Source organism: Carettochelys insculpta, chromosome 3 (genome assembly GCF_033958435.1).
Source record: "Carettochelys insculpta isolate YL-2023 chromosome 3, ASM3395843v1, whole genome shotgun sequence".
NCBI classification, from domain to species: Eukaryota; Metazoa; Chordata; order Testudines; family Carettochelyidae; genus Carettochelys; species Carettochelys insculpta.
The window spans coordinates 92,694,770-92,838,948 of record NC_134139.1 but is presented as its reverse complement, the minus strand read 5'-3'; positions in this window follow the sequence as shown (position 1 = coordinate 92,838,948).

Below are 144,179 nucleotides of genomic sequence, written 5' to 3'. Positions count from 1 at the left end.
ATGTTCTAAAAGGTTGAAAGAGAAGTGATGAAACCTCCCAAATTATTATTTTGTTTACTATTTCTATTAGGGATGTATGTGTGTGCATGTGCATGTACATAAAATCGTATTCAACACCCCCATAATAGTAAAGACCAATGGTGACTATGCTGTACAGAAACCAGAAAAGAGAAAATCTTGAATGTGATCAGAAAGCTGTGACATTTCTTAATGCCCACAACACTGATTTCAGTGTAATACAAACAGGACAACTGAAAGAAATAACTGGAATGCTGACTGAGTATATAACTTTACTTCTCTTTAATATCTGCGAGCAAGACACAGCATCGCCTCAGCTGAAAAATGCTAGTGTAGATAAAATCTACTAGTCAATTAACAGAAAAGGGCTGTGGTAATTGAAAAAAAAATACCAGTATATCCTTACTGTTAACTTTCTGCAAAACATTGACAGTCAGCATCTCAGGAATTTGTTAGTGGCTTATTTACATCCTGATACTGTTTGCAAGGATTGTGGGTATTTTTGCTGTCAATTTTATACTACTTCCTGTAACCATAGTATGTAAGCATCTTTCTGGCACAATCAGTAGCAATCATAGGGTTTCTGGCAATTCTCCCTTTATGACATAAAAACTCTGCATAAGATAAGCAATTATATTTTTAAAAATATGTATTAATCTACTGTTTGTTTCAGTTTTTTAGTGCAATATTTTGGGTAGAAAGGGCTGTCAGAAGGGCGAGCATTAGTCTTATGGAGCGAAGACCATTTCCTAAAGAAAGTCACACTCTGGATTCACTTAACTTCTTCTGGATACCTGGGCAGGTTGTTTCTGGGTCATATGGCTTTGCCCACTGAGATCTAAATAATTTACATGCTCTGATATTAGTGTGAGACTCTATTGTTGTTTCATCCCCAGTTACTTTGAAACATAACTGTATATCTATTAATGTCATTATTCAAAACTCACTGGGGTTCTGCCTGAGTAAGAATAGAGTACAAATTAATAAGGATTTCAGAATTTGGACCGAGTACTCTCAGGAAATCCCCAGAGCACGTCAACTTTTAAAGTAATAATGCTGATGTAATATGCTTAGACTTCTACAAGGCATTTGACACATGACATGTCAATTAAAAAACATCTAACATGGCTTACATTAAACGTGCCCGTCTGAGAGGTCTCAAATTATAAGTGTAACAGGGAATCATCACTGAGTAGGTGTGTTTCTAGTGGGATCCTGCAGGGATCAGTTCTCAGGCCTACTCTGTTTAACATTCGTGTCAATGCCCGGAAGAAAAAACATGACATCATCACTGATAAAATTTGGCCCTTGAGGATGGTTGGGCTCACAGCCTGCATGAGACAAGCTAAGCCAAAAGGAATGAGTCAGCCCAGACCCATCTGGGGATAAATGATTACCTGAGAAATGGGCCAATGGTTCATTAGTAGAGGAACACATTATAAATCGTTATGTGGGCTCAGAGAAGAGAGAAGGAGCTTAGGGAAGGAAATCCTCAGGTAAGCTGGTTAGGAAGGGGTTCCTAGTGGGTCTCCCTAGAGAATGGTGGCCCCTAGGTAGTGCAATCATCCCTAGAAAGAGGAAGCTTCCAAGGGGAGACATCTCAGGGGGAGTCTGGTAAAGAAGATGCACCAGGAAAGGAAGAAAGTTCTTAGGAAGGAGGATCTCTGAAAGGAAGCAGCTAAGAATATCACATTCTGGTGGAGCTTGGCCCCAGGCAAGGGATTCTGTAAGTAGCAGCAGAAGACCCAGATTAGAGAATTCATATTCCTTTTGAGGAAGGCTTGTTGCAGTTAGAGTTCAGTCCCAAGAGGAGAGATCCTTACCTAGTTGATAAAAAGCCCTGCCTCCAGAAATATATGTTGGCTCAAGATGCCTTACTGATAAGGGTCCTGAGCGTAAGTCAGGTTGACAGACTAAAGTTAACTCAGACCCTTTTCCCTCCAGGTAGGGCACTGGCTTACAGATGGAGTAAAGCAAGTTATTTTATTTCATCTTGGGGTGATATATCAACCATGGGAATGGAACTTAAAAGGAAATGAAGAACCTAAGATGATGAGACAAACCTTACTTCATATCCAGTAACTAATGTCAGGCCATTCCCCACCACCCATTATATCCCTCAACATATGTTACTCTTTTGCCAGGTATTATTAGCAGCAACAAGGGCCAGGTTCAAATAGTGAGCATTTCTTAAACAAATGCCATTGGCTTGAGCCCCAACCTGACTTTATGGCTATGTCTACACTAGAAGCATCTGTTGACAGAACATCTCCATGGAACCTCTGTCTACAGATTGTTGCTATGCACAACTTGTCCTTTCGACAGAGAACTGCCGGACTGCACTGCCCTCTGGTGACAAAGTGGAATGGCAGCTCTGCAAACAGGGCTGCCCGGCAACAGGATGCCCTGTCTGTCGCCGGAGTGTTATTCCTCAAATTTTTGAGGGATAACAGTGTCAAGGCAAATGCAGAGATCTGTCGACAGATCACTTTATGAGTGTAGCTGCTCCCTGAGTTATGTCAACAGAAGGCCCCTTCTGTCGATAAAACTCTCTAGTGTAGACACAGACTACGAGATTATTAAATACGTTCCCTGAATACCCCCGAAAGACAGTACTTCCCTGCCCACATTCACAGTGTGTATGGAACACGAGGAACTTTACTAGGAGACAAGGGAACACACCATTAAATTTAGGGAAAAGTAGTAATAGGATCTGTAAGAAAGATAAATAAATAGTCCCAAAGGGCACCTTTAGCAGCAGTTAATTAACTCCTCATTTGCTTACCATGTCACCTCCCCATTTGCATTTATTTACACAGTTGAGGTCAGTGGCAGGGTGGTCCTAGAGTGCTGAGGTAGTACATAGGCACAGGCCTGTCTCTAGTTCTGAATCTGCTACTCTTATTGTGATTCCCAAATTAATCAGGAGAAATAGTCTGGGTTGCTCAGTGGTTTGAGCATTAGCCTGCTAAACTTGGGGATGGGAGCTCAATCCTTGAGGGGGTCATTTAGGAATCTGGGGCAAAACAGATTTAAAAAAAACGAAAGGGGATGGTGCTTGGTCCTGCCAAAAGGGCCAGGGGACTGGTCTTGATGACCTCCTGAGGTCCCTTCCAGCTCTATGCAATGTGTGTATCTCAGAAAGCTTATACAATACTCTGCAGCTCTGTCTGTAGCTATATTTCTCCTTGTTCACCAACAGCTGGCACTAGAGAGCACCCTGCTTTCTCCAGGGTTTCAAGCCGTGCGGTTTACCTATAGGTACCAGAAGAAAACTAGATCTGCTCATGTTTGTCATTCACTATCCAAGAATATTTGTGCCAAGAGTTTGGAGAACAACTGTTCTGTCTGCAAAAATTTCTCTTAGGGATGTGAACAAAGGCTTTCACAGCAAACAAGAATTTTCTGTTTACTACGCACTATTCACTGTGTGCCACTTGTTACTAGTGAACGCCTCTTCTTAAAAAAGTTTATCTAATTAGAGTAGAAACAAAGCCATGTGACATTGCTAACAAATCACAGCACGAACACAAAGAATTCAGTGTGCATGTATACCCCACTTGGCTAACATTTGTCCTCTTATACAATTCATCAGATTTTTGTGAGTAACCAGGACATCTGCAGGGTTCCTGGTCAATTAGTTAACAAATGGGGAAAGAGGCTATATTCTTTAGCTATTTTATTTGAAACAAATAAACTGACTACCTTTACTAGAAAAACAATATTTATAAAGCAGTTACGATATTTTAAATGTTTGTCAATGCAAGTGTGATAGAAACCATTGGAATGTTAAAAATGTAAAGGGGGTTTCAACCACTATTGAAATCAATTGTTTAGTGGGCCATTATCAGCTTTTTATGTGGACTTGGCTAACTGCCTGAAAAAAAGACATTCTGATCAATAGATTGTGCTATGATGTGTGAAGAATTGATTATGGATAATGATCAGAATATTAGCATTTCCAAGAAATTATATTTTATTCTAAAATATCATTCTAATAAAAGACATTAAAATAAAGCCCATCAATCCTCTAAAGCAAGAACTCAGCAGACTTAAAATGCAACTACTGAATTGGGAAATGGATAACAAACATTGCAGATGTGAACATGATGCTCTCCTGCTGCTGTCTATGCCTGATTTACTCTTGTGAGAGGCATATAAACAGAAGCAATTTTCATTCTCTGAGTGCTTGAGACACAATTCTTGTCAATTTCAATCCCATGGCATCTCACAGAAATAGAGCTGAGAGGAAAAGGGGACAGATATGTCATGACATTCATGGTTACGTCATATTCAAACACAGCTCCATCATTCCAACCAACTCAACTTAGGAGATGGAATTTTTTGTTATGTCCTTTTTTGGGGAAAAAAATGCTGCTATTTAAGAGGCACATTTTAAAACAAGGCATTTTGTTTTAAAGTTGTTGAGTTCATGATTGTTATTTTTAATAGTGTACCCTCAAGAACATATATCGTAATCAGTTGTTCTAAGACCAGGAAGTTATTATGCAAAAATTGTCATGGTCTATCTGCTATAAGTGGCATCTATGTGGATGCAGGATAAAGCATGCAGTGCAAAAGGTCATGGCACATAAAGTTAGCTTTCCTACAGTGACTGTATCTCTTTCTCCAAGTTTAGATATATTATAATAGAACAGTGATTCTCAAGGAGTGGGCTGCTGCCGCGAGCAGACTGTAAACATTTCCCAGAGGCTTCCGAGTAGATCTGTTTGAAATTTTTCATGTAGGAGGTTTTTCCACTGAAAAATTTGGTTATGTTGTAACCAAAAATGTGTTCAAATGGAAAAATATCAACACGATTAAATATGTCTATTTTCCCATGGGAAATGTGTTTGTGAAATGCTACATTTTGGCTTTCTGGTGTAAAGAAACCAAAACAAAGCACTCTTCTAAGGAAATTAAGTAAAATTATCATTTTCCTTCAAAATATCTGTTCAGAACAGAATTTTTTTTATTTTGATTTGAAATTTCCTGCAGGAAAAATGAATGGTGTGCTCTCCCTTCCCCAGCACCCTCAGTTTTCCATTTGAAATGTCTAATGGCAAAAGTGTCCCAGTCAACTCTACCTCTGAGCTCAGTGTGGCCCCTGGAAGCTTGCAAACATTCTGCTCTATCTGTCTGCCTTGAGGAACTAGAGTGCTCCAAAATCCACTACCCCCACAACTCCAGCCACTTCTGTTTGAGGATACCACCTCCCATTCACTCCCACTGGAGAGCGGAAGGAATGGATACTCATCTCTTCACGGTGGAGGTGGCTAGCCATGTCTGGATAACATCACATGTACTTTGCCTTCTCTCCTCAGTCACCAGAACAGCTAGCTGCTGTGGTTTGGCTGTGCTGAGGTCAGTCCCGGAGTGTTACCTTTGCTTCTGGCAGAACAGAGGATTGGAAAACGGGCGTTAAGCACAAACTACCCACCTTTTCCTGCTCGGCATCTCTGGGGCTCCTCATCATCTGATTATGTTTCCATTGTTGCCTTGGCCGATTTTCTAGTTTATTTGATGCCTTTTCATTGCTTTCTTATGACCAACTCTTTTGAACCCTCATCATACTGACAAGTACCCTAGCAAGTCCTTGTGGAATGCTGATGCTCCCCTGTTCACTATTTAACACATGGGGCAAGAGTGGCCTTTCACTTCAGCGAAATGAACGAGTCCCAGACCCCAGCACAGAGACCACAGCCGTGTGCACTATATACTGGCAAGCAGCGACCATTTGAATGAGTAGTTTTGCAGCTTCAAATCTGGCTACTGAATTTTACTCTCCAACTCACCTTGCATTCTAAGAGAGGAGCACTGTGGAAGGGGCATGCTCGATTTTGGTGACGAAGAAACACCTTGAATCACTACCAGACTCTCAGGCTACAGTTACATTACAGCAATCTGTTGACAAAAGTGACTGTCAGAAGGGATTTCCTAGCAAAACTTCTGTCGACAGAGTGTAACCACACACAAAAGCCAGTTGGGAGGAAGCTCCATACTGTTGACAGAGCAGCTGGACTGCCTGGCTGCTCTCTTGACAAAACAGGCACCCAGAAGAACAGCAGAAAGGGCTGGCCATTGTTCTGGATGCCCTGCCTGTTCAGAGAAGGCCCCTCAGTGCATCCACACAGCTTTTTTGTTGACAGAATCTGTCGACAGCAGTGTTTTGCCTCATCACGGAGAGGCAGAAAGCTGCCGGCAAAAGTGCTGAGTTTTGCCAACAAACTCAAGAAAATGCATGTTGTGTGTGGACATTCCACCAGTTTTGTTGACAAAAACTGGGGGTTATCATCAAAACTCACTAGTGTAACTGTAGGCTCAGAGAGCAGCTCATATCAAAGAGAACTAAACTCCAAAAAATCTGGGAAAAGTGTTGTTTACAGCAGGCTGTCTCTGAAGCATTCTGAACAAGCCCCCTGGCAGGAAAGACACATATGTTCAGGAATCTGGCAGGGTACCTAATTTGTGGGTTAATGAACTGCATACCCCATCAGTCGAAATTGGCTCTTTTGTATAGATTTACCGTGTGCTTATTCTGTCGTGTTTTTATTACCGTGACACAGAAAATGAAAAACACAGTGCTTTCCACACACTAAGCAGAAATAGTGAGGGGGAGAGAGGTGGAGGCAGAAGAGGATCATTCCTTGTTTCCTGAAAAGTCAACAGCTAGTCACAGGGTTCGTTTGTGGCATGGGTAGCATTCTCCAGACATATCCATGTGCTCACTCTACACATATTGCTTCTTGCCAGAGAAGAAAACACTTCCCAGAAGATGATTGAACTGGTGTCAGACTAAACATCACCAGCATCTGCTTTCATTTATGTTCCTCATGTTGTCCTCCTTACTCACCTGCATATCTCCTTTCAATAAGCCTGCTACGTCTGGATAAAGGGGCTAAGCCCAGCATGTCTCCACTACTTCCTTTAAGCTGCTTTTCAAAACCCAGTTCTACAAAGAGGCTTATACTTTACATAGTAATTTAAAGAAAACAGGACCCCAGTGGTGCATGTGACACTCATCTAAGCAGCCATATAAACTTACTGGTTTCACCCTCCTCCTCTTTGCCCCATCTTTTGCTGTATTTGTTCTCTCCTCCTGGCATTCTTGTTTTAAATAGCCAGCAGCTTGGGCCACAGACTCCTTGTCATGCCATTTATGCCCATTTATGGCATTACATAAATTATAGCTATAAAAGTTCACAGTGATGTCAGTTACTTAATATTAATCTCAATCTAATGGATTTACCTATAATTTACAAAAGTGATAACAGGAATATTACACAGAGGGCTTGTCTACACTTTAAAGGGGGCACGTTAATCAGGGTGATGGGAAATTACTAATGAAGTGCTGTGATGCATATGCAGTACTTCATTAGGGTAATTCTCCCCAGCGGCAACTTCAAAGTGTCAACATTATGAGGAGTAAAGGCACTTAGAAGTAGCACGGGCACTTCAAAATACCTGCAGCTGACCTGCAGCTACATGCATGCCAGCACTTTGAAGTTTGACACTTCAAAGTTGCTGCAGGGCAGAATTAGCCTGATGAAATGCTGCATATTCACTGCAGCACTTCATTAGTAATCTCCCATCACCCTGATTAACATGCCCCCTTCAAAGTTGGGGGCAAGTGTAGACCCGGCCAGAATGACTTAGAAAAACCAAACTCTGTTTTAGATATTAATATACAACAATTAACTTCAGAAGGTGAGAGTCTACACTAGGAACTATATTCAAAGTTAACTGCGAATTTAGCCAGCAGAGAGTCTACACACATTTTCCCTTACTTTCAAGTTAAGCAACTTGGAAGTTACTTTTGTAGTGTAGACACAGCCAAGGAGTTTCACAACCACATGACAGCAAACTCCAGTCTAAAGTTTTTCTATTTTCATCAGTGAAACACCACAAGTCATTAACTCTAATTTGTCTAGAAACAAATGAAGACAGGCACATAAACATTGGTGGAAGAGTAACAGAGAGGAAGCCGTGATAGTCTATACACTATCAAAACAAAAAGCAGTCAAGTAGCACTTTAAAGACTAGCAAAATAGTTTATTAGGTGAGCTTTCGTGGGACAGACCCACTTCTTCAGACCATAGCCAGACCAGAACAGACTCAATATTTAAGACACAGAGAACCAAAAGCAGTAAGCGAGGAGGACAAATCCTTGCTCACTGTTTTTGGTTCTCTGTGTCTTAAATATTGAGTCTGTTCTGGTCTGGCTATGGTCTGAAGGAGTGGGTCTGTCCCACAAAAGCTCACCTAATAAACTATTTTGCTACTCTTTAAAGTGCTACTTGACTGCTTTATGTTTTGATTGGTGGAAGAGGTACTGAATCCAATTTTTGCATAGCTTAAAATCCTGGCTTTTGAGACCAATGGCTTGTTTGCTAGCCTTGTCTGCAGATTAATGTTTCAGTAAATGAGATGTAACCAATGTTGTCTGGCAAAAGACTGTGGAGAAAATGAAGAAACCTGATTACCTTTAGAAAAGAATTATTATTATTGTTTGTCTGTTAGGAGCATTTGGGTACCTTCCGCAATCTGGAAAGCGATAGACCAGAATATAAAGATCAAATTTACTCTGAAAAAATGACTATTTTAAAATGGCTCCCTTGTAATATTGGAAGTTTTTCTGGGCACAGCTAAGAGGGACAAATCAGGGCAAACTGCTTAAAACAGGGCTGCTTACAGGCCAAGACTGACAATCCTTCAGTATAAGGCACACCAAACCAGTCACAAAAGAGAAGTTTTGTTACTAGCAAGGAGTCTCACAAGCAATTCTCTAGCACACTCCAGCTTCCTTTGCAGCACAACCAGTATCCCTCCTTACACAGATGAGAGGTTATGAAAACCAATCGCACCAAATCCGAACAGGTTCTTCTGATCCCAATGGACCAGCCACATTCCTGGATCAATGTATATCTCAGATCTCACCCCAAAGAGCATGCTGTGCCAATCCTTTAGAATCTTAAAATCTAAAGGTTTATTAATAAAATGAAAGAATAGGTTGAGAGTAAAATTGTTAAAGCAATGAAATTATATAAACTAATCACAAAGTTCTTAATGCAGGCTTGCAGCAGAGATAGAATAGACTGTAACTTTAAAGTCTCTCTGAAATACATCCTCTGTTAGGATGGATCATCAATCCTTCAGGGCTCAGTTCGTAGCAAAGATGCTCCTGAAGTGATGAGTTAGAATGAAGACAAATGGAGGCGCTCTCAGGGTCCTCTTTATACCCTTGCCCATGTGGAGGGAATTCCATTGTTCTCCCTGTGTGGAAACACGACCAAGATAGACCCAGCCACCTGTCCAAGTCATTTGTAGGCAATCTGCCCTTGCCTCTCTGCTGAATTAGAAGTTCACGGACCAGCTCCTCAGATCATGACTGGAATCTGTCATGCCAAGTACTACTTCACTTGACTACAAACCCTTTCACAAGAGGTTGCCACACCTCCTATTGCAGTTTCCTAGTAACCAATATTTCAGATACAAGCACAGAGCCAATACTTTAACTTCATATATAAAAATGATACAAGCATATAAGCAATAAAAGCAGAATCAGTGAATCATACACTTTCAATTGACATCTCATTTGGCCTGCTTTGCACAGAATTTGGTGCAAACATAGAACAGTGGTTGCAATAATGTTTTGCATGTTCACCTTAAAATCCAAAAATGTCACAGTCCTTTCCAAGGGAAGCCTGTGTTCAGAGAAGTGGCCACTACAGAGCACTACAAGGAATTCATAGGCACTCTTTTATGACTTAAATCAAAGTGCCCATGATAAAATAATATGAGAGCATCTTAGATTGCAATACCTCTCTTACATAGAGCAACTGTTATTTAAAGATCTAGGCAGTTGCTCATGACTCATGTTGCTCAGCTTGAGACACCAGAAAGGGTCTGATTTTCAGTGAGGGGGTCTGCTTTCTGACAAACAAGGTCCTTTAAGGCAGGGGTGAGCAAACCTTTTATGTCAGGCCCCACTTTTCATGCCTGCAAATGGCAGGCCTCCCACCTACACCTTGTGGGTGGACCACAGGCAGGGATGAGGGGGAGCTTGGGAAAGGGATGGGTTGCTCGGGAAGGGGTTGCTTGGGGGCTCCAGGTGGGTGCCCCAAAGGGGGAGGGGTGTTTGGGGGGAGGATCCCAGAAGAAGAGTTGGGAGACTTGCGGGGTGCTCCAAAGAGGGAGGGGCACTTGAGGGGATACCTTGAATGAGGGACCCCAAGGGACTCAGCTGCATCACGAACTCCACCTCACAGGCATTGCCCTTGCTGCACTGCTGGCCATGGAACTTGGTGCTGCTGTAGAGCAAGGAGATAGAGACCCTGGGCTGCACCGTATTGATGGGCAGTGGTGGCACCAGGCTGGTGGTGGCCCTGCACCCCCCTCCCCCCACAGACAGGCAGCAGTACTGATATCCTGGGAGGGTAACTAGGCACTAGTGTGACCTGGCCTTTGGGGACCACTCTGGTCACATTACCAAGCCAGGAACTCGCTGGATGCTCCGAGTTCAGGGCCTCTGCATATTCTGATTGGCCCAGTGGGTACTGCCATTCCTGTTGGCCACTGGGCTCCCTTGGTGATGGTGGTGGCAGAGGCCACAGAGGAGGCTGGGGAGGCAGAAGAGGGATGGGAGGTAGTGGAAGCTGTGGCGGGAGGAGGATGATCATGATGCACCCCCCTTACAAAATTTTGCTCCTCCCAGAGTGGGTATGCCTCCCACTTTGCATACTCCTAGGACTGAAATGGTGGCACCCAAAATAACATCTCACCTTGGAAAATCTTGACTTGGTCCCAGTCAGGTAACTTAGAACAGGACATGGGTCACAGAACCAGTTTTACAGCTTGTGGGCACAATTGTACAACCAGTTAATTTTCTCACAATGCCCCAGTATGGAAGGGTCTGACCCAAGCTGGGATGCACAGGAGGGCAACATGTTTTTAAAACAAAACAATAAAGTCCTTTCTCTCTTGACACCAGTTTGTTAACGCTGCTGATAGGAAAAGAAGGCAAATATAAGTATCTCCTGCATTTCTAAAATAACTTCTGCACTGTTTGCCACACTGCTGTATGGTGCTACACGATCACAAAGAAACATAATCTACAAGATATATGCAATAACTGGCCACAGGAGAATGTAAAACAAATCGCATTGTGTATGCACACATTGCTCCAGATCAGGGCTGCTGATGGAAGGGAGGGAAGTGTAATTGCCCCAGGGCCCTGTGATTTAAAATGGCTCACCACCACTGCTGCCGTTAAATCACTGCCTGAGCCCCAGGCTGCACTGAGGGTTGGCTAGGGGAGATCTGGTGTGGCCTGGTCAGTGCTGAGGGCTGGCTGCTGTTAGCTCTGCCTCTTCTGCCAGAGGCCCTGCCCCTCCCAGGAGGCCTGGAGCTGAGAACTCCCCTGCGTCCACCTTGCCCAGGACCCAGCAAAGTCTGTCACTAGCCCTGATAGAGATACGTATGCAGCATTCTGGGAAAATACGCTCATAAATAACTAAAGCAAGTGGCTAAGCTATGTATTGAACCAAGTGAACTTTCCATTTTACCAGTGTCGTTTTAGAGTAATTCTCTTGACTTCAGTGGCGATATTTCAGATTTAAACAAGGGTACCTGAGAACAGGATTTGCTCTCCTGTGGCTTGACTAACACTTTATCAATAACTTTTTTCAACCTGGAAGTAAGTACAATGAGATCTAATCATATAGAAGTCATCTAGCATTTCAGACCTTTTTCATACATTGACAGGCTTGGTACCCTCAGCTCCCTTATGACCAAGCATGACCTTGCCAGCAGCTGGCATCTTGGCTGGAACCTTTCAGAGGTTGGTTGTTAGCTTGTGTGCTGTTGTGGATCACTGTATGCAGCAATGTGTCTGATTTTTCTGGTAACACAGGCTGTTAGGATGTCATTTGTAAGAGTCTGTGCAGCACTGAATACTCTGCATATGTGTGCAGGAATAGATAGGAGAGTGTTAGTTAACACAGCCCCTTAGCCATGGCCAGATCTTTTTGCTTGTTGAGGGCCAAAGGCAGGACCAGTTACCCAAATGGGGGCAAGGTGGAAAATAGCAGTGCAAGAAGTGAGGTGAAGTGATATTGTATTCATTTATCCAGCATAAAACCAAAGGGAATTTTACCATTGGCTTCAGGATTTCACTCCAGGACTTATTCAACATTCGTTAGGGCAGTGCTGGGCAGCCTGCAGCCCCTTGGGGTTCTATGTGTGGCTTGTGAGACATTTTGTTTACTATTGCCCAGATTTCCAGATTCCCCTGGTTTCAGGCCACATAGTTTTTTTCCCCTACAAGTATTGCTAACGTGACACACGTGTAAAGCAAGGGCATGTGAAATGAGGTGCACACTGATTGGCCACCACATTGACTGTGAGAGCCACGCGCTCCCTCTGCATTCAATCCAAGCATTGCTGCAATTCAGTTGTCACACTGTGCAGAGTCAGGGAACTAAGCGCAAAACTAACCGATCCTAGGAGATCGTCTTGGTTACAACAATCTTGAGGCTCATTGAGCTGAAGGAGAGCCACTTAGACAGCCCGCTCATTAGTCTAGGCTGCCCCTTGCTTCCTTAGGGGCATGGGTACTAAGTGTACTGTGGAGTACAAGAGCACCGGAAGCGATGACAACTGAATGCATGGCCTCTGTGAGAAATAGGGCTTATTTCATTTAATGCCCTCCCGCATCCCCACGTTAAAAACTATTCGAGCACCTCCTTCCTCAAGCAAACCTTGCCCTGACCCTAGGGGGATTGCTCTGGATTTACTTGGCTTCACAGTTAGGTTTCAAAGTTAGGAGGGAAGGGTAAGGGGTTACCTGGTGTTCATGAACAATGGCAACACCACAGTCATCTAACTGGTCTTGTGGGAATGACAACCTTGGGGCCGAATGGGGAGAAAGGGGAGGCACAGGAAGAAAGTGAATGGAAGGTTTGTAACAATGTCTAAAATGATTACCATTACAGTGATGCCACAATCCGTATTTTGTTTGTTTTAAGCTCATTTTGGATGCTTTTGTTTGTTCTCTAGCCCAAAGCAGAGGTGTCATCGTCACTGCTGGCTGAAAGCATGAAATTCTCAGTGCAGGAACCAGCTAAATCAGAATGGCTAAAACAGACCAACAAAATAGATGGCTCTGCCTATTTACAGGATGGTTATTAAGAAATAACTGTGCCAGTCTCTGCACTGTGAGGAGCTCAGAGTGGGCATCAACTCAACAAAAAGTCTAGCATTGTTGGTATGGTCACTAAAATTCCAAACCAATCGAAGTGCAGATGGCAACACAACTCTATGCCTATGTCTAGATTACAGGGATTTATTGACAGAAATTTCTGTTGGAAGATATCTTCCAACAAAACTTCTGTCAACAGATCACGACCAAATTTTCAAGTGGATTGCAAAAGCGATCTGCTCAGTCAATAGAGCATGGCCAGACCACCTGGTGCTCTTTTGACAAAATGGCCAACTGGAAGCACAACAGACATGGCTGTCAGATGTCCCGGGAGCCTGGTCTGTTGACAGGGTCCCCCGCTGGAGTGTCCAGACCTGCTTTCTGTCAACAGATCTTTGTTGACAGAGGCGTTATGGGATAAGACTGTTGACAAAAGTTCTGTATTCTATTCATTTACTGTCAACAGAATGCCTTGGGAATCGGGATACTCCCTGGGTTTTGTCAGCAAAAAATGGTTTTGTTGACAAAACCCTCCTCTGTAGACAGCCTAAGATTTTGCTTCACTAGCTGTTCACCATCCCGGCCCTCTGAATGTCTGAGAAAATGACATTTGAGCACAAGTAGGTGAGGTCATATGCTCTGTTTAAAAATCACTGTTTTTTTGCACAGGAAGGTCTGTTTGGATATCATAACTCTGAGATATGGCATCACCTGTGGGGAGTGAACATTGAGGTGGGGAGGGATGTTCACATAGTCAGCAGAGCTATCTCCATGCTAAGATTTCCTTCCCCTTTTGTGATATTAGATGCTTTTGCTTGAACAATTTATGCCCACAGACTCTTCCCAGGCCTGCAAAGCTAACTGCATACACAAATCTGAGGGGCAGATCCCTCATCTGGTGTGAACTGCCATAACTCTGTTGCCTTCAAAGAAGTGATGACAACTTACACAAGCTCAGGATCTGTCCTGGAGTACTTGCAATTCTACCTACTTAGATGAATGGCTACAGATGCTCACACTCAGATTTGTACCTGTAGTTCAGCAGTGGGCATAAAGAATGAGATCATGTTCTGTGCTGGAGAATATTAAAATCTGTTCAGGATTATCATTTTTCTTTTTAGGAAAATAAAAGGTTGTCTGTAACATTTCAGGAAACAAGAGAGAGGCTTAAAATGTTTTCAGCTTTCAAAGCTCTGACTGCTTTCTAACTGTATGTAATTCAGAGGGCCATGTTTTCAGCCCTGCCTTAGCCATGCCTCAATTTTTGTCAGTTTTGTGAGCAAAAACTGAGACAGGTGGCTCCTTAGACACGATCTTAGAATGGCACCAAACTTCATAATTTCCAATCCAAATGCAAAGTTATCATGTTCAACTTACTTTTCCAATAAGCAGCACATAACATCTTTGAGTCTCTCTCTACAGATACAACGTTTTTAAAAACATCCCTCCCACATTACATGCACTTAACTTTTCCCTCTGGGGGAGGAAGGGAGAGAAGACTTCACATGACACACACTAATCTTGTTTATCCTTAATCCTGCTAGGCACTGAGATGCTATGGCAATACAATAATTCTACTCTTAGGAGCACCTGAACAATCCCACTGAAGTCAATATGCTGTAACTGACAGTAGGATCCAGCTCAACACTTCAAAAGTAGTGTATAGTTAAGGTCTGCTCCAGCACAGACTGAAGTGACATGGTGAAACTCCCACTGCCTGGAGTGGAGCAGAAGTAAGTCCTTAATGTGAAGCAGGAAAAAAAATATCCCCATTTTGCAGATACAGATTCTGAGACATGTAGAAGTTAAGTGACTTGCTCAAACTGAAACAGCTAATGGAAGTCCCTCACTGCTAGCTCATTGCTCAGTCCATTAAGCCATCATGCCTAGCTGAGTGAGAAATATTTCCTCAGAGCCCATTATCAACTGGATTTATAACTGAGGATAACAAACTGAGCTATTCACACCTGCATTTGATATATGACAAAATAGCTTGTCCATCTTTTTTAAATTAACCACAAATATAGTAAATAAAATAGCCATGAGAATGCTGAACTAAGATGAGGGCATCTCTTAGTTTGCCCAGAGGGATAATTAACTAAATGTTACACATAAGAACACAAAAATGGCCATACTGGGGCAGACTGAAGGTCTATGTAGCTCAGTATCCTGTCTTTCGACAGTGGCCATTGGCAGGTGCCCTAAAAGGAATGAACAGAACATCATCAAGTGATTCATCCCCTGTCACCCATTGCAAGCAGAGGCTAAGGACATCATCTGTGCCCATCCTGGTTCATAGCCATTGAAGGATCCTTCATGAGCTTACCTAGTTCTTTTTTTATAACTCATTATAGACTTGGCCTTTACAACATTCTGGCTATGTCTACACTACAGAGATCTTTTGAAAGAAGCTCTTCCAGAAGAGCTCTTCCAAAAGAAAGTCTTTCAAAAGGTTGCATCCACACACAAAAAAGTGTATCAAAAGAGTGATCGGCTCTTTCGAAAAAGAGTGTCCGCACAGCCCCCTCTCTTTTGAAAGAAAGGACTAGGGATCGAAAATGAAGACTATTCTTTCAGAAGAAGTGCCCTGCAGAATGTCTGCACATGTTTTCTTTCTAAAGCAGCTTGCGAAAGGGGGAGCTTTTCCTGAAAAGGGAAAGGAAGAGTGATTTTGAAAGGAGTGCTACGTTCTTTTGATTTACTTTTGAAAGAACATTTTTTGTGTGTAAACAATCCATGGGCTCTTTCAAAAGAGCTCCCTTCTTTTGAAAAATCTTTTGAATTACTTGGTCGTGTAGATGCAGCCTCTCTGACAAGGAGTTCCATGGGCTGATTGTGTGTTGTGTGAAAAACTACTTCTTTCAATTTGTTTTAAATCTACTGTCTAATGATTTCATTTGGTGACTCATAGTTCCCCTGAAATGTTAATATCCTTAGTAACTGTACTGAGTTGAAAGCACCCTCTGACCTTAAAAAGAAATATTGTAAGAAACCAACGTTCTTACCTCTGTTACTAATAACACCTTGGGTGATTACAGTTGAAAGAACTTGAAATCTCCAATTTACATTTCAGTGTTTATTTTCTGTTTGCATTTGGCATCTCTTTCTGCAGTAACCATGACACTGAATGAATGAAATCCCTCTTAGTTGAGTTTATATAGTATTACATTTCCAGAATCTTGGTGCTGCTGGTAGCTAGACTCTTATATGTTTGATGCAGCCTCATCCACCTTGGAGGTGCTGGACTCTTTCAACTCATAGGGAAGTTTGGGGACCTGTGAACAGAAAAGCGCTAAGTTGAGAAAAAATCATTGTTCGCTTTCTCAGGTGTTACTGCAGCCAGTTTTTGCAAGCACAATGTGATATATGGTCTGTTTGATGTAGTCCTTCTTAGTATTCCTGCAGACTGTGATATTGGAAGTTAGTGAAACAGTTGGAGGGGAGAAGCATATGCTCCCTGATAAAGCCTGCTCCCTGAAAGAGCCTCATTACCTTCAGAAATACAGCCAAAAAAGCAGAGTGAGAAAAATGACTGAAAACAGATGGAAATTTAAAAAGCAAATGCTACATCAAAGGGACAGGAAGGAACTGCAATAACATTGCAGTGATCACAACTGGGCAAAGGCCCAGAAACTGGGGGAAGCAATACCTCCAGCATAGAGAATTTTTTCTGAATCAAACATTTGCAAAGTACTTGGAGAAACATGAACATGTGCTTAGCGAAAGGTGGCACTTATGTATAAAGCCCTTTCTTACAAACACTGACCAGTTATTCCTAATAGAAGTAAAACCCACTGGAATCCATTTAAGTTCCTGCCACTTACGAATGCCACTTCTAAGCAAGAAGCTATTTCAACAGGGTGCTTTGTGGAAATATTAACAAAAAGGAAAAAAAATTAAAAAACAGCCAAAGGTGTTCAGGCATGGTGATAGGTCTGGTATAAGATCCTAGTTCAGAAAAGAAACAGATTTTATTCTATACCCCATTTGTCTCTCAGTTTAATTTCCCTTAACTGCAGAGAAACATATCTAAGTATAGTCATTTCTGACCTCACAACCATCAACAGAGATAAGATTCCTATTAAGCTCTTTACTGAGGGCTAATTTAACCATACAAACCAGTCCAAGTATGGGGCTGTGCATAAATCTGAGTCACAGTGTAGTTTAAGCTTTAATCCTGAAATAAGGGGAAAGCAGTCTGTGCTGGCTATTTTTGAAGAGCAGATTATTAATGCTTCCTCTGGACCAGCTCTCTTCCCACACTCCTGTGGGAGAGAAGCAGCCTGCTGGTGCCTGTTCTTCCCAGCATGTGGAAACATGTCTAGGGAGTGCTAGGTCAGCACCCTACCTGCTGGCCATTCCTTTCTTGCATTTCAGGACCTCATTTCTGGTACTGTCTCTCCCTCTACTCCAGTCAGCCCTTCCATAACTACCTTGAGAATTCAGTGCAAGGCCCTTTTACTCAACTCAATTCCTTCCAGAACATTCTGACCTCCTTTTTACTCTGCCTTTTCCAATGGATTTTTGGCACGCCTTGGCTTTTTGGGTTTTGTTTGTTTATTTTGGTCTGTTTTGTTATTTCAGATTCTTGGGTCTGTTTTATCATAAAATTCATGTGCCGTCTTACTCCATAATCATTCAATTCTGCCTGTGCTGAATTTTACAAATGTACTTGACTTCAGTGGGACTGCCCACTTGCTTAACATTACAGATGTGAAACAACACATGCATGTAAATGCCTTTATGGTGCACAATACAAAGTACAAAAGGGCTCATCTAGGATCCTGGCTGTGCAGCACAGCAGGGCTTCCCCTGGAAGGGGCATAGCACCGGGCTCCCCACCCCCCACAACCCCACTGTCCTCAGAAGCTGTGTGGAGCAACGCTTCCATGGCATTTCAAAAGGGCTTGGCGCTCCCAGCCACGGCAGCTGCCTCTGCTGCTACTAGTCTGGGCCCCTTTGAAACACCAGCCCCGCCCCCATGCCGTTTATCTCCATGACCCACCCACGTTAGTGGGCTTGAAAGACACTGAGGTCCTCGGACAATGTATTTACAGGGGGCACATGAATATCTAAGAGAGCTAGGAATGAAAATAATCATCTCTTAAAGCAAGTTTAACATAATGCAGCGAGATGTTCTCTATGTAAGATTTTATATACTGCTCCTTTAGGTTTGCACTGTGACTGGTGAAGGAAAGGAAGAAAGCTAAAAAGGCTGCAGGCTGGCTTAATGAATGCCTAGTATTATGAAACTACAGCTGCCTGCATGGAAAGAAGTGAAATTTCCAGAGAGAACTCACTGTGCTAAAACTGTTTCTTTGAGTATAGTTAGCCGAAGACTTTTTGAAAAAAAAAAAAAAGAACTTAATTGCTGATCAGCCAAGAACAAAATTCTCCACTTTGATCTGTACTCCACATCTTTTCTTTGCAATGTGGGTATGTATCTGTGGCATATTTCACACTCTGTCAGTGCAGCATATCCGATAGACAACTGCAGTGTTGATCAAAGAGAATTTCCCTGAATTGATAAGAAGGATTAAAGTGGGATTACAGACCCATATGCTCCTCCTTTGCACAAATATATATTAATACAAGCATTCTACACATTTATTTGGGCTTGGTCTGCAGGGCTAAGAGGGTGTGTGTAATGAGAAGCATCAGGATCAGCAAAGGCATCAAAGGCAGGGACCCTCTGGATATCTGTGGCCATAATTCTGTGGATCTCCAGTTAGCCATTTACACTGAATCTATGAGCACATTCCCCTTGCCACATGTTCCCCAGCTGCGGCAAAGAAACTGGGCATGTAGGCATGGTATATGATGACATTCTAAGACTTCATTATTGGGGGTGAAAAGGTGCACAAGGCAGGTAACTTTATCTGAAGCAACTTTAACATTATGCCCCTCTTACTATGGCTCTCCCATAGATCTTGGAGGAGAAAATATATAATGGGAAATACACATCTCCTAGGACTGAAAGGGACCTTGGGAGGTCATCTAGGCCAGTCCCCTGCCCTTTTGGCAGGACCAAGCACCATCCCTCATGTCTATTTGCTCCAATCTCTAAATGGCCTCCTCAAGGATTGAGCTCACAACCCTGAGTTTAGCAGGCCAATGTGCAAAGCACTGAGCTATCCCTCCCCCCCTTAATGATTGGAGATATGCATCTGGACCTAGGGAGGTCATCTAGTCCAGGCCCCTGCCCTCTTGGCAGGACCAAGCACCATCCCTGACATCTATTTTCCCCAGTCCCTAAATGGCCTCCTTGAAGATGGAATCCACACTGCAGGGTTTAGCAGGCCAGTGCTCAAACCACTGAGCTAAATACTGTTAAGCCTGTCTTGTCCCCTGACCCCTTTTCCCCAGGCAGTATCTTTTGCAAAGGTGATGATTAATGGAAGAAGAAAGATCTAGCACAATTACCTTGGTCCTCTGCATTGCCTCACCCTATTTTCCTTTGTAGTGCCTGCCACCTGAACTATGCAGCAGTGAGCAGAGTGAAAGTGAAATGAACCAGTCAAAGCACTGCTGCAATCATCATTGAACCATCCACTAGCTGGATGATTTCACAATCACTGTGGTTTCTGACCTAGGCACTTGTACCAACGCACCAATATTGGAGGAAGTGAGTGCCATTTGCAAAATGAAAAACGGACATGATGCTGATGGCATCCTCCCAGAGTTGTTAATGGTGCAGTTATGAGGGCGTGGGGGACTACAGGCTGTAGCTCTGCTGCTCCCACACTCTCAGCTTTGTGCCACAGGGTTTCTCAGGCTCCCTGAGGCTTTAAGAAGGGCCCAAAGCGGGAACCATAGAGTGCTGCTTGCTGTGGACAGGGTGTCTGCCGGGTCACCTGAACAGTGCCTGGGAGGCCTTTTCTGTTGACAGAAATCCCCCCCGGAACATACAGACTGGCGATTTGTCGACAGATCTCTATCAACAGAGGTGTTCTTCCTAATGCAAACAAGGTGTGGCTCACAACAAAAGCACCGTGTTCTGTCAACTTGCTGTTGACAGAATGCGCTTGGCAATCTGCATGCTCAATGGGGTTTGTCACCAAAATCCTTGAATCTAGACATAGTCCGGTGGCTTAAATTTCTGAGATAAAATTCCATCAACTGAGGGGTAGAGGCAAATCAGAGCAGAACCCCCTGTGTGCATAATATCTGCTTTGCTATTGTTTTTTTTGGCCCATCAAGCCCTTGTGGCCACACAGGAATGAATCAAACGGTGAAAGAGTGCTATGGCTGATTATTCAGCTAAGTGTTGAAGAAAAGATAAATGAATTTGCCCCTGCTTGGTCATGATGCTGTTACCCAAAATTATGGTGGGTAACCTAAGGGATATAAAGAACTATTAAAAATTCCTCTGTGCTGTGGAACATGTTGGTAAATCAAATCATAGTTCTTCACAAAGTATTTCTTATGATTTGACTTTTCCTCCTGGGTTTCTTTTTAGAGAATAAAGGGATGCATGTTTACCTTAATTGTATATTAAAACAATGAACACTGAGAGTCTGCCTTTCAAGAATAGCCTCTTCTTTTTTCTGAGAAGTACCATTTACACCTGAAAAATGTGGCCTCAGTTAGCACTTTCAACTAAATTATGGGTGCAACTGAGCTGATAAGTGACACTTATACTCAGATTTGTGCCTGCAATTCATAGTCATATGGGCAAACAAAGGGAATTGCTGAGCCCTTTGTAAATGTGCTCCAAAAGTTTAACATTTATCTCTCTTTAACATGAAAAATCTGGTTGCAGTTCCTACTTTATAACTTATTAGCTTTAATCTTGACACTTCAAGGAATCATGCCTGATCTTGTGTTTCATTCTCTCAAGATATGAACAGTCAGACACTACTAGATATTATTTTGTGCGCCTACTGTGAGTGTCTGTATCGCAAGAGAGACTGAACAGTAGGGCTGGGTTCAGAAAAGTTAATACACATGCTGTAAGATAAGAAAGTTGTACTGATTGAAAATTGAGCATATTGGAACTTTCCAACCACACTACGTGTTGAACCTCTCTAGTTCAGCACCCTTGGGACCTGACCAGTGCCAAAATAAAGAATTTGCCAGATGGTGGGAAGCCAATATTATCTTGCACATTACCAACACTTCCACTGCTTACTGGGCTCTTAGAAGACATTTGGGGTAAATTACAGCTAAATGACGGTACAGAACACTGAGAGACAGGGCTGGTGGCTGTAAACAAACTTTATGGGTCAATAGGAAACTTGTCCACTCCCATGATTATTGGTTGTCTGGCAAACTTAAATCATGCCAGATTACAGATGTTGCTGGACAAGAGAGTGTCGGACCAGAGAGATTCAACCGGTATAATTATAGAGCTAATGAAAAATTCCTTCCACTCAACACTTGCTGAAACAATTGATTTCATTCCCCTTCTCCAGTGTTATTTTTCTTCTTTGCACTTGGAAATGATACCTGTCCTCTTCATGCATGGACAAACAGAGATCTAGAAATGCAGCGACTCCAATCAATTGCTGTGTGTAGCTGGCCTGTAACTGAACAGAGAAGGAGCAATGCATATGTCCATGCTAGAAAGCAGAGTTGAGCAATTTCATCACCTAAAATACAAACAGGATGACAGAGTCGTATGATATATCATACCATAAATGTAAGCATAGCAGTAGAACTTTCTATCTCAGAATCTTAATGTCTTTAAAAACATAAATGAATCAAGTTCAGAAAACTTTTGCAAGATCAGTATGTATTAGAGCTGGTCAGCAAATGGTATTTTCTTCACAATATTAAAATGTTTTATAGATCTTTGTTATACTGAAAAAGTTAAGGAATATTTCAGTTTTTGAAAACTTAGAGCAATTAAAAATTGTTTTCCATAAAAACAATAAAGGGTCATTTTTTCATCATTTGGTCACTTCATTTCAATGAGTTCCACTGTATATTATTGTTGCAAAATTATCTCTGGTGCCTCTCTGACAAAGCCCAGGATGTGGTTATTTATAAATTCAAAAGGTTATCTAAATTATCCTCTCTATTGGATCTCCCAGTGAGTGCTGCATTTTGCATGTGACATCTTGATTTTAAAGCTCTCCGGGGCCTACTATGTGTATCTTCTGCTAATATGTTGTAATTAATATAGAACACAATACATATACTTGCATATGTACAGTGGGTGAAATGACAGAAGTCCAGCACAAGGACATGTTATGTCATATTTAAACCTTCAAAAGAGTACTGCTATGTGGAAAAACAAGAAAACAAGTTTCACTGATTTATGTTAAAAATTTACACTGTTTTTTTGAAATTTAAAAAAGTCATTTTTTCCCCAGTCACCAACAATTTCCAACCAGGTTAATAACTTGTCAGAATTTCACCAAAATGTTTCACTGTTTCTTTTTGACATGGAAAATGTAAATTTCAAAAGCTTAACATTCAGAAAAGTTTGACTAGCTCTAAAGCCCAAGCTACACAAGGTAAATGGTGAGTAAACTTCAAGCTGGCAGTCTGCCCAGGGATGAATATCTACAGGACAACATATGAGAAATAACCAGAGTGATTGCACAAACCCTTATACAGTAAACTCTTTCATATCCAGCATTCTATTACCCAGCATTCTATTATCCAGAACTCTCAAACATCCAGCATTTTAGCCATAGTTACATTTTCCATAAGTACAGTATGGTCAGAGTAAATACAAATAAATACAGCAAATACCACATAAGTTTACAGTGTACAATACTACTGTTATTGGTATATGAAGTACTCTGCATACGTTTTAGTTTGTTTCAAAACATCTAATCTTGTTTTTCTACAGTGTTAGCATTGCTAGGTATACCTGTCTGTTATCCAGAATATTTGACTATCTGGCAACCTCCTGGTCCCGGACTGGTGGATATGAAAGAGTTTACTGTACTCTGAATGGCCAGTTAATCAGAGTACACATAGACTAGATGAGTTGGTAGAATTATATGAGTCAGACAACCAAAGTCAGAATAGAGGAAATGGCACTACTGGGACAAACCATGCATTTATGCATCTTCATCCGTAACATCCTTTTTCTCAAAGGCTCTGTCTACACTACAGCAATCTGTCAACAGACGTTCCTGTCACAACATATCTTCTGACAAAATTTCTGTCAACAGATTGTGGCCAAAGAGCAAAGTGGATTGAGAAAGCTCTGTTGACAGAGAGTGGCTGGACAACCCAGCCGCTCTCACTGAAATGGCCAACTGGAAGCTGGCAGACAGGGCTGTCCAGTGACCTGGAAGCCCTGTCTGTTGACAGAGGACCCCTGGAGCATCCACACAGCTTTTTTTGTTGACAGCTTCTGTCAACAAAGGCGTTCTGCCTCACGAGTGAGGGGCAGAAGGCTGTCAACAAAAGTGCCGTGTTCTATTAATTTTCTGTCGACAGAACGCATTTTTTGTCAACAAAACTCTCCAGGGTAAATGTAGCTAAAGTGGCCAACACATTTTTATTTCAGTGGAGTATAGTTTTATTGCAATTTTCTGCCTTGGTCCCAAAATCTAATGGAATGGTCTTCTAGGAAACATTGGAAAGACAACATTCCACAGCATGAGGCACCTACTTGCTAATATTAGATGGCATGGAATGTTCAGTCATTCATGCACTCTAATTGGCTGAACACTCCTGAGTGTGTTAGCAAATTATTTCCCAGGGTCATTATAAATGCTAGGACATGAACCTTGGCTGTAGTGCAATGGGGCCAGAAATTTTAATGTTAATTAAAATTGGACGCTATTGCAATGATTGTTTGCAAGGAACTCCAAAAATAGAAAGTTGAAGGAACCCATTACAATACAATTACTAACAATATGAATCGCCAAACAATTAAAAACAAAGGTTGATCACCGTCTTTCATTGTTGTTAAAATAGCATGAATAGAATAATCATTTTATTGTTAGAATTGTGATAATACAAAAGAAAAATTGTTGCAGATAACATGACAGATAGGTAACATTTAGGCTAGGCCAAGATAATATAGGGCGTACTAACTGGATGGTTATATATAACTTCAGAAATGTGATTTGATAAGCATGGCCTCTAAAATCATTTCTATAAAAACAAATAAAATCTTGTCTAGTTTCATAGTAGAGTATTCCTTTCACAGAATCACAGAATCATATGGCTGGAAGGGACGTCACGAGGTCATCTAGTCCAGCCCACTGCTTCAGGCAGGATCAACCCCCACTAAGTCATCCCAGCCAGGACCTTGTCAAGCCGGGACTTAAAAACCTTGAGGGACGGAGCATCCACCACCTCTCTAGGCAATGCATTCCAATGCTTCACCACCCTCCTGGTAAAGTAGTTTTTCTTAATATCTAACCTACACCTCTTCCTCTTCAACTTCAGACCATTACTCCTTGTTCTGCCATCTGACACCACTGAGAACAGTTTCTCAGCCTCCTCTTTAGAGCTCCCCTTCAGGAAGTTGAAGGCTGCTATTAAATCACCCCTAAGTCTTCTCTTCTGTAAACTAAACAAGCCCAAATACCTCAGCCCATCCTCATAGGTCTTGTGCTTCAGGCCCTTAATCATTTTTGTTGCCCTCCGCTGAACCTGCTCCAGCAAATCCACATCCTTTTTATACCGGGGGGCCCAAAACTGGACACAATATTCCAGATGTGGCCTCACCAGTGCAGAACAGAGGGGAATGACTACCTCTCTAGACCTGCAAGAAATGTATCTCCTAATGCACCCTGGTATGCCGTTAACCTTCTTGGCTACAAGGGCACACTGTTTACTCATATCCAGCCTTTCATCCACCATAACCCCTAGGTCCCTTTCCATTGTACTGCTGCTGAGCCAGTCAGTCCCCAGACTATAACAATGGTTGGGATTCTTCTGCCCCAGGTGCAGGACTCGACACTTCTCCTTGTTGAACCACACCAGATTTCTTTTGGCCCTGTCCTCCAATGTATCCAGCTCACTCTGGATTCTCTGTCTACCCTCCAATGTATCTACCTCTCCCCATAGTTTTGTGTCATCTGCAAACTTGCTGAGGGTGCAATCCAGTCCCTCATCCACATCATTAATAAAGATGTTGAATACCACCGGCCCCAGAACCAAGCCTTGCAGCACTCTTCTTGAAACCAACCACCATCCAGCTATTGAGCCATTGACCACTACCTCTTGGGCCTGACCGTCAAGCCAGCTTTCTATCCATTTTATAGTACAAGGATCCAATCCATATTTCCTTAACTTATGGACAAGAATGTTGTGGGAGACTGTATCAAAAGTCAAGGTATATCACATCCACTGACTTTGCCATGTCCACAGAGCCTGTTACCTTGTCATAGAAGCTAATCAGATTGGTCAGGCAGGACTTGCCCCTGGTGAATCCATGTTGGCTACTTTTGATCACTTTCCCCTCGTCCAAGTGCTCCAAAATAGATTCCTTGAGGATTCCCTCCGTTATTTTCCCAGGGGTTGAGGTAAGGCTGACCAGTCTATAGTTCCCTGGATTGTCCCTCTTTCCTTTTTTAAAGGTGGGCAGTACGTTTGCCTTTTTCCAGTCATCCAGTATTTTCCCCAATTTCCAAGAGTCTTCAAAGATAATGGCCAAAGGTTCAGCAATGACTTCTGCCAATTCCCTCAGTACCCTCGGGTGCATGAAATCCAGACCCATGGATTTGCATACATCTAGTTTTTCTAGATAGCTCAGAACTTTTTCCTTCCCCACAGAGGGCTGCCCTCCACCTTTCCATACTGCATTGCCAAGGACCGTCATGTAGAAATTGACTTTGTCCATGAAAACTGAGGCAAAAAAGCATTGAGTACTTCAGCTTTTCTTACAATATCTGTCACTAGAGTACCTCTCTCAACCAGTACCAGCCCAACACCTTCTCTGATAACCCATTTATTGTTAACATGCCTGTAGAAACCCTTCTTGTTACTCTTCACATCCCTTGCCAGCTGCAGTTCCAATTGTGCTTTTGCTTTCCTGATTACTCCCTGGCATTCTCCAGCAGTATGTTTATAGTCCTCCTTAGTCAACTGTCCACGTTTCCATTTCTTGTATGTGTCCTTTTTGAGTTTAAGCTGACTAAGGATTTCCCTGTGAAGCCAAGCTGGTTGCCTACCATGTTTGCATTTTGTACTATGCAGAGGGATGTCTTGTTCCTGTGCCTTCAGTAAAACTTCTTTAAAATACTGACAGTTCTCTGGAACTCTTTTCCCCTTCATTCTCATTTCCCAGGGGTTCCTGGTCATCAGGTCTCTCAGGGAGTCAAAGTCTGCTCTTCTGAAATCAAGGGTCTGTATGTTACTGCTCACCTTTCTTCCTTTTGTCTGGATCCTGAAATCTACAATGTCATGGTCGCTGCAGCCCAGGATTCCTCCCACTTCTGTTTCTCCTACTAGTTCTTCCGTGTTTGTGAGCAGCAGGTCAAGTTGTGCACGGCCCCTGGTCGGTTCCTTCAGCCCTTGTACCAAGAAGTTGTCCCCACAAATTCTCCAAAAACTTCCTGGATTGTCTGTGTGCTGCTGTATTGGTCTCCCAACAAATGTCTGGATGATTAATGTCTCCCATGAGAACCAGGGCCTGTGATTTGGAAGCTTCACTTAGCTGCCTGAAGAAAGCCTCATCTATCTCATCTCCCTGATCTGGTGGTCTATAGCAGACACCAACAACAACATCACCTCTGTTACTTCCACCTCTAAGCTTAACCCAAAGACACTCAGCTGGATTTTCTCCCTCCTTATACTGGAGCTCTGAGCAATCATACTGCTCCCTTACATAGAGCACAATTCCTCCTCCTTTTCTCCCCTGTCTGTCCTTCCTAAACAGTTTATAACCTTCCATGACCGTGCTCCAGTTATGCGAATTGTCCCACCAAGTCTCCGTTAACCCAACCACCTCATACTTCTTTGACAGTGCCAGGGCCTCTAGTTCTAAGCTTCTGGCATTTGTGTACAAGCACCTTAGAGAAGGGGCCGATTGGCCCACTTTCTCCTCTTCACCCAGGAAACCTGCTTGATTGTTCCCTCCTCCTTCCCCACTTACCTCAGGGCTTGTGTCACCTTCCCCTGACGAACCTAGTTTAAAGCCCTCCTCACTAGATTTGCAAGCTTGCCTGCAAAAATGCTCTCTCCTCTCTTTGTTAGGTGGAAGTAACTTGCTGTAACTCCATAGAAAGTGTATGCATCAGAAATAATCAATATCAATCAATTTGCAAATGTCTTGCATTCAGATTGAAAAATATCAATTTATCAAATTATTCTCAAATGTCTACAAATGATCTTTTGGTGACTGCCTAAATCTTAAGCTAGTGTACATTATCTAGGCCTGATCGTAATTTTTTCAACTTTTGAGACTTTTATTTGTGTAATAGTTCCACATTCCAAAGTTACCTCAACTCAGGGTAGTCTGCTCGATGAGCTAGGAGTGTGATTCCCAGCTTAGCCAGATATACTTGTGCTAAGCTAGCATACTAAATATAGTAGTATCTCTGGGGCAGCACAGACAGTGGTAGAACGGGTAACCAGGCCAAGGATACATGCGGGAGTGTTCAGGCAAGTTAGCATTCAACTTGGCAAGCATATGCTGCTGCTGCTGCTGCTAAGTGCAAACCCTCAGTTGTTTAGTCAGGTTTTATTCAATGTTCCTTCACCCTTATTCATGCAAACTCTCACTGAAGTAAATAGAAGTTTGCCTGCCTAACATAAAAAAAATGACTGAACAAAACTGATTAGTACTATTTCTAGATTTGGATCTAGATGTTTTGGCTTGGTTGTTCAGTTAATGTATGTTACTGCTCAAACTAAATGAAATTTAGCTCTACAATGTATTGAGTTATTTATATGAGATTTGTACTGACGACACAAAAAAATATGTCCATCTCAGGTTCTGACCATCTGTGACAAACTTGTAAAAGTTCATAATTCAACAGTTGATTCCTTGAGAGCACTATCCTGGCAGCAGATACAAAAAAAATGGAATAGCAAATCCTGCGAACGCTCCTAACATCACCCTCCTACCAACTCCTGCAGGCCAGGGCATAAGATGGCCCTTGCAGTGTATCCAGAAGGTTAACAACAAGCTGATTCTTCTGTGCACCACACTGGGAAGCAAGTTACAAAGGCATGAAGCCTGGTAGAGAATTCTCTCCAGCAGTCACTTCCCTTTTATGTCAGTGGAATTGTAGCTCAGGTACCTCCATTGACCATTACAGTACGTGTCTCATGAAAAGAGGGGCACTCTGTTAGATATGCAGATCTCAGGCTTTACTGAAAATTAAAAAAAATCTTAAAACCTACCTAGAAACCAATAGACAGCCAGGACAGATCTTAAAGCACTGATTTAATGTGCTTCAAAAATGGTACACTGCTTAAGAAATGGACAGCTGAATTCTGCATTAAATTACCAGATGAGCTTATGGTGTAGCTCCATAGAGGATGATTGAAAAAGCCTGATTTAGAGGTCACAAAATATTGATAGTGGTTGCAAGAGCCACATCCAAAAGACATGGGCATAATCTTCCGGTGATCAAGAGATGAAAAAAAATATTGACCTGGTTGTAGCAGGCCTTTTAATAGCAGTGTGTGGTCTCGGTTGGCCCCGATTGAAAATCTAAAAGATAGACATCCACCTTCTATCAAAAGGACCATTGTAATTCTTGCCTGGGGAATGAACAGGTCAGAGGAACCATATAGATGGGATAAGAATTGTTTGTCCTTCATGAACAGATCATCAAAACAGCTTCTTTGGTCCACCATGAGAGATATTTAATGTATGAGAATGTGTGGAAGAAACTGTTTTTCTTGGGCATAATATTTTAATACTGTGTTTTTGAACAATTAATTTAGTGTTATGTGCCTCATAAAAATGTTTTCCAGTTTAGTATTAAAAAAGGTTACTTGTCTTTAATAATTAACAACTATAATAATTCCAAATAGAGTATTACTACTTTAAAGCACTGTACACAAATTAATTAATCCATTAATAAAGCTGAAAAATTGTGATGCAACTTGTTTGTGCTGGAAAATGCTGTTTCATCAACACCGAAATATTTTGTGTCGATGTATTAATTGTGATGTAAATATTCCTGAGATCCAGTATAGACTCTGGTTAATTCCAAAGAGGGAGAGACCCAAATCAAAACCTTATCTTTTCTTTCTTAAAATGGACATTTTTTTAAAAATTCCATCTCACAAAAAGGTTTTAACCTGTTTGCTGTTATGTGCTGATGTAGAACAAAAACAAAATTTGGAACTTCAGAAGTCTTTGGGAAATGGAATTGTCAGTGTGTATTAGTCATGTAATAGATTCTCAAATCACTTCATTGAACCCAGTCTGCCTTCACAGTCTGATTCTGAAAATGTGCAGGAAAGATGACGGAGTCAAGGATAGAATAGGTGTTAGGCTATTCATGCAGAGGTAATCTGTGGATGCAAGAAAGGAGGTATATGAAATGTTTCATAAGAGAAATTATTTCCTTACTTTGCCTAGGGTTTGAACAGTTCCCTTATTAATAGATTGGCTTACACAAGTCCTTTAATTATTGGGCAAAGGAAAGCCAAAATGCTAGCCTTTCAGTGGCAAGACAAAATGTCTAAACATAAAACTACAAGATTTAAGATAATTAGTGAAACTGAGGGTCTTTAAATGCAGATGTGTCATCAATCTCCCACTCAGCATTTCTGCAGACTCCTGAGAGCTGAGCCCAAACTGTCAAGTCAAGACTTTTAGACCTCATAGTGTGTGTTCATACCACAAAAAATTTCAATTAACTGATAGTATTAGAATATTATGCCTCATTCTTTGCTTTCAAAGATTACTTTGTTACTCGTCCCTCTTCTCTTTTATTTTACCTGCTAAAGACTTTCATTAATATTGCATTTGCAATATATCTCTGATAAGATCAACAGCAAGTGCCACTCAGAAGCAAGGACCATGATTTATTTACTGTCACTCCAGGTATTTTCCATTTATTTATTTATTTATTTATTTATTTTACTGCTCCATTAGACAAAGCTAGATAGGGCCAAGGCAAAGTTAGGACCAAGTTAGAGCTTCCAGGCTTGGTCTTCAGTGTTTTGTTGTGCAGAGATGAGGCTGACTTTAGCTACACTTTCATATATTCTCTTGCGTTCTCATACTGCTTCCCAGCACATCTGTGTGTGATGCTTGTGGACCAGTTTATGTCAGAGTGTATTCTGGATGACCAGCATCTGAAGAAGTGAGTTAACTCACGAAAGCTCATGCTCTAAACTTTTCTGTTAGTCTATAAGGTGCCACAGGATCCTTCGTTGCTGATGCATAATATGTGTATCTCATAGGAGAGAGGATTCCACTTAAAAGCTTGGTTTCTTACAGGTAAGTGTGTAAATGTATTACAGTATCTTGCCAGCGAATCAAATCTCTCAAGTAGGGATGGCTTGAACTAGAACACCGGAGTTTAAAGTTTACAAGCTTTAAAGAATACTTGAACTTGTCAGAAAGATTAAGAAGTTGCTGCGGCTGAAGAAATATCTAATGCATATGTAACCCCGTTATTCTTAGAAAATATTCTCTTTGCTGCTGAATTTCTGACGAAATATTTAAAGAGGATTAAAAACCCAGAATCACAGCCAGAAAATATAACTCACTGAGATGGGGGAGCAATTAGGAACATGACACACATAGATTTTTCCTGTAACTGGATTTCAGTGCACAGTCCTTCTCCTGTGGTCTGAGGTGTGAGACTTTGGCTGATCTTCCCACGCTATTTTGCTACAGAAGTTCACAAACCCTTGGACAAGCGTACACTGGCCCTTTCCCATGCCTGGATGATCGGTGCTGAAAATGATGTCCTGACAAAAGCTGAAACATTGGTGGGAAAGAGAGTCTAATATACTAAGTAATTCAAGAGTGCCTTGCTGCACTTGATTCCTTCTTCACAGATTCTGGACTATGCTCAAAGGCTACTCCCTGGCTTGATCAGAGTTGCCACAACCGTGCAGTGGCTTGACTTGGTTTTCTCTCCATGGCTATGGCTACACTAGCACCCGCCTTTCGAAAGGGGGATACTAATGAGCCACTTTTGTATATGTTAATGAGGCACTGAAATGAATATGCAGTGTCTCATTAGCATAAAGGTGGCCATGGCACTTCGAAAGTGCTGCTTTTGATCGCATGTGGCTTGTCTACACAGGGTCCTTTTACACTTTGGTTATAGGAAGAAGGGGATTTCAAAGTGTGTGGCGTTCATTCAAAAAGGACCCCATGTAGATGAGCTGCGTGCAATCGAAAGTGGCACTTTTGAAGTGCCGTGGCTGCCATTATGCTAATGAGATGCTGAATATTCGTTGCAGCACCTCATTAGCATATCCCAAAGCATCTCATTAGCATCCCCCTTTCGAAAGGGGGGTGCTAGTGTAGACATAGCCCATGTGACTATGGGCAGACTCTCCGACAAGTGGGAAGAGTGCACAGTAAAACATCTGGAGAGTGGTCTACAATGCATGTTCTCTATTGATACAGAGACCAGCCTCTGGTTCTGAAATGGGACACTGAACACTGACCATGGGTGCTGAGGGTACTGCTGCACCCTGCAGTTTGAAGTGGTTTCCATCAGTTACAGGGTTTACAGTTTGGGGTCAACAGCTTTTGCCAGCCCCACTGTACAAATTGTCCCAGCACCCTGGTCCTCATGTCTGTACACACCCAAATCATGGTTAACATTAAATCTCTTACTCACATATGCTAACAAGCAAATCACACAATAGACTAGAGCAAAGATTCCCAAACTGTGATATGCCCTGCTGCCCCCCACAGGGTATGGAGGAGAATTTGTGTAATGGTGGCACTTGTTTATTATTTTATTTATTGCATTGTCAGATAAATGGCTAAATCAGACAAAGCTTTAAAACTTGGGGGGAATTGATCATATAAAATACAGCAGTGAATTTGCTTCAAGATATAGTAATGAAAACAAGAGCTGTGGATGTATGTAGTGCTCACCCCTATACACCATACAGCTTGGGCTCACTTCTCCAGCAGCTGTCCTGTCAAACTGAGTGCAGAGTGTAGAAGGTGGGTTTTTTTAGTTTCAGTTGCTTAAGTCGCACTATACATCTCTATGCACCACTGAAGTATGGATAGATGACTAAAGATCTGTACTGTTAAGAAGAACATACAATGCATCAGGAGTGAAGAGGGTATGGTTATGTGGACAGCATATAGATTTAGAAGGGGCATGCAGCCGGCTGATGGATCTGGAAGGGTTACACAATTAGAAAAAGTTCAGGAACCTCTGAACTATAATAAGAACTCTGGACAAACTCACATTTATTCTCTTAGGCAAGGAGCTATACTATTAAAAAGTAACAGAGAGGGAACCGTGCTAGTCTATGTACTATCAAAATGAAAAAGCAGACAAGTAGCACTTTAAAGACTAATAAAATAATTTATTAGGTGAGCTTTCGTGGGACAGACTCACCTCTTCAGATCATAGCCATAACAGTCTGTTCTGGTATGGCTATGGTCTGAAGGGCTGCGTCTACACGTGCACGCTACTTCGAAGTAGCGGCAGTAACTTCGAAATAGCGCCCGTCACGTCTACACGTGTTGGGCGCTATTTCGAAGTTGAAATCGACGTTAGGCGGCGAGACGTCGAAGTCGCTAACCCCATGAGCGGATGGGAATAGCGCCCTACTTCGACGTTCAACATCGAAGTAGGGACGTGTAGACGATCCGCGTCCCGCAACATCGAAATAGAGGGGTCCTCCATGGTGGCCATCAGCTGGGGGGTTGAGAGATACTCTCTCTCCAGCCCTTGCGGGGCTCTGTGGTCACCGTGGGCAGCAGCCCTTAGCCCAGGGCTTCTGGCTGCTGCTGCTGCAGCTGGGGGTCCGTGCTGCATATACAGGGTCTGCAACTAGTTGTTGGCTCTGTGTATCTTGCACTGTTTAATGAAAGTGTGTCTGGGAGGGGCCCTTTAAGGGAGCGACTTGCTGTTGAGTCCGCCCCGTGACCCTGTCTGCAGCTGTGCCTGGCTCCCTTATTTCGATGTGTGCTACTTTGCCGTGTAGACGTTCCCTCGCTGCGCCTATTTCGATGTTGGGCTGAGCAACGTCGAAGTTGAACATCGACGTTGCCGGCCCTGGAGGACGTGTAGACGTTATTCATCGAAATAGCCTATTTCGATGTCGCAACATCGAAATAATCTATTTCGAAGTTGGGTGCACGTGTAGACGTAGCCAAGAAGTGGGTCTGTCCCACGAAAGCTCCCCTAATAAATTATTTTGGTCATCTTTAAAGTGCTACTTGACTGCTTTTTTGTTTTGATATTAAAAAGTAGTTTGTGAATTGGAGCACATTTGAAAAATAAAGGACTCATCTCGTTCAATTTTATTGACAAGGAACTCCTTAAGGAAGGGGGACATTCAAATTATTTGTTAATTTGGCAGCAACTTCTGATTTAGATAGAATCCACCAAAATTCTGCATGTTATTTAAAATTCGATTCCATTTTGTTAATCTTCTTGCTTGGAACTATTGACAAGATGTGTTTTTTTCCCCTTTTTTCCATTGTATACTATCTTATACCAATCTTTGCATGAAGGGGCAGGAATAGAAGCATAGTAATACTGCGATTCGATATTTGCCCCTGTGGACTATGAAATAAATAACTAGATGCTTTTTAAGGCTGGATAACTTAATCTTGAATTCCATATAGGTGCAAATCTCTCATTGACTCAGACTGGAATTTCATCTCAGGATGGTCTCTTCGGTGTCCTTTTAGTCATTAACTACGGACCAGAGCCACTCCAGTTCTCCTTTGCCACCTTGTGTTCTTGCATGCTTCCAGAAGGCCACAGCTTGTAGTGTATTTACCTGTTTTTATAGTCCATAGACTTATTTACATGTTTTTACAGTCCATAGACTTGTTTCTAAAGAAGGAAATAAAAAAATTATTGAAGCTAATGTTAAAAAAATGTACACAGATTGAAAAAAGAGATTCTGTACATCTGGGGGTCATGCTTGGATTATCTATAAATAAAGGTTTTGTTTAAGGGTCATATGGTACATATAACATATAATCAGCAATAAGTGGGATTTAGGTGTGCAAGTTGAACAATACCATTTGGATATTAGTAATCAAGTATTTGGGCATACCACTCATGGAAAGAGAGTTGGTAGTGGAAAGCAAATGAATCAATGAGTGGAGAATGTTCTTTGGTAAATCAGAATTTAGAATGGGCTGCTCATTGGAAAATACAGTCCACCTGTGACCTATCTGAATAACTTTCCTGGTGGTGGGACTCTGTGGTGGAAAGCCTCACCTACATACCATCTGCGTCCTTTAGATCCACTAATTTAGGAACTTTGGCCTCCAAAGCCTGTCTCTTTGTCTATATGAGCCCCTTCCTTTCAGATGGGGCATGTTAATGAACAGGTTTGAAAGATGCATAATGGCAGCCATCTTTACGATAACAACAGAGCGGTTACGTGCTCCAGGCTCCGTAACCGCCATGGTGATTCGAAAATGCGGCTTTTTGAATTGCGCGTCACCCATCTGGTGTTAGGAAGAAGGGCTTTTGAAAACTGGGGAGTCCTTTCGGAAGGTCCCATCTCCACAGGCGGCGTGAGATTTGAAAAGCTGCACTTTCGAATCACCACAGCCGCCATTATGCTAATGAGGTGCTGCATACTCATGGCAGCACCTCATCAGCATCTTTAGAACCCACTCATTAACATGCCCCTTGAGGAAGGAAGGGGCTCATGTAGACCCAGCCTGTATGTGTCAGCTGAGGGCCTAGATCTCCTTGCACCATTGGACATGTGACATTGAGTGCAATAAACAGGATAACTCCCACTCTGCTGCTGGCTTCTGCCTGCATTCTTTCCTACAAATAATTAGATTCTTGATAGGTTTTTTATTTAAATCAGATGGTTTAAGTTTTAGCTTAGTTTAAAAGAAGTTTTACAGAATGCCAGGTATATCTAGCCCCCTAGTGGCCTTTATACAACCCTGACCTTCCTGATAGCTCTCTTGTCACTGATGAATGAATATGCTCAGCCTGAAACAGTGAATGAACAGGCCTCTTTAGCATCCCTCTGCAGGGTTCAAACACCTCATTACGTAGTGGGCTTGTCTACACTACCACCTTCCTTCAAAGGAAGGATGGTAATTAGGGTGTTGGGCATTTACTAATGAAGTGCTGCTGTGCATAGGCAGCACTTCATTAAGCAAATTCCCCCCTGCGGCAACTTCGAAGTTTTAAACTGGCACGTCTAGCTGTGGCTCACCTGACGGTACTTCGAAGTGCTGGGGCAACTTCGAAGTCCCTTACTCCTCAAACTCCCCTTACTCCTCAAAATTTTGTGCTGGAGTCAGAGATCAGGAGATCAAACAAAATTTTGAGGAGTAAGGGGACTTTGAAGATGCCCCAGCACTTTGAAGTATTGGTGGGTGTGCCGCGGCTAGACGAACGCCGGTACTTCGAAGTTAAAACAGCAGTGTTTCATTAGTAAACTCCGAACAGCCTCATTACCATGCTTCATTTGAAGGAAGGTGGTAGTGTAGACAAGCCCAGTGTGTTTGCAGAAGAACCCACCACTCAGCTTGATCTTCCTCCTCTTTCTTTATTCTTCCATCACTTATGTTCTATTACCTTCTGCTCTCTCTTTGTCTCTCTCCCATCCTCAGTTCTTCCCTTCTTTGCAGTGGCATTGGTATGTGATTTCTATCATGGTGAAAACCACATTACTAAAAAATAATTCAGTGCCATTTATAATGAAATAGAATTTACTGTAAAATATTTTTCTATTCCTAGTTACAGTAAACTCTTTCATATCTGGCAGCCCTGGGGCTGGAAGGTTGCTGGATATTCAAACATTCTGGATAATAGAAAGGTATATTTAGCAATGCATAACACTGAAGAATAATGGGATTAGATATTAAGAAACAAACAAAAATGTATGCAGAGTACTTTATTTACCCACAACAGTCGTATCGTAAACTGTAAATTTACACTGTATTTGCTGTGTAAATCCCTTGAGGTTTTTAGGTCCTGGTTGGACAAGGTCCTGGCTGGGATGACTTAGTAGGAGTTGATCCCACTTGAAGCAGGGGGCTGGACTAGATGACCTCCTGAGGTCCCTTTCAGCCCTGTGATTCTGTGATTATTTGTATTTACTTTCACTATACTGTACTCATGAAAACATAGCCAACATTTACTTATGGTTAAAATGCCAGTTATATGAGAGTTTCAGATGATTGAATGCCAGATATGAAAGAGTTTACTGTATTCTGTTTTATTATCTCTGAATAGACTCCCATTACAGCAAATGTTTTTCATCTCTTCAGACTAGGGTAACATTTTACCAGGTCTCAGCCTTGAGTATCTGATGACTAACAAATTACTAAGCCTCTAAAATTTACGTATTTTCAGGTAGTTATATGAGGCATCTCTTCGGGCTATGTTGCTACTCAGGGTCACAGTGAATTCTTCACCTTTAAGTTTCTCACTTTTCATCAAATATGTTTTGCAAAAACAGGGATCTGAAAGAATTTGGGACATTAGGTAGAAGAAAAACTCATACTTCCATATAATAGAAAGTGAAATCGCTTTTTATAGGGTTCTCATATTTAACATACTTCAAAGTGCTTTACAAAATAAAGTATTATTCCAGGAACTAACAGCACAGGGATTTTATAATACTACTCTGTAGCATCTAAGAGATCAGCAATAGCCCATACATAGCTTTGGATGCTACAGAAGAAAATTGTAAAGGAGTACTCCTTCTTCCTCTTTTTAAATTCTCTTGGTCATCACTTAACTTTAAAAGACTGGGACCAAGAAAGAGGCTAAAAGGATCTCATTATAACACTTCATTCAAAGGAAAGGGCTTGTTACGCTATGTCTACATTTGAGCTGGGCCAATGCTTTCCTGATGGCATAAGTGTAGCTAGCATGCTAAAAATAGCCATGTTGCAACATGAGCAGAAGCCTAAGCTAATTGCCCAATTGTGTGTGCAAGATGTCCGGATGGGTATATGCTTGGGTGGCTAATTCAACCTGTCACCCACGCTACTGTGGACACACTCCTAATTTTAGGCATTAGCCCATACATCTCTGTGAAGCAGAATCATACCTCCAAGCTCAAAGGTAGATATAGCCAAATTGTTCATCATCCTCCCACTGAAATATACAACTGAGCTACCGCAAAGAGATGAACACGTCCTGTGGAGGAATTTGAGCCCACAGCTGGGCCTGCAGCCAATCAAGCCTCACTGCTCTGTGTAAAGTATGTGGAAGTGCCACACTTCATCTCTCTCTGGAGAGGTGCCGAATTGCTACACACATACCCTTGTCTCTCTCATCAAGAGGAGTTCAATAAAAAAACAAATTAAGTCCCCCACCTTTATAAGGAGTCTTTGACATAGCAGTGCCCCTTTCCAACCAAAGAGGCTCTCTGAAAGTTCTTTTCACACAATGGAGATGAGAAGAGCTGAAGCCTTGTTTAAAAGTCTCTTTGTAGAGCTGTGGGGCAATGAGGAGGAGCATGGTATCCCAGGGCATTCTGGGAAGTATTGTGGATGAGGCTAGTGCCTCAGGGACATCTGGGTAGCATAAAGGGCAAGCAGCTGTTCCATTACCCTTCCAGGGAGCTGCAATGCAGCAAGAATCCTGAACATCTGCCTGCCTGCCAGAGTTTATTTCTCTTTGGAACTGAATGATGGTTTTGTTCAGAGATTACATCTGAAACCATAAATGTTTAATTTCTCTAGTCATTGTTGAACTGATAGCAGCTTAACCAGTTTGAATGCATGGTGAGGGGAAAAGTTATTTGACCTCTGATATCCCTCTTCAATAGCGAAGGACAAATCTCCCATTGAATTCAATGAGGCCAGGATGTCACACTCTTTGTCAAGTTTCTTCCTGGTACAAATCAGTGGCATAGATGAAATATTAAACAGATCAATCATACAGAATTTGTTGTCAGAGTTTACTAGTTATGGGTTACACAGCGTGTCACTATCATTTGTACTTGTTGAGACAGGAAGATGTATTATATTAAGAGAACTGACTTCTCATTTGATCATGGCTACCAAAAAAGAAAAAAAGAAAAAAGAACCGTGGTCCAAATCAAAGCCAGCTGCAGGGTTGTTTTGTTTTTCTTCCAGAGAAGAGCAAACTAAGCAATCCAGCTCTTCCCTGAAAACAAAAAGAAAAACAAAAACCCTACACCTTGGAGAGGCAGTATCTGAAATGAAGATATCATTACTGTAGGAGTACTTTTATCAAAAATCATACATAGGCTTCTTCAGCCTGGAGTTGACTTTCTGTAGGTGAGGACATCTGTTGGCTTTGATTTGGATCAAGGTTCTTTTTTCTTTTATTAGAGCCATGATCAAATGAGAAATCAGTTCTCTTAATATAATACATCTTCCTGTCTCAACAAATACAGATGTTAGTAGCACGTTGTGTAACCCATAACTAGTAAAAATATGACAGCAAATAGCTTTATAGAACACTAGAACTGGAAGGGCCCTCAACAAGAAGTCATAAACTCCAGTTCTCTGACCTCACAGCAGGACCAAGAACTGTCTAGACCTTCCCTTACAGAAGTCAGTCTAACCTGCTCTTAAATATCTCCAGAGATGGAGACTCTACAACCTCCCTAGGCAATTTATTCCAGTGTTTAACTGCCCTGGCAGTTAGCAAGTTTTTCCTACCGTCCAACCTAAACCTCCCTTACTGAAGCTTAAGCCCACTGCTCCTTTTCCTATCCTCAGAGGCCAAGGAGAAAATTTTTTCTCCCTCCTCCTTGAAACCCTGTTTTAGGTACTTAAAAACCACTATCATGTCCCCTCCCTATGATGATAGCCTTGATAAAATATCAGCTGTCTTTAGCAAGTTTCTTCAATGCCACAGTAGGAAATGTATACTGAACTGATACAAAGCTTCAGATGGTATTAGAAACAGAACTACCTATTGGATCATCTTCTCTGTCTTCTTGCCAATAGAGATTCCTTTCCTGCTATATATCCTAGAGCATATTCCTTTACTCCTGTCAGGTCAGTACAGCCAAATTCTTAGAAGATTGAAATGCAGAGTCCATTTGTTCTTGAACATCAGTATAACTTTATTAAGCTCCAGCTACTTACACCTGCACAAACCTATTAAAGCTAATGGTATCACTGGGGTATAATTTGGTTGGAGAACCATTATCCTGGGCAACAATGTAAACAAACAAGAATCTAGCAGGGTTCTCAGATCTTAGCTTTTCAATTTCAGGGGTGGCAGTTAGAGACAACTTTTTTTACTTCCAATCTTAGCCCACCCATTCCAGCAATAATTGCCACATGAGTAGTGAGCTTTATCATGCCATTTCTGTAGAGTCACTTTTCAGAGCACAGCTAAAGTTTTCTTTTGTATAATTTCATTCTGTTATATTGTAAATTCATATCCCATTAGAGATCCATTAGCTCAGCACCAGAGCTATCTAGTCTCCCTCTCTTCCTCGAACATATTTTAAGAAACCATAGAAAACAGATATATCTACAACGGCAAAGAGAAAAATAAACAAACTTGCAACCCTGCAACTTTAAGTGATCTTCCATCAATAGCTGTTTTAATTTCTGCCTTGCCATCCCTATGTGTTCACAAATCATGAGATTTAGAAAAATAAATGTGGGGATCTTTGTGTTTGCCTGTTGATTTCTGAGCCAAGAGGGTGCAGCTGAGTCATGTTTTCAAGCTTTTCTCTGTAACCACGAGGGCTAGAAACTTATTTTTTAATTCAAATGAAAACTGAGATTCTTACCTCATCATTTGTGTCTATGCTGGAACTTTAAGAAAAACATGGTGAGATCTGTGACAACTTAATGAGAGTTAGCAACTCTCTAACTACCCCTTTCCCCCTGCCACTTAATCTTTCTGTAACATCCCAGCTGTCATTTGTTAAAATGATGATGCTTCTGAATTGGACTGTAAGTATACTGGGGTAAGGACCTTATTATTTGCAGATGAAAGGCTGTATATTGCAGCAAAATCCACTTGTTGTCCTTTCCCCCTGCCCCATTAGTATGCATGGGTAGAATAAATTAGAACAGAAGGGGGACCTGTTATGGCTACACCCAGGAAGAGGGGGAGCTGGAGTAATGTACTGATCATTAAGCCAGGAAGATGCCTTCTGCTGTTAGCAAAGGAGTGGGAGCTAAAATTAACCATGCTCCCCCTTACTTTAACTCTTACTGGTCCTTTCCAAATAGTTCTTCGTTTGGATTTTGGAAAATTCCCACCCCTCCCCCACGAATATACTGCATAGATTTCTTTTCCAGATAGACTCTCATGTTATTTCTTGCCAGACCTGTATCATCCCCTCCCACAGTCAAACCTGTAACATTCTTTTTGTGTGTGTGTGTGTGTGTGTGTGTGTGTGTGTTAAGGGGAACTTTACATATCCTTACCCTTCTCTTTAATGAAATACGTCACCATACTTATTTCCAAATCTGGCATCTCAGTGGGAGACACAAAGATCCTGGCACATGCACACGAGGCCAGGTCGACCTGCACACAGAAGCATAACTTCTTCTGGAAGAATCTCTGTGGGTCAGAGGGGAATCAGAATGCCTTCCACACTAGAAACCCAACCCCATCTCTGCTTCCTTCACACCATGGAGAAGTTCTGAAATAAGGTAAGAATTAAACTACAGACATTTAAGAATCTCCTGAATAAGTTCATCTGCCTTTCTTGAGACAGGAGAACAAATTTTCCCCTCTTTTTATTCTGTATGTAATTTCAGCAGAAGTGCAGGAATATTTGGCTTTATCATTTATGGAACAGAGGGAACTCTACATCTTCAAAGGTTCTCTTATCTGCACTTCCAGATATCAACACAAGAAGGCACTAAAACACTGCAGTTATTAGCTCATCAGTATAAAAAGAACCTTAGTTCCTGATGTTCTTTTATGAAGGCATATTCTGCATACACATTGCTACTGTGAGTGAGAGAAAAAGCATGGTTTAAGCTCAGGTATAAGCCATCATATATTTAATTTTCATTTAGATTGGCATGTGCCTCATCAGTTGTGTTTTTTTGTACTTGACAACAGTTTTCCCACAATGATTTGATGAGGAAAGTCCAGTAACACATAGTTGTTTCTCCATCTATTTGACTGAACAGATGGAGAGCTAGGAAACCTGACTGGAAAGAAAAAAGTGTTGTTGCCAAGAAAAGAAGAACAATGGCCTGGAGCATGGAAAATATGTTGATTAAAGTATTAAAATGGAGCAGAAGAACTGTGCCTTGCACAGCAGTCAGTAAAAAAAAGTTTTAAGGAGAAGAAAAATAAGCTAAAAACGAAAGAGACAAAGAGGATAAAATCAGTGCTCTGGTTGAGAGAGAGATTCTGATCTCACTTGCCCTCGTGTATGTCCAGACTTACCCCATTAAGTCAGTGGAGTCACTCTAGATTAGATTGGCAACCCCCCAGCATGTGTGCCACTATCAGCATGTGCACCTATTTAGAGCAGCTGGAGCTCAGCCCCTCTCCACCCCTGCCATGAAGCGTGGGCAGAGGAGAGAGCATGGGGCTGGAGCCCCTGCCACGGAGTCCCCGCCACAACATGGAGTCCCCACAATGGCATGTGGATGGGGCTGGGAACACCACGACAGCATGAGGCCCATACTGGATCAAGAGACTGGAGTGTGCCTACCCATCAATCACCTGCTGGACCACAGGGCCCACAGCTGGAGCGTGGGGCTGGAGTGTGGGGCCCTCTGCTGGAATCAGCACTTTTGTGTAATTGTGGGGAGGGGAGGGAATTTAGATCTCAGCCAGAAATGGCCCTTTATACTTTTAAACTAATCCTTGATAAAACAATGCTGGGGTCACAAGACAGCTACTCTGCCAATTGTGACTTTAAAAAGTATCACCATCATGCCGACTGTACATGGAGGTTAGAAGGTAACATTTCTGCATTCTGCCTCGGAAAGTTTGATGACCCCGCTTCTATAAGTTGGTATATTAATGATGTAAACTTATCATCGTATATTTTAATTCATTGCCAAGGCAAGATTGAGGCAAAGCATCTAAAATATTCAAAAGCTGGCATCAACTTATATTTCTGCAGTTACCTGGTAAAAATCCCCTTAACATAATAGTCCCAGGTCCCCAATAACTGAGGATCACTGTTGAGTAGCTCACTCGTGCCTCATAGACCTCACAGCCCTTTGCCAGTTGTGAAAGCTAAATATCTTACAGGACACAGGCTTCTAAGTTTCTACTTTCATCTATCTCTATGTGGGCTGGCTGCCACACGGATGCACAGGATAGGATGAAAGAAGCCTCATTCCCCACCTAATAAACTCAGTCAAGAGCTGAAAGGAAAAGTCATATGCCAGAAATTCATTCACAGAGATATTGGGTTTGCAGATAGCTCAGATAGAAAATAAATGGTTACAGAACTTCCGAACCATGAAAACAAACTGGGAGAATTTGCATAGGAGAGTAAAAATATGTTTGGGAAGATCTATAGCCATTTCTTTTTGATCTGATTTATCCCCAAACCCAGTACCACGTCGCACAGATGAAGGGCTAGGATAGAGAATCTGACATAAGCAAATTAATGAAGTGATAAGTTTGCACCAGTTTTTACTTAAATTTTTTGTTTTTGAGTTTGCAGAAGTAAAAGAAATTGGAATTGGAAGGAAAAATTCTGACTCTCATTAGGCTCAACTGGGGTTTTGCCACTGACTGCACTAGGGCTAGGATTTCACCTTGAGTGTGAATAACTTACTTTTCTTTATTCAGTTTGGCTCCATGGTTTCTATTGGCTTGTGTCTCCAGTTAGAATGAGTCAGGATGAGCATATTTGTTCCTGTATATTATGCAATGGCAAGCACACTATTGGCTCATAATCAGTGTGGGTCCCCCAAATCTTCAGCTGCTGGGGTCACATCACTCAATCTCACTCTTAAGCTACGTCTACACGTGAAGCCTACTTCGAAGTAGACTATTTCGATGTGGAGACATCGAAATAGGCTATTTAGATGAATAATGTCTACACGTCCTCCAGGGCTGGCAACGTCGACGTTCAACATCGATGTTGCGCAGCACCACATCAAAATAGGCGTTGCGAGGGAACGTCTACACGCCAAAGTAGCACACATCGAAATAAGGGTGCCAGGAACAGCTGCACACAGGGTCACAGGGCGGACTCAACAGCAAGCCGCTCCCTTAAAGGGCCCCTCCCAGACACAGTTGCACTAAACAACACAAGATCCACAGAGCTGACAACTGGTTGCAGACCCTGTGCATGCAGCATGGATCCCCAGCTGCAGCAGCAGCAGCCAGAAGCCCTGGGCTAAGGGCTGCTGCACAGGGTGACCATAGAGCCCCGCCGGGGCTGGAGAGAGAGCGTCTCTCAACCCTTCAGCTGATGGCCACCATGGCGGACCCCACTATTTCGATGTTGCGGGACGCGGATTGTCTACACGTGCCCTACTTCGACGTTCAACTTCGAAGTAGGGCGCTATTCGCATCCCCTCGTGGGGTTAGCGGCTTCGACGTCTCGCTGCCTAACGTCAATGTTAACGTCAAAATAGCGCCCAACACGTGTAGCCGTGACGGGCGCTATTTCGAAGTTAGTGCCGCTACTTCGAAGTAGCGTGCACGTGTAGACACGGCTTTATGGTGGGATAGAGTGGTTCAGTTGTAGAATGTATTACATACATTTTGTACATAACTCTAAAGGTGTAGGAGACTACCCAGAGGAGATTACATTAATATAGACCAGGCAGCAGAGGGCAGAGGAAGTTGGTAAGTCAGGGTAATCATTCTATCTTAGGAGTGTGCCTGCTGAGTAGGTAGGACCTCAGGGATGAGCAGGAGGAGAAGAAGAGGAGGTGATGTCATGGAAGTGAAGGGGGAAGATGAGGCAGGGAATAGCATGGGGCCAGAGGAAAGAGGGTAGAGAAGTCCCTCATCTTGGTTTAATTTGGTCTTTGCTGCATCAAGTGCTGGAGTGTAATTGTCTGTAGACATGTGTCCGTGCTTGTTTTGGTTAAGTTCCTTGTGGGAACTCCAAGTTCTACTAGTGAAGTGAAAACCATGTTTGCACCAGGAGCAATATATCCTGAATGGCAAGTGGCCCAGAGGTTAAAAGTTGTATCAAATATGCCTGCATATTTTAAACTTGGAGTTTTGTTAAACTTAGTATCCAAATGCAAACTTAGCTTGCAAATGTCCCTTTTCTGAGTCTTTCTGGAGCACATTAAGTCTACAGCTCTTGAGACAACCCCTACTCACCAGAACTGTGACCTTATGAGTTGTCAAGCACGGTTGTCCACAGCTCCCAGTGACCAGGCTTTGCCATTCCCAGCCAATGGGAGTTGCAGGAAGCAGCAGCTGGCAAGTCTCTGCAGCCATGCTGTTTCCCACAGCTCCCATTGGCAGAGAACAGTGAACCACTGATGCTCAATTTAAAACTCATGGCCCACCAGTGGATTACCCTGATGGGCTGTGTGCCACTGTACTCAGGGGTCCCGTCAAAATGTGTTGATAGGCTAGATGTAGTCTGGGGACTCCTGAGTATTAGCAACAATAATATTGTTTGAGCTACAAGGAACTTCCCCGTAGATGTTGGTAGTTTCAGAATCTCATTCAAGGGCTAGCTCTGTGGGCTATCAAGAAAAAAAAAACCAAACATTTCATTGATAAAAGAATACACCCATGCAAAAATTAATGGAATGAATTTAGCCCATAAAGTCTGAGGAGCACAAAGTCAAACCTCTAAAAATTGGAAAAATCAGTTTTCAACACTACTTACATGATTAGACAAAACAATCCAGCACCTCAGTAACTTGGAACTACTGAGCAAGGACTTTGACATTTATCATAATCATCCTCCAAACATGCATTTAGACCTGGTGTTGTTCCCATTGAAGTCAATAAACATACTCACAATGAAAAGCACTGTTTGTGGTGGGGTAAGTTTGGGACATAAAGAAGGCCTTTTATGTTCAGTGTTAGTGGGGAAAGGCTACGGGCCTAACAGTTCAGGTTGTGGGTTCTCAATAAATAATTTGCATAATTAGTTCTGACATAGGCCTTTGGCATAATTTAATGATTTTTAATAAATTCTTTAAAGAAGAGACTGTGATTTCTATGTAATATACAGCCCCTTGCACCATTTTTACACCACTAATATTTTTATCAATAAAATAATAACTGTTTTTTGTGAGGGAGAGAAGTCTCAGAGGGGTAGCCTTGTTAGTCTGTAGCTTCACAAACAACAAGCTGTCCAGCAGCACCTTGGAGACTAACAAATTTATTAGGTCAAGAGCTTTCATGTGTAAAGCCACCTCCATCAGATGGGTTGGAGTGAACACTTTATTGTAAGGGAGTTTGTGGAAAAATTCACCTACTGTTAGCCGGTGGCCAGGTAATGTGCGGTGAGGTACTCCCCTGGGTCCTAAATAACCCAGTTTTTTACTGTTAGAGCAGGCAGCTCCTAGCACTCTCACCCACGGCCAGGCTGTAGTAACCAAATGGTTAAAGTTCTTTTGTTGTGCCGGCTGTGTTGCAGTGACAAAAGGGTTAACAGCAGTCAGGCTCAGAGCTTAACTAGTTACAAGTTTATTTAAGCTACAGTTATAAGCGTGCGGTTACAAAAGGCTATTGTTTACTTCTTATATGCTAGCAAAGTACAGGTGTTAACAAGTTACATTACAATCCAATGCAAAGAAATCTGTTACCATCTAACACAATGATATCTTGACACAACGACATCTAGTTACAGAGCTCTAATTCTTTAGCTGTGCACAAAAAAGTCGGAGACCTAGCATGGGTGTATCTTACCCTCTCTGCGTCTCTTGATACCAGCATAGCCAAGCTGGATCGGTCACTCAATTCCACGGAAAGACGAATACGAGGTTGGGCGTCCCCAGTAGTGGACCTCAGGAGGCAATCACCTGACCTGACCAGCAGGTAGTTGGTGGAATGCACTCAGAGTTAGAGTTCTGCTGGACCCACGTTTTATACCCCTCTGGGTTACGTATTCTCTTTCTTATCTAAGGTGCCAGATCACACTGGTCTGTCTTTGTGACGCCAGTTTGTTACAAGGGCATTTCTTACTTAATTTGCACTTGTAAGACAGGAGATAAGCAATTTGAGAGTACAGGACATTCTTTTTGTGTGGGCAGGGCACTTCCCCTTCTGGGATGGTTGTGTGTGTGCATCATATCGATCAATGCCAGCTGGGGTGATTTCTTGAGGGTCCCCCCCACTCTCATGTTGATAGTTTGGCCTGTTAGCCTTCTATCTGTACTTTCTGCTTCTCAGGTTCACGATAAGCTAGCACATCTGGGCCTCAGTGAGGTCATCAAAGACTGTGCTGTCAGCAGCTGTTTCCATGCCCTGTGTGCTCCTCAGTGGAGGGGGGCAGCGAGCAAGCTGGCTTGTAAGGGGGAGACTTTGTCTGGCTACACCTACGCAAATATTTCAAGCACTTGGTGTCCATAATGCCTCAGGCTATAGGCAGAGTGATGGGGCCCACCAGATACACAACTGGTTATTGGCTAGCCTTCATCTAGCCTTCATCAGGCACACAATTATGTGTCTCTTCTTGGGTCCCATGGGTGTGACTCGCCCTTCCTTTTTTAATCCAACATCCCTGCTTTTGCCCTGTCAGCTTTCGCTGCTTTACCTCTTCCTCCTCACTCAGACAGCTAGCCTCCAGGTCTGCTCCTCTGATCCCCACAAGCAGCTTTTCTACCCGAGCTGCCACAGGTTGGGACCTCCCACCATTTCTGCTGTCTCTGCTAGGTGCTCTGAGGAATCATCTGCGTGGTTTCCTGCCTGCCCCAGAGGAAAAAAAAAAGGCTCTCCTCTGGCATCTGGTTCAGAGCAGATGCCTCATCTTTCCCTGTGGTATATGAATGCAGCATGTTTATTAGCTCTAATTGCTCCCCATCAGTGGTGCCAGACCTCACCGTGCACATAGTTCTAACGGCTCCTCTGTGAACTCAGCATCTGCTTCTTTGTTTCTCCTGCCCTTTTCTGCTGCTTACACTTCACTTTGTTCTACCTCCCTTGCTTGAAATACATAAACAGAACATAATAAAAGAGTAACCTTTCTTTGACTGTTTTCAGCATCTCACTTGAGAATTACTTAAGCCTTGCCATGTAATCTTCAGTTTAAATAGTAAGCTGTGAAGGATGCAATCCAGACCAGTGATGACTTGTGTCACCATTTGCCTTGCAGACTTGAGTGCCTTACAATGCTTTGCTACTGCAGCTCCCAACCGAGGATGCTCACAACTGCCCTATGGGTTTGTGGGTCACAGCCTGTGTGTTGGGAACCCTAACTCAGCAGCTCTGATCCCAGCAGATTGTATACAGCTCCACAGCCCCACCCTGGCTTCTCCAAGCCTTGATCGCAAACAGCAAGCTGATCCTAACAGATTCCCAGTCCCGAATTTCCCCAAAACTATGTGCTCTGCAGTGTCCAGCTCTCTGCTGCCCAGTTCAGAAATGCTTAAATCCATCCCATTTTTAGGCACCTCTGTGAGCCATAAAATTCCTGCTTGGCTGCTGTCGAATGCTGTAGGTGTCTAAACTCAATTTAGAGCCTCCATTTTTGCAGTAAAAGTTCCCTAGGCATCTATGTTTCTTTGGTCATATCCAAGGCTTCCTCCTTCTAGGCACCTGGATGCTCATTTCTGCCTAAGCCTCAGTGCTATTCACAAACCAGAGAAAAATAGGCAGCCCTCTGCCAAAATTGTGTATGGGGCTCCGTCGGTTAGGCATGCTCAGAGATTAGCTATTGTCACACCAAATGTCTGGGAGAGTGGAGGACCATTTCCCCAGAACCTTTAGGCCAATGATCAAGTACTCACCTGGACTGAGACAGGTCCCAACTTCAAGTTCCCCTTGGCCTAATGAGAGGGGGATTTGAACAGACATCTGCTGCCCCAACTACAAATCTATGGGCTATTCCAACAGGGATTCCCTCAGTCTCTCCTTTTGAAGCTGTGTTACTTTAATTAAATGACTGATTAAATGTGAATTGGGCCAGAAGCAGAATCACTCTGAAGTCCTTTGGCTAGGGCACTCATCTGAGAACTGGGATAATGCTATATTTATTCCCTGACACATATAGTTTAGGATGAGAGCTAAATAGCCAGAGATTGATTTAAACCCAAAATGCAAGGTTTTATCTCTTTCCCAATATTTATTAGTATTATTTATTTAGGAACAATAAATAAAATATTTAGCAAGTCTCCAACAGCGACTGCAGTCTCATATGGCATCTTCAAAAGCAATAATTAACTTCTCTGTGTTTTTTTCATTTTTTGAACACACCTATGGAGTTTTGCACTTAACTCTAAGGCTATGTCTACACTAGCCAAAAACTTCGAAATGGCCATTTTGAAGTTTACTAATGAAGCGCTGAAAGACATATTCAGCGCTTCATTAGCATGCGGGCAGCCACGGCACTTCGAAATTGACGCGGCTCGCTCATCCAGATGGGGCTCCTTTTCGAAAGGACCCCACCTACTTCGAAGTCCCCTTATTCCCATTTGCTCATAGGAATATGTATTTCAGCACTTCATTAGTAAACTTCGAAATGGCCGAAGTCTTTGGCTAGTATAGACACGTCCTTAATTGTATTAAGTAAGTAAGAAGCAGATTCAACCATCCCATTGAAATCACTTGGGCTACCTAAGGTGTAAGTAATTCAAAGTAAATGATGAATCTGTTTTATGCATTTTTTAAATGGCATCCATCATTCTGGTATGAGAGTGTCCGATTTAATATTAAGTCTGTACTTAAATCCATCCTTGTTCAGCCAACCACTTAGGCACATATTTAGTTGCTTTGCTGAATCTGGACCTAAAAGTATAAAATAGGTGCCAGAGCTCATTGTAATATTGGTCCTACAGAAGGGAACCAAGATCCAGATAGATGCTGAAAAGTGGAAGTAAAGTGGCATGGTTTTATTTCTGGAATCTTTACAAACATTTCCTACAATGCAAAGTTAACATGTAATTATGATGGATGAAAATCAGGTGTGCAAAGGGGAGGTTAAAAAATGTAGTGGGTGCAGAGTTAGGAAATATGTTTTTCAATTAAATTAATTTGTTTACTCCTTTCTAGAACACAGCATGTCCTGAAATCATAATTCTGTGAATGCACAGAGAAATTTTACAGCATTCAAACTCTGCTCAAGAGGTTCAAGTGGGCCTTTCACAGAAGAGCTTTTAAAAGAAGTATTTGTATTGAAAGAAAATTAATGGGTTACAAGGAATATCACAAAATGAACTGCAACAAAGATGTTTTCCTATAGAAATACCATGTAGGTCTTGGGGCTGATATCTGTTAGTTATTAGGAAGATTCATAGTATGCAAGTGTTACAGGATTCATCAATTTTGAAAGAATTCAAGCAGTATCAGAGATTAGTATGGATGCAGAAGGTCACTAATGAGGAATTATATAGGAAGATACATCCAAAAGAGCACCTACGGCAGAAGGTTATATAATGCAAGTTACAGCTACTTGGGCACTGTAGTGAGTCAGTATGGCCTCCCGCAGACTCAGAGGCAGACGAGGCTGCGCAGACGCCCTGGTGGGCGGGCCCGGAGCTAGGATACCAGAGGCCCGCCCCTCAGAGGGTGGAGCCCAGGGCTAGAAGAGCCCAGGGCGGGGCTCAGGGCTGATTAAAGGCTGGGCCTCCGGGCAGGGAGGACGCGCCTGCACGAGCTCCCCGGCGCCAAGGGCAGAGAGCCTGTCGCCGCCCGGCCAGGCCGGAGGAGCAAGCCCCCAGCGGCTCTGAACAACCCCGAATCCAGATGCCCCAGGGGGACTACCTGGACTTCCCAGACCTGCCAGGACCCTCACGCCGGTGGAGACCCCCCGCCTGGGAAGAAGCCCCAGGAGCGGCCTGCTCCAGAGTCCTAACGGAGCCCTGCAGCCCTCAAGCCCAGGATTGCCGCGGGTCCACCGGGCTACTGCCGCTCGTCTATCCCAATGACATTGAGATGAGCGACTGGCCGGAGCCCCCGAAGGTGGATGACCTGGAGGAGGCCAACCTAGAGGGAACCCCTGACCAGATGGACTGGGACCTTCCGCCAGCGGAGGTAGAGGTAGGAAGTGGCCCGGGGAACGACGCTCCCGAACCCATGGCAGTGTGTTGCGGTCTGGATCCCCACTGCCGTGGTCGTGTGTGAGCGACCCCCAGGGCCCCGGGCTGGGTCGCAGTGGAGTGGGAGGGCCTGTGACCCCCCTACCCCCTCCTTGACAGGGCCAGCCTGCGCTGGGCCTGTGCTTAAACCTCCTTGTACTGCTGCCCCGCCCCAAACTGAGGGCTGGGCCTGTGCTTAAACCCTTGTGCTGTTGCCCCGCCCCAAACTGAGGGCTGGGCCTGGGCTAACCCCTTGTGAACCGCTGCCCGCCCTGGACTGAGGGCTGGGCCGGAATTGTCTTACTATTGTGAACTGCTGCCCCGCCCTGGACTGAGAGCTGGCTGGGCTTGTACTGCCATTGTGAACTCCTGCCCCGCCCTGGACTGAGGGCTGGGCTGGGATTGCACTGCTATTGGGAACTGCTGCCCCGCCCTGGACTGAGGGGCTGGGGCCTGTATTGTATTGCACTGGGAACTGCTGACCGCCCCCAACTGAGTGCGGGCCGGTGTTATAACCCCTCTTTGGTTGCCGACCGCCCTAGGCCAAGGGCCAGGCGGTCTAGGACTTCCTACAGGCACATTTGTAGAATGAATGATGAATGAAAAATCAAGACCCTGGTATTCCGCATAATAGACGGTTCAAATTGGAGAGGCAGACCCCACAGAGAATGGGTAGATGATACAGTAGATTGGTGCAGAGCTAGTCTACAGAGAAGAAGCCACTCTGCACTGGACAGGGAAAGATGGAAAGAAATAGTGGGAGAAGCATCAGACACCAACAGGCGCTGATCCCATGGTTGTTGTTGATAATGATGAAGCAGTATCAAAGAGAAATATAGCACGGTTGAGAAATAAATAACTACAACAAATTTTCTGGGCCATACCTACATTATCTAACCCATGGGACTAAACATATAGAAGCTACTGTATCATGTCAAGAAGGTATGACACTTTCCCAAGAAGGGGCTAAAACTGCACTGATACAGTCAGTGGAATTTTTGCCATTAGCGTTAATGGGAGCAGAAATGGGTCTGACATGCTTTTAATCAATAATCAATGTAGACAAGTTCACCACTAAGGGGTCTATTCAGCAAAAGGGGCATATGGTGTATTGTATGAGAGTTCAGACTGCCAGTAAACTGGGGAAAGAATAAATGTGTTTCTAAGTACTGGAGTGTGGCATCTGCTGATATACAAGATATCTCAGCGTTTCCCTAAAGCTACACTTGGGTTTCCCAACAGCTGAGTAATGGTGGTTACAGTTTTTCCTCAATATGGCATCAAGGGATGAATTTTATTTATTGCTTTACTGTAGCCTATACATCTCCGATTGTATTTTAGGCCTGGCTCCACCAAGAGATTTAGGAATTGCAATGCTGAGTGCGGCAATGCCTAACTTTAGTTAGGGCAACCATATCTCTCTGTCCCAAATACGGGATAGGGAGATATGCAGGGGAGGGGCAGCTTCACCAAGCCCTGGGTGAGCCGTGGCTAAACGCATGCTGGTACTTGGAAGTTTAAAACTTCGAAGTTGCCGCGGGGGGATATTTGCTTAATGAAGTGCTCCCTATGCATGGCAGTACTTCATTAGTAAACTCCCAACACTCTAATTACCATCCTTCCTTTGAAGGAAGGTGGTAGTGTAGACGAGCCCTAAGTGTTTTTCCCTTTCAAACAAATCTGTTTGAGCTGATCAGTGTCCCTTGCTTAGCACTTAATTATTCTTCTGCAAAGCTGTGCCTAGGTTATATCCCCACTAGTACATTGGGAAGCAGTCAAGCTGTACAGAAATTTCTGATTCCTCTTTAGTGATTTTGACTACATCATCATTCATAGTGCAATAATTCAAACCAGCTTGTCACTGTCTGCAGCAATAAACACCCAGTTGTCAGGAAGGGCCCGTTTTCTTGGAGTTGGCTGTAAAATCTTCCCAGGGGAAAAAATCATATTGGGGTGGGAACTGTCACCACCTAACCTTCCCTTTTCATATATTGTTTTATTAGTAAGGGCTTCACTGGGGTGGGGTGTGTGTGACTGCATGAGGTATCCTGCCATAATGGGGCTGCATCATCTTCATCATCAAATTAAGCATTCTCTTCTTTAACACTTCTGCATCCTCATTAACACCTTCATTCTTTAGTATTTACACAACCCCCAGCTACTTAGTTCCCTCTGAACTCTGCAGTGTTTATTTGTACAAAAGCAGATTTAATGCCTCTCTCTCTTTCCTTAAATCCCATTCTGATCCTGGAATGATGGGACAATTTTTATATTAGGGGTGCTAATTATGGAAACCTTCTTTGAAGTGTTTGTTATTACTACTTCAAGGCAGGGAGTGTTGCAGCACCTCTGACATGTATGGTTCCAGCACCACTGTTCTTATGCTCCAAACTGGCACACTTTTCAACAGCTTTAAGCTTATATTTTATATTTTTGCACTTCTTTCTTAATTTGGTACATGGAATGCAACCTTTGAAGAATGGCCCCTTTGGATTTATGCAGATATGTAAAAAATGTTGTTTTCTCTCTCTCTTTTAGAAATCTTTTCCGTTAAGTTTGTTTCCTCCTGTACAACTTCCATTTGGCTCTTTATGCTTTTGGCATGCTTCCCTCAAGATGGCACATCCTGTCTCTGTTTTTAGCCACTAGAAATAATTTTTGGGAAACTGCTGCCTTGATTTCATCTTTCTTTGCCTTGGGGAGTGGGGACATAACAACTAGATTCTATTTGTCCCTCCTCCTCCATGGCTGCCAATGGGTTGTATTTAAAAAAAAACAAAGCAAAACAGTGGCACTCATTAGATCTTGTCTGTGTCCTGCCAATACTTATTTTTTCCCTCTAATATGGCTCTTTGGAATTCCTTTTTCACCTGGTCTCAGTCTCCACCTAGTATGGACACTGCTTAGGGATCACCCTTAGATTTAATTACTTTCCGACCATGCTACTAACTTCTTCATATTTAAAACCTTAAATTCTTCCAAGGACATTTCCTTAATGCTAGATTGCAACCCTCACACTTAGGGCTGTGCTCTAGCTGAGCAGATCCAAGCCATAGTGGCATCAGTTTGTTGGGACAGCCTCTGAGACCTTATCCACTCAGTAACCCCTGACAGCCTCTGACACTCTGGTCCCAAGAACACAAGTTGATTCAGGACTCATCACTGAAGTTTCTTTACTGGCATTCAACCAAGCTACACTTGAGTTGACCAGTGGCACTGAATATATCACATATCCAAAGTTAGACAGCAAATCTCTTCCTTTACATACATTTATACATTACATGGCATTTGCTACATATTGCATCAAACGTTTTAGAACTGGGTTTATCTCTTTGTGACGGGGTGGCCACCTGTGGCTCTTGGTCTGCATGCAGCTCTTTAAACAATTCAATGCAGCTCCTGCTCGGAGCCACATGCTGGAACTGCTTACCACCACTCTGCACATTCACCCCAACCCCTGGAGGGAGAAGTGCATGGTGGCGGCTCCGGTGAGTCCCAGGCATAATGGGCATTGGGTCAGAGCAGGGAAGGGGAGGGCTAGGGGTGCATGGCTCTGTGGGAGGGGGTGGGAGATCGGGTTAGAGCAGGGGAGCTGGGAATACATGGCTCTGCGGGGGGGCAAGGGAGAAGGATTGAGTTAGATCAGGGGGCTGGGGGTCCCTGGCTCTGGGGAGAAAAGGGGGATTCAGTTAAAGCAGGGGATGGGAGGGTTGGGCAGCTGGGAATGCCTGGCTCTGGGGGGAGGGGGGTGGCATTGAGCCTTGTATTGTATATTTATTTTATCTATCTATCTAATCTATGTCTCTATATAGATATATAATATACAGCAATCTAGATATATAGATATACAAAAATAAATATATAATATGTGACTCTTTACACTCTCTCCACAGATATTTTGGTTCTTCATCTCAAACTGGTTGGCCGTCCCTGTTTTATAGGAAAAAATCCCTGTACAAAACGCTCTGTCCACACATTGCATGCTTGACTTGCCCTTTACCTCATGGTACGTTCCCAGCTTATTTTATTCATTGCTACCGTGTCCATTGTAAATGGTTCCCAGTCTGTTCCTCCTTCTCTGAGATCATACAGACCTTCTGTTTCCAGCCTGGTGATCCACTTACTTCCCTAATCCTGTCTCCAAAGACATAAAGCCTCACCCATGTTCATTTACTGATGCCCACCCAGGCCCACAGCCAGCGGATGATGATTTAATTGTTCGTATTATTTTGTTGTACTGTTGCTCAGCAAAATATATAAGGAAAAATATGTGATTGATCACTCATTTTTGGTGTGTTTTTAACAACACAAAGCAGGGCTAGAGGGGTCACGAGTAGTTTACTTTTCCTGAAAGGAGCTCATCTTTTAAAAGTTGGAGAGGATACTGTCTTAAGGCTAAAGGAATTGCCTTGGAAGGGACGTGCACAGGACACTTAATAGTGTGTTGGTAGGTTTTTGTGCTCCCTGTGTGCAACAGTGAATTCCAATGGAAGCCACTGATGAAGGAGGGAAATGGAGGATTCTAAGGATTACAGTATTTCATTGGGCACTTCAAGAATTTGACCTTGGTGATGACTACACTGGACACAATAGCCCATGGTAGAATTAGAAGCTGATTAATAATGACAAGTCCAATGTCAAGAAAATAATACAGCACCCTCTCCAGACGGAAAAAGAAAGCGGAATCAGAGGTGCAAAATTGAGGAAATATTGATTTTTTTTCCCAGTGTGGTTTACTACTGTGTTTCTTTTAGGGCTAAACATTTTGAAATCCTGTTGTTAGTGTTAGTATAGGAAGGTCAGGCTTCCCAAGGGGCAGGGTGACCACTTCAATCTCAAAAAGGCAACCTCACCAAAATTGTTCCAGCATTTGCAGCGAACTAATCTGAAGTGAATACAAGACCTGCCGATGCAGAAAATAGTTGTGCTCATTTTCCCTGGTCCTGAATAAGCGTTGTTTAGAGATCGTGGCGTGAACTGAATGGCAATGTAAACTGTAAAAAGGAGCAAGATTTGGAGCATTCCTGATCTGTGTGCGTGTGTGTGTGTATAGAAGTGATGAGTGTTACCCTAAGTAATTGGGTATACTTTGCAAATGTAATAGGCAGAAGATAAAGCAGGAGGAGCCTAACTTTCCTGTAAATATTCTTATTATTTGCACATGTAATAGCCAGAAATTATTCTAATTCTCTAACATATTCCCTTTCCTTCCTCCCCTGTTCTGCTGTATCTAGATTAGGAAAATAAACCAATGTTAGGGCAGTATTAACTGACCTTCACTTAGAGCAAATCAGTTCTGCAGAGCTGAGTCCAAGTACTTTCACTAGGTACTGGAGAGTCTGTGGCTTTGACTTCCCATATTAAGTACTGGTGGATGACTCTGTGACCCTACCACATCCCTTACTTCCCAGAGGATGGTGAAGAGGTGGAGGATTCACTTAGAAGTTCCTTCTCAGGCCTCCTCCTGCAGACCCTCTCCCACCAGACTCCAGTCTCCTTTCTACAGTGCATGGGGGAGCCTGCAAATTAAAGCTCCATGTCCCTCCAAAGCCCCACCCTCAATAAGTATTACCTTCCATCCTGCCTTCTGCTCTCACACAGATTAACTTTACTGGTTGTACGGTAAATGGACACTCAGAGGATGTGTCAGGACATGCCCCAAGTACTCACTCTGGTCTTCAATAACTAACACATACAACGGCGCAAAGTGAATTATCTTTAAATTTGGCTCATATATTTTATTCATGTTTATAATAACAATGATACTCCTCATTTATGAAGCAATTTCCATTCAATGATGCCAAAACTCCAACATTAAGTTGAAAAGAAGCATGCAAAAGATGGTCAGAGATGGATGCAATCAAATATACACCAACTTGAAAGCTTGCTAGGTTATTATATAGCTGAAGTGAGTGACAGCTGCTATTCCCATGGGCCCGGCATCTTAGCCATTGCTACCAAGTAGACTTCTTGGGAGAAGTCATGGGAGAGAAGGGTCTTGAACAGTTGTAGGAAGAGGCAATTGTGGCCTTGTAGGGTAATGTGGGGGCAGCATGCCTCTGGAGATGTGGTTCGGAATCCTCCTGTAAGAATTTGTCTGGCATTCATAATTGCCATTTTTCCCCAGTATGAGCTCTACCCATCCTATGCAATTTAATAGAACTGGTTATCTTAGTTCAAGCAGGACACAGGACTGCAGTAAGACTGGCTGCTAAAGTACAGGTTTAGGTGCACTGAGGGAGCTGCCCAATACAATTTGTTTGTCATCCACTGAGAAAGTTGCTATGCACCTTCCTTCACTTTCATAGACATTAAATTCACTTTTTTTGTAAAACAAAATGTCTAAATCTTAAACAAAAGCCATTTTTCAGTGATAAGAGCTCAAAAAAAGCTTCTGAAATCACTGTCCACATTGGCTTTGTTGTAACATAGTCAAATTAAAATGTTAATTGAAAAAAAAGTCCTTTGTAAAAACATGGCAAAGTTTTCTAGTTGTTTTGGTGGCATACAAGTGTCACACGGGTCTGCGTGGTGAAGCTCTCTGTCTTCTAAGTGGCAGGTAGACCAACAGTACTTGGTTAAAATAGAAGTCTTTTAGTGCATTCAATGGGAACTCTTGCATTAAGCTTCAAAGGTCCCAGGTTTGATACTGATCACTGCCAAATCAGGTCTGTCAGAGACACACTTGGGGTAAATACATGTCTGCTGCTGGGTAACCAGGATAATTCACTTCCTGCTCTAGGCCTTAGTTTTCCCATCTGCAAAATGGGAATCAGATACTGCTCTCCTTTCTAAATTGTGTTGAGATCTACTGATGGAAAGTGCTATGTAAGAGCTAGGTATTATGGCTATTTAAAAAGGTGTGATGTCATGGAATATGTTTATTGGCATTCTAGGAAATAACTTAATTGCTGACTCATGGTTTCACCACTCATGAGTAATATGCTGATCCTGAACTCATGCTGATTTGTACAACCACTATACAACACCATGTTTACATTAGTGGGTGCACACATGCACTCTAAATTCTATGTATGAAAAGAATGTTATGATTGCCCAGGTAAGATGGGATAGTCCAGAAATGCCACTATTGAGATTGCACATACAAGCAAACATCCGTAGGCTCAGCTGGGAAGGGAGACTGCCAGGGCGTGTGTTAAATCAGAGCTTCTCTTCAGCTTCAAAGCTTCCTTTCACCATAAATAATATGAAACAGCAGCTGCAGCAGGAAAGCAAGTTCCCTTTCCTAGATGGACATTACCACCAACCCAGGGGGCTAAGTTGGCCATATAACCAGCATAGACAGCAGCTGTGTCATGAGCAATGGCAGTCCTTCCTGGGTAGGGTATGATTGTATATCAAAATAGCAATCCTGATATTTGTAACTGCACAGCAATATGCTTGTTGATGCTTGGGGTGTGCTGTAATCCCTCTGCTGATTTGTTGAAGTTCACTCAGTTTTCTGAGTTCATTCATTCACTTGGTCCACGTGATATCTAATATTACGTGGGTCCTCACCTTGGCCACGTCTACACGTGCAAGCTACTTCGAAGTAGCGGCACCAACTTCGAAATAGCGCCCGTCATGGCTACACGTGTTGGGCGCTATTTTGAAGTTGAAATCAACGTTAGGCGGCGAGACGTTGAAGTCGCTAACCCCATGAGGGGATGGGAATAGCGCCCTACTTCGAAGTTGAACGTCGAAGTAGGGCACGTGTAGGCGATCCGCGTCCCGCAACATCGAAATAGCGGGGTCCGCCATGGTGGCCATCAGCTGAGGGGTTGAGAGACGCTCTCTCTCCAGCCCCTGCGGGGCTCTATGGTCACCATGTGCAGCAGCCCTTAGCCCAGGGCTTCTGGCTGCTGCTGCGGCAGCTGGGGATCCATGCTGCATGCACAGGGTCTGCAACCAGTTGTCGGCTCTGTGGATCTTGCGTTGTTTAGTGCAACTGTGTCTGGGAGGGGACCTTTAAGGGAGCGGCTTGCTGTTGAGTCCGCCCTGTGACCCTGTGTGCAGCTGTTCCCGGCACCCTTATTTCGATGTGTGCTACTTTGGCGTGTAGACGTTCCCTTGCAGTGCCTATTTCGATGTGGTGCTGCCCAACGTCGAAGTCGAACGTCGACGTTGCCAGCCCTGGAGGACGTGTAGACGTTATTCATCGAAATAGACTATTTTGATGTCGCTACATCGAAATAAGCTATTTCGATGTAGCGTGCACGTGTAGACGTAGCCCTTGTGATCTTTTTACCTTTTCTATGTGCAACATTGTCAGCCTAGGCAAGATTATACCTCATATCTAAATGCCTAGGATGCCAAATTTTATTTTGAAAACTTTCTCTTTTGCCTGACCATGCTAATATGAGCCCAATGGTGAAGCTAATGTATTTACAGTTCCCATCCTATTGCATTACTTTGGTGATTAAATGTTTGCAAAGGGTGGAGGGAGAGACAGTAATTGACATTTTAATTTCATTGATAGCCAAACCTTACCACAGAATATTTTCATTCTACTTCTGTAAAACTTTCCTCAGGGCTGAAATTCTGCATTTATGTCTTCAGTCATACTGAATTACTTTTATTTAAAAAAAAGTAAAGCTTTGTTAATGTTAAAATTTGCATTTTGTCTGTGGATCCAGGAGCTGTTTTTTTGCCAAGAGGCCAACTGTACATGCCCCAGAAGGAGCTACAAAAGTAATCTTAAAATGACTCAGCAGTTTTTTTCTCCTATACATAAGTATGCCACAATTTAAGAGCTGATATTTTGGAAGCTTCCAGGGGTACACACAGGTGATCTCTATACAGTCAGAAAGCTGGGATTCTCCAATATCCAATGGCAGGGGAAAAACATTATCTGAATTTTAACCCAGCATTGAATCTTGCCTGTCCTGGCCTTGGCCAGTGGTAGTTAACCAGCTTGTCCACTCAGGTCAGGAACCCAATCTTTAACTTTATTATGGGATAATGAACACAATAAAGAAATCTTCATCTACCTTACAGCCAGGCTGTAAATGCAAGAAGTTGTGATGGAGCACACTCTCCCCAGCACTGGGCAAGAGAAGGTTAACTCTATAATATGGGCTGAAGAAGCCACACCCCTCTCGCCTTACTGGGCAGGCTCCAGGTGCACCGGTATAAAAGAAAGCAGCTCGGCTCGGTTGTGGCTGACTGCTGAGGTGAGAGGATGTATACTGCTTGCTCCAGCTAAGACTGCACTGAAAGCCAGGGCTGAGGAAGTACCCCAGAGGATGCATGCTCATTTACAATCAACTGTGAAGTCAAGTTTCATTTTGTCATCTCAGATAGAAGTTTGTTTTATAGGCAACACATGATTCTGTCTACACCATAGCCCTTGAAACACTAGAGCAAGACAGAATAGCCAGCTGTCTGGGCTATTATCTGTGTGGGTGTAGAAGACAAGAAGGGCGATTAGCCTTTTGACCACCAATATAGTGAAGAGCTCCATCAGTTTGTGCAGAGACTTTGCTGTGCAGTAGGTGATCTGTGTACCAAATATGCTCCCTTGGTATTTCCATCCCAGCAATCACATATAAGACAGACACACTATATATTATCCAGTTTTAGGATGGGCAAACTCCTGCATTTCTGACTGCATTTAAATAGATCATCACTATGACCTTGTCAATTCCCCTTTCATTCATATTGCACCAAATATCTCTGACTGGTGACAGCCCTGCCAGAACAGGTCCAGCCATATCATCTGGCAAGGTTTAAAGTGTCAGAAAATATTATATTTATAGTTATTACAATTTATGGTACATTTAAGGGACTTTTCCTCATATATTAACTGAGGCCAAATTCATCCCTGGTGTTTGCAGATGAAAGGATACCATGAGAAATGGAGCAATAAATTAGTACATGAATCTTAATTTGTCTGTGTCCAATTAAAAATCCCCCTTTGCCAAAAGGAAGTCACTTCACTTTTTGGATGAATAAGTCTGTTGTTCTTTCTTAATCTCATCTCAGAAATACAAGTAAATACACATTTGTTAAAAAAATACATGGCTCCCTTCAAATACACAAGAATTATCGATGTGTAAAATCCAGCATCTTCTGTTTTTAAGATTAGTTGCTTTACTTGTGAGTGCATCCCCGATGCTTGATTGATTGCCAAAGAGAGCAAACACAATCTCTTCATTATGCTAATAGTGAAGTAACAGAAGTTTAGTGACATTTTTTGACAAATGCTAATGATTTCTTAATTCTCCAGTTAGTATAATCATGTCGATACACTGATGTGAATGTCATATCTGATTCTGCACAGTTGTTCAGCAATGAAATAAAATGGCATGATGCGTGTTATTTCTTTTTTTGTGGCTGTGAGTTTGCTAGCATTCTCTTATGAAAGTACCCATATTGCAGAATTAGGTCCTAATACTTTAATTTCAAAACTAGAAACTTGGGCTCCCTATTATCAGAAAGAGAGATTCCTGTTTTTCAGTGGAATAGACATTGGGGCTACTTTTACACTTACCTGGAACATCGATGGCTGCTACGTGATTTTTGGTACATAAATTGAGTACCAAAAGTCGACTTTGCAGCTGTTGACTTCTATGCCTTTGCAGAAGAAGGTCGACAGGAGCGCTGCTCTCGTCAACCTTCCTTAATTCTCATGGCTCGTGGGGAGTTCCCGGGTTGACATTGACCCTGGAATGCTCTGTTTTGTGCATACACAAAATGACATCCAGGAAGATTGAACCTAAGCAGTCGATCTTCCAGAGTTAGTGTGGATGTAGCCTAAGATAGAAGATAACAGCTATTTGTCGCTACCTATGATACAGCGGAACTGGTGACCTACACATAAAGGATTCTATTTTCAAGCCCGTTTTCAATGTATGGTTGAAGGATATGAGAGAAGTTATCACTACATCCTCAAAGTCAATCAGCATTCCTCAGTAATTCTGCTTGTCCATAAAGTGTTATGTCTTTAAAAGCATTGCAAAAGCAGTAAGTAATTTTCCCATTTTTGCACAGACTGAAGTCAAGATACAGGCTGTGTCTACACTTACAAAAAACTTCAATATGGCCATGCTAATGGGCAAACTGAAGAATACTAAGGAGGCACTAAAATGAATATTCAGTGCCTCATTAGCATGCTGCCGGCTGCGGCACTTTGAAAGTGCTGCGGTTCGCTCACCCACGGCTCATCTACACGGGGGTCCTTTTTGAAAGGACCCTGCCAACATCGAAATCTCCTTATTCCTACCAGCATATATCACCTGATAGGAATGAGGGGATTTCAGTGTTGGCACGGTTTTTTCAAAAAGGATCCCCCGTGTAGACGAGCCATGGGCGAGCGAACCACAGCACTTTGAAAATGCTGCGGCTGGTGGCATGCTAATGAGGCACTGAATATTCATTTCAGCACCTCATTAGTATTCTTCGATTTGGCCATTAGCATAGTCATTTTGAAGTGTTTTGCAAGTGTGGACAAAGCCATAGAGGAGTAAATGGAGTCACCCAAGTACCTCACAGAAGGAAGTGGTTGCTGTGTTTACTGAAGTATGCTTTGTCCCAGCACACAGCAGTATAAAGTGACTATAATAGATATTAATCTAGCACTGGTCAGGTTGTGAGGGTGCAGGACTTAGAGAGGTTCAACAGTTTCTCAAGCTCTGATTCCCTTTGTCTTTATGCTTCGAGTAAGACATCAAAAACCAGGTGTAAGGAAAGGGCTTAAGAAAGGTGAGGCCAACAGCAGCCTCTGTGAACTTTAACAGATCTATGATCTGGCAAAGAGTATTAATTGATATAAAAATAAACAATGAACACAACTTCCTTGTTTTCTCTGCATAGTTAAAGAGAAAAGTTAGATGGCTGAGAGCAGATGGCGCAAATATCTTCCACATGGCATTTTATTCAAACATTCCCACCCATACTGATGCTTGGATAAAACAGAACAGTAGCCTTGCAGGCCTGTCAGGGATTTCTGTGGTTTGTACTTTTTCTTCTCTTTTCCTAAATGTGGCCTGCAATGCTTTTAAATATAAAGGAGTTCAAAATAGTTGTGCAATGAGTGTGCATAAGAGAGGTTAATGAAAAATCTGAGTGGCAACAGTGATTGGTGAAGTGACATTGTTATAGCATACTAAAAATTAAATAGCAATAAAGGTTTTATAGAAATTGCATTCAGGGAACTTCCTGTAATATTGTAAGTGAAAAAAACAATATTCCAAAATATTTGTCCCCGTCCCTTTCCTGTTGCTACCAGACAAGGTCATGCTGGAAAATGTAGTCCCTTCCTTGCTCTAGGGCCAGCTCTCTAGGCAAGAAGCTGCCAAGGAACTTCAGCTCCCAGGGAGAGAAACTGAACATGGGCAGTGGGAAGGGCCATTTGCACCCTGAACAGCCCCCCTGAATACAGTCCAGCTTTGAGTCTATTTTAGGTTCTCTCCTCAAAAAGAATGTTTGTAAGCATCTCAGGGGAAGGGGAAGCATCTTTGACTACATGTTTCTGCAGCCCCTAGCACATTACAGCCTCAGTCTTGACTGGGTTTTTGGGACTTTATTGTGATATTGGTACTAACAACAATGTGGTGTAATTGGTCATAATATTCAACCGCCTGCACTTTTAGAACAGCTATAACATTTCTGGAGATCAATCGTGCAGAGGCACTACTGATGATGACAGCTATTGGCATTTATAAACTCTGGAGCTATGGTTTACTTGAGCATCTTTGTGACAAACTGTGCAGCCAGATGGAAAAGATGGATAGTCACCTGATATGCATCTTTTTAAAATGACAGGGAAATTTAATATGCTGCATAACCAACAGTATCAGAGAAGTAGCCATGTTAGTCTGTATCCTAACAAAACAAAACAGCAGTTGTGTAGCACTTTAATGTGTAATAAAATGATTTTTTAGGTGATGAGTTTTCATGGGGCAGACCCACTTCTTCAGATCTGGAGATAGCGTTAATCTTTAAAGCGCTGCATAACCAATGGCACAAAATAAGACACCTGAAACTTTGCTTTGACTGTTTTATAGTTTGGGTTACAGTTCTATCTTAGTTTATGGGATGACTAGGTATGCCAATGATGCTAAAGTTAGAGCATCAAACATCTGGGTAGTGAAGGGGTGCATGGGTGGGATTTTCACAGTGGTAATGGAGTAAACGGGGTCACATGAAGGGAAAGGATTTCCTTTCCCTCAAAGTGATACAGAGTTTCTTTTTCTCACTGAGAGCCAGTGTCTTGCCAGATCTGCCTTGGATTTTGCAAGTGGGCTGTGTTGGTAGAGCTGGGTAACAAGAATGATTGGGGAAGGCTGCAGGTGGGTTTATAGTTGGACTTGGATGATAGCTCACATCCTCTCAAAGAACAGTGGAGTTGCTAATCTGATGTCTGCTCCCTCTTTTGGGAACTCACCAAAAGAATTCTGGAGGTGTTAGAATTATTTATTATTGTTTTCATATACTTGCATTTTCTATAGCCATATTTTATGTTCACACAACACACTTTTTTTCAATTTGAGTAAACTAAATAGAAAATATTAAAAAAGGTAAGCCAAATATTAAAGGCAGGAAACATATTTCAAATACTTATTTTTGCCATAAATACACCTTGTTTTTCAGCTGTTCATTAGAAAGCTATAGTAAACCATACATAAGCAGCTAAGGACATTTTATATCCTTGGATGAAAAATAAAATACATCATAATCCTGACTATGTTACACTAGAAAGCAATTACTTAAAGAAATCCTCATTGGATTTACAGTACTTGCAAAGTACAAAAAATAATGGGCCAAATTCATTCTTGATGCAATTCCATTCGCTTCCATGGAATTGCACCAGGGATGAATTAAGGCCATTATATTGAAGAATTACATCCCCATGTTAAAGACCCACCAGGGCTGTGTACTTAACTATGCTGCATGTAAAGAAACGTCCCTTTATCAGAGTCAGTTATGGGTCTGACTGACAACCACTTGCAATAGTGAGCAATGCTCAGAAAGCTAGTGGGCCCTCTTGTAGGCCCAGGCGTCTGACAGGAAGGATTGAGAGCTAATTTTGCTTCTGTTGTTAGAATATTCATGTTTCTGCAGCGTGTTCCTGGTTTAAAATCTCTTCTCTCTGGCAACTAGCATGATCCCCACTCAACTCTCTGACACACTCTTAGAATTTTTTTAAACCAATTTCAGTACATGGTGACTTGTGATTGAAACATGAGACAAAAAGAAATGTATCTTTCATTGCAATAGGAAGTATTGAAGCCAGTAGCAGCAATATGTGACAGTTTAATGCTTCAATATAAAAGATTTCTTAGCATGTAAGTATTACCCAAACGATCAAGCAACAAAAGCTGCCAACTGGTAACATTTAATGGAAATCTTAAGGATAGGAAGCCAGGCTAAACAAGGCCCTGTCTGAGTGTGAATCTCTTCAGTAGCAAAAGAAATGGAATTACATAGAATTCTGAAAGTACATGGCTAAGTCTACACGAGCCCAAATCTTCAGCATTTCGAAGATTACCAATGAGGCACTGAAATACATATTCAGCGCCTTATTAGCATGCTGGCAGTCACGGCCCTTCGAAATTGCCGTGGCTTGCTGCTGTGCAGCTCGTCCAGCCAGGGGTCCTTTATGAAAGGACTCTGCCAACTGCAAAAGCCCCTTATTCCTATCTGCTGATACATTGAAAGATACATTTCTTTGATCGGGTCCTTTCGAAAAGGAGCCCTGGCTGGATGAGCCACGCGGCAGCGAGCTTCATCAATTTCGAAGTGCTGCAGCTGTCAGCATGCTAATGAAGTGCTGAATATGTTTTGCAAAGAGGGGCAGTTTGCAAGTGTGTTTGGCAGTTTGATAAGTTTGCAAGGTGTGAATTGGGAGTGCTTTGTTCCACGTGGGCCTTCCAGGGCTGAGGTCTATCAGAGAACGTGAAGACTTTCTGGATAGAAGGCATCATTTAGTGCTGCAGGAACATCAGGCTGTTCAAAACAAGAAAGAAAACTGGGAACACGTTACCTCCAGGAGAAGAAAACCAATTCAGGTCTCTCCAATTCCAGGGGAGTTAAGCAACCCCTTTCAACCTCTCTGCACAGGTGATATGGTGGAGATAGCTGGGCAAATATCTCACAGGGAATGGATCTGAAGAAGACCACACAGATTGCAAGGCATGGGATGCACAGGCCTAGGGATGTGGGTCCTATGACTGCCATTCCTAAGAGAAGAAGACAGGTGGTGGTGGTGGGAGACTCCGTCCTTAGAGGGACAGAGTCATCCATCTCTTTTCCAGACCTAGAATCCTGGAAGGCTTGCTGCTTACCAGGAGCTAGAATCCAGGATTTTACAGAGTCTCTTCCAAAAATCATCAAGCCTGCGGACTATTACCCCTTCCTACTTCTCCATGTAGGAACTAATGATACAGCCAAGAGGGACCTTGATGAGATCACTGCAGATTACATAATCCTAGGAAAAAAAATTCAAGGAATATGGAGCACAAGTGGTGGTCTCATCCATCCTCCCTGTGTAAGGAATGGGTCCAGGTAGGGATTGTCAAATCACTGAGCTAAATGTGTCATTGCGTAGGTGGTGTCACAGAGAAGGATTTGGTTTCTTTGACCATGGGATTCTGTTTCAGGAACAAGGACTGCTAGGAAGAGATGGGATCCACCTAACGAAGAGAGGAAAAAGCATCTTTTCAGGCAGGCTTGCAAACCTAGTGGTGGTGGTGGGGTTAAACTAGGTTCGTTGTGGGATGATAACACAAGCCCTGAGGTAAGTCGGGAAGGAGTGGGGACCAACAAAGGAGGATTCTTGGGTGAAGAGGAGAAAATTGGACCAATCAGCCACTTCTCTAAGGTGCTTGTACACAAATGCAAGAAGCCTAGGAAACAGGAGGAATTAGAGGCCCTGGCACAGTCAAAGAAGTATGAGGTGGTTGGAATACTGGAGACTTGGTGGGATGATTCGCATAACTGGAGCACAGAGATGTAAGAGTATAAACTGTTTAGGAAGAGCAGGCCGGGGAGGAAAGGAGGAGGAGTTGCACTCTATGTGAGGGAGCAGTATGATTGCTCAGAGGTCCAATATAAACAGGGAGAAAAGCCAGTTGAGTGTCTTTGGGTTAAGCTTAGAGGTAAAAGCAACAGAGGTTATGATGTAGTTGGTGTCTGTTATAGACTGACAGATCAGGGAGATGAGCTAGATTAGGATTTCTTCAAGGTGACTCAGAGAAACTTCCAAATCACAGGCCCTAGTTTTCATGAAAGACTTTAATCACCCAGACATTTGTTGGGAGACCAAGACAGCAGCACACAGACAATCCAGGAAGTTTTTGGAGAATGTTGTGGATAACTTCTTAGTACAAGTGCTGATGGAGCTGCGTGGGGTGTGCACAACTTGACCTGCTGCTGACAAACAGGGAAGAACTGGTAGGAGAAATAGAAGTGCGTGGCAACCTGGGCCACAGCAACCATGAGATGGTAGATTTCAAGATCCTGACCAAAGGAAGAAAGGTGAGCAGTAAAATACAGAATCTTGATTTCAGAAGAGCAGATTTCGACTCCCTGAAAGAACTGATGGGCAGGATCCCTTGGGAAATGAAGATGAATGGGGAGAAGAGTTCAGGAGAACTGGCAGTATTTTAAAGAATTCTTACTGAAGGCACAGGAACAAATCATCCCACTGCATAGTAAGAAATGCAAATATGGTAGGCAGCCAGTTTGGCTTAACAGGGAAATCCTTGGTCAGCTTAAACTCAAAAAGGATGCATATAAGAAGCGGAAATGTGGACGGTTGATTAAGGAGGAGTATAAACATATGGCTGGAGAATGCTGGGCAGTAATTGGGAAATCAAAAGCACAAATGGAACTGCAGCTGGCAAGGTATGTGAAGGGTAACAAGAAGGGTTTCTACAGGCATATTAACAATAAGGGGATTATCAGGGAAGGTGGGGGCCATTACTGGATGAGAGAGGTAACCTAGTGACAGAGGATATAAGAAAAGCTGAAGTATTCACTGCTTTTTTGCCTCAATCTTCATGGACAAAGACAGCTCCCACACACTGGTGCTAGACAATGCAGTATGGGAAGGTGGAGGGCAGCTGTCGGTGGGGAAGGAACATGTTAAGCACTACTTAGAAAACTAGATGTGCACAAATCCATGGGTCAGGATTTAATGCACCCAAGGGTATTGGGGAATTGGCAGATGTCACTGCCGAGCCTTTGGCCATTATCTTTGAAGACTCTTAGAGACTGGGAAGGATCCTGGATGACTGGAAAAAGGCAAATGTAGTCCCCATCTTTACAAAAGGAAAGAAGGACAATCTAGGGAGGTATAGAGCAGTTATTCACTTACCTCAGTCCCTGGGAAAACAATGGAGGGGAGCCTCAAGGAATCCATTTTGGAGCACTTGGAAGAGGGGAAAGTGATGAAAAGTAGTCAGCATGGATTCACCAAGGGCAAGTCATGCATACCCAATCTGATTAGCTTCTTTGATGAGGTAACAGGCTTGGTGGACATGGGGAAGTCAGTGGATGTGATATACCTTGACTTCAGCAAAGTTTATGATACACTCTTCCACAACATTCTTGCCCATAAATTAAGAAAGTATGGATTGGATACATGGACTGTGAAATGGATAGAAAGCTGGCTTGATGGTCAGGCCAAACAGGTAATGATCAATGGCTCAATATCAGAATGGTGGTTGGTTTCAAGTGGAGTGCTCCAAGGCTTGGTTCTGGGGCCAACATCTTTATTAATAACCTGGATGAGGGACTGGATTGCACCCTCAGCAAGTTTGCAGATGACACCACGTGAGGGGGGAGAGGTAGATATTTAGGAAGTTAGAGACAGGATCCAGAGTGACTTGGGTACATTGAAGGATTGCACCAAAAGAAATCTGATGAGGTTCAACAAGAAGTGTACAGTCCTTAACTTGGGATGGAAAAAGCCCAAGCATTGTTATAGGCTGTGGACCCACTGGCTAAGCAGCAGTACAGCAAAAAGGGACCTAAGGATTGTGGTGGATGAAAGGCTGGATATGTGTAAACAATGTGCCCTTGTAGCCAAGGAGGCTAACGGCATATTGGGGTGCATTAGGAGTAACATTTTGAGCAGGTCTAGAGAAATTGTTGTTCCCCTCTATTTGGTACTGGTGAGGCCACATCTGGAGCATTGTGTCCAGTTTTGGGCCTCCCAGTGTAGAGAAGGATGTGCATGTGCTGGAGCAGGTTCAGCGGAGGGTATGAAAAATGATTAAAGGGCTGGAGCACGTGACCTATGGGGAGAGGCTGAGGGATTTGGGCTTGTTTAGTTTGCAGAAGAGAAGACAGAGGGCTTATTTAATAGCAGCCTTCAACTTCCTGAAGGGGTGCTCTAAAAGGGATGGAGAGAAACTGTTCTAGGTGGTGACAGATGGCAGAACTAGGAGTAATGGTCTGAAGTTAAAGAAGGAGAGGAGTAGGTTGGATACTAGGAAAAACTACTTCACCAGGAGGGTGGTGAAGCACTGGAATGTGTTGGTGAGAGAGGTGGTGGAATCTTCATCCCAAGAGATTTTTAAGTTCCAGCTTGACAAAGTCCTGGCTGGGATAACTTAGTTGGAGTTGATCCTGCTTGATGCAGGGGGCTGGATTCGATGGCCTTCTGAGGTCCCTTCCAGACCTTTGATTCTATAAGTAAGGGCAGAAATGGACCTTGATCAAGAAACACCCCGCCTCACCCAAAACCATAGCTATTCATATCAGAGTAAGTAATCGGAATGGTACCACCGAAGTGTTCACATCCTTTTAGATTCAAAGGGTGAAAATTACACACCTAAAGCATCTAATGAAAATGGGCATACAAGGCTAGAAGATTCTTTTGCCATAGAAAATTATGCATATGACAGTTCTTTACTTCGGAGGATGGTGCTGGCTTTTCTGTTCTTGGTCTAGAAATGTGACAAGATTACTACAATAAAACAAAACTTAGAAAGAATATTCATGTAATTAATAAGTGGTATGTGAATAATTAGCAGAAGGCACAGTAGGTACCAAACAGGTTTTGGCTCTGTGAAGCCTCACAGAAAGCAATTCAGGCCTACTGCAATATTTTTCTATGAGGGCTATCTTGCCAGATGAGTTAGTCTGAGACATAGCCAGTTAAGGTCTATATTACAGTTTGCATGGATTCCCATTACAGGATGGCATATTTTAAAAATAATCAGTTTTATTCTTGCTAAAACAATCTGTCTTTTTAAATCTGAAAATGTATATTGTGCATTATGTTAAAAAACTATCTTGCGAAGATATTGCAGAGCACAGTTAGGAAGAGAGCATGGGGAATGGCAGTGAGTTGTACATGCAAAAATGACCTGTTTGAACATATTCAGTGCTGTTTTGTAACTTCATTAGAGAAAGTGCAATATTAGAGCTAGGTGGAAAACAATTTTTCCATCTCAAGAAGAGGTTATTTTTCCTGTTCTGAATTAGAACAAAAAGTCAGAACTGAAAAAAAAATATTCGTAAACCTAACCACCTCCCCAGTCCTCCAAAACACTAATTGGAAACTAGGTCAACTTACAAAGATTGAATCCAAACAAATAACACAAACATGTAGGGGCAAAATTAGAAAGCCCAAGCAGAAAATGGGCTCAGTCTAGCTGAAGACATGACAGGTAAAAGGAAACATTCTACAAATATATTAAAAGCAGGAGGAAGACCGAGATCTGCATAGGCCCACCCTTCAATGAAAAGGGAAAAACAATAACTGAACAAGTGCAAATGGCAGAAGTGCTTAATTACTTCTTTGTTTTGGTTTTCACCAAGAAAGTTGGTGGTGATTGGATGCCTACAATAGGTAAATGCTGGAGGAAAGGAAATACAGGACTTATTTTTAGAAAAATCAAATGTCTTCATATCAGCAGGACCTGATCATATGCTGTCATGATCATGAGGGTTAGCCAGCAGCCTGGGAGTAAAAGGGTTAACCTCCTTAGCCAGGTGGGGTTGGCCTATAGGAATGTAGGTAAGACTTGAATTTTTTGGCTCCTCCCTTTTTCTGTCCTCTGTTCCTTCTTCTTCTTTCCAGCCATGAGGGAGACAGGCACAGAATATCTTCCTCCAAGAGCAGGCCCTCCAATCTTCTGTAAGTAGGGTAAAGTTTAGATAAGTCCATTAGGCTCTATTGTTTTATGGTTTGGAAAGTGGGATCTGATGTCTGTGCACTTTTTAGAAATGTTCTTTTACTTTCCTTGTAACTAAGTTCTAGGCCCATGGTGGAGACTCCCCATGTGTTTTACTTTGTGACTCTTCCATCTAGTCATGAGGCTTGCAACATGAATATTGTTGTAATAATAAAAGTTCTCTCTTTTTCTTTTTATTAACCTGGTATTGGTGAATGTTTGTGTCCTGTTTTTTTACTTTTGGGGCTGAGATTTCCCAAGTAGTCTCTCCCTGGTTTCCTCATTATTACTTGGGTGGTGGCAGTGAAATTTATCCCCAAAATCTAAGGTTTTTAGGATTTTGGTGGGGGGAAGTTTATACCAAAACCTGGTAGATAAGGTTTTGGAGGCACTTTTGCTGGCCCCCACTTCTGCATTTGTCTTGATAGAGTGGGGAAGGAGCCATGTCATATGTATGCTAGAATATTCAAGGAACTCTCAGAGGAGCTATCAGAGCCATTACCAATTATATTTTAAAAGTCATGGGAGATGGGAAAGATTCCAGAAGACTGGAAAGGGTAAACATAGTGTCCTTCTATAAAGAGGAAAATAAGGACAATCCAGGAAGCTACCGATCAGTCAGCTTAATTTCTGTACCAGGAAAGATAATGGAACACATAATTAAAGGAACTGGTTTTCAAACATCTGGAAGACTGTAAGAGGTGTAATAGTCAACAGGGATGTGTGAAGAACAAATTACATCAGACCAACCCGATAGCTATCTCTGATAGGACAACAAGCCTTGTGGATAAGGGGGAAGAGGTAGATGTGGTATATCTAGTCTTTAGTAAAACATTTGATACAGCCTTGCATGAGCTTCTCATTAACAAACTAGGGAAATACAACCTAGATGGAACTACTATAAGGTGGGTGCCTAAATAATTGGCTCACCGTACCCAGAAGTTAATTATCAATGGTTCAGAGTCATGCTGGAAGAGCATAACAAGTGATTGGTTTTGAGACGTTATTTTCAATATCTTCATTAACAATTTATATAATGACATAGAAAGTACACTTGCAAAGTTTGCAGATGATACCAAATTGAGGGGGGTTGCCAAGGCTTTTGAGGATAAGGTTGTAATTAAAAATGTTCTGCATAAGCTGGAGAAATGATCTGAGGTAAATAGGATGTCATTAAACACAGACAAAGTACTCCACACAGACGAAGTATTCCACCTAGAAAGGAACAACCAGTTTTCCACATACAAAATGAGAAGTGGATGTCTGGGAAGGAATATCGAAGAAAGAGATCTAGGGGTCACAAGTTAAATATGAGACAACAGTGTAACGCTGATGCAAAAACCCCAAAGATCATTCTGGGCTGTATTAACAAGACTGTAAGCAAGACACAAAAGATAATATTTCCACTCTATTCTGCACTGATTGGACCTCAGTTGGACTGCTGTAGTCAGTTCTGGGCACCACATTTCAGAAAAGAGGGGCACAAATTGAAAAAAGTCCAGAGAAGAGCAATAAGGATGATTAAAGGTCTAGAAAACATAACCTATGAAGAAAGATTGAAGAAATTAGGTTTATTTAGTATGGAAAAGAGAAGACTGAGAGGGGTCATGATAACAGCTTTCAAATACCTAAAAGGTTGTGACAAGGAGGAGGGTGAAAAATTATTTTTCTTAACCTCTGATGATAGGACAAGAAGCAAAGAGCATAAACTGCAGCATGGGAAGTTTAGGATGGACATTAGGATAAACTTGCTAACTGTCAAGGTGCTTAAGCACAGGAATAAATTACTTAGGGAAGTTATGGAGTCTCCAACATTGGAGAACTTTAAGAACAGTTTAAATAAACACCTGTTGGGGATGGTCTAGAAGGTTATTCCAGCCATGAGAGCACAAGACTGGGACTTAATGACCACCCAAAAATATTCACATGCAGAAATTTGTCAAAACCGTTCCTTTCAGGTTCAATTATATGACATTTTTGGACCCCTCCCCCAAGAGTTGTCAATACATTCCTAAACAGCTCTATTCAATATGTTGTTTACTAGTAAATTACTCAGAAACATTCAGCTAATTTTTCTGGGATGCTCCTCTGACAGGATTCTAACAAAGCAGTTCAACCTCATTAATGCAACTATATATCAAACAATTATTTCTCCCATAAAGCTAAACTCTGTACATCCACTAAAGAAAGTATCATATAATATATTAAGAATATCACAGCAGACAATTACAGAGAACTAGCTCCAATGTAATAGTTGATGATGAAATGCAACACTGGAGATTCAAACCATTAAAGCTTAGATTTAATTATACATCCACTTCGATAGTCCGGGAAAAATCTGTGGAAGTTCCTATACAGTTGATTGTAAAAGTTTCAAGCATTTTATGTTTCACTTTTAAACTAGCAACAAATCAGTCAGCATACTAAAGACCCCGAGTCGTTAATTTGGGGCATACAAAATACAAAAGCCTTTATATCACCCAACTTTCTGGCAGAACTTGTATACTAAATCAAATAAAATGACAACAACAACAAACAAAAATAAAACCTATTCTTCTGGTTTCCCTTTTGGGGTCCTCAGTTTCTTGCGGTAAAGATTATTCTCTAGCCATTTCCACCACTCCATTCAATGACTGTACTTCTGTACATAAATGACAACGGGCCAGATTCCTAACTCTCTGTTCCAATTGCTAAGTGTTACTAAGGCCTTCAAGTGGTAGTAGCAGATCCCCACCTGACCCAGGAGAATTCCCAGGCGATGCAAAAATGACTGTACACCCACAGCCTGCTCAAACCTTTAATACATATGGGCTGCTTCTACACTAGCAAGTTATTTCAAAAGGTTTTTTGAAAGATGGGGCTCTTCTGAAAGATCCTACGGACCATTTACATGCAAAAAAAATTCTTTCAAAAGTAAATTGAAAGAGTGTGGTGCTCCTTTCAAAAGCATTCTTCCCCTGCATTTCAAGAAGTGCCCCTTCTTTTGAAAGCTTCTTTCGAAAGAAAATATGTGTGGATGCACTTCAGGGCTCTTCTTTCAAAACACCAGTCCTCATGGCACCTGATTTTTCTATCCTTGGCCTGTTCGTTTGAAAGAGCAGGGTCTGTGTGGATGCTCGCTTTTGAAAGAGCAGATCACTCTTTTGATCTGTTTTTTTGTGTGTGGATGCGCTCTTTCAAAGGAAGTTCTTTAGGAAGAGATCTTCTAGAAGGGCTTCTTTTGAAAGATCTCTGCTGTGTAGATGTATCCATGGTTGGGGGATTGAGAGAGTGAGCAGTGCCTGTTTAGATATTGACTTGGTGAAACTGTTAAATTTTAGGCAGGTGAAGTTAAACAAGGTCTGAGGTTGCTTAAATTATGCCAGAGGCTGTTTCTACCTCCAGTTGTTCTACAATCTGAGAGCAGAAAGGTGGGTTGGAGGTGCTTCCCGCTTCCTTCCACCCCGCTCCAGGCCCAGCTATTCCATGGGTCAACTCAAAAATGTTTGTGCATTCTTTTTGTTAGCTGCTTTGGTTCTGACTAATATAATAGGTAACAGGTTAGTTGAAGGAAACTCTGCCAGTGCATCCCAACATACCTTCATTTTTGTGACATTGTGCTGTGGCATACTCGTGTGCTGTGAAGAAGTGCTTAGTGTGCCTCAGAGCTGTATGCCAGGAGTACCATTCGTCACTCTGTGCACATGCCCCACTGCTTGCTGGGAGAAATGCATACTGGCAGTGGGTCTGCGGACATCTAGGTAGAGCAAGGACGGGACTGGGAGTCCCTGGCTCTGGGGGATGGGAAGGGGATTGGGTGTACTGTGAAATCATAACAAATGCAAAAGTGTGCCATGAGGTGATAAATGTTGTTGAGCGCTGCTCTAATTGCTGGCATGGTCTCTCTCTGTCTCTTTCGCTCATAGAACTATAATAATCAAGTAGTCATTGGAGCAGAAGGTTCTGAATTCTGGGTTTTTCACATTGGTGACCTAACCACCAGGCTACAGAATTATTTCTCTAGTTAGGCACTCTCTGGTCAGGCAACATCCATGGTCCAGCATGGTTTTAGTTAGCTGGATGTCAGCTTATCAAGGTTGTGGCCAAGTTTTCTGTGGTCCTATAAGGTTTGTTTACAGCTACCAGTCCAGGCTGTTAGTGTTCTGTGCTGTTGTTCACCAGTAATTTACCCCAAATATCTTCTCAGAACCTAGTAAGCACTGGAAGCGTTGATAATGCTGCTAGACAATACTGACCTCCCATGGTTTGGCAAATTCTCTGGTTTGGCACCAGTCAGGTCCTGAGTGCACTGGATTGGAGAGATTTAACCTGTAGTAAAAACCTAAAAGAATCCCAAGGTATAGGTTTCCTCATTCATACTTGCTATATGTCCTGCAAAGTTGATCATGCCAGCTTCTTTAGTGGTTGTCTGTTCTAAGCCTAGCAATGAAAAAAAAAAAAAAGGTTTGGCTTTCATCACACAGAGATATCCATCTCACATTCCATCTACTGACAGCACACACCGCAGCCACATTTACAGTAACGGACATGGAATAAAGAGTATTCAGTGGCAGAAGGCATGTTTTTCACCATTAACTGAAGAGCACCACAAAGAAGTCTTCGTTTAATGTGCTCAGATGAATTACTAGATGCATTTTGCTAATCAATGATGTTTTTTCTGTCTGCACCACAAAAATACATTGAATAATCTAATAAAAAAACAACTTGACACCAGTACTGTCTTGGACCTCTCATCCTTCCTTGACTTTCTGGGTTCTGTCTTTTGCTGGTTCTCTTCCTACCTCTCCAGTTATTTCTCTAGCTTCCCCATCTTCTCTCCCATTTTTTGTGCAGTCCCACAGGACCTGTCTTTAGCTCACTTCTTTCAAGCTTTGCAGCCTTTCTCTAGGCTATTTCAGCCATTCATGAAGTTTCAATTACCTTCCCTGTAGTGATGATGATAGATACATTTCATCTCACAATCCCACCTTGTCTCCCTCCATCCAGTTCTCCATTTTGGTCTGTTCATCATCTCCTGGACACCTCTAAATATTTGATTTCCATTAGCACCTGTTATAAATGAACAGAAATATGTAAGCTTGGTGAAATAAGTAATATTTTGAAATTTATTTTCAATCCAATTGACCTGGGTGCAGTATCTTTTTGATTTACAGTACCAGTAGACATAAGTGAAAACAGTAAGAGTATGATATAAACAAGTGCCACATAAGCTGTGTCTACACGTGCACGCTACTTCGAAGTAGCGGCACTAACTTCGAAATAGTGCCTGTCACGGCTACACGTGGCAAGCGCTATTTCGAAGTTGAAGTCGACGTTAGGCGGCGAGACGTCGAAGCCGCTAACCCCATGAGGGGATGGGAATAGCGCCCTACTTCGACGTTCAACGTCGAAGTAGGGAACGTGTAGACGATCAGCGTCCCGCAACATCAAAAGAGCGGGGTCCGCCATGGCAGCCATCATCTGAGGGGTTGAGAGACGCTCTCTTTCCGGCCCCTGTGGGGCTCTATGGTCACCGTGTGCAGCAGCCCTTAGCCCAGGGCTTCTGGCTGCTGCTGCTGCAGCTGGGGATCCATGCTGCATGCACAGGGTCTGCAACCAGTTGTCGGCTCTGTGGATCTTGTGTTGTATAGTGCAACTGTGTCTGGGAGGGGCCCTTTAAGGGAGCGGCTTGCTGTTGAGTCTGCCCTGTGACTCTGTCTGCAGCTGTGCCTGGCACCCTTATTTCGATGTGTGCTACTTTGGCGTGTAGACGTTCACTCGCAGCGCCTATTTCGATGTGGTGCTGCGCAACATCAAAGTTGAACGTCGATGTTGCCAGCCCTGGAGGATGTGTAGACGTTATTCATCGAAATAGACTATTTCGATGTCGCTATATCGAAATAAGCTATTTCGATGTAGCGTGCACGTGTAGACGTAGCCATAGTCACTCCAAATGTTAATGATTCCTCTAGGGCAGACATTCTTGTTCCTGCTTCATTTTGCTGAACCAGAGGGGACAATTTGGGAGACAGTGTTAGGAGAGAAGTTTTACAAACTATTATAAGAAAGTGCAGTCCAAAAACTGATGGACAGAGGAAAAGCAAGTGATTTTTTTTTTTACAGTTAATGGGAATTAATGACACTTTCATTGCACAGTACTGTGTTGGAAATCTAGGTGGAGATGGAGAAGTACCTATTAAATGGGTGTGTAAATTTTGTCTTCACATGTTCACAAAGTGAAAGTTAAGTGGCAAATTTATTTATTGCTTCTCTGTTGGTTAGCATGGACAAGTACATTACCACTAAATTTCACCCTTATTTCTCTGCTGACCAGTTGACATCTTTTTCACCTTGAGTATTTTTTTCTTCCTAATTCAGCATATACCACCATGATTCCCACTTGTCAGCTTTCCTTTTGCTTTTGCTAGTCAGACTAATTGACTGGATAAGAGCAATAACTACACCTTCTGAAGTTGGATGGTTTGTTTCACTGCCTGTTGCTTTTCATTAGAAACAAATATTGGCTTTATAATGCACAGTCCATAACAGGCAGAAAGGCTGAGAACAAAAACAAACAAAAAAAATCATGCATTTCACAGAAATCTGAAGCCTCTTAATTCTACCTAGTTACCATGTAATTAGGCTCTATATTCTTGAAGGAGGAGCAAAATTATATGAGAATTAGAGCTGACTGGGCAATGGCAAATCCATGTCATTGAGAGTTTCAGTATTTTGGAATTCATTTTCAATCCAATTAAAAAACCCAGAAAAAGTTAAAATTCTCCATTGGAGAAAAAAAAATCAGACAACAGTGTTTTTCAAAGTCAATCACAATATTTTGTGTTGATAAAGCCTAAATATTTTAGGTAGATTTTAACTTAAAAATTTTTACAGTGAAAAATTTTTAAAATCAAAATGAAAAAACCTTTTCAATATGGAAAATTGCAACATTTAGTTCCAATGTTGAAATAGGGGGTCTCTTTTTCACCAGGAGTATTTTTTTTCTTCCAAAAGCAGCATATATCATTCCTCATTCTCATGTTAATTTGCTTTTGCTGCTGCTAGTCAGACTTACATATTGGATAAGAGCAATAATTCTGAAAATGTTGAAATAGGCTGTTTCAACACTGTCAGATAAGCTTTCCTTTTTTTCCCCTTCTGAAACAAAGTTTTGCCAAAGTCAACATGATTTTACAAATCATGGTGATTTTCACATGGGTGTACACTCTAACGGTTGGTTTCATTGTCACTTATCTGCTCAGCTCTACATGGGACTCCCTCTGAGTTACCACACATGGATCAGCGTATAAGTTAGAAAAGAGGTTCTCTAACTGTAGTTCAGGATCCCAAAGTGGGTCGCGACCATTCAGCAGGGACTGACAGCCACCATGGGCTCAGGTGCAAGTTGGTGGTGGAGGGGAGGGCTGGCTGCACACTACGTAAAAGGGTGGGACAAAGGGTAGAAGGGGTGGGGCCAAGGGCAGTCAGCCCTTAGCGCCACTCAGAGCCTGGTGCAGTCCCTCCGCAGCCCTAAGAGGCTATGGGAGGTGGTGGAATGATGCTTCTGTGACCTTTCAAAGGGGTCTGGAGCTCCCAGCCACCGCTGTCACTACTGCAACAGTGGCACAGCTAAGAGCTCCAGGCCCCTATGCAGCTGTCCCTCCTTACGCCCCCTTTCCTGTCAGTGGGCCTGTGATCCTGTTTCAATGGGATCAGCAGGGCTGGTGCCTGCAGCTGAAGCCGAAGTCCAAGCTCCACTGCCTAGCACTGAAGCTGAAGACTGAAGCTCAGGTTATAGACCCCTTGCCCAGGGCTGACGCTTCACATTCCCCCTAACTCTGTTCTCCCCCTCCCCCGGGCTGTAGAGCTTGGGCTTTGCCCTTTTCCCCCATATTGGTGTGGCTTGGGATTCAAACCACATTCCCAGGGCCATGTGTCAGAAGGGGTCTGGGTGCAAAGGAGTCTGAGAAGCCCTGAGTTAAAAGAAGCCTGAAGGCTCTCCTAACCCATAGTGGGAGAAAGGAAGAGTAGAGCGCGTAGCAGGTAGGTCCCTGAACAAGCTGGCACTGGATGGTGGGGGATGCAAAAGTAGGTTAAAGCTACCTGTTTTGACTACCCCTGCCATCTCTGCCCCAAGCATAGGAACCAAATAACTAAGAACTTGGCCCATTATTTTTCCAGTACATGAAATCATATCTCACTGGGCACTTCTTCCACTATATTTTAAAACACAATTTATAGACATTTGTTCTTCTTAGTTGAAGATGACAGAAAAAGAACACAAAAGCAAAATACAGAACATTTTAAGGACTGAATTATTTCTAGGGCACTTTTATCCAGTGAACACAAGAGTAGGAGGTGAAAGAGATAAAACAGAAGTGTACACTTCTAAGCATTTGTTTCAGGAATAACAGCCATTCAATGTCCCCGCAGTTGTTTATTTTCTTCTTCAAACTTACAAACACCATGTCTCTTTCTTCATTCAGGGATTCTACTCCTAATAACAACACAGGAGTTGATACTGCTTTGAAGGAGGCCTGACTTTACAGATACTAAAATTAGACAAACATTTTACTGATTTTTAAACCTGAAATGCTGCTAATACAAGTTGTTGTATATACTGTTTCTCATTTCATTAGGAAGGAAAAGAACTGTAGGAAAATTGCTAGCTATAGGGCAATGGTTATTTAGTTTTAACAGCTCTAGTATAGCAGTGCACTAGCACAAGCTTGGGCATTCACTGTTTTGTGACAATTTTTGTTTTAAGTGGTTTTAATACTTTGGATGGTGGGGGATTGCTATCATCAGCCTGAGCCAAAGGTGGGCAGTGTGAAAACTCCACACTAATACCCCTGCTATTCCAACAGTGACATCATTCCAAGTTCTGAAAATCCAGGTTACTAAGCATCTCTGTATTAGTACCAGAGGGGTAGTCATGTCAGTCTGTATCCACAAGAACAATGAAAAGTCCTGTAGCACCTTTTAGACTAACAGATTTTTTGGAGCATAAGCTTTTGTGGGCAAACAGCCACTTCGTCAGAAGCATGACATACATGTGATGAAGAGGCTCTTTGCCCATGAAAAGTTATGCACCAAAAAGATCTCTTAGTCTATAAGGTGCCACAGGACTTCTCGTTATCGCTGTATTGGTACACAGTAGGTGATGAATTCACAATTATACCAGACCTTTTAGTGAGATGGATAGCAAAACACTGCTAAGTTATTTGTCAACGGAACAAAAATGATACCATATGTTGCTGATAATTATGTGTGTATTAACATAACACCTAGGGACCTGACTCACAGTTGAGGACCTCGCTGTGGTAGGCATTGTATAAACACAGAACAAGGATAGCTTGTAAGCCTCTTTTGGGCAGCAGTTAAGTATGAGATAAAGGACAACAGAAAGGTACAGACAGAAGCGGGAGTTTAGGTAAAACGACGAGACAATATTGGTCACCATGGTAGACAGTAACCTAACCAGGAAAATGCAAATGCCTCTGGTGTGAAAGATGCCCAGAGCAGCTGTCTATTGATGAAAGCAACAGCATATTATATCCACTACAGGGAGAATTAAAGTAGCTGGAATATGACTCAGATTTCAAGTTGGCCAGGATACTGGATCAAAATTGTCTGCTCTTTTGAAGAGTGCCATGGGTTGGTGGGTGAGCACAAATTGCCAGCAACTTAGTATCTCCTCTGTGGGTTCCTGCTGTAGTACGGTGTCAGGAGCAACAGGTGGAAAGACTGACATCTGACAGAAGACTGACACTATGGCTAGTTGCAAAAAAGAAAGGAAACAGGGAGAACCAGATTCTGCTCTCACTCACAAGGATGTAAATCTGACCTAACTCCACTGTTCTCCAGCTTTACAGCAGTCTACCTCAAGTCCACAGTGATTGATCTTGATAAGAGAGAACTTAAAATAATCACAAAAGAGAAACAAAAAACGAGAGGCCTGCCTAGCCCAACATCATCTGCCTGTTGTGGCCAGGCACCTCCTTCATCTTTTCAGCTTCAGAGTTTTCTCCTTGGGAGGTTGAGGGTATGACGTTATTGGATTTTAAGGTGAACATGCAAAACATTGCTGCAACCTCTCTTTTATGTTCGTACCAAATTTTATGCCAAGTGAGGTGTCTGTTGAAAGCTGGTGATTTTCTGAATCTGTTTATACTGCTCATGCTTGTATTATTTTTATATGTGGAGTTATAAGTACTGGCTCTGTGCTTCTATTTGAAATTTTAGTTTCTGGGAGACCACAGTAGGAGGTGTGGCAACCTCTTGTGAAAGGGTGCCTAGTCAAGTGAAGCAATACTTGAAAGAGAATTGGCCTTATCAGATTCCAATCACCATCTAAGGATTTTGGCTGTAACATGTAACCCAGCAGAGAGAAAATGACAGGTTGCCTAAAAATAACTTTGACAGGTGACCTACCCATGTGACAGGGTGCATCTCAGATGTGCTTCCACACAGGGAGGAACAATGGAAATCCCTCCACGTGGGAAAAGACATGAAGAGGACCCTGGGGTTCTTCCATCTTTGTCTTCATTCACGCTCATCATTTCGGGAGCATGTTTGCTGTGAACTGAGTCCAACAGGATTGATGACCCATCCTGACAAAGGATGTACTCCAGAGACTTTTAAGCTAGCAATCTATTCCACCTCTGCTGCAAGCCTGCATCAAGAACTTTGTGATTGGTGTATGTAATTCGTTTGCTTTAACAATTTTTCTCACCTTATTCTCATATTCTTTCTTTCTTTCTTTCAATTAACAAACCTTTAGATTTTAGCTTCTAAAGGATTGGCACTGTAGCCGTATCTACACGAGCCAGCTACTTTGAAGTAGCCATGCCAACTTCGAAATAGTGCCCACCACGTCTACACGTGGCGAGCGCTATTTCGAAGTTGAAATCAATGTAAGGCGGCAAGACGTCGAAGTTGCTATCCCCAACAGGAGATGGAATAGCGCCCTACTTCGACGTTGAACGTCGAAGTAGGGCACGTGTAGACGATCCGTGTCCCGCAACATCGAAATAGCGGGGTCCGCCATGGCGTCCATCAGCTGAGGGGTTGAGAGACGCTCTCTCCAGCCCCTGCGGGGCTCTCTGGTAACCATGTGCAGCAGCCCTTAACCCAGGGCTTCTGGCTGCTGCTGCTGCAGCTGGGGATCCATGCTACATGCACAGGGTCTGCAACCAGCTGTCGGCTCTGTGGATCTTGTGCTATTTAGTGCAAGTGTGTCTGGGAGGGGCCCTTTAAGGGAGCAGCTTGCTGTTGCCCTGGAAGTGCTAGTCCGCCCTGTGACCCTGTCTGCAGCTGTTCCTGGCACCCTTATTTCGATGTGGGCCACTTTGGAGTGTGGACGCTCCCCTGCAGCTCCTACTTCGATGTAGTGCTGCCCAACGTCGACATTGAACATCGACGGCACCAGCCCTGGAGGATGTGTAGATGCTATTCGTCGAAATAGCTTATTTCGATTTCGCTGCATCGAAATAAGCTATTTCAATGGAGCATCCCCGTGTAGATGTAGCTTGTGTATTCTTTTGGGTAAAATCTGAGGTATATATTGACCTGGGAGCATGGCTGGTCCTTTGGGATCAGAAGAACCTGTTCAGATTTGGTGAGACTGGTTTTCATAATCTTTCATTTGTGTAAGGAGGGTACTGGTTGTGGCATAAGGGAAGCTGGACTGTCTGAGGGAATTACTTGTGTGACTTCTTGCTGGGCAGTGTGACAACACAAGTGCTCTGTGTGACTGGTTTAGTATGCCTTATAGTGGAGGACCCCCATTCTTGTGCTGTAAGTAGCCCTGATTTAGACAATTTGACTTGATTTGGCCCTCTCAGCGCTGCCCAGAAAAACCTCTACTATTATCGGGGGGGTGTAGAGTAAATCAATCCTGTTCTGAAGACTGTTAATTTGTCACTTTGTCTTACTTTTCAGTAGTTGCAAGATGGGCTTCAAGGTAGACACAAGTAGTTCTTTGAAGCAAAAAATAAACTCATGACACAAAAAGGAACAATTTTCTCTGCCCACTCTCTGGGGCAATACATAATTCCACTGGCTTCTGATTTCCAGTCATCCTTCCCCAACAGAAGTCAACCTATAGGAAGAAGAACAGCCTTCTTCCCAGGAGAGTCCTTTCCTTTCTGTTGTAGCTTGTTTCCAATCTCTGCTCTTTCTCACCATGTGATGGGTTTTTAAAGGTCAATGGTAGCATTTACCTAGATTCTGGTGTCTCTAGTTAACCTTAGGTAACTACTTTTAAGTTCACAGGGGAAATGACCTTTACAATTCCAGGCCTATTATACCTGTCACTCTTTTACAGGTGTCTGACTTTGTCACAATATGCAGAAACGAATCACTCTGAACCTCAAAATCTTTTATTTGGACAGAGCAATTTTCATTTCACCAATTAACCATCGCTTGAAAACATTAGAAGTACTTTAGTTTGCCTGTTGCTGAATTTTTTGATGGATTTTAGAAATATGTGGCTGTCTAAATGTGTAGTAAACACTACTGTTAATGAGGTGCCAGTCACTGTACATTTAGCTAAGTATGCAATCAGATATGGATCCCAGCATAGAACTCTTGTAAACAAAGTCCTTAAAGCTCTTTGAAGTGTTTGTGTGAAGATGCTTATATAACAAAATCATCTACCTGAAATTTCAAAAACAAACGCACCTGGAAATGAAACCAAGGAGGAAGCCTCACCCAGGCTCCATTTACACTGCAAAGCATCCAAGGATGTTTTGTTTTAAAGAGTTTATATCGTTTCCAATTCTACAGTAGTGCTGCTGCCTCAATGGTCACAACACAACTTCCTTCAAGCAACACGTTGTATTTGGAAGCTATTCTCAAGGTCACATCATCCTGAATTAACTGGTGACCAAACCAGTTTTCAAAGGGTTTATGATAACGGTTGTAGCTTCAGTTGATGCAGCCTTAACAGTGTTTGGGAAATGAGTGTTGTGGATGTATTCCCTTACCCTTATAAATGGGTCCTCCAAAGAAGGAATGACGCACACTGATGGCACCATGTAAGGACCTCCTGTGCTTTCCCTGGTCTATCAATTGACTGTAAAAAGACATTAGTGTCCAGAGCTGTCAATCCATCTTCTTTCATTAACACTACGTTAACACAGTCTATTTAAATGTGTGTTTTCAGCTTGAGGTTGCTCATCAACATCCTGAAGGAATATGACATCCGACAAGTATGGATAAATATGCCTAAATCATTGAAGCCATAAAAAAGTCCTTATAATAGTAATTGTACCACTTTGTCCACTACTTCCTTACAGTTGATTCATTTCTCTCCTGTGGGAAATTCAGCAAAAATAAATTTTCAGAGGACACACATTCTAACATTTGATAACTTTTTGCAGACTTTCTTCTTTTCAGATGGCTTGTCATTTACTAGAACAATTCCCCAAGCCTTTTCTTCTGAGGTGATATAAAGTAAAACATATTCTCAGTAACCAGCTTCATTTAACTATAGGCAGTACAAGTGGTTAATTTATAGTTACAGACACCAAGGGCCCTTCTTGCTCAGTGTTAAGCACCGATGTCTAAGATGCACCTATCTCTGCCTGGTGAAGAGAAGCGATATGAACCAGAAACTGTCAGCTGTAATTGTGTCAGCCACTAGACTATAGACTCCTTCTGATTCTTCATCTGGCCAAATTAATATTTTTCAATTATTGAATTAAAGTGGAGCAAAATGAATAGGAGCGGGTCTAAGGCTAGCCCCCCAACCCCCAATCTCACTGTTCCACTTTAATTAAATATTAATCATTCCAGAGAAAAACTTGGCATGATTCTATATGGTTAGAGAATGCTCCTCTAGAACAGTGGTGTTCAACCAGTGTGCTGTGAGAACTGTCTAAGTATGCTGTGGAAATTTCATCAGTTTCCCCTCTGCGCAGCTTTTTGCAGAGCCAAGTGTTCAGGGGCAAATTGATGGAATTGCATGGCACACTTAGATGACCGAGCACCAGCTAGGGGTTCAATAAGCAAGGCCGCCTGAATCCCAGCTGGTGCAGCGTCATCAATTTCCCTCCCATGGCTTTGCGAAGCCTCTGCGAGGGGACATTGACCAACCCAAAGCAGCTGGGAATCGGGCAGCCTTGCTGCTTGAAGGTCATCATTTCCCCACCACCCCCTCTGTGGCTCTGCAAAGAGCTGAGGAGAGGAGAAATTGACCAACCCTGCACTGGCTAGGGTTCAAGCAGCAAGGCTACCTGATTCCTGGCTAGTGTGGGGTTGGTCAATTTCCCCTCACAGAGGCTTTGCAAAGTTGCTGCTGGGGGAAAAATTGACCAACCCTGCACCCTGTGACAAAGCGTCTCCATCTTCTGTAACCATAGTAAACATAAGTCAATGTGACATTTGTGAGCAATCGATTCAGCTGGAAAAGGTGGGGATGCCCTGGAATTGTTTGTCTCATTGAATGTGCTGTGTTACTGAAAAGGTTGGGAGCCATTGCCTAGAGTGTCAGAACCCTATTCAAATCCCTTCTTCTCATCAGGCAAAGTGTGTGTGGGATGGGGAGGGGGAGGAATGTCTTTTCCTACTAACAGCAACGAAGGGTCCTGTGGCACCTTATAGACTAACAGAAAAGTTTTGAGCATGAGCTTTCGTGAGCACAGACTCACTTCATCTTCCTACTAAGTATCCTATGCACTGGGCTGAGTGTTATAAAGGAGGTAGTGAGTTTGGTAGCTGAATGACCATACTGCTCTGGGGCTTAGGTGGGAGATAGGCAACCACACCCCTGGAGGAAGGCAGGAAGACATGAGCTCAGAGACAGTAACAGAAGAGTCTACTGAACTTTTATGTCAAAGACATAGATAATGAGTGACTTTAGGGGCCAACAAGGTTAGGCGGCAGCCAAGTGTGAGTTTTGTGGATCACAGTAGTACCTGAAATAGGATTTAGATACCTGAGCATTTCTGAGGGTGCCATCTTCTCTGCCTGACTTGGAAAAAGTCCGGAGGTCTGGAACCCAATGTACTATACTGATATACAGATGCTGCCAAATGCCTGGTATAACAGTGGAATCTCCCTCCACAGAGAGAATTATACCATTATTTCCCGTGCTATGTTAGATCATGTTTCTTGGTAGCTTACAGTGCCCACAGAGTGAGACCAGGCCAAAAAGCTGAAGACAATATTGACATAGACAATCTTACATCAAAAACTCATTTTCCTGCTCTCCTTGATTCCTACCTTGTATCCTGTTCTGTTCCAGAAATGTTCCATTTTGCCGGTCTAGGACAATGGCTTAATTACTAGAACCCCCATCAGTCACCAGGACCAATGGGATCCACAGTCTGGTACTTCAAATTCTGAGCCTGCTTTATGACTCATACCTGACATAGTGGTTGGCGTGGGTTACAGTTAACTGCTTTCTGCATGCTAGATAGATGTGTAAATTAGGGTGGAGTTGGATACAAAGAAGGGCCTTTTCAGCCTTTGTCCTTCTTGATGGTTTTTGTTTTTGTTTTATTAAGCCTGCCATTGAATCCACCAGAGAATGTTAGAGAGCTGGGCTGCAGGCTGAAGAAAGCCCCAGGTAGAAATCTGAGGTTCAAAATTTTGGAAATGGGGCCAGAGACAGTTTCAGGCTGACTTTACTGTAGTGCACTCTTTTTGGGTGACAACATTACTTCTTTTGTGTGCAGTGGCTTGCTGTCAGGGCATAACTTTTAGTTTTTGACCAACCCTCATTAACTCAGTTAAATCACACAAAATGGATCCACACCATTCTGACCTGATGACTCACTTAGTTAACCTGAAATGAACCTCAAATTCAGTCAATTTGCTCACCTCAGCTGTTGAGAGCAGATCAAGGGAGAGCTGGTGAACAGGACAATCATGTTGCTATGGCCACTCAGTTAGATTTAGCTGGATTTCTAATTCTGGCATTCAGTTATCTAGAAGGTAAACTGCTGCCTATAATGAGAGAAGCTCAAATTGAGAGGGCGTGGATAATGATAATAAAGATGATTGTGTGTAGCTAATGACCCTAATCCACCCAATTTACACTGCTACACTTTGGAAGAATTAGATTTCTAACAGCCAGTTAATTAAATGTCATCAAAGCTACTTTATCTTTCAGATGAGTGAAATGCACTCAATTTAGTATTTGGATCATCTCTGCCTTTTAACAAACATAGCTTTCTGGTCTAATAAAAAAGACAGGAGACAGCAAATTTAATTTAGATTTCTACTCTAATATTCCCTGCTCCATTATTCCAGGTAATACTTCACCTTGCAAATAAGAAGTTAGCCTTTGGTTAAAATAAGTAATGTAGATCAATATCCTTGCTCTAATTCCTTATGCTGAAGTAATTAAAATATTATGGGAAAAGAGGAGCAGCTGGATTAAAATTCTTGTTTAAAATACGTTATATTAAGCTGTATTTACAGTTATAAAATTAGAGTTGTAATATTTTGGGTACCTCTGACCCACAGTTTTGGACATTTATTAATTGGCAAATAAACAGCATATTCATTGTGTTGCTTGTTCTAACCTGCATTGATAATAACAAAGACACAAGGGCTACCCCTACACTAGACAGTTTTGTAGACAAACTTGCAGAGCATCTACAGACAAAATGTGTTTTTTCAACAAAAATGACAAGAAGTCCCGTGGCACCTTATAGATTAACAAATATTTTGGATCATAAGCTTTCATGGGCAAAGACCCGCTTCATCAGATGCATGAGTCTGATGAAGCAGGTCTTTGCCTGTGAAAGCTTATGCTCCAAAATATCTGTCTATAAGGTGCCACAGGACTTCTTGTTGTTTTTGAAGATACAGACTAACACAGCCACCACTCTGATGTTTTGTCAACAGAAACTGTAAACAAAAGAGCCATATAGATGCTCAGTGAGCCCTTTTGTCAACAGAGCAAATCAAAAGATTGATCCACTTTTATGTGCTGATGTGTTATCTGTTGATAGATGTCTTGTTGGAACATCTCTTCCAACAGTAATTCTGTAGACAGATGCTTCTAATGTAGACATAGCCATGGTGTGTAACTTTGTAGCAAGTAAGATTCATGAATTCATGAGCTTTCCTTCTTCAAAGGAGTATTATCTCCATTGTAAGATTAGTACCATGTATAATGTGCAGCATCAGCAAAAGGATAGTTCACCTTTTCAGAGAAAAAACAATTTGACCTAATATGACAAACCTGATACTGTTTTTAGTGCCCTTTCTGGCTCAGAATACCCTGTTTGTTAAAGCTAGTGAAAATATTTTGTATGATTTTTTTTTGTTAGTGGTGAAAAAATGGGGTTTCCTCTTTATAAGGCCATTTAGGACCAGAATCCAACCACGTTGTGCTGCTGGAGAAAAGCAGCCAGATCATACCAGAAAATCTGGCCCTGTGTTAAAGGTAGTCTGAGGGACAGGGGAAGCACTAGAGATTACTGGAATTAACTGGTCAATAACAAGTTCAAATGGCATGTGTTTGACTTGGTGACAGGAGACTAAATGCTAGGTTTGTAATGATTGGATTTAGGGTGAGCCAGTGTACTGTGAAAGCACCAATAAACCAGTCTATAGCTAAAACAGCCTCTGCACAGTCTGATCTTCTGCTTAATAAAAAGAGTATGCACACAGGATCAATCCATAAATCTGCAAAATGGCAAAGCCCTCACAGAATTGTATAGATGAAGGACAAATTAGCAAGGCTGACCTGTACCCCACACCACCCAATATCCACCAACTCAACTCAACAACTAAGATTAGACCACTGTTCCCCAGCCCTTTGGAGATAAGCTATTGTGTGCCCAGGCAGAATATAGGCAGAGTGATATGCACCACTATCAGAGTGGCATAATCAAGGCCATGCGCAGCACATTGGACAGCAAGACCTAGAATCCTGAACCACTGCTTCCTGTGAGCTTTTCCCCTGCTTGCCCTGCCCACCCACAAATCCAGTCCAGTCACTTGTGGTCACAATGTACAATTTTGCTAATAAACTCCATTTAATACTAACGTAATTTGATTTCCTTTTTTAAAATGTGATATGCAATTGTAGTAGTAGTTGGGAGAAAAACTGCAGGTTTTCGCAGCTGGTCAGAGACACTGATCAGGCTGGAGTGGGAAGCTTAAATTTATTGAGGCATACAAGCAATACAAAGATTCAAAAAGGGATTGACATGGTCCCACTGAGAGGCAAAAACATTTTTGCGCTTGCGTTTTGGATCAATGGCAGGGGAAACAGATGTGTGCAAGGAAAACTGGAGAAGAGGAAGGTACATTAAGTCAGATTTCTACACTGAAGGGACTATTGTGATCATCTAGTTTGTGCTAGTGTATGACACATAGCTTGAGACTTCCCTGATTTAATTTCTGCTTGCACTAGAATATATATGTGCATATATTTTAGAATATCATCCTGTCTTGATTTAAAAATCACCAGTAATGGAGAATCTGCTAGAGCTCCCGGCAAGTTGTTCCAATCTTTAATTACCTTCCAGATAATCAAGATGGAAAAATTCAGGCACATCCAATATTTTATTTAACATAACAGGAAATGTCAGATTTTTCAATATGTGCTGGAGGGAGCAATTGCAAAGTTTCGACATAGCCTGGAAAGTTGGAGAAAAGGAGAGCGCAGCATCAGAAATGACCAGGCTGACCGCACTGTCAAGAATAACAATCAATGGGAAAAGTGGACATGATAGAGGAGGAAGCCTATGAAGCTTGGCTTCAGCCATGTTGAGCATGCCTTGTTAACCAAGCCATCAGGAAGATGTGCTGTAGAGCGTGAATTGTTACAGTCAGAATGGACAGTTGCTTTTCGGTGCCTCTTCTGTATATTACTCTCTAACCTCCACTGACTGAGGGTAAGCAATATCTGTCACCATTTTGTGTTAAGTAGGTCTTTCACAGCATACTCAACTGAAATTAAATTTAGCTACATTTTTCCCCGTCATCACACTTCCTGATCAATTGCCTGCCAAAGATAAATGTAGAATGTACAATGTTGAGACAAAACCCAGTTCTTTTGGTATTCCACTTTTGAATTGCTTGAATGATTAGCATGAATAGCTTGATACCCAAATTAAGAAGGGGTATAAAGAGGATGGTTTATGGTTTTTTAAATTATTTTGCGAGTGGGAAAGAGGAGATAAAATGGGAGGTTAGAAACATCTCTCAGTTGCTTGCTGGAGCACTCAATCAAATCTGAGTCTCCTTCGTAGAGTGGCTGTCACTCCTGTAGAAATGGAAACGTGGCATTCACATGGCATTTTTCTTCTGTGACAGTCATCTTAATTTCTCTGCAGCCTTGGTGCTCTGTGCAACAGTCTCCTGTTTTTAGACCTCACTCACTTCTGTCTCCTCTCTGACAGGCTGATTCCATTGCCTCTTTATAGTTTGGCCTGGCTTTTGGTCCTCCCTTACCACAGTTATCAAAAAGTTCCAGACAATCATACAGCAATCTCATGTTGGCAATTTAGGCTGTCTCCATAAACCTTCTGCTCCATGTATCTGACCTTCTTTCTCAGTGAGCCTGCAAGGGATTTCAGGCCATATTCATTGGGTTCTAGTCCAGGGACTGAGTAGCAAACAGCAAAGTGCTCCCTCAGCTTCAACTCTGACCACTTTCCACCTCTCCCCCGCCACCCCATTCTAATTTTAGATCTTTCCCACAGCCCCATCCTGGTCACATGCTCTCTCTAAGCTTCTCCGTGTTGGGGTCACAGAGTGTCTTCTAGCACTTCCCAGCAATCGGGTTCTACTCAGGGAAGAGCTGTCCCACTCCCTGCATGCTTGTCCCAGATCTTTTCTATTGCTCCACCCATGACTAATTCCACCATTTGTAGAAGGGTGTTTCTTATGGCGAAGCCAACACCATGCTCCCTGGATTCTTCACGGGCTTTACCCTGCCAGAAAAAGGTGTAGTCCTTTTCCTTTAGAGATCCTGAATCTGCGAGACGTGTCTCTTGCAGAGCAGTAATGTCAACTTGGAGCCTCTTCAGTTCCTCATTGATGACAGCGGTCTTTTGAGTGTCGCTGATGTCCTGAAGATCTTCAGTCAGACCTGTCAGCATGGTCCGCACATTCCAGCAAGCAAGCTTAAAACTTTGATGGTTTCCTTTTCTTGTTGATTTTCTTATTGGTTTGCCTGGTGCTCAGCTTTCAAGTCACTTGTCAGGTTTGGTAACCTTAAGTCTCACGCACCCAGTGAGGCAGGTGAACTATGGCGGGACAGTACCCTATTGGCTGGGGGCTGCCCAGCTTGAGGTGGGCTGTGACTGTCCAGTGAGATGTGACGATCTCTCCCACGGTCGGAGGCAACCGCTGGCGCTCGTTCTCTACGCCAGTCGAGCAAGAGCTTATAACTGGTATCTGTTACCTTCCGTGTTGGTTCAACGCTGTTAGCAATGCTGGAGTACCTCTCCAGGCGTGAGCTTGGGTGATTATTGGGACCCTGGGCTGCCCTGGTGCCAGTGTTCCCCTCTCAGCTTTACTGCTATAGTCCAAAGGAGAGGATAACCTCTACGTCTGGTACCAGCTCAGCTGCAGGAGTTGCCGGGTCAATGCCAGAAGTTGGCACAGAACCGCCTTAGGACTCTCCTCCAGATTTTCTGTCAGGGTTTACTCCCTTACCCTTGCTCCTTTCCAGGATAACCCACAAGGCAGTGGGGCATGGAGAACGTGGGTACGGTCCCACTACCTCTTGCACCTCCCTGGCGCCACATGTCCCCAAAGCTCCCCATGATGACCACCTCGCCTCCCCAGGACCCTCCTCCCCACCCCTCTGCCTCTCTTCGGCTACCATCACCCCCAGATCCCCCCTCCCTGTCCCCTTTTCCCCCATCCACTCCCATGTCTCCTGACTGCACCACACTGCCCCCATCAGTTCTCGTTGCCCCCAGGTCCCCCTTCCCCTGGCCTCTCTGCACCTGGCCACACACTGCTGCAGCCCCACATCCTCCAGGAAGATGCTGATCTCGCAGCCCAGCCACACCCTGGGTCCCAGCCAAAGCTACCAACTCTTCATCTGGCTACGGCTGTCCCTGGAGCCCCACAGATCTGGTGCGGCGCGTGCATGCAGGGAGCGCAGGACTGGGCCTGGAAGCCATGCAATCTGAGCCAGGACGCCGCAAGCAGCCTCCGTGGGTGCTGCCATCCTCACAGCCGTACCAGACGTCCCCAAACCACTTGCCCACCACTGACATCCCTTGATCTTGCCCCCCTGCTCCTCATGCTGCAGCGGGTCCCTCAGCTCCAGCCAGCAGTTGGGGATGATGCTGCCTCTTACACCTGAAGAAGTAACTAGCTCCCTCTAAGCTCCCCCTCTAAACTCCCCTCTCAAAACTCCCTCCCTCCTTCAGGTCATACTTCAAACTCACACCGGTCCTGTCCACCTGATCAGCGCTTATGCCCCAACCCTGTACGCTACACCAGAAGTAAAAGACAAGCTTTATGATGTGCTTAGTGCTGCCATAGCGCAAATACCTGCTCGCAAACAACTGTACATTCTGGGTGACTTCAGTGCGAGAGTTGGTGCCGATCGTGACTCGTGGCCTTCCTGCTTAGGCCACTTTCGTGTGGGAAAAATGAATGAAAATGGTCAGCATCTTCTCAAACTTTGCACGTACCACAATCTGTGCATCACAAACACATTTTTCCAAACCAAGCCACAGCACAGAGTGTCATGGAGACACCCACGCTCAAAACACTGGCATCAACTAGACATGGTCATCGCTCAATGTGATAACCTCAAAAATGTCCTTCTGACACACAGCTATCATAGTGCTGACTGCGATACAGCTCACTCAGTTTGCTCCAAACTCAAGGTGATTCCCAAGAAGCGGCACCACTCTAAACCAACTGGAAGGCCCCGCATCGATGCCAGAAAGACGGCTAACTCAGAGACAGCTGAAAAGTTCAGAGCAACCCTCGAGGAGAATCTGCGCAGCAACCCTGGGGGTGCCAATGTGAAATCCAGATGGCAGCATCTGAGGGATACAATGTACAACACGGCCTTGTCGGTGTTTGGAAGAAGAGCTAGAAACACAAATGACTGGTTCAAAGCAAACTCTGATGAGATGATTCCAGCCATCAAAAAAAAGTGAGCTGCGCTCCTGGAGTAAACATTCACCAAGCCAGAATACCCTGCAAGCGCTCAAAGCAGCCAGAAAAACAGTACAGCAGATGGCCAGGCGCTGTGCCAACAACTACTGGCTCGAGCTATGCAGCAGCATCCAGACCAGCGCTGACTTTGGTAACCTCAGGGTAATGTACGAGAGCATCAAGAAGGCATTAGGACCCACCCAGAACAAGATGGCACCTCTGAAATCCAAATCTGGTGAAGTCATCACTGTCAAAGCCAAACAGATGGAGCGCTGGGTCGAATACTACTCTGAGCTGTACTCACGTGAGAACACTATGGTCGACTCAGCCCTCGATGCCGTCGAAATCCTACCAGTAATGGATGAACTGGACCAGGAACCAACAGTGGATGAACTGAAGAAAGCCATCGACAGCATTGCAGCAGGAAAGGCCCCGGGCCAGGATGGTATACCACCAGAGGTAATCAAGTGTGCCACAGACACTCTCCTGGCACCCCTACATGAGCTACTGTGCCTGTGCTGGAGAGAGGGAGAGGTTCCACAGGACATGCACGATGCTAACATCATAACCTTGTATAAGAACAAAGGAGACAGAAGCGACTGCAACAGTTACCGTGGAATCTCCCTGCTAAGCATCACTGGCAAACTGTTCGCTCGTGTCATCCTCAGCAGACTCCAGAAGATTGCTGAGAGGGTGTATCCTGAATCACAGTGCGGATTCCGCGCAGAGAGATCTACCGTCGACATGTTCTTCTCTCTGAGGCAGCTGCAGGAGAAGTGCAGGGAGCAGAGGAAGCCACTCTATATTGCCTTCATCGACCTAACCAAGGCCTTCGACTTGGTCAGCAGGGATGGACTGTTCAAACTGCTCCACGAGATAGGCCGTCCTCCACGGTTACTCAAGATGATCCAGTCTTTCCACGAAAACATGAGAGGAACCGTCCAATATGATGGCACATTATCGGATGCTTTCAGCATCAGGAGCGGTGTCAAACAAGGATGCGTCCTTGCTCCGACATTGTTCGGGATCTTCTTTGCACTCCTCCTTAAACGCGCCTTTGGATCTTCAACAGAGGGCATCTTTTTGCACACAAGATCTGACGGGAAACTGTTTAATCTTGCAAGGCTGAAAGCTAAATCTAAAGTGCGGGAAGTCCTCATCAGAGATATGCTGTTCTCAGATGATGCTGCTGTCGTGTCACACATAGAAGACCAGCTTCAGAAGCTGCTGGATCGGTTCTCCAAAGCATGCAAGGGCTTTGGGCTCTCCATCAGCCTAAAGAAGACAAAGGTACTTGCTTAGGACGTTGCTGTTTCTCCATCAATCAGCACTGACAACTATACGTTAGAGGTTGTCCACGAGTTCGTTTACCTTGGGTCCACCATCACTGACACCCTGTCCTTGGAGACTGAGCTAAATAGGAGGATCGGTAAAGCAGCCACAACTCTGTCCAGACTCAGTGAGAGAGTGTGGAATAACAACAAGCTGTACACTCACACCAAAATGCAAGTCTACAGAGCCTGCGTCCTCAGCACCCTCGTTTACGGCAGCGAGACTTGGACCCTGTACGCCTGCCAGGAAAAGAGGCTGAACATCTTCCACTTGCGCTGCCTCAGGTGCATCCTTGGAATATCGTGGAAGGACAGAGTGTCCAACACTACCGTCCTTGAGCAAGCTGGAATCCCAACTATGCACACCCTCCTCAGGCAGCCAGTCACGCCATCTGTCCGCCACTGCTCTTACCGGCCGGCCGCCAGTCACACTGTCTGTCTGTCCACTGCTCCTCCTACCAGCCATCTGCCATCACACTGTCTGCTGCGGGTTGGGCCTAAGGCAAAATGCGGTGATTTCAGCTCTTAGTAGCCTTAGCTGCTACCCGGTGATTTCAGCTCTTAGTAGCCTTAGCTGCTACCCGGTGATTTCAGCTCATAGTGGACTTAGCTGCCACCCTGCAATGTCAGCTCACAGCATCTACCAAAGTAGAGTCTCACAGGATACAAACACTAGTTTTCAGCTCTATTTTTTAACACGTGGGGAGGACTAGTCAAACCAGGCTTATTGCTATATGACCAAGGCTTAAGCAGGGCCAAGGCACACAGCTAGCTGGTTTAACTCATATCCCTCCACTTCTGCTTTACAATGCTTTAAACCAGGGCAGCCCTGGTTTAAATCCATATCTTCTATGGAATCCATGTCTTATGCAGTTATGATGACAGCTCTGTCCCCCACAATGACTTGGAGCATTGGTGAGATTTCACAGTTCTTATACTGAGTGTTTGCATAAATTGTGATTTTACAACAATGTATTTACAATAAACAAAACCTCATTGCTTCCTTGCTACCCATCAGACTTTGTTTGCAAGGTATCACATATGCACACCTTGCATTCCCCTGCAAATGCTCTCTGGGAGACACATTCCTCCCAGACTTCAGCAGCATTAAGTTTCTGCTGGCACATTCCTTACATTTTTCCCCCCTGCCGAGAATTTGTCATCTTGGCAAATCACACTTCTGATTACACTATCCATGTGTCAAGTATCGGAGGGGTAGCTGTGTTAGTCTGGATCTGTAACAGCAACGAAGGGTCCTGTGGCACCTTATAGACTAACAGAAAAGTTTTGAGCATGAGCTGAAGTGAGTCTGTGTTCATGAAAGCTCATGCTCAAAACTTTTCTGTTAGTCTATAAGGTGCCACAGGACCCTTCGTTGCTGTTACTATCCATGTGAATTTCCTTCTAAGGGACTGAGAAAACCCACTCTGGCTTCCACAAGTCTGTGCACCAGGTGTATCACATCCTCCCCAACCACTCCTGGTGCCTCGTAAGTTAGTCTATTTACAGGCTTTATAACTCTCTCTCACCTATTGAGCATGGCCATAATAGGTACTGTGGGAGCCTGTTCTGAGGATAGGAGCAAGTGGGGCTCTCCTGAGGATTCACTTTGTACTGGCACAGGCCCTTGTATCGCTTGCTCATACACAGGGATGTCCTGGCCAAAAACATCTCCATCTGCTAATTGAGGGGTATCTACACATGCTTGGTTCTCCTCCAGACTGTCTGTAAGTGGGACAATTTCATCGTCCGAGGCTAGTCTTGTTGTTGAAGGAGGTTTTCCAGCCACAAGCCTAAACACTTCTGCCTTGGGATTTAGTGCTGAAGATGTTGAACTTTCCCCATGTCCCCTTGATAGGATCTGGGGACTTGTTCCCATTCTAAGGTGCTCCATGGGGGCCTCATCCTCTTCAGGGTCACTCTCAAAGGTGCTGGGTAGGGGTAGATTAACTCCACAGTGCCCACTGCCTGTGTTGGGTAGTCGATGTGGCCTTGCACTTTCTTCTTGCCCCAGTCTTGTGTCATAGTCCATCTCAGAAGGGGCACCAACCAATTTTCCCACAGGCACTAGGAGATTTCTACGTACTGTTTTCATTGGCCCTGACCCACTCTCAGGTTTAATCTTGTAGACAGGCAGGTCCCTAAGTCTTTCTACCACCAGGTAGGGTGTTGCCTTCCATCTATCAGCAATCTTGTGTTTGCCAGCAACACCTAGATTTCACAGCAGAACTCTGTCCCCAGGTTGGTGCACTCTTGCATCATACCAGTGTTTGTCATGATCTGTGTTCTTGCAGGCAGCTGCTGTAGCCAAATGGTAGGCATCCTGCAGCTTTTTCCTTAGTTGGGAAACATACTGTAAGTGTGTCTAATAGCTTACTCCATCTGCTGACACCCCAAAACATAGGTCTATGGGTAGTCTGGGTTCTCGTTCAAACATCAGCAAATACGGGGTGGCTCCAGTGGCGTCATTCTTCGTGGCATTGTAGGCCTGCACCAAAAAGGCAACATGTTGACTCCAGAATGCCTTCTGCTCCAGGTGCAACGTCCCCAGCATATCCAATAGAGTTTGGTTAAATCGTTCTTGCTGAGGGTCATCTTGTGGGTGGTAAGGGGTTGTCCTGGACTTTTTTATTCCTGCCACCTTCAGGAGGCAACTCTCAAAGTCTCACCCCTGGTCCGAGTGTATCCGAGCTGGGAGTCCAAACATGGAAAAGTACTTTTCCCACAATACTCGTGCTATGGTGGTTGCTTTCTGGTCACACGTAGGGTAGGCCTGAGTGTACCAGGTAGAGTGGTCAGTCACTACTAAGATATTTCCAATATTTTTCCTATCCAGTTCCAGAGACAAGGAATCAATGCATATCAACTCCAAGGGTTTGCTGGTTGTGATGTTCTGCAGATTGGCTGCTCTGGTAGGCAGAGTTTTCTGTTGAAAACATTGCGCACACATCTCACATTTCCTGTGTACATCCTCAGCCATCCAGGGCCAATAGAACCTATTGTGGATAAGCTCAAGGGTTCTTTCCATACCCAAATGCCCAAAATCATTGCGCAGGGCCCTCATGGGCAAGGCTGTGTACTCTGTTGGCAGTACCAGTTGTGTTCGTAGATTTTTCCATGGATCTACTGTGACCCAGTGCAGAACACCTTGTATCAGTCTCAGTTTGTTCCAGTCCCTCAACAGTAGTTTACTTCCAGGAGTGGAGGGAACAATGGTCATAGGGTTTTGCCCCTCTGTTTTTGCAAGTAGGGTGCCATGGAGGTCAGCATCTTGTAACTGGGCTTTTTGCCAGCCCACAGCATTAAGCCTGGGCAGTGGAGATTGGTCCAACACAATATAGTTCATAGAGGCCGATGGCACACTCTTGTGTGGTAAACCCAGAGTTTCAGCAATACAACTCTCAAGGGCCTCGGAGTTGAGATAACTTCCATTGTAAATGGTTCTCACTCCATCTAAAGGAATCTCGGCAGTTTCTGATGGCTGTGGGTGCCATTATGATGCATCTGCATCGATGTTGCTTCTCTCAGATCGGTACTGTATTCTGAACTCATAGCTGGCCAAGGTAGCCACCCATCTCTGCCCAGTAGCGTCCAGCTTAGCACTGATCAACGCATACGTCAATAGATTGTTGACTGTCCATACTTGGAACTTAGCACCATACAGGTGGTCATGAAACTTCTCAGTGATGGCCCACTTCAAGGCCAAGAACTCCAGCTTGTGGATAGGGTAACGAGTCTCGGTGTTAGACAATCCTTGGCTGGCAAAGGCCACAGTTCTACGTTTGCTGTCCACTTCTTGGTATAAAACCACCCCTAAACCTTCCAAACTGCCATCAGTATGTAAAATAAAGGGTTTGTTTGGATCAGCAAACACTAGTACTGGAGCATGAGTTAGGCAGTTAATGATCTTTCGAAAAGCTCTCTCACGTCTCTCATTCCATTGTGATCCAAAAGGCTCTAGAGGACTGTAGCGAGGTGCTGTGGTCTCCCCTAGACTCAGAGGCGGAAGAGGCTGCTCAGAGGCCTGGTGGGCGGGCCCTGAGCTGGAATACCAGTGCCCCGCCCCTCAGAGGGCGGTGCCTAGGGCCAGCAGGGCCGGGGCAGGTTCGAGGCCCTCTAAATGCTTGGCCATCATGCCAGGAGGAGGCCGAAAACCAGGCTTCTGGGCACCAGGGGCGGGGGACCCACTGCCGTCCAGCCTGTCGGCAAGAGCTACCCCCCAGCTGCCCAGACCAGCCTGGGCAGCCACAGATAAGGATGCCACAGGGATACTACCTGGACTTCCTGGACCTACCAGGGTCCTCACGCTGGTGGAGGGCTTCCTCCCCCGAGGCCCAGCCAGGACAAGAGAGAATGCCCAGGGCTGGCTACCCAGGGGCCCCAGAGGCACAAGATCCTGGAGTTCGTCCGGACACCCGCAGCGCACAGGCCTCTGACCTCCTAGAGCCCACAGTCCTGCCACTGCTGCACTATGCCAATGACATCGAGATGTCCACTGGACGGAGCCACCGAGGGCAGATTACCCAGATGAGACCTACCAGCTGGGACCGGCAGACCAGGCCGAATGGGACACTGAGCCTATGGAGTTGGAGGAACGAAGCGGTCTGGGGGATGCTCCCCCTGAGCCAATGGCAGTGTGTTGCGGTCTGGATCCCCACTGCCAAGCTCAGGTGTGAGCGATCCATACGGCCCCGGGCCAGGTTGCAGTGGAATGGGAGGGCCTGGGCCCCCCCTACCCTGTCCCTGGCGGGGTAACCCCTCACCTCTCTACAGCCAACCCTGGTTGGGGGAAAGCATTGTGACAGCTGCCCTCCCTGAACTAAGGGCTGGGCTCCCCAAACTGTGTGTTTAACTGCTGCTCCACCCCAAACTGAGGGCAGGGCCACCAAGCTGCTGCTTGACTGCTGCCCCGCCATGAACTGAGGGCTGGACTTTCAAACTGTGCAATTGAGTTTGGCCTCACCCTGAACTGAAGGCTGGGTCCCCAAACTGTGCACTTACCAGCAGCCCTGCCCTGAAGCAAGGGCTGGGTGTCCAAATGGCTCGTGAAACCACTGCCCCGCCCCAAGCTGAGGGCCAGGGCCTGTAAGCGGCTGTTTGGCTGCTGCCCGGCCCTGGACTGAAGGCTGGGCTTCCCAGAACAGCTTGTGTGACTGCTGCCCTGCCCTGAGGAAAGGGCAGGTCTCTAACTGTTTGGCTGATGGCTACCACGGTTCTCCAGCTGCTGGCCAACCACCAGACTGCCCTTAAAGGGGACAAAGCCCTGGGCTAGCTAGACCCGGAGGGCGAGCTGTGTTGGCCCGTGCTGCCCAGAGGGGGTGCTGCCATAGGCAGGGGCCTTACAAGGACCATGACGCTTCTGCTCTGGAAGCCTTGGGGGCCTCCATTTACCCCTGGTCTTAGTCTTGCTCTTGCCAAGTGGGTATCCACAGGTGAGATCGTTCACAGGCTTGACAACGGTAGCATTATTCTTCACAAATCTATGGTAGTATCCAGTAAACCCTAGAAAGGGTTTAAGCTCCCAGTAATTGTTGGGAAGTGGCCATGTGACAAGTGCCTCTATTTTATCTGGGTCAATACTCCCACCTTTCTGGGACACAATGTGACCTACATACTTCACTGATGTTCTACAAAACTGGCACTTGTTGATAGAAAGCTTCAATCCATAGGCCTCCAACCAGTTGAGGACCTTAAGAAGTCTTGCTTCATGCTCCCCCAATGTTCTTCCAAATATGATAAGGTCATCCAAATAAACCAAGACTTGCACTAAGTTCATGTCGCCCACAACTTTCTCCATCAGACTCCAGAATGTGGCTGGTGCCCCAGAAATCCCCTGAGGCACGCGTTTGAACTGGTAGAACCCTAATGGGCAGATGACGTCTGTCTTCTCTTTATCTTCTTCTCCCGCAGAATCTGGCAATATCCACTTTGAAGGTCTAGAACTGAAAACCACTGGCTTCCCAGCAGGCAATCTAAAGCATCTTGAATCCGAGGTGTAATGTACTGGTCGACCACGGTACGTCTATTTAAGGTGTGGTAGTCAATACACATCCAAATTTTCCCATTCTTTTTACTGACCACCACAATGGGTGAAGTGTATGGGCTGCAGGATTCTGTAATGATGCCGTTCTCTGCTAGCTCTTGAAGATGCTGTTGGACATCTTCCATCTCAGAAAGGACTGCCTTCCTAGATCTGTCCTGGAAAGGTCAAGCATCCTGTAGTCTGATGGTATGCTCAACCCCTTTTGCACATCCCACATCCCACTCATGTCGTGAGAATACCTTTGGTCTCTCGCAAAGCTTCTTCCTTAGCCGTATCTTCCACTCCTCAGACAGTGGTGAATCTCTAAAGTCAAATCTTTCTGGATCTATTGTTGGGCTTGAGTGGCACACTGAGGCCTTATCACCGATTTGGGCTCAAAAAGGTCTGCTATCTTTTGTCCTTGCTTCACGACAATGCCATGACTTGTTAAGCAATCAGTATAGTCACCTTTTCCTGGGTTTCAGCAGGTAAGACTATCAGGGAGACCTCCTTCAACTGACTGCTCTACCATAGCTAGAGTTCCTCCACTGCTTTTCAGTCAGGTACTCCTGGCGAGCACCTCTTGCTCTGTCCTACTAAGGGAGTTGTGCCCGCATGCCTCAGAGCGCCCACTGGCAGTTTGGATGACTTCTGTTTAGCATCCTCAATTTTCTTGTAGGCTTCAGCACAAAGTGTATGAATCATCAGGGTGGTCAGGTATTGGTGCCCGACCTGTTGTCTGCAATATTCCGCCAGGACATTATAGAGACTGGAGTTGGTCCCTATTAGTACAGACACATCAGAGATCCCCTTGGGATCAGGGCATATTAAGGCAGCTGTGTCTACCTCCTCTTTTACCCTGCCACCTCTTCAAGGAACTCTAGGGGCACTATGATATATCCCACATAGGGGTATTCATTCATGCTGAGTCCACACAGACCGAGACCCATCAGTGATTGAATAGGCAGGCATTCGTTGGTGGAATGACTGGAATATTGAGATCACTTGAGATCCTGTATCCAGCACAGCTCTACATTCCATCCCTTCTATCTTCACAGTGACCTCCGCTCATGGCCCTATCAGTCCTTGTGGGATTGCAGTGGGTGTCTCTTCTAGGGGAGCCTCCAGTTCCTCTGAGCTTAGGCAGCTCTTTTTCCAAACACTGTGGTGTGGAAGAAAGCACATATGTACACCTTTGCATTCTCATGCAAATGATCTCTGGGAGACACATTCCTCCTAGCCTTCAGCAGCATTGAGTTCCTGCTGGCACATTCCTTTCACAAACAAAAAACAAATACCCGACCCACACACCTCCATCATGAAACACAAAAAAGACATTAGGCTCTACATCAAAACTCTTATTAGTCCTAAGAGTATAAAATACGAAAGTCATGACAAAGTAAAGTTTCATATCTCTGCAATATTCTTTTATTCGTCTATGAAAGTGTATGCTATTTTTCTTTAGTTAGCATTATTTTACATGCGTGTGGCTCCATCTCAAAGCACCTTAATTATTTTTAAATTGTATAAAAATTCCTTTAAAAAAAGCGGTGTCCATTAGCACCTTAGAGACTAATGGATTTATTAATATTCCTCGTTGTTTTTACAAATACAGACTAGCATGACTATCTCTCTGAGACTTTTTTCCAAAGGATCCTGAAGTGCTCCCCAAAGACAAATACGATTCTCCATGTACTGATGGAGAACTTGTAAGCCAGGTCTTCTGACTTCCGGTCGCCTGCACTGAACGGCAGACAACATTATCCTTTTTTGTTATACAGCAGAGTGGTGGGTACAGCCTGATCCAATTGGAGAAAGCTAATGAGCTCCTCAGGGCTCAGTCCCTACTAAACACACACTCCTGCACAGTCTGCTCCAGTTGTAGAAAGCAGGTTTAAAAATGAGAGCTGGTCACAGGAAGACAAACTTGGAATTCCCATCACCGTCGAGGTATTGGTGCCGTGCCCAGGGCCACTAAGGCATGCGCTCTGGGTTACTATAGGACAGGAGAGCTCACGTGCAACATAACAGAGTGAATTAAAACTCCACTTCATCACATCCCTGACAAATTTTAATTGCTAGGGGTGTCCCTGCATTCTCCTCGCCCTTTCAATCTTGGTGGCGCTCCTTGCACCCCACCCCACCCCACCCCACCCCCACTTTCTGCTGGCACCAGTCACCGATGCAGGAAGGAGCAGCAGGAAGGATCAGCAACCAGGGGGAAAAAGTGGCTGCTCTTCTGAAGGAGGTGGTTCTTGTTACAGAGTAGCTGGGGGAAACAGCTGAAAAGCCTCCACTTGCCAAAGGCTTAAGAAAAACTCAAAAGATCTTTTTGATGGGAAACCAGTAAGTGCAACCCCTGAGAAAGGCCCTGCCTATCACAGAGCAGGATTGGAAAGTTGGCAGCTCTGGTGTAGAAGGCAATACTGATACAGCCCAATAAGAGGAAAACAAAACATGTTCATATCCTGTAACACTTGCAGTTTCCCAATTAGTTTTTACCAAAAAGTTATTTGACTGCGATGGTTCTCTGTGACCTTCTTATTCAGTGGCCCGAGCGAAAACAGCTTTTTAAATGATGATTATGTCCCATTTTTGGAGGGATTTGTACATGAAAAAAGAACAAAATGTATACACTCAGACAGTGACTTTTTTTTTCAGATTTTGAAAAAGAGCAAAGAAAGAACTACAAAACTTCCAGAGACAACAGAGCTGCACAGTTTCTCACTGTTCTGTAACAGCCGCTTTAACTTCAGGGTAATGTACTCCTCACCCACAGCACAAACAAGCTTTGTCTACCTGGCCCCTCCTTTTTGGAAGGGACAATGCAAATGAGTGAGATCAGAAATGCAAATGAGGCATGGATTTAAATATCTTGTACCTTGTTTACTTATGTTCTGAAACAAAGTAGGAAGAAGGGTGCTTTCAAAAGGGGGGTTTCCTTTCAAAGGAACTCCGTCCCCCTGGCTGTTTTGGTATCCGGAACTGGCTCTTCTGGAAGCCAGATCATATGGGAATATGCAAATGAGGTGCTAGATATTTAAATTTGTCTTATTTGTATTTCTGATCTCGGTCATTTGCATGTCCCGTCCCGCTACAATGTTTATATTTAAAGGTACAGCAGCACTCTGGGGGAAAAAACAAACAAACAAAAAACTAGCTTGACTGCTTTCCAGAATATTACTCTTTTTAGGCTACTTATACATTCTCTCTCCACTGTGCTGATGTGTACAGTCAAAGCACTTTCAGAAGGAGCCCTTTTTGTGGTCGGTATTGAGCATTTGTCAGTACAGTATGTTAGGCTGTATTGTCAGCCAAGATTCTTGATCTAACTTCGCAGCAGCAATCAATCTGTCCCCATCATTATCTCTCAGGTTAGGTCAAATCCTCATTCATTAAACCACATTGTGAAATCCTGTTTCTTTTCTCCTGAATCACATTTACTCTTCTCTTGTTCTCCTCTAGTTGCTGTGGAGATACCATAACTTTAAAAGCAGCTATGATTTTTTTATTACTTTTAATGGGAAGAGCTATGAGGGCATTATTATCATAGAGTTTTCAGTGCCATCTGTCCTGAATTACCCTTTTGATTTGTTGTGCTTGATATTTCATTAATTTTTTTTCCAGCTTTCTGTGAATAACACTTGCAAGATGGTGATGGAGAGTCTAAATGTGGAGAGAGGTGGGGAACTAACAGGGTGTCCATGCCAGTAAATAATTAGTTTGGCAGCAAAATATCCAGCCTCCCCAGAGTTCAATAAATGCCCTTGTCTTCAAGAGGTTCTTAATCTGTGATAATGTAATGTATTTTATATCTACGACTTACATATGCAGTTGATTGCCCTTTCTTACGTGTCATTAAATGTTTTCTTGCAATTGTCCTTATAGAATTTCATCCTGTTTATTATTGTTGATCATTTCTCCAGCCTGTTAAGATCATTCTGCATTTTAATCCTGTCCTCCCAAGTGCTTGCAATCCCTCCCATCTTAGTATTGTCTGCAAACTTTCCAAATGTATTGCCTATGCCATTGTCTTTTCCATGAGTTCTTGGAATTAATCACTAGTAGGTAAGACCACCTTCAGACAGGTTCATAAGTATTCTAGTGCTCAGGGACATTTTTGCAACCACTCAAGTGCTCAAGCCACTGGTAACTATTGGGATGGAATATCAATTATTTTGCTTATTGCCAAGAGTATTGCCTGCAAGGCCTTAGAACCCGTTTAGCATCACTAAGGCGAACCGGGGTGTGGAGGGAGGGGAGCACAGCAATCATGAGGTATGGGCTTGACTGTGTCTTCCTTGGTATGCAGGGATACGCATCTGTGAAAAACAGGAAGTCTGTCTATGTCTGACTTCTGTTACATGTGCAGGGGCCCATGAGGCTGCAGACTCTGCGCACATACATTTTTACAAATGACAGCCAAAATCATGCTGGCTTTGTGGCTTTTCTTTGATTGGCCATGTTAGTGATGTAACTAGAAGTTACTTATGTAAAAGGGGTAGACAGGCCTGAGGAATTTGGATTTGATCTTCTGGATATCTCTTGGAATCCTCAGGGGCAGGGCATAGCAGACCACTTCAGCCTTGTTTGACCACTTGAGACACTGCAGACTCTGAGTAACTGTCATTTGGGGTGCGCCTACAACCTATTCCCTGTGTCTACATGTGCCCCTTCCTTTTGAAAGGGGCATGTTAACGAGTGGGTTCAAAAGATGCTAATGAGGCATGTAGTAGTAGCATCCTTCAGTCTATGTAGACTGTGGATTGTGCCCTTCGTAGTTCCGTTTGGCGTCCTCATTTGCAGCGTCGGCTGTGACTGTGAAGACCCACACGAGAGTGACAGTCCTTGCTGCATCTGTTGCATATGTAATGGGTGTCTGGCAGGTCCTTGCTGTGCTTTCTGTGGGCTCCCTTCTCCTCTGCTAGCTGTCTGATCCTCAACTCACCCTTCTGAAGGCCCTTATATAGTTCCTGCCTGCATCTGCTGCGATCGTCTGCCAGCTCCTCCCAGCTGTCTGGCTTGATGTCTACTTCCCTGAGGTCTCTCTTGCAAACATCTTTGTAGCACAGCTGGGGGCATCCGGGAGGTCTTTTGCCAGAGGCTAGCTCGCCATACAGGATGTTTTTGGGATCCTTCCATCATTCATCCTGTGGACGTGGCCAAGCCAGCGGAGCTGCCACTGCCTGAGGGGGGTGTGCATGGTTGGGATTCCAGCTTGCTCAAGAACGGCGGTGTTGGTCACTCTGTCCTTCCACGATATTCCAAGGATGCGCCTGAGGCAGCGCAAGTGGAAGACGTTCAGCCTCTTTTCCTGGTGGGCGTACAGGGTCCAGGTCTCGCTTCCATAAAGGAGGGTGCTGAGGATGCAGGCTCTGTAGACTTGCATTTTGGTGTGAGTGTACAGCTTGTTGTTATTCCACACTTTCTCGCTGAGTCTGGACAGAGTTGTGGCTGCTTTACCGATCCTCCTATTTAGCTCAAATGAGCTAATGAGGCACTGCAATGAATATGCAGCGGCTCATTAACATAATGGCGGCCATGGTGATTCGAAAGTGCAGCTTTTCGAATCATGCGCCGCCTCTGGAGATGGGACCTTCTGAAAGGACCCCCCTAGTTTTCAAAAGCCCTTCTTCCGATCACCAGATAGGAAGAAAGGCTTTTGAAAACTGGGGGATCCTTTCGGAAGGTCCCGTTTCCACGGGCGGCGTGTGATTCAAAAAGCCGCAATTTTGGATCCCTGCGGCTGCCATTATGCTAATGAGGTGCTGCATGTTCATTGCAGCGCCTCATTAGCATCTTTCGAACCCGCTCATTAACATGCCGCTTTCGAAAGTAAGGGGCATGTGTAGACCCAGCCACTGTGTTTGTGTGTTCTTGAGATTAAATAAAGCTGAAACTTTGAGTACTGGTTTTCTGGTGAGAGGGCTGAAAGATTACAGTGAAGGCTTTAAGTAAAAGCACTTGATTGTGTGTGATTTATGCCAGACAGAAAGCAGACAGAGATACTGCCTCTACCTTGATTTATTTCATGATACCACCTTGCAGACAGTAAAATTACTGAGAGCTTTGGGTTTAGGGAATCCTGCATAGCATTAAGGTAACAATTCATCAGAGCCTGCTGACTTAAAGAGGTCTACCCTGTCCAAGTACTCTTAATTTATTTTTCCCTATTTGAGCCTCAGATTCTACTTTATATGCACTGATGCTCATTGTGTATGTCATCCAGTCACGGGCTTGCCTTTTTGGTGAAAACTGAAGCAAAAGCTCCAACAAGTCAGTTGTTGCGGCATCTTCTGTTACAGTCTTTCCCTCCTCAATGAGTAACGGGATAACTCTGTCCTCAGCCTTCCTCAGCCTTATAAAGGTAAATGTTTTTAAAATGGATTGCATGGGGACATTATGTCTAGGAGGTTATAAAAATGCACTAGCAAGTATATTGTGATTATACTGGAACAAGAAATCAGATAATTTCTTTTCTTTCTGGAATTATCTATTGAATATGTAGGATTTAATGTTGGATTATAATCTTAAACAGAAGAGAAAATTCCTTAGCTGTGTTTTCCCAAGGCTTGTTTCCACTATACCTGTAAGAGATCAGATCCTTTCTGGGGTTCTAGAAATACTGCCAGCTATAAGCATTAAGGGTTAACTGCTGTGAATACAAACAGAGAACATTTTTTCTTCCATTGCACTAACCACATGGGTATAAGCCATTATTACCCAGCAGTAACAGGGTAAGTTACTGAAGCAGTTAAATGAACAGTACTATTTTTTTCACTAAAATGATTGAATAAATCACTAATTTTCCATCTACCTGGAGGCAAAGCAACTAGACAAAACAGTTAATAAAAGTGAGTAATGAAGGACTATGAAGCACTGTAATACTTATCAAATTTTAAAGTTGCTGCACTGGCTCTTAGCTTTCACAAACCTCAGGGGGTTTAAGGAAACAGGGGAAAGTTAAAAATGATGAAACTACATAAAGTAGATTGCACTGAATGCGGTCCTCCTAAATAAAGGATTGGTTTCAGCATGATAGCGGTGGCTATATTAAAGTTTTGTGATTATCAAGAAATCATGAAAATTAAAGTTCATATGCAGAAACTTTCAGAAGTTAGGTATGTGTTTCACAATTACACTGGAAGAAGAGTAAGAGGCATATGAGATATTGCAACCAAATTACCTGAACTTGTCTTCACTTGTGGCAATAGCCCTTTGGGGCACATACAAAGATCTCATTAATAGCTCAAATGACTGAAATTATCCTTTGAGTTTTCTGGATTTTTCTCCCTGGATGCATGCATTTATCTCCCTGTCCCCATGTTGCTCAAGGTGCAGAGTCATACCTATTCTCAGTGCAGGACCAAAGATGGAGGCAGAGTGCCTGTGAGTCACTTTGATATCTCATTTTATGACTTGAATTGGAGGCTGAGCAAACTGTGCACCAGCCCAACTTAAGTCAACTTCAGGACTGTTCTTCATTTAGACCAGTTACCTATGGGGAGGCTGTTTCAGCTGGGATTCAGGGGCATTGGGGTTTCACCCGCTCTTACTGTGGCTAGGCTTTACATAACTGACAAAAAGGAGAAGGGTGTAGAACCGTGGTCCCAAACTTTGGAGGGTTACATTCCATTAACTCTATCCATTTCTCCCTTTGGTGTGAGAAGGGGATGGTGGTGGTAGAGGGCGACATCGATGGGGTGCTGGGGCTGCACCTGGGAGTGGGTCTGGGGCCAGGAGCAGGGCCAGGAACAGGGCTATGGCAAGCAGCCAACACAGTGGGTGTGTTTAGGATATTAAGCTTAAATGAAGTATATGTAATTTTTTTCAGGGGAAACGACAATACACTGTGTTTATTGAAAACACATAAAAAGCAGCACATGCATTTTCTCTCTCTTTCTCACACACATACAAGTACACAAAGGCTACGTCTACACGTGAAGCCAACATCGAAATAGCTTATTTCGATGTAGCAACATCGAAATAGGCTATTTCGATGAATAACGTCTACACGTCCTCCAGGGCTGGCAACGTCGATGTTCAACTTCGACGTTGCGCGGCACCACATCGAAATAGGCGCTGCGAGGATACGTCTACACGCCAAAGTAGCACACATCGAAATAAGGGTGCCAGGCACAGCTGCAGACAGGGTCACAGGGCGGACTCAACAGCAAGCTACTCCCTTAAAGGGCCCCTCCCAGACACAGTTGCACTAAACAACACAAGATCCACAGAGCTGACAACTGGTTGCAGACCCTGTGCCTGCAGCATGGATCCCCAGCTGCCGCAGAAGCAGCCAGAAGCCCTGGGCTAAGGGCTGCTGCCCACGGTGACCATAGAGCCCCGCAGGGGCTGGAGAGAGAGCATCTCTCAACCCCCCAGCTGATGGCCGCCATGGAGGACCCAGCAATTTCGACGTTGCGGGACGCGGATCGTCTACACGGTCCCTACTTCGACGTTCAACGTTGAAGTAGGGCGCTATTCCTATCCCCTCATGAGGTTAGCGACTTCGACGTCTCACCGCCTAACGTTGAAGTTAACTTCGAAATAGCGCCCGACGCGTGTAGCCGCGACGGGCGCTATTTCGAAGTTAGTGCCGCTACTTCGAAGTAGCGTGCACGTGTAGACACAGCTAAACACAGGCAGGTCCTGCAGAAGGCCAGTCCGACGTTGCTGGAGTCAGTCAAGTGGCCAGTCAGGATCAGGTCTATCTGGGGGACTCCAGTTTTTATCATTAGCACAGTGTTTAGGTCTGGCAGCTCTGATCTTGGAAATGTGTTCTGGAGCTGGTTCCCAAAGAACTTCCTTTTGAATCCCCTTTTACATAGTGACATCTTAAGTCCTCCTTAGCTACACTGTAATGAATTATTTTACTAAAATTTTATGAACCAATCCAACAGAGTGTAACAAAATGCCCTAACCAATCATACCCATCAACTTCACTGATTTATGCCTGGTAAAATTAATTGTACAGCAGGTAGAAGCCAGTAAAACCCAGAGAGAGATCGTACAAACAATAGGAAAAAGTAGGAATCATAATGATAGAATGAGGATTTCACAAAACTTAAAGTACAGTGGATAGTCTCTAAAATAGCTTAATTGTTTTCAGGTTCAGTGCCACGGTGCACAGAGCAGTTTTGCTCAGAAGTGGCTCTACTTAATCTCTTCACTTCCTTGCTCTCTGAAGCATGCAAAACAATTCCTTCAAAAGATGTTTACCATTTTTCACAGTGACTGGAAACCTCTAGACAACAGGAAATGGTGAGACCACAAATGTGCTTTTCTGGGTTACTGGACTGCATCAGCAGAGATTTGTTTTAAGGGTGCAATCGTTTTCACAAGCAAGGGGGGCACTCTGGGTGAAAAAACTCACCATATTTCTTTTTCCTTTAACTTCACACACGCCAAGCTGTTTTTCCCTTGATCCCATCTCTCCACCAAAATCTTGTTAGAAATAGCCCCTTTCTACTAAGCCTTGTGAAGTATGCATCATCAGATGAATCTTGATGCTCTGCAAAGCATCTGTCTTGTAAAGGCAGGCCTAAATACCCTGCATTCCTCAAAATGGCCCTATCCCACCAACATTTGGTTTGGTTGGAAGTCCTGGATAGCAGAGATAGGACTGTGGTTTATGTAACATGACTTCAGGTTGAACCTCTCTAGTCAGGCACTCTCTCAAACAAAAACATACATTGTCTGGCATGATTTTAGTTCGCTGGATGTCCACTTCTCTAGGCGTGGCCAAGTTTCCCCTGTTCTCATAAAGTTTGTTTACAGCCACCGGTCCTGGCTCTCTGTGTTCTGTGCTGTTATTTGGTGGTAATTTATCCCTAAATGTCTTCTTAGAGCCCAGTAAGCAGTGGAAGTGTTGGTAATGCTAATAGACAATACTGACCTCCTGTAGTCCAGCAAACTCTTTGCCCCAGCACCAGTCAGGTCCTGAGCGTTCCAGAGCAGAGAAGTTCAACCTATACTACAAGAGCTCAGGTGTGACTGCTGAACATAGACTAGTACAAATCGAAGGCTAGGAAGGGGAAGGGAGAGTAGTTCTGATTAACTCTGTTCCTAAATCACGACTGTATGCTTTGGAACTGGGGATTCAGCTGGTTTGGCCCGATATAGCCCTGACTGATTCTTTTTTCTTTTACCTTGAATATTCTGTAGCTGAAATTAGTTCAAAAGAAACAGAGCAGAGTGAGAGAGATTGATACGATCAGACCGAAGTGTGCATACATCCATGTTTCTTAGGTATTTTAGGGGAATGAAGGAAGGAAAAAAAAATAAACCAAAAGAGATTATCAAATCAAGGAGACTCCTGACAGTGTAATGACAATGAATGCATGATCACACCATGATTCCAAATTCATCCTGAGCTGACAGAATTTGAGGGCACCGGAGCAGCTGAACATTCAGAGCAGTGGGGCGTGAAGGCAAAGGGTTGTCTCATATTGCTTTCAAGTACCCAGACTAACAATCAAGGCTGGCAACAGACTTCCACAGATGCTGGACAATATGGAGGAGGGTGGAGGACTCGGCTCTGGGCCACTCCGAAGAGGAGTGGCCTCAGGCAGAAGGGGCAGGGCCAAGGGATAGCCTCCCCCAGCCAGTCCTCAGTGCTATGTGGACTGCACCATGTGGGGCTCTGGAAATGACTGGGGGACTTTGTCTGCTGGGACTCTGTCTGCTGCTGCTACAGTAGTTACAGCCCTTTTAAATCACTCAGTCCTGGGGCAACTGCCCTGGCCCCACTCACCCCCTGTTGGTGGCCCTGCTAACAAGAATACTCTTAGGAGATGCTGCATCCAGCCACACTTGGCTTGAGAGTAGACCTGCATGACTACCCCACACAGGCCTGAAAAGGGTTAATCTGGTCGTGAGGGGTAGCTGGTTGCACCTGCAGGGGAAGCCAGGATTAACTGAACAAAGAAGCTCATTAAACTGGCCAAGAAGTTTGCCTCAGATAAAGGCTCCAGGAAAAGCATCTGCCGTCACTCTATGGGAGCAAGGGCAGAGAAGGTGAAAAGCCAAGATGTAATATAAGCCATATTTGTGGAATTTGGGAATTAATTTCAACCTTGGGGTTTTTCAACTTCCTATGTAGCCTGGGTCATTTACCGGTTTAAACTAGTGTATACTGTGAATTCTCTGTAATTGAAGTTTTTAACCCATGATTTGAGGACTTCAGTAACTTGGCCATCAGTTAGGAGTCTATTACAATAGTGGGTTGCTGAGGTTCTGTGGCCTGCAACATTCCGGAGGTCAAATTAGATGCTACCCAAGTAACATAGGAGAGCTGCACTGCTGATGGGCATCCATCAAATACAACTTAGGTAACAAAAATATGATGTCTTTGAGAGTCTCAGAAGTTCACCTTTAAAATGTCCCTTCTTCATATAAACTGGCATTCTGACTTCACTTTGTATGACAGCTGATCCAGTTAAGAGAAAATGTTAAGTCAAGTTTCAGCTTGAAAAAGTGAAGACATCAGATAGCTTGTACAACCGGTAATTCACAGTGTAAAAATTGTAGTTTCACTTTAGGTCATTCTCTCCTAGCAGCCATAACGACTGGAGGGCTTTGATCTCTTATATGCATATATGGCATAGAAAAAAATACTCACCTTGTAACAAGTCCAGAGACGCCCAGCCCCTTGGCCTAGGGCGGGCGGCAGCAAAAAGGGGGTTAGAGCACTGGCCCGTACTCAGTTTGGGCGGTCAGCGGCTCACCGCTACAACACTATACAGGCCCCAGCCCTCAATCTAGGGCGGGGCCGCAGTTCACAAGAGTTGTATAGTTCTGGGCCCAGCCCTCAGTCCAGGGCAGGGCAGCAGTTCCCAGGTAATAGTACAATTCTAGGCCCGGCCCTCAGTCCAGGGCAGGGCAGCAGTCCCAAGTAATAACGCAGTTCTGGGCCCAGCCCTCAGTCCAGGGCAGGGCAGCAGTTCCCAGGTCATAGTACAACTCTAGGCCCGGCCCTCAGTCCAGGGCAGGGCAGCAGTCCCAAGTAATAACGCAGTTCTGGGCCCAGCCCTCAGTCCAGGGCAGGGCAGCAGTCCCCAAGTAATAGCACAGTTCTGGGCCCAGCCCTTAGTCCAGGGCAGGGCAGCAACACAAGGGTTAAGCACTGGCCCAGCCCTCAGTTTGGGGCGGGGCAACAACCCAAGGGTTTAAGCGCAGGCCCAGCCCTCAGTTTGGGGCAGGGCAGCAACACAAGGGTTTAAGCGCAGGCCCAGCACAGGCTGGCCCTGTCAAGGGGGGAGGGGGTCGCAGGCCCTCCCACTCCACTGCGACCCGGCCCGGGGCCCGGGGGGTCGCTCACACGCAACCATGGCAGTGGGGATCCAGACCGCAACACACTGCCATGGGTTCGTGAGCGTCGTTCCCCGGGCCACTTCCTACCTCTACCTCTGCTGGCGGAAGGTCCCAGTCCATCTGGTCAAGGGGTCCCCCTAGGTCGGTCTCCTCCAGGTCATCCACCTTTGGGGGCTCCGGCCAGTTGTCCATAACAATGTCATTGGGGTAGTCGGGCGGCGGTAATACAGGAGACCCGAGGCGATCCTGGGCCTGAGTGCTGTAAGGATCCGCCGGGACTCTGCGGCAGACCGCTCCTGGGGCTTCTTCCAAGGCAGGGGGTCTCCGCTGGCGTGAAGGTCCTGGTAGGTCTGGGAAGGCCGGGTAGTCCCCTTGGGGCATATGGACCCGGGATTGCTTGGAGCCGCTGGGGGCTTGCTCCTCCAGCCTGGCTGGGCAGCAGCAGGCCCTCTCCCTTTGGCACCGAGGAGCTCGTGCAGGCACGTCCTCCCTGCCCGGAGGCCCCAGCTTTAATAGCTCCTGAGCCCCGCCCTTGGCTCTTCTAGCCCTGGGGCCAGCCCTCTGAGGGCTCTGGCCCCGCCCACCAGGGCCTCTGCAGAGCCTCCTCTGCCTCTGGGTCTGCAGGCGGCCATACTGACTCACTACACACCTCTTAAATTTACAATTGAAGGAATTGTTTGAAAGAAAATCAGGTACACCTTTTAGGTTGTTCACCATTTTGCAAAAGCTGCCAGATGCTACCAAAAGATGTGATGGCTCTGGTCAGGAAATTTCAGCTCTTCAGATGTTTTAAAAGAGATCTGTAAAAGGAAAATTAAATGGGCCTGTGCTTTTTTATAATTTCATTATGATTTAGATACAAATCTTGAAGATTTGATAACGTAAGTTTACGTACAAAATGAAGTTTTCTCTGCCTTAGAGGACTATGGATGACTGGAGAAATCATGGCAAGATGTGATCACCACACAGGTAAGAAAGAAAATGAATTCAAATTGCCAGGCTTCCTGCTTCCTACTTCCTGCACACCTGGAGAGCAGTGGAGATGAAAGCAGCCAGAACAGACACGGCCAGGACATTGTTGGGTATGTCTGGAGGCCAATAAAATCAATTTAAAGTAATGCTGTTTCCACATTAGCATGAATTCAACCTCGTCAATTTGAACTTGGTGTTACACCAGACTGGAGGGGTGGGGCAGGAAAGTTGACTTTAGCGCCCCTTCCAATCAACCTAACGGCATTTGCAGCAAAGACAGCCACATTGTAAAATTGAGTTGAGTGCCTTAAAAGTGACTTTATGTTCTAGTGTAGACATAGCCTAACATTTGATGTAAAAGGTTTGTTACATGATTTACTTATTTACTGCAGCTAAAGATGCAATATATGGGACTAATATTACAAACACTTACTCCAGAGCACAGTGTTTACTAGTTTACTAGTAGCAATTATTTTATTTAGTAGCATTTGACTCTAACACATGCAACTGACATGCATTGATGTATCCTACCTTATATATTATGGCTGTGTCTACACTAGACCAAAACTTTGAAATGGCCATGCAAATGGCCATTTTGAAGTTTACTAATGAAGTGTTGAAATACATATTCAGCGCCTCATTAGAAAGCCGGCAGCTGCAGAACTTCGAAATTGACACGGCTCGCCACCTCATGGCTCGTCCAGACAGGACTCCTTTTCAAAAGGACCGCGGCAACTTCGAAATCCCCTTATTCCTAACAGCAGATAGGAATAAGGGGATTTCGAAGTTGCCAGGGTCCTTTTGAAAAGGAGCCCCACCTGGATGAGCTGTGTGGTGATGAGCCGCGTCAATTTCGAAGTGTTGAGGCTGCCGGCATTCTAATGAGATGCTGAATATGTGTTTCAGCGCTTCATTAGTAAACTTCAAAACGGCCATTTGCATGTCCATTTCGAAGTTTTGGGCTAGTGTAGACACAGCCTATGAGAGAGACAATTTATATCTTTTATTGGACCAGCTTCTTAACGAAGTTCACCTACTTTATTTTTTCATAGCCTATGACCAACGTGGCTACAATGGCACTGCAAACAACTTGTGTGTTAGGTAAGTAGCATCTGTCAAATAAAATTAGATACTATCATAAAAGTTGTCTCCACATTTGTTTGCCTGCATTTCTAGGCAATTCCTTGTACTGCAGGTTCAGTGTTATTGCAAACAAAATCATTGTAGAGAGAATCCCACATACAGTTCCCCAAGAATACTCTGCTTAGCTGCATAACAAGGGTATCCTGTTTTCAAATTTAAAAGTTAACTAATTCCACTATGTTTTTCTGAGACGAATAAATATTTCATTGAAGTGAAACTTGATGGGCTACCACACTTGTGTGCTTCCTGTGCCAAGTCTGAGCCAGCTCCAGGCCAGATATGGTACAGCTTCTAGATTCAGACTAAACAGTTGGATTTGCATCACATGTTGAGAAACCACTTGGAATCTATAAGTGAGTCTGCAAAGTAGCTGCAAGACAGCTGGGTGCCAAGGTAGACAGAATCACACTAGAGGGGGTCAAATTAGCACTAGTGTGGCTTGAGATATCATGCTAACATAGCAGTGTAGACTTTGAGTCTTAGGCTGGAGGTCAGTGTCTCAAACCCACTTGACCACCTTGTCTTGAAAGCTTGAGCTCCAACATGAGTTGTCACATCCACACTGCTCTTTTGAGTGCACTAGGTCAAGCCCCACACATGAACACTTGTCTGCCTAGGTTGTGAGGCACTTTTGGTGCTGCAGCACAAAAGAGTCATCTAATTAACTCCAGTGAGTGCAAGTTCAAGCACCCATTGGGCTCTGTGAATCTTGTGTAGTTCAGTCCATGTCAGGTAAGATATAAATGTTTCTCCAGCATTTGATTCTTATTGGCGTACAACACATGGTACCATTACACCAATGCTCTCAGCTATTTCAGTTAACATAAAGAATATCCTCTTAGCAGTACACTTGCAATCTAATGAACAAATGAGATTATAGCATTTTATTTTTCCTGTCCTGGGGCTGAGGTTTGTGTATCTTTTATGAGCACTAAGGAGGTGGAAGCTGATTAAGCTTCCTGTATAAGTCAATGTGATGAGTTTCAAAGTTTTGAGTCTAAGGCTGTATCTACACTTGCCCCCTTTTGGGAAGGGTGCATGGTAATCCGGGTGATGGGAGATGGCTAATGAAGTGCAGAGCTGATTAGTCTGATTCTGGCATGCCGGCACTTTGAAGTTTGACACTTCAAAGTTGCCACGGGGGATAATTTGCCAAATGAAGTGCTGCATATTCAGTGCAGCACTTCATTAGTAATCTCTCATCACCCTGATTACCATGCCCCCTTTGATGAAGGGGGTAAATGTAGATATAGCCAAAGGGTCTTTTTATCACTAATTCAATAGTTTCATGATAAATTACTTGACGTAACTTTTCTGAAAGGGTATAGCTTCTTTCCTTCATCTGTGAGGAATTGCAGGTCTGGAGTGTGGGCCCACAGTTCCCTAAACTGCAACCACCACCCCGCAGCTTTCCAGAACCAGCAGGGAAGGGAGATAGCGGAATTCTGATCCACCAGAGGCTCCACTCACAATACTTTTGATTGGAGCAGATGTCTGACCCCACAAATTGACTTGAATGCACTTTTTAAATTGGAAGAAGGCCCAGAAAGCTGTCCAAGCAACTGAGTGAATTCCTGCTGTGCTGCTGTACTGGACCCTGAGTCTAGCTTGACCCCTCGCACTGTTCCTTGAGTTTGGTTTGATTGTTGGTACTGTTATCTGACTCTGAGATTTGGTTTGACTCCTGACACTGTTTCCTGACTTTGGCTCAACTCTTGGCAAGGCTGTCTGATTCTGGATCCAGGCCTAACCCTTGGCATGACTCCTGACACTGATTCCAGCTCAGTCATTGAAATGTCTCCTCAACCTGTCCCTTGGTGTGATCCTGGTTCTGACTGCACCTCTGACTGGCTTTGATCCTGGCTTCCGATCCTGATTCCTGCCACTAGGCCTAACAGTCCATCCTACCTGTAGTCTACAAGTTCACTTTTAAGATTAGATCTTAATCAAGTTTTGGTCAAGTCTTCATGTTGAAATTTCAATACATGTCCTTGTTGAATTCCATAAGGAAATGGGTAGGCAACAATGGATGAAATAAGAAGTCCAGCTTTTCATTCCATTGTTGTGTTTTCAAGTTGGTGCACCTGCTATAGAGTTTCTTTGAGATAGAGACATTAATATCTTCTTACTTGAATGACCTTATTTGAAGAAGGATAGCAATGAAAATTATATGTAATATCATGTTTGATCTGACTAATGAACTGATCAAATGTGTATTTTTACCTCAGTGGACTTCAGCAGGAACCACTGGTGCTAACAGAGGCTATACGTATCAGATCTCAGAGACTTGTCTGTCACACGAGGGTAGAATCATGCAGTTAGGATGCTGTGTAATTCCCCTCAGTATATTTTTTTCTGTCTAGTTGTCCCACTTACAGTGGTTTAACATCTGTTCTGCTGCCAGTATGACACACCTGCAACATTACATTTGGCTCATTTCTCAGTAACCCGGTTTGCAATAAAAAAAAAATCCCTTCCTTTTACATTAATAAAATATGCCTGACTTTACTTCCTGTCAAAAGATATCTCTAAATATTGACTATGGTAGCAGGGATTTAAAGAGCCCTGTTATTGTGGGGAACCTTCCTGGCTTCTAAACTATCCTGGTGAAATGGGCCAGTGAAAAGCTCAGAGTTAACGCTCCAACTCCCTTTACCTGAGGGCTCCCTTCCATTTTCCAGTGAGGCGGAGTCCTCATAACCCCAGCAAGGCTGGGCTCGGGGTTCCTGTGGGGCTCTACTCCTATTCTTAGGACAGAGGCCAGGGTGCTTTTTGTCTGCTCTAGATGCTTCCCTGACCCACTGATCATTACATACAGTTCAAAGCAAATACAATTTATTATGCAGCAATCAATTAAAAAAAGAATATGGAAAATAGGAAAGGTTAAAGGGAACACGTAACCCTGCTCTGCAGCATGAGGACATCACAAATAGCCATCTCTGGCGTGCAAGGGAAGTTGAGTCTGTTCTCACACATCCCAGACCTCCTTCCCTCTCAGGCTATGGATATGCTGCAGGGATGCTGCCGGATGAATGGTTGCTCTGGTGAAAGCCACATGCCTTCATGCTCCAAATGGCAGTCCCATTCTTCCCAGCAGCAGTCCCTCTGACCCTGCTCCAAGTCTGGCCCTCCAGGCTTCCTGGTAGGAGGTCTCCCTCTGTGCTGGACCCTGTGCTTGGGGTCCTGCCTTGTTCTCCCCAGCTGCTCAATGCATCTGGCTTTGGACTGCTTCAGCTCCACTCTGCCACAGCTCTGCTGCTGTTCTGCATCCAGCCTCCTAGGCTGCTTCTCTGGCTGTGGTTGCTGCTGCTATACTCCTAGCGCTGGTCAGCTCTTTGGGTGCTTCTGTGGCTCTGCTCTCAGCACTGACCTGCTTCCTGGGCTGCTTCTCTGGTTCTTTCCAGCTGGCTCAATTCTATCTGTGCCTCAGCTCAACCAGGACACTTGCTCTCTCCTTAGCTTGGACCCATTTTGGCAGGGCAAGTAGGCTAATGAGGCCAGAGGAGTCCTGTCCTCCATCATGTGATCTGTAATCTACTGGGTCAGAAAAGCAGGCTGATCTGGACCACTGGCTTCTCCCCATTGTTCCTGGCGACTGTCAGTCTCAGTATCCTGATTTCTCTTTCACCTTTCCCCTTCCTTTTGGCCCTGGAAGCTAACCATCCAAAAATAACACCAGCAAGTTTTAGTAAGAGATCAACAGTTCCCTTACACAACATTGTCAGTTTATTTCTGGTAAAAATATCTCCCTTCTATGACAAAATTACTTTTGTTTGCAAAAATCAGGAACACAAGAACACACAAGCCAGAAAAAAGTACAGAAGAGTGGGAGGGATGGCCACACAGTGTAGGCACTAGATTGACCTAGAACTGAGGACAGCTGACTCCATTTCTGGTCTATCCTCTTACACTGAGCTTGAGCTACCTTTGGGGGTTTAATCTGCAAGGGCAGAGAGACAAAATTCAAACATGTGTCTTTGAAGTTGCTGATGTTTGGGGTTATTCTTGGACATGTTGAGTGGGTGGGGTTGTTCTCCTAAATTGCAAAGCACATTAGTGTTCCTGAGAGAAAGTCAGGGCCATTTTCACTGCATGATCTGTACCAAAAGAGCACTAAGCACTTAATGTTTGCATGAAATAGAGTTACTTTCAAGATGAAAAACAAGCCACCATGATAGTGAAAACAAGAAGAAGTCTCCTGTGAAATAAGGTAATTTGTATAATTAACCAAGAGAATTTCCTTTGTACACTTTTTGGTACTGTGGATTCAGAGACAAGACTGATGTTTCATTTATCATAAAACACAACAGATTTTTTATTTCATTGACAGCTTGTTGAGGGCATTTAACACCATAGCGGCTGAGCATCTCAGAGATATAACTGAACTTAGAGCAGGTGTGTGAAATAGGCAAATATTGCCATCCCCATTTTACAGAGCAGGAACAAACTGATTAAATAACTAGCTTAATTCTCACAGAAAGTGTGTGACAGAGCAGATGTCAGAACAAAAACCACCTAAGTTCCAAGGCAGTACCTTAAGCACAAGTCCATCTCTCCTCTCTCTGGCCGTGTCTACACTAGCCCCAAACTTCGAAATGGCCACGCAAATGGCCATTTCGAAGTTTACTAATGAAGCACTGAAATGCATATTCAGAGCTTCATTAGCATGCAGGCAGCCGCGGCGCTTTGAAATTGACGCGCCTCGCTGCCGCGTGGCTCGTCCCAACGGGACTCCTTTTCGAAAGGACCCCGCCTACTTCGAGGTCCTCTTATTCCCATGAGCTGATGGGAATAAGGGGACTTCGAGGTAGGCGGGGTCCTTTCGAAAAGGAGCCCTGTTGGGACGAGCCGCGCGACAGCGAGGCGCGTCAATTTCGAAGCGCCGCGGCTGCCTGCATGCTAATGAAGCACTGAATATGCATTTCAGTGCTTCATTAGTAAACTTCGTAATGGCCATTTGCGTGGCCATTTTGAAGTTTGGGGCTAGTGTAGATGTAGCCACCGACACCTTTCCGTCAGTTACGTAATCGGTGGACATTTGTACTCTTGAGTCATCTGAATTTATCTTTGCAGACAGCTTTGAAAGAAACACTTCACAGGAATTGTTAACCAACATTTTTGATTCAGTGTCAGTACATCTGTGAAGCAAGAGACTTTACAGTGATAGATTGTAGGTGGTTCAATTTCCCAGCATATAATAAACTATTTTCCTATATTGCTCTCTTGGGTTTGCATTAGATTTAAAAGCTTGAAAAACCCACTTGGAAAACAAATTGACATTAAAAAGAAGATTGAATGTGCAGGTGCAAAGCTAGAGAGCTCAATTAAAGTCAGTGGAGAATTAAATGTTAGAAAAGCTTATGATAATAAGCAAATGCTTCATTTTTTCCCAGAAAATAGAGAATGAAATGAATAACTGGAAAAAATGGAACCTTTTCTGATGGTTTTCCTTCCACACCCATAAGACCCATGAACACCTACACACAAAATTTTGATACCATTAATCTATAGCAGAATTGCCAGTAATGTCTTTGGTATTTATGTCTAAGCCCTCCAATGTGGAGATCAAAGGGGGCAAATTGGCTCAGGGTTGAGGCCCTACCACAGTAGTGGCAGCAGCCAGAGACTTGGGTCCTTTAAATTGCTGCCAGAGTGCCACCGTGACATGCTCTGGAGGCCTCCTGGAATGGGGGCGCATGACACAGCCCCACCCCTTCTGTGACGTTCGAAACACACACTGCTCATGTGGACAGGGACCTTTCAAAAGGACCCACCAGATTTCAAAAGCCCTTTCTTCCCAAAACCAAATGGGAAGAAGGGGCTTTTGAAGTCCAGGAGTCCTTTTGAAAGGTCACTGTTTACATGAGCAGCGTGCATTTCAAAAGTGGCATTTTCAAAATGTGTATGGCTGCCATTATGCTAATGAGCTGCTGCATATTCATGGTATAACCTCATTAGCATCTGCCAAAGTGGCTTATTAGCATACCCCTTTCAAAAAGTGGTGGGGCTAGTGTAGCCACCTCAGCAGAAGAGTCTGCTTTTTCTCGGGGACTCTCTTTTTGCCCCACCACCCGCACAAGCATAATACAGTTCTGCGGTGATCTGGAAGCCTATTTTCGCTGTCTCAGACTCAAAGAATACTTTCAACACAACACTGACCAGCACACCGTTACACAGACACCCTCCCAGCAGCACAAGAAGAATAACTCCACGTGGACTCCTCCTGAGGGTAGAAATAACAGTCTGGACCTATATATAGAATGCTTTCGCCAATGCGTACAGGTAGCAATTGTGGAGAGACAGCATCGTTTGCCTCACAACCTCAGTCGTGCGGAACACAATGCCATCCACAGCCTCAGAAACAACCCTGACATTATAATCAAAGAGGCAGATAAAGGAGGAGCTACTGTCATCATGAACAGGTCTGACTACCAGAAGGAGGCTTCCAGACAACTCTCCAATACCAAATTTTACAGGCTACTTTCCTCAGATCCCACCGAGGAATACACTAAGAAACTACACCATCTGCTCAGGAAACTCCCTACACAAGCACAAGAACAGATTTATACCAACACACCTCTAGAGCCCCTTCCAGGGCTATTCTACCTACTACCCAAGATCCACAAACCTGGAAATCCTGGACGCCCCATCATCTCAGGCATTGGCACTCTCACTGAAGGACTGTTTGGTTATGTGGACTCTCTCCTCAGACCCTATGCCAGCAGCACTCCCAGCTATCTCCAAGACACCACTGACTTCCTGAGAAAACTGCAAGACATTGATGACCTACCAGAAAACACTATCCTAGCCACCATGGATGTAGAGGTTCTCTATACCAACATCCCACACAAAGATGGAATAAATACTGTCCGGAACAGTATCCCTGATGATGCTACAGCACATCTGATGGCTAAGCTCTGTAACTTTATCCTCACACACAACTATTTCAGATTTGGCGACGATATATACCTTCAAATCAGCGGCACAGCTATGGGTACCCGCATGGCCCCTCAATATGCCAATATTTTCATGGCTGACCTGGAACAGTGCTTCCTTAGCTCTCGTCCACTAACACCCCACCTCTACTTATGCTACATTGATGACATCTTCATCATCTGGACCCATGGGAAGGAGACTCTGGAGGAATTCTACTGGGACTTCAACAACTTTCACCCCAACATCAACCTCAGCCTGGAACAGTCCACACAGGAGATCCACTTCCTGGACACCATGGTGCTAATACATGATGGCCACATCGATACCACCCTGTACCGTAAACCTACTGACCGCTATGCCTACCTTCATGCCTCCAGCTTCCGTCCCAGACACACCACACAATCCATTGTCTACAGCCAAGCACTAAGATATAACCATATTTGCTCCAACCCCTCTGACAGAGACAAACACCTACAGGATCTCTACCAAGCATTCTTGAAACTGCAATGCCCATCGGAGGAAGTGAAAAAACAGATCAACAGAGCCAGACATGTGCCATGAAACCTCTTAGTACAGGACAAGCCCAAGAGAGAAACCAACAGAACACCACTAGCCATCACCTACAATCCTCAGCTAAAACCTCTACAGTGCATCATCAGGGATTTACAACCCATCCTGGACAATGATCCCCCACTTTCACAGGCCTTGGGAGGCAAACCAGTCCTTGCCCACAGACAACCTGCCAACCCGAAGCAAATCCTAACCAGCAACTATACACCGCACCACAGTCACTGTAACTCAGGGACCCATCCATGCAACAAACCTCGTTGCCAGCTCTGCCCACATATCTACACCAGCAACAGCATTACAGGACCTAACCAGATCAGCCACACCATCATGGGTTCATTCAGCTGCACATCTACCAATATAATTTATGCCATCATGTGCCAGCCATGCCCCTCTGCTATATACATCGGACAAACTGGACAGTCTCTACGTAAAGGAATAAATGCACACAAATCAGATATCATAAATGGCAATATACAAAAACCCGTAGGAGAGCACTTCAATCTCCCAGGCCACACAGTAGCAGATGTAAAAGTAGCTATCCTACAGCAAAGAAATTTCAGGACCAGACTCCAAAGAGAAATTTCTGAGCTACAATTCATCTGCAAATTCGATGCCCTCAGCTCTGGCTTAAACAAAGACTGCGAATGGCTGACTAAATACAGAAGCAGCTTCCCCTCCCTTGGTGTTCACACCTCCAGATCAACTGCTGATAATAAGCCTCACCCTTGTTGACTGAGCTAACCCTGTTATCCCCACCCTTGCTCTGGCTTATTTATACCTGGCCCTGCAGATTTCCAAGACCAGCATCTGATGAAGTGAGTCTGTGCTCATGAAAACTCATGCTCAAAACTTTTCTGTTAGTCTATAAGGTGCCACAGGACCCTTCGTTGCTGAAGCAAGTGTTGATGTTCTTTCACTGAGCTTTCTTCATTATTAATTTTAGTGCCAATATCTGCTGTACAGTACTTCTTTCTTTCTTGAACCCCGCTTCCTCATCCGCTAGATGTTCTTCTATCTGCGATCTTAGTCTCTCCATCAATATCATCAGCACCTTGCCTAGATGACTCATTAGGGCAATCATTCTGTAGTTCTTGTACTCCAATGCACTTTCCTAATGTCACTGGCATGGAACTTGTTCATTCCTTAGGTGCCTTCCCTTCTTTGCGTTTTACATTACATAGTAGGTGTATTTCCTGAATCATACTTTCTCTGCCATACTTAATCATCTCTCCCATGATCTTCTCATTTCCAGGGCTCTTGCTGTTCTTTAGTTGTTTCACTGTTCTTTCTATTTCCTCCTTCCAAATATCGGTGTCGTTCTCAATGCTCAACAAAGATCTCTCTTTTAACTCAGGTCCAACCGTGCTTTGTGTAGATTGGTACAATAGCTCGTTCATCGCTGCACAATCTTCTCCTTTTTCATGAGCACCTCTTGGTTCTCATCTTTGCTGCCTGCTTTGGCTGCCTCTTCCTATTAATATTCCTTATCATCTTATAAATCTCCTTGGTCTTAATGTTTGCCATAATAACTCTTTGTCTTCACACTGCTCCTCTAACCATTTTGCCTTATCCTTTCTGGCCGTTTTGCTTACCTCATTTCATTTCACCCTATATTTCTGTTCCACCCTCTTGGAAACATCCCTTCTGATCTTCAGCACTGTCTTCTCTTGGACCAAATTCAGCGTCTCCTGTATAATCCACTTCTTATTGATCTTCTTTTCTTCCAGCATACTCTGCTCAATTGCCTCTTCTATCGCCATGGCTACCCCAATAAAAGAATTCCCTCCCCAAGGTAGAGTCCAGAGTCCCATCACTACATTGCTGACATTGATGTAAGTTTTACAATTAATTTCCATGGTGCAAATGATTTCTATTAGGGCCTCAATCAATACACTTCTTGTCACCAATGCACTCACTGTGCACATTCAGTTTTCCATACCACTTTCTAAACACGCATAATCTTTAATTGTGTCTGATATAGGGGAAGAAATTGTGCGAAATAACTTATATGAAAACAAAGGAAATACTACTAGGCTCCGCTAGGCAATTCTGGACCATCAAGCTGCTTGGTGCTGACACTTCAATGCTCTGTTCTGCACTCAACTGCTTTCCTACCTCATGCATCTGTGGACTTGGTCCTACTGTCTTTCTTCTCAATCAGGCTATGGTGTCATCCTGTAGAGTTTGCTGTTGTACCTTCTAATGATCTTCCCTTCTTGGATATTGACACTGCATAGAAGGCTGCTTGTTTAGCGTTTTGTAATAGCCTCTGTGTATTTGCCTATTATTCTAAAAATGCTGAACAATGCTGGGCATAGCCCTTCCTCAAGGAGGGCAGGTTTAATAATTTAAATTGGCTATGCCAACAGAATGTTTAAACCCAGATCTTCTCTGGAGTGCATCATCTGAGGAAAGTGGCTGTACTGTAGGGGGAATAAGTGAGGATAGTGGAAAGAGTGGCAGGGTCAAGCCAGAGGACCCCAACAGAGTGAGAGAAGGGCAGCCCAGAAAAGGGAAAAAAACCCTGCTAAATATAAGCAGCTGGAAGGGAGCTGGCCCAGCCAAATTGGGGCCAGCTGACTCTACTGCTGGCTTGCTGGAGGCCCTTACAAGTCTTCCACAGATGGAAGGGTTTTTTGTTTTGTTTTGTTTTTTGTTGGTGTGGGGAATAGCAGGAGGATGGGAAGAGAGGCTAGGAGAGACCGAGCAAGAGAGCAGAAGTTGAGAACAAGGCAGACTGGCTTTGGGTCAGGAACAGTAGAGGAGGGAGTCCTAGGAGCAGTGGCTGGGCTCCCTGCTGCAGAGATCTGTTGCAAGCCCCAGCTCCTGGGGAAAAATGGGCAAGAGACTGAGCTGAACAGTGGCCCAGGTAAGAGGGGCCCTTGCCACAAAGGAAAATGATTTTTGTTTGCATGAAGGCTCCCCCCCATGCCACTCGGGAAGTGAAAAGCAGTCTTGAAATGAGTATAAGTGTAATTTAGAGCTCTTTACATGGCCAGGATGGTATGAAGATGTCCAAATCCTCCTTCAGAGATCTCAGAACTAACAAATATCTTGACGCAATGTTTTCCCACAGATATTATGGCAGATTTCACTGATACTTTGTTCCTGGTAGTTATGTCTGTGTCCTTCAGCCTACCCCACAACCATCCCTGTGTATAAGGGTGCTATTATTGACTACACAAGCTCCCTCCTTCTGCTTCCCTCTCTAGAGCATGAAAGGGACTGACTCTGCTGGACACCTGGCCTTCAGTGGCTCTTACCAGGTATGGAGAATTTGACCTTTAGAGTTTTAAAGTGTCCATGAGTCTATACAAAAGTCACTAACTAAGCTCATAGCAGAGTTGACTGACAAACAATAAGTACACAAACTGACACCTGTTACATTTATTTAAGGTAAGTGGCTGTAACCTGGCAAAGCTAGAACTGGAAATAAAATGAAGGTTGGTGATGGGTAGCCCGAAATCTAGGAATGCCCAATGTGATACATGGATTATAACCAGAACATTGGACTGAATGTGTTGCTGAATCCACTTCTCTGAAAAAATATGAACATGACTATTAATATTTTGCCAGCTTTTAGGCATCTGTTTCAAAAACTAAATGTGAAGACATTACTTTTTGGATTACGTGACACTGTAATTCTGTTGAAGATTTGTCATTGAATCTGGAATTAGTTTAATATATTTTACCTTAATTTACTGTGAGGCAGTTTGGAAAGAAAACAACTTTCAAGGGGCACACTTGTTTTAGGATCAAAATTTTACTGCTCTTTTGTTAATAATGCAAATGAATCATCCCAGTCTGGTGGTCTACAGCAGACACTAACTACAACATTATCTCTGTTGCTTACACCTCTAAGATTAATCCAAATCTTTACCAAATGATTACAGGATAACTAATATGAAGACATTTTTTATAAAGGGCTCCAGAGTTGATCCTGGCAATTTCAGGCCATTCATACTGACTTAAGTATCAGGCAAACTGGTTGAAAAGAACAATATTGTCAGACAAGTACATTAATATAATTTGTTGTAAAAACATCAACATGGTTTTAATGAAACTAAATAATGTCTCACCAATCTCCTGGAATTCCTTGAGGGGTTAACAACTACATTGGATCCAGTGAATAAAGTGTACTTAGATTTTTAGAAATCTTTTGACAAGGTTCCTTTACAATGTCTCTTAGGTAAAGTAAGCTTCCATGGGATAAGAGAGAAGATCCTCTCATGGGTTTGTAACTGGTTAAATGCCAGCAAACAAAGGGTAGGTACAAATGCTCAGTTTTCAGAATGCGGAGAGGTAAATAGTAGTATCCACCAGGGACTCATTCTGGGACCAATTCTGTTCAACAGATCCATTTATGATCTGGAAAAATGGTTAAAGAGTGAGGTGGCAAAGTTAGCAGATGATATAAAACCACTCAAGATAGTTAAGTCCCAGGCAAACTGTGTGATTGGACAGCAAAATGGCAGACAAAATTCAAAGTTGGTAAGTGCCAAGTAATGAACATTGGAAAACAATCTCAACTATACACATAAAATGATGGGGTCTAAATTAGCTGTGACCACCCAAGACAGATTTTGGAGTAATTGTGGATAGTTCTCTGAAAACATTCAATGCACAGCAGCAGGGAAAAAAAAGTGAGCAGAATGATGAAACTCCTTAAGAGATTGATAATAAGATAGATAATATCATATTGCTTTTATATACATCCATGATATGCCTGCATTTAAATGTTGTATGTAGATGCGGTTTCCTCATCTCAAAAACGTATATTGGAACTGGAGAAAGTTCAGAGAAGGGCAATGGAAATGATGAAGAGTATGAGATGGCTTCCATGTTCGGACAGATTAATAAAACTAAGACTGTTTAACTTGGAAAAGAGAAAACTAAGGGGTGGTAGAGATGAGGTCTACAAAATTATGACTTGTATAGAAAAAGTAGATAAGGAAGTGCTTTTAACTCTAACACAAGAACTGTAGAATCACCAAATGAAATTAATAGTCAGCAAGCCTAAATCAAATACAACAAAGTATTTCTTCACACAGTGTACAGGCAACCTATGGAATTCTTTGCCAGAGTACGTCATGAAGTCCAAGACTGTAAAAAGATTCAAAAAAGAACTAGGTAAGTTCATGGAAGATTGATTCATCGGTGACCATTAGCTATGATGGACAGTGATGGTGCTCCCAGCCTCTGTTTGCTAGAAGCTGGGAATGAGCGACAGAGGATGGATCACTTGATGATTACCTGTTCTGCTCATTCCCTCTGAAGCACATTGCACTGGAAAATTAGTCTGACCCAGATAATAATGATAGTTTCTGTGTGCTCTTGAGGGACATTCCCAATCTGGAAGTTATAAAGTCATGGATACCAAAGTGTTCTATGCATTCATAAACTAATAGTCTCTACGTCTTTGCTCAGTGAATAAGAAACTAGGGCTGGCCAGTTATCAAGATTTCAGATTCACAGAAATAAAACTGAGGTTTTTCCTTCCACTAGAGGATAAAATGAAGGGCTCTGGAATTCTTTTGGGAGAGAAAAAAAAAAAGAGAGATTGAGGGACAGAGAGAGAGATACAGAATAGCCATAACTCTTCTCTACGGTTGTGTCTACACTAAGAAAAACCTTTGAAATAGCCATGCTAATGGCCATTTGGAAGAATACTAATGAGGTGCTGAAATGCATATTCAGTGCCTCATTAGCTTGCTGCTGGCTGCAGCACTTCAAAATTGCTGCTTTTTGCTCCCATGTGGCTCATCCAGACAGGGGTCCTTTTCAAAAGGACCTCGCCAACTTTGAAATCCCCTTATTCCTGATAACTTGGAGGAGGGGAGCCCTGGGGTTGGGGGACCTTAGTCCTTCACAGGGGTGGAGGGTCTGATAGGAGTAATCCACTGATAGGAATAAGGGGATTTTGAAGTTGGCAGGGTCCTTTGGACAAGCCATGCGGTAGTGAAAAACGGCAATTTTGAAGTGCCGCGGCCAGCGGCATGCTAATGAGGTGCTGAATACACATTTCAGTGTCTCATTAGTATTCTTCAATTTGGCCATTAGCATGGCCACTTCAAAGTTTTCTCTAAGGCTGTGTCTACATGGGAGCCCACCATCAAGTGAGCAAAATTGAAATTCAGAAATTAATATACCGTCTTTGGAAAGAACGTGATCACATGGCAAAGGGAGATTGCAGTTCCAACCCACTCTTTTGAAGACCTCATCCCATTATTTCGAAAGAGAGCATCTAAATGTGGACGAGTGCTCTTTCAAAAGAAGGGAGGCAGAGATGCTGCGGATGGGGTCGCATGGCCACCAAGCCCTTCCAGGGCCCGCAGCCAGCTGCTGCCTTAAAGGGCCCCCCTTCAGTTCCCCCGCCCTGCACTAGCCGAGGCCTGCTGAGATGCCAGGAGCAACGCAGGACCCCAGTGCAGCAGCACCATGGCCTACGACACCCTGCTTCTTGCACTGGATGCAAACATCATGAGCACTGTTGCCCACGCTGTCTGCATGATCGCTGCAGCCACCCCCCTCCTCCTTCGGAGACTGAACAGCCCCCGAGGACACGGCGCGCACCCAGGCTGCCCCCCACCCCCTGGCACCCCGGTGCCTGTGGAGCCACCCCAGCAGCACAGACTGGTGGAAGCAACTGGTTCTGGGGCAATGGGATGATGCCACTTGGCTCTGGAACTTTTGCATGAGCCAGGACACCTTCCAAGAGCCGTGTCACTGGCTGGCACCTGCATTGAGGCAACAGACACCACCATGTGGCCCACACTCCCCCTCGAGAAGCTAGTTGCAATTGCAGTATGGAAACCGGCCTCCCTGGACTCCTACCGCCCAATGGGTCACCAGTTTGGGGTGGGCAAGGATGCTGTCAGAGTGGAGCTCATGGAGATAAGCCAGGCCTGGGGCACACTCCTATCATGGGAAGGGGAAAGGGGGCCTAAGGGCACAGGGACCCCTTGGAGGTCGCCTGCCAGGGGGGGTCAGGAGGGGGGGTTTCTGGCTGGGGGATGGGGGCGGAAGAGGGTCACCTGCTGGGAACACCCTGCCAAACCCTCACAAGAGCACATGGTCTCCTTTCCTGCAGGTTGTCCATACTCTGAACGCCATGCTCCTGCACTGGGTTGCCTGCGTCAGGGACCTGGATGCCATCATCAAGGGTTTCTCCTCATTGGGGTTCCTGAACTGCTTTGGTGCCCTGGACAGGATGTACATCCCCATCCGTGCCCCACCACACAGCACCGGCCACTATATCAACCTGAAGGGCTACCACTCGGTGGTCCTCCAGGCCCTAGTGGAACACAAAGACCGGTTCATGGACAGCTATGTTGGCTGGTCAGGACAAACCCACAATGCCAGGGTCTTCTGCAATTCCGGCCTGTGCCGGCGTATGGAGGCCGGCACCTTCATCCCCCAGTGGGAAATGCCAGTTAGGGAAACCACTATGCATAGTTGTGGATGCAGCATACCCGCTACTGCCATGGCTGATGTGGCCCTATACTGGCCACCTTGACCCCAGCAGGAAGGCCTTCAACACCCCCCTCAACGAGGCCCAGCACGTAGTCAAGCGGGCCTTCGGGCACCTCAATGGAAGGTGACGGTGACTTCTTGCAGGGCATTCTCAAATATTTGTTGGTAGTTAGAGCGCCCTCCCCAGGCCTGTGTCCTCATGGCCAGGGCTATTACCTTGTATAGCCCAGGGGTCCCTTTCAGGACTGGTCTTAGATTCATGGGATAGGCAGTATCATTCCAGGGGCTGTTCTTCATCTCTGGGTAGTGGGGGTGCATCATGGAGTCGGGCTGTTACAGCGGCAGTTATTAGGGACTTCCTGAGCTTGTTCTCATTTGTCCAGAGAATACCTAAGAGCTCGTTTCAATCTGCGTAATGTATTCCTCGGGCCCATCTACAGGCAAGGGTCCACAGGGATATCGAGTTTTCTCCCTCATAGGGGTTAAGGAAGACTCCGGCTCCAAGGTTCACCTGTCCACTTTCCTCAAGGGATAAGTACGTGTGGCCGGCTCTGTTTCCCACAATCTGACTAGCCATTCTATCACTTCTTCCCCAGGTTTCCTAGCAAATTGTTCCTGTATCTTTAACAACTCTCTGGGCTCATACGACCAGGAGATAACACGGGTTGGTCCTGGTGCTGGACCTATTTCCTCCCCATTTTCATTATTTTTCTGGTTCAGGAGCAAGTCTCTCCAGTATGTAATGATGGGTCTTACATGGAGAGGTGGTTTTTCTGATGATACAGGGTAGTCCTCGTCAGAGAGGTCCCATATAGCCTCGTCCTATTCCTCTGGGTCTACCCACAGAGCAGCCTCTACCTTAACTTTATTAATGCTCCATGGTTTGCTTTCTAGTTTTTTCCTTCTTTCAATTCCCTCTTTGTCTAGCATAGGGATGAGTCACTGCTGCAGGTGTTCCAAACCTTTGTTTAGTATCCGTGTTCGGGTGTCTAAGTTTTGACACTGCTGTTGCAGGTCATCCCTTTCCCTCTGTACTCTTATGAACTCTGTTTCTAGGTCCCAGTAACTTTTACACGCAGCCTGCAGTACACCCTTTAGTAGCCAAATGAAGGCTCCTTTTCCTCTTCCTTTCTTTATTTTACAGGCAGTTCTCCAGTTACAGAACTGCGACCATAATTTCTCTGACTGTCCCCAGTTCTTTCCCAGCATTTCCTTGTCCCATTTAGGGTCACCCCATCCTTCTCGGGTGAATTCCTTCTCTATTTTATTGAAATCTGTGTCTGTCATGACTGGCTTCATGTTACTGTGTTTCGGCCGATAACACAAATCCTGCAAATGACTACACCAATTCTGTTAGCCTATGGCTGGGTAATGAGTGGTCTGTGAGCCTTATCACACCCGAGTCTTTAACTGCTAGGACAGACAGTCCCTTTGCAGTGGGCAGCCAAAGTGGCTGACGGATGCCCCAGAGATTCACCCGAGTCTTTAACTGCTAGGACAGACAGTCCCTTCACAGCGGGCAGCCAGTGTGGCTGATGGATGCCCCAAAGGTTGGTGCAGAAAGCTTATTCCACCCGAGCCTTTAACCATTAGGACAGACTGCCCCTTGACCGTGGGCGGCCAGGGAGGCGGACAGGTGCCCCAAGAGTCTGCTCCGTGGAGGTAGTACGGCTCAGCGCTCAGCTTTTACTGCACCTTACCACTGACCAGGCTAATATAGCCAAACCAGCTAAGGTTCTTTCTTTGTGTTCGGCTGAGTTACGGTAATTAGAGGGAGTCAGGCTGGAGCTTAAATGGTTACTATTTATTAAAAGACAGAAATAAAATCTTAATGGTTACGAGGTTATTGCTCTATTTACTTAACTACTAGTAGGATGGTACATATATTGGATTACAAAGGAAAAGTTACACATTTGAAGACAAAGTGCCTCAGTTTACAGAGCTCTTACTATTAAATGTGCACAAAGTACATTACAAGTATAATTCTCACCCCTGCATCCTTTGACTCCGGCGTAGCCAGGTCTGTCACTCAATCCCTTGGGAAGAAAGATATGCAAGGAGGGCGTCCCCTGGGACCTTGGGAGGCAAAGACCTTACCCGACTGGCAGGTATAGGTGATTGGAGCTCAGTTAGAGTGGTCTGCCGGACCCTTCTTTATACCCCTTGGGTCACGCACACTCTTCCTTATCTGTTAGATGCCAGTTATGCTGGTTTACCTTTGTGATGCCAGTTCTTACCAGAGAGAGAGTTGCAACTTTAATTTACACTTGTAAAGTAAAGGTAACTAAATCATTAAGGCAGGACATTCTTTTGTGGGTGGTGTGTGAGGTTTTCCTCTTCTGGGATGATTAATGTGTTGGCGTATTAATTAGCAGGACCAGCCAGAGGCAATTCAAGGCCCCATGGCTGGCTTGTTAGCCCTCTTATCTGCGTTCTCCCGTTATCCAGGGTCATGATTGGGTCAGCACATCCTGCTTGAAGCATCAAAAGACTGTGCCTGAGATAAGCACATCTGTGCTTTCAAGCATTTTAGGTCTGTGCTGCTTCCTTCTTGGCCTCTGTGCTTTGAGGCACCTAAGAGGGGCAAGATGGAGTAAAGCAAGGGGGGGATTCTGTCTGGCTACAACTGGCCATGTGCCTATCGCTGTTGATGGGTGCAGCTGAGAGGGCGTGCTGCCTGGGGCTTGTGCTTTGCAGCTTGCCTGCTCTCAGCTTCCTGTCATGGGGTTTCTGGGTCCGTGCGGCTTTAAGAGCGGCTGGAAGCGTGGGTCAAAGAGCTCCACTTGGTGGGGCAGGGCATCTCCGCACTCAGGCTTGGCGCCATCGTGGAGGACTCCTCTTTTGAAAGAGCGGGGCATGGCGCGTTTACACGTGCCTTAGTTTGATTTTGTTTTTTGACGGGTGGTGCTCTTCCCATATGGGATCGGGGTCCAGTTTTCGATGTCTGGGCTACGTTCCTTCAATTTCGTGTAGACGCTCCCTTCATTCTTTTGAAAGAGGGACGGTCTCTTCGAAATATTGTGCATGTGTAGACACACCCTAAGTGTAGACGTAGCCTACCTGATTCAGGGGAGCAAGTTGAACATGGGTCTCCCACATCTAAGGCAAACACCGTAATTAGAATCTCTCACTCTTCTTTTTTCCCTCTCTCAGATTTCCTTCTAGACCTGAGAGTCTTCCAGATGAAAATTTTATCAAAACCAATAGATTTCCACAAAACATTTCAGTTTCAACTAATCAACATTTTCACACACACAAATTTTGTCCAAATATTTTCTGACCAGCTTTTGATACTATCTGATTGAAATATCAGTCATCAGATTAAAATTGTGGCACACATCCAGAAAGAGTTAATTAGCTCCTAGGCTAACTGACCAGGGTGGATCTTTAGAGACTTGTTGGGAAGGTATGTGAATAACGGGCTGCTACATCAGGTTAGAGTAGAACTTTGAAATGCAAACTTGCATTGCTGTAGCACTAGGGTGCGTCTACACTACAGCATGAATTCAAAAGCCAAACCTTCGAAAACCACTGTTTGAAAGATCATTTTCTGAAATTGCATGTCTACACACGAAGTGGATTGAAGATGTGATCCACTCTTTTGAAAGACCAGCCCATCCTTTCGAAAGGGAGTGTCCCACACCCCAAGGCACCCTTTCGTAAGAAAGGGCCAGGAAATACCACAAATGGGGTCACATGGAAGACAAGCCCTTCCAGGGGCTTCAGCCTGCTGCTCCCCTAAAGGGGTCCTCCCAAGCACCCCTGACCTGCACATGCCAAGGGCTGCTGAGCTTCCCCATGGCACAGCAGACCCTGAGCACACAGCAAAGCCACTGAGGATACCCCTATGAATCTCCAGCAGCTCCCTGATGAACAGCTCCTCGAGGCCCAAGCCTGTTGGCTACGATGCTTGTGGCTGTCCTCCAGGGGCTCTGGGGGGCCACCCACATAGCTGCCTTCCTGTGGGCCACCCCTGTGAGGCAACTTCCATGCCCCGTCCCTTGGATGATCCAGTGCTTGTAGGGCTATCCCACCAGCAGCGAGTGGTGGGCCCAGCTGTGCTATGGAACTGGGATGATGACCGCTGGCTCCAGAACATCTGCATGATCAAGCAGATGTCACTGGCTTGCCCCAGCCCTCCAGCACCAAAGACACGTGGACGCAGACGGCGTTCCCCATGCAGAAGGTGGTAGGCATTGCTCTGTGGAAGCTGGCCAGCCAAGACAGCCACCACTCAGTTGGCAACAAGTTCAAGCTGGGCAAGACCACTATCTGGGCTGTCCTCCCAGAGATGAGCCATGCTTAGGTCACACAGCCACTCAGGGGTGTGTTCTCCCTCCACCCCATGCAAGTAATCAGCACCATAAACTGTGTCCTCCTTCGCTGGGTCATGCGTGTCAGGGACCTCAATGGTGCCCTCATGGGGTCCAAGGAGCTGGGCTTCTCCAACTGCTTTGGGGTTCTGAATGGGACTCACATCACCATCCAGACCCTGAACCACACTGCAGATGTATTTGTCAGCTGCAAGGGGTACCACTCTGTGGTGCTCCAGGCCCTCATGGATGCCTAGGGGCAGTTTATGGATATTTGTGTGGGGTGATCTGGGTGAGCCCATGACACTTGCATCTTTCACAACTCACGGCTTAGCCACAGGGTGGAGGAGAAGACATACACCCCTCCTGGGACCTCCCAGTTGATGACACCACGATGCCTCCCTGCACTGTGGCCGATGCCACTTACCCCCGACCTGTGGCTGATGCAGCCATATTCCGGATACATCAACCTCAGCCATGATGTTTTTAATGACCACCTCAACCAGGCATGGGTTAGTGTGGAGCAGGTATTCAGGTGCCTGAAGGGGCACTTTCAGCGCCTACTCATGCAGCTGGAGGCTGGCCATTGTGGGGGCCTGCTGCACTCTCCACAATATTGTGGAGAGTAAGCACAAACTATTCATGCAGGGGAGGGCCACCAAGGCCGTGGGCAAGCTATGAGCAGCTGGCCCCCATTCCATGCTGCCAGAAACACTGGGATGGAGTGTGGGCCAGGGAGGCCTCCACCCAGGGGCCTCAGAATCACAGGGCTGGAAGGGATCTCAGGAGGTCATCTAGTCCAGCCCCCTGCTTCAAGCAGGATCAACCCCCACTAGGTCATCCCAGCCAGGACCTTGTCCAGCTGAGACTTAAAAACCTCAAGGGATGGAGAATCCATCACCTCCCTAGGCCACGCATTCCAATGCTTCACCACCCACCATAAATAACACCAATCCATGCTTTTTGTAACCCCTATTTTAAGAACGGTGCACACATTGGCAGGAAAGAACATGAGCTCTTTTCTTTTAATCTAGTTGCCCCAGAGCCCTAAATGGCCTCCTCAAGGATTGAGCTCTCAACCCTAAGTTTAAAAGGCCAATACACAAGCCACTGAGCTCTCAGTCCTGCGTCATTGACCCTCCCCCAAGCACCTTTCACCCCAGCTACCTCCACCCTCACTGCTGACCCTCATGCGCACACAACATGGGGGTGGTTTTAAATACACTGTTTATAACTAAACACTCGAATTGTTTTCATGCCAGAAAATCAACAAAGGATATAAACAAGGGCGACCAGGGCAGGACAATGGGGGGAAACTATCTATATGGTGCTGGGTGGGGGTGGGGGCCCCAAACTTGGAGGAGGGGAGCCCTGGGGTGAGGGGACCTTAGTCCTTCACAGGGGTGGAGGGTCAGAAGCCCCAGTGGCCATGGGAGTCCCTACCACCCCGAGTCTGGGATCCCCATCGGGGCCAGGGCTGGAACTACAGGAAGGAAGAGAAAATGGGGGGTCTGGCTCCTTGTGGCCTGCCCTGAACATAAGTAGCTGGGCCAGTTCCAGCAGGGTGGCTAGAGGGAGGTCAGCTGGGATCAGGGGAGTTTTGGAGAGGGCTGCAGAAGTGGCTGGAATGGGAGTGGGGGTCTGGGACAGAAGAGTGGGCATGACCCAGGTGAGAGTGGTGAGGGTGCCCAACACCGAGCCCCAGGCCTTCCGCTCCATCACCAGCCACTCCCACAGGATGTTGTTTTAGTTGCACAGGCTAGCCATGTGGGTGGTGAAAGCCTTCTCCTCTTGATGGTGCTGCTGCACAGCCCTGCTGTGGCCCAGTGTGGGCATGGGTGATGTGGGTGCCCTAGCCTTCTCACCAGCTATTGTGGGGCTCCCTGGCCCATGGATGGGGTTTAGCCAGCCTCTGGATGGTGGAGCTGTGGAGAGACAAGGGGAGAGAGGGACGACCCATCAGTCCCATGACCCAGAGCCAGGGGCTGGGCCTCCCACTGCCTGTGGACCACTCCACCCCGCATCCACTGGCCCGGGGGCATCCCATTTGCTGGGGGTTCTCACATGGGTGGGGTGCATGCAAGCTTCGGTCAGGGATCCCTCCTTTCCCTCGCTGGGTGTGCAGCCAGAGGTGCTGTTCATGGCAGGGAGTGCTGAGTGCCATATGTGGGCCCTGCCCCCACCCAGAGCCCAGAGAGCACAGCCATCCAGGGTGGGTCTGGACTGGGGATGGCGATGGCGACCATGCCAGTGGCCCACCATTGGCTGTGGCTGATGTGGGCACCTCCTTCCCACACACTGGGGTGTCTCAGCATGGCCAGGACCTACCTGAAAATCCCTCCAGGAACTCAGGGGAGACTTGGGTGGAGGGGGCCTGGCTGGATGACCTGGATGGGATGACAATGATGGTGGTTCCATCGCTGGAGCCCTTGTCATCACTGGTGGCCTCAGTCTCCTGGCCCATCCACCAGGGGTTGCCACTGCCTGATGGTGTCCTGGACCATGGCTGGAGGGGCTGCCTCCTTTGCTCCAAAGAGGCAGTCCAGCTTGTTGAAGTAGGGGCATCCAGTGGGTGCTGCCCCTGAGAAGCTGGCCACATCCTGAGCCCAGCAGTAGGCCTACTGCAGCTCCTTTGCCTTTGAGTGGACCTGGTCTGAGGTGTGGCAGGGTGGCCCTGGGAGGTCAGGCTGGTGGAGAGGCAGCTGAATGATGCTGCATTCCAGCACCCACCAGTAGTATGGAGGAGGATCTCCACACCCCAAAATCCTAGCAGGTCCCTCACTTCAGCCTTACTCTGGGGGTCGTTGTCTGTGGATGGCGTGGGGCTCCTGGGTGCTTGTCCTAGTGCTGGTGGCCTGGCAGCTGTCACTCTGGCATCGATAGGAGGGCATGCTGCTGGAGGCTTGTGCTTTACCCTGCGGCCAACATGATCTCAGATTCCAGCAATAGGTTTCTGGGTTCCTGCATCTTTAAACATGGCTGGAGGCAGAGACTACAGAGCCCCACTTGTGCTGGCAGGGGCATCTCCACACTGCGCCAGCCACCGCCATGGAGAACGCCCCCCTCTTTTGAAAGAGTGGTGTGTGGAACATCTACCCATATTCTCTCTCAGAAGAGCCCTTCAAAAAGGGGTGCTCTTCCTGATATGGGAAGGGAAGAGTGATTTCAAAAGGCAGGCTGCGTTGTTTCAAAATTCCTTTCCATTTTGTGTGTAGACACATCGCGCGATCTTTTGAAAGAGGCCCTCCTTTTGAAAATTATTTCGAAAGGACCCGCTAGTGTAGATGTGGCCACAGAGTGGTCGGTGTTTGCTTAGGTCTTATGAAGCAAACAAACAATCCTTGTCTGCTACTGTAGCTTTGAGTCAAGATTAAAAGGGAACATTTACATTGATTATGAAACTTGATGAAGTAATATTACTGTTTATATGTCTCTTTGAAGGTTGTGATATACAGTTTGCTGACTGTTTGATGGGTAAATTACCATATGCTAATTGTAACGGTGTTTGGGAGACAGAAGGTTACTGTGTTCTCCAAGAGGCTGCTGCAAAGGTATGAAGGACCTTACGTCCTGATCCTGTTGGTCTCAGAGCTGATTAAGCAGTCATTGGCTGGAATCACCCTGGATATAGGCTTTGGTCTATAACCATGGACCAAAGTCTAAAAGAACGTTTTTTTTCCAACTATAGGATCACCATCTCTTTATCATGGAAGTGAGCTTCAGAAATCAGACTCATGTTTGTATGTATACTAATCTTTTAACCAATACCCTCTCTTTTCTTTTTTAGTTCAGTTAATGAGAATTGGTTACAAGCATGTATTTGAGACAAAGTATCTGAAAGTTGGGTCTGAAATATCTCTTGACCTGGAAGGTCATATGTCCAGTCCTTTTGGTTTGGCAGACCTGTATCTGACTGCAATGTGTTGGTGGTGGCCTAAGGTTGGGTATTTTAAGGGAACTGTGCAGTGTGGACTCTGATTAACCAATAAGATCATACAGAAGTGGTTTTGTGCTGACTTGGTAAATATAAATATTGGAATAACCACCAGCTTTTTGGACTGGCCCTCCCATTCCTCATAGTTCACCTTACTTGAGTGACCTTAGCTAACTGTCCTGGGACCCCACTTATCAGACACAGGTGTTACCCTTGGCTACAGTTTCCATCAAGAAATCCAAGAGCAGCCAGCCATTCAGGAGGCTCTCTTGGCTGCAAACGTTGTTAATAAAAGATGGACATGTTCTAAAAGGGATGATATCACCTCAATCATCGTCCACAGTTATTTCCTCACTTAGCCTGGATCTTTTTCCCCTTCTGACTGGAACTTCAGGCAGCTATTTTATATCCAGTCCTTGATCTCAGAAACAGAGCAGCTCAAGGAGATCAAGTATTGAGTATCCTAGTAACTCAAACCTACTTCATGTCCCATCTAGTTGGTTCAACTGCACCTTCAGTTAGAGAGTTAACAGGACAGAGCCTTATGGTAACCCATAAAAGAAGCACTTGAATGTAAATAAAATTTCCCACAACCCTTTCCAAGGACCATTCATTCTCTCTGTAGTCTGAAAGTTGGTCTACACCTAAAATTTAAATCAAACTAGCTTCATCACTCCAGGGTGTAAAAAAACCCACACTCCTCAGCCATAGTTAAGTTGACCCAAGCCTGGACATAGACACCACTATATCAATGGAAGAATTCTTCTGTTCATATAACCATTGCCTCTTAACGGAATAGATTTACAACATGAAGAGGACAAAATCCTGACCTTTCTGTAGCAAGCATCTGTACTATTGCACTGCTCTGCACAGCCACATAGCTGCTCTCAACTGCTCAAACCTGAAACTCTAAAAAAGTGGTTCTCCAACACCTTGTATTGGTCACCACTTTCACACAGCAAGCCTCAGACTGTGACCCCCAGTTAAAATTGAGGTTAATTTAATTTTAATGTTGTGGGGCCTGAGGCTGTCATCCCCATGTATGGTGGTGCTTGAGCAGTCAGCCTATGGACCTTGCACCTGCATCCAAGGTGATAACCTTGGAACTACTTGGTTTCGAACATTCTTACAGGACAGAGTAGCAGTCTGCTGCTTTTTCAGAAATTACTAGGATAGTTTAATTAAAAATAAGATTGCTACAGCTAAAAGTTTCTGAAAAAATTAAAAACTGAAAACATACAGCATGTGATAGCACAGATCAGCCACAGGCAATTCTGCAAGTCATGGAAACAGGGTTTTTAATATATCACATTGATATATCTCCTTTTCAGACACGTTTTCTTGACCTTGATTTATTTGAGTCTAAATATTATATGATTTTAATGATCTGTCAAATAATGCTACTTCACCCATGGACATATAGATGAATATTTATTGTTGTTAATCACATCTACTACAGATTTAGAACCCATCCAGTGCTAAAGAACCGGAACACATAGAAGATGTGACATTTTGGTCTACACCTCTTGTAAAGCTCAACATTTCTCAGCTTTCAAGAGCAATTATATGAAATGTCCAATGTTATGAAATGATCATACAATGCTACAGTCAACGGCATTAGATGACCTCAATGCATGTGCTCTTTACTCATAACTTTTCTAATAATCCTTTCTCATTTTAATTTCATGCCTCATCATTGCAACTCTAATTAAACTCAAACAGTCAGGGTCTAAAGGGAGATTTTAATTTCATTGGTGAAGCTGCCAATGAAGAAAGATTCATTTTTAAATAATGTCCACAGATGGTGAAGTATCCAAGGGAGCATGTGGGAAAGAGTCTTACGTGCTTTTTTCCTATTAGCCACATTAAACAGATTCAGTAGCTGGTCTGGCTACTTGCACAGCAAAGCTGGGTTTATTTGTGACATTTATTACCTATTCAAAGGTTCTCTTAGAAGTGATGAAAACTGAACTTTTTGCATTTCTTTCTTTTAATTACTTACAGTGTGCCCAGATAGCATGATGATGGAGGGCCATGAAATTACACAGCACAGCCTCTGTCTAGACCTATTCCAGAGACAGGACTGGGGCAGATACAGGCAGAGAATCAGGGAGCAATCACTCGCACCCTGGTAGCCTCCTTTTTTCTGATGCACATGGTAGATCTCAACTACAGTACCCAGCCTGGCCCATAGTTTCTGTATTTGGTTAGTCAAAAATAGAACTGATACTAAGGCACATACAGATTCACAAAGGTATTTATGAGAATTAGGCTCAATTCACAAAAGTAATTGGCCCCTAAGAGGCAGATTGGAGTGAAGGGGTAGAATTTGAAGGCAAAATTCAATGGCTCCATTCCTGCCGTGGTCTATAGACACAGGAAAGTCACCTTTGAATGTTATCCAGGTTTGCAGCTAAGTGGACCAAGAACCATCCATCACTTAGGTTCCTGGGATATTAGGTAGGTTCTCCACATATTTACTAGTGTGCTGGAGTCTGCCCAGATTACATGTGGATTGTATCCAGTTTTATACAATTTTTTTATGAGTTGCTGATGAGCTAGCCTGCGGCCTGAGAACATCCTGTAACTTTGCCTTGGAAGCCACTGGTTAACTACTTGCTCAGAATAAGAGGAGTGGCAATAAATTAGCGTAGCTCAATCCAGAAGGCAGCCAGAGCTGCTGCTCAGGGCAGTGGATGCTCTTGTTCTCTTATGCAGTAAAACTACTGGCAGAGACAATGTATGGGGGGTTTACGGAGATCACATGCACCCCCCAGCATCAGCCCCTCTCCCGCACTCACCATCAGTATCATGCCACTTCCAGGGAATCCAGGGGCAGTTCTGTCTCTCCCCTGGAGCTGTGTGGCCTGAGGGCATTGTAGATTTCCTAGTTCCTGTGGCTTTTGAGTCACACCACTCTGAGGAGGTGAGGGACTGCTCCCGCATTCTCTGGAAGTGGTATGGTGCTTCCACAGCAAGAGAGATGTGATGAAGTAGCACGGGGGAGGGGTGAAGCAGGGGCAGAGCAGGAGTGGGGAGAAGGCATGGTAGGGGTATGTGGCCAGTGCCCCCACTGGAATCCCCACACCAGTCACCTATGATTAATGGAATGCTTTAAAGACTTTCCTACTGCTATAAGGTGTTGCCAAATGCCTAATTTCAATATGAGGAGCTTGTAGTCAGGAGAGCCGTTTATCTTATATCCTCCTGTTCTGAACTGTGATTATGTCTTTGGGGTAAGTAATGGTACTTAGTCCAGCAAATCTCAACTAAGCCATTTCAACTAAGGGTTGGAATGAATGCTGTTAAAATAATGCACCAATAAATGGTGAATGTCACCTGCCTTAGGTTTACATCAGTAAGTTGACTTATGAGAAAACTGTGAAAGAGCATTTATTGTTTTCAGAGGAGATGGGGGAAGTTCTTCATATATTATTCCCGCTAATAATGCTTGCCTATGTATTAATTTATTACTTCAGAATGATCATAAGTAAAAGGACATTAAGAATTTTCTCCAATAATTGTCTCTGTAGAATACCCTGACTCAGATATTTCAACTTTCCTCCTGTTATCTGTTCCTGAAAAATTCTTGAGCAAGATTTTTTTGGAAATACAAGCATAAAGTTAGGTTACTGAAAATCAGTGACGTGATCTTCAAAAGTGCCGAGAAGCCAGATGCTTCCACTGAGGTCAGGTGACACTCATTACTAGTTGAGTTTTTGAATTTATATTTTTAAAGTCAATGTGTTAAATGGGCACCAAAATTATGCTACCAAATTTTCAAAGATGATCACAGACCCTTATTCTTATCCCCTGCAGAACACAGAAATTCACTCAGTAGCTTTAACAACAAGCTATATGATACAGTATGATGATCAGTGTTAAAAAATACTGTCAGAAAGGCCCAAATATCACTTAAAATGTGAGCATTTTAATAAGTCACTGAAGTAGTTTACAAGCTACTAATGAACATTTGAAATCAGCAATGGTGAGAGCCCCCTCCTCTTCATAATTAACTCTTTGGCAAACAGTGTAGTCTAGAGTGAGAGTCTCCTCAGAGAAGAGGCTAGCGAAGCATAAAAAGGAGTCTCCTCTGTCTAAAAGAAAGAGAGTGATGTTATAAAAACATTGAAATTCGGAATACATTGATTTTAGTACCAACTGCTGATCATCAGTTAACTGGGTGCTCTTTCAAGCTGGATGCAAGTTTACAAGTGTGCCCAGATGTTGGCCTCCATTCCGCAGTAGCTGTAACAAGGAAAGCAATGAACCACATATTTAACTCTACGTACCTGCAGGCCGGCTAACTTCAGTAGGATGCAGGCATGTGCCTTTGTGCGTTGCTGAACTGGGACTTCGGAGAATATTTGTGAATAGGAAGAGGCAAACTATTAGCTACTAGTTACCCTAATCAGACTCTATGGCTACGTCTACACGTGCAGACAACATCAAAATAGTCTATTTCGATGAATAACGTCTACACGTCCTCCAGGGCCGGCAACGTCGATGTTCAACTTCAACGTTGCTCAGCCCAACATCGAAATAGGCGCAGCGAGGGAACGTCTACACGTCAAAGTAGCACACATCGAAATAGGGATGCCAGGCACAGCTGCAGACAGGGTCACAGGGCAGACTCAACAGCCAGCCGCTCCCTTAAAGGGCCCCTCCCAGACACAGTTGCACTAAACAACACAAGATACACAGAGCTGACAACTGGTTGCAGACCCTGTGCCTGCAGCATAGATCCCCAGCTGCCGCAGAAGCAGCCAGAAGCCCTGGGCTAAGGGCTGCTGCCCACAGTGACCATAGAGCCCCGCAGGGGCTGGAGAGAGAGCATCTCTCAACCCCTCAGCTGATGGCCGCCATGGAGGACCCAGCAATTTCGACGTTGCGGGACGCGGATCGTCTACACGGTCCCTACTTCGACGTTCAACGTCGAAGTAGGGCGCTATTCCGATCACCTCATGAGGTTAGCGACTTCGACGTCTCGCCGCCTAACATCGAAGTTAACTTCGAAATAGCGCCCGACGCGTGTAGACGCGACGGGCGCTATTTTGAAGTTGGTGCCGCTACTTCGAAGTAGCGTGCACGTGTAGACGCAGCTTATAGCTCTCAAAAACCTGAAGCAAACTTTAATACCACTGGCTTCATGTTCCACTTAGGCTACGCCTACACTTATTATAACCTTCGAAACGGTCATGCTAATGGCCAAATCGAAGAATACCAATGAGGCACTGAAATGCATATTCATCGCCTCATTAGCATGCCGCCGGCCGCAGCACTTCGAAAGTGTCACGGTTTGCTCACCCGTGGCTCATCTACATGGGGGTCCTTTTCAAAAGGACGCCACCAACATCAAAATCCCTTTCTTCCTATGAGCTGACCAAGGCAAAGTGTCTGATGTCACTAGTGAGTAAGATGCCAGTAACCACTTTCTTCCTGCAGATAATTTCATCTGCTTTGCAGACTGGCATTTTATCCATCGGGCATGGCTTAACTGCGCCCCCCTCAATGGAGCTATCTGCCATGGAAACCAAGACAAGAGGTGTAGGGTTATGTCTACACTAGCCCAAAACTTCAAAATGGCCATGCAGATGGCCATTTCGAAGTTTACTAATGAAGCACTGAAATACATATTCAGTGCCTCATTAGAATGCCAGCAGCTGTGGCACTTCGAAATTGATGCGGCTTGCTGCCGCGCGGCTTGTCCAGATGAGGTTCCTTTTCGAAAGGACCCCGGCAACTTTGAAATCCCCTTATAACTATCTGCTGTTCCATGGCCATTTTGAAGTTTTGGGCTAGTGTAGACACAGCCTAGGAGGTGTGGATTTTCCAGTGAGACCCTGCCCCATGTCCTCTGTGGATGCCTGGTCCACTCTAGAGCCTGGCAACTGCGACACAACGCAATTCAGGACTGATTTGTTAAGGCCCTTCTGGCAGCCTGAGGTAAAGTTGCAGTAGACAACTATTCCGGATACTAATCGCCTGCTCAGACCAGATATTGTAATAACTGATGAACAGGCTAAAAAGATTACAATGGTGGATGTGTCCATCCCCTTTGAAAAAAAATTGGTTGGCAGCTTTCTGTGCAGCAAGAGCAAAGAAGATTGAGAAGTATACACCTTTGGTGAATACTTTGAGGACACGGGGCTGCAAGAGATCTTGGAATCATCAGGGAGCAGTCTCTGAAAACATCCACTCGTGTAACAGCACTAAGAAAAAGCTAACAGTTTTAGGAAACAGATAGTAAGGCTGAAAATATCAAAATGCCATATAATGTACCATATAACTCCATGCTACACCCACACATTGAATACTGCACTCAGTTCTGATTATCCTTTGTCAAAGAAGATACATTAGCATCAAAAAGCTACAGAAAAGGTTAACAAAAATGATTAAGAGGTGTGGAACACTTTCTTCGAAGGAGAGATTAAAAAGACTGGTACTGTTCAACTTAGAAAAGAGATAGTTAAGATAAGATATAATAAAGAATTATAAAATTATGAATATGTGGACAAATCACAGGGAAGTTTTATCTACCCCTTCATATAACACAAGAATTAGGGGCCATCTAATGAAATTAATGAACGCCAGGCTTAAACAAAGGAAGTAC